The sequence below is a fragment of the Marmota monax genome, unplaced genomic scaffold, assembly GCF_021218885.2.
Source record: "Marmota monax isolate L192 unplaced genomic scaffold, Marmota_monax_Labrador192_F-V1.1 WCK01_AAM20220418_F8-fsc00122, whole genome shotgun sequence".
Classification (NCBI taxonomy): Eukaryota; Metazoa; Chordata; class Mammalia; order Rodentia; family Sciuridae; genus Marmota; species Marmota monax.
The window spans coordinates 7073915-7199289 of NW_026695223.1; the positions used below are offsets into that span (position 1 = coordinate 7073915).

Genomic DNA, 125375 nt, shown 5'->3' on the forward strand with positions numbered 1-125375 from the left:
CAGATGCCTGGAAAAGGTTGCTAAAGGGTCCACATGGAAGGGGCAGGTATCTTACTGTCAAATAACATGGTTGGCTCCATGGTATTGCCTGACTCCCTCTAGCAGAAGGCCCCATTTCCTTGTTGCCCTCTGTTTCCAGGTTCCTCCCTACAAAATGGATCTTCCCTTACCCCACTATAGTGATTGACCTGTCCTGACAAGGGTCATCTCTCCCCTAGAACCCTCTGCTAGAGCTGCTGCTAAGAACCAAGGCTGGGGTCTCTCTGACATCCTTGGCCCCCTCTTAGACCAGCTCCTTGGATTCTTCTAGGGGTGTGGAGTTCAAGGGCACCCTGAAAATGGCAGGCTGTTTTGGTGCTTCCCACTCTTGGGGCAGTCACATCCTTCTCCTTGGCTGTGGAGCATGCCTCAGCCTGCCTTCCTGAAAGAGATGCCAGGTGCGCCGAGCATCCAGAACCTCCGCTCCTCACCCCAGGGCATGGCTCCTTACCCTGCCTTCCTGCCTACCTTATTTAGTTCTGCAGTTGTGTCCTCTCCCCAGCATTCTCCTCCTGCCCCTCCCCTGTGCCCAGTCTCTTCCGTCCCCCAAATAAGACACTTGAAGTCAGAGGGTACCACCACAGTCTGTTTAGTGTAGTTGAACACAGGCTCTGGCCTTCTCCAGCCTCGTGGCATCCCGTCCACCTCCCCAGGCCAAGGGACAGACGCTGAGCCTGGGTAGGGAGATTGGCAATGAGCACCCAAGCCCATGCCCGTGTGTATATAATCTATAATATTTATATATTTATATAGAATTCTCTCTGTAATATATGTCATAGAATCTCTCTCGGGCCTGGGTGAGAAGGTCACATTAAGAAAACATGCTAAGACTGGCCATGAAAATGGAGATGTCTCAGACCTGGAAGACAGTGTGGGATGTACGGGTGGGTGCAAGGGTAGGATAATGAATCCACCCTCAAGATCCCCTCCTTAGCAAGAGGATAAGAAGGAAGGTGGGGTGTGGGGGGGAGGGGACAATGGAAGGGGAGGAATAGAAGGTTCGGATTTTCATTTAATAAATTCAGTTGAAAATGAAAGTGCACCCCCCCCTAAAAAAATCATTTAGCAAGAGCAATTTCATTCACAAGAATATAAAAACAGCTCTGCTCCAGAGCTGCTGTAAAACGTGCCGCACAGCCTTTAACCCCAAAGGAAAAGCGACCCTTCCCCACCCCCCAGCCTTTTCCTGCACATGCCCCACCCCTCCCCTTAAAATAGGCTAGAAGCAAACCCCCATGCACCCTGCCCCCAGCACCAGAGAGGCAGTCCCTCCCTCCAGAAGAGTCCAAAGTGGTCCCAGGCCAGCTCCTCAGGTCTTCTCCCTCTTGAAGCGGGTGGAGCGCCTAGCTAAAGGCAGACCCCACCTGACTCTGCTGTGATGTGGCAGCACCCAGGGGACCGAGCCCCAGTCATGTGTGAACCCTACTAGTTCCTTCAGCTCTTTAATCATCTTCCGTCGGGGACCATTTGGCTTCGTTGGGAAAAGGAGGGAGGAAAGAAAGCTGCTTCAGTTTACCTTTCTGAACTTCCCAGGGCCCTGAGCAAAAAGGAACTGTACTGAATGAACCTGCTTCCTGGATTAGGCATCCACCATGAGCTGGGGGTAGAATGTAGGGTACTGGGGGATGAGACAAAGAGGAGAAGGTGATGCACTGACAGAGTGGGTCGGATAAGGCAAGGAATCAGGGGCCTTGTGGATGGAGGGTAGCCTGAGCACACAAACCCCAGTGACCTGCAGCAGGAGATGGGCCTGGACAGCTGCCTGGGTAGGCAAGCTAACCCCTTCCCGACCTCCTAGCAGTGAGGCCCTGGTACGCCGAGTCATGACACATTAGCAAGCACAAGAGGTATTTTCTCCCGTTCAGGCAGCATTAGATGAAGTAAGTGACCAGTCACCTACCGTGGCTCACCATGCCCACTCTCATTTCTGCCGAGAACCAATCTCAGGATAGCCATTCTCCCCCTCCCCTGGAAGACAGCACTGGCTGCACTTGAGGGGCACATGTGTATGAGGGTTGGAAACTGGTGGAGGGCAAGGGTCATAGATGGACAGAAGCACCCCAATTCTTGACCTCTTCACTCCAAAGCCACAGAAGTCGGGCCTATGGGAGAATGGGTAGCTTGTGCTCCTGTCCCAGCAGAGGATCGAGTAGTAGGACCCCTAACAGAGTGTGTGACTCAGGCCTTGAGCTGGGGCCTTAGGAGCACAAGGAAAGGGAAGCAGGCTCTGAGCCTAAGGCTTCTGCTCCTGCCAAAATTCTACCTCCGCCATAAGCCAGGAGTGGGCCACCACTTCAATGGTAGGGGCAAGTTCTGCCCAGCTTCACTCCCCAGTTCACACTGGCTCCTGTCCTCAGGCACCCTCACAGAAGTACTGGGCTGACTTGCTGCTCCATGTCCCCACCTTCCAAACCAAACCAGAGTGGACACTGGGTGCCCACGGTAAGCTTGTACCCCAGTGCAAACCCATCCTGAAGGAAGGATGCACTGATTCTCCCCTCTTCCTCCTCAGGCAGCACAGGGAGGGAGGGAGGACACCTGGGAGGCCTTCCCAGGAGTTCTGGGAGGAGCTGACAAAGGGACAGAAGGAACCAGTGCCCACCTTGGCCCACAACCACCAGCCTCATCGGGCGAGGCAGCAGCAGCACCCGACTCCTCCCTCTGCCCTGCTCGACCCTGAGTCCCACAAAGTTATAAAAATGTAGAAAAGGCAAAGAGAAAAGTGTAAACAGCTCCAGAGAATTAGGGTGGGTGGGAGGAGCCCTGGCCCTCATGCTCCCCACCAGCCAGGACACCTACATCCTGTGTCAGCAGATCTCGTGTCCCTCACCCTCCTCAGGGCCAGAATCCTGGAGCAAGGGGTGGAAGAAGGCAGGAAGGGAGCCAGAGCTGGAGCAGCCAGCCCCAGCTGGTCTTTTCCCAGATCTTAGGATCCTCCTTCAAACCATGGGACATTCGAGATCGAGATCCTAGAACAAGCTGCCGTGTTTGTCCTTGATCTCATTAGTAACCCTCTTAACTCTGGGCAGGCCTTGAGATAAAGAATCATGCTTGTACTCCCTGTAAATCCAGCTGCCACGTCCACCTCCTCCTTGGCTCCTGATCTCAGAAGCCAAATAACCCATCGAGGGCAGACTGTCCACCCTGGACACCTACGTGCCCTTCAGTGCCCGCCGAGCCATGAGGTCTGCTCCTCACAGTGGGAATAAGCTGGGGCCACTGCCAGAGGAAACACAGAGTCGGGAACAGCAAGAGTGAAATGGAGAAAGGAGGCATTCAGACAGCACAGCCAAGGCTCCTGGAAGACGGAATCAGGGAGCAAAGAACTGAGATCCAGTCTCCAGCAGGCCCCTTGCCCTCCTGTCTCTGGGCTGCACACAGGCAGACCCAGAGACCCACAGCCACGGCTCTTCTCTCACTACCATGCCAGGTTCACAGCCATATAGTTGCCTGGGTCTCAGTTCCGGGCCTGTGGTTTCTAGAGCGTAAGCCTAGATACAACCCCTGTGGGTCCTCCACTTTCCAGGCGAGGGCTGGAAGCTCCAGGGTTCCCCCGAGGTCTTCTGCCCGGGTTTCAGCTGTGCTGCTGGGGCAAGGAAGGGTCTGGGTTGCAGCCATGCCCCTCAGGTGAGAGTGGCGTGGGAAGAAGCTAGTTGTTGGCCTCACCCTCCTCCTCATCAAAGGACTGCACGCCTGAAGATGTGACATCAGACACCTTCCTGCTGAGAGCAGTGGACACCTCAGGGTCTTCTCGTGGGGAAAGCGACTCCAGGTCTCGGCATCCCGCATCCTCTTCCTCCTCAGGAGCCAGTGGCCTCTTCTCCTCCTCAGCAGGGCCCCTAGCCAGGTCCACCCCACCCACCCCTGGCACCCAGTCAGTGTCTCCCCCCAGCAACGGTGGAGGCTCCTGAGCAGAGTATCCTGAAGCAGGGTGGACAGGCCCCATGTCATGTAGGCTGGGCTGTGAGTCATCAAATGCAGGGCCAAGGTAGGATCCTGTGGCTGGAGAGGCAATGAGGGACTGGTCACTTGCTTCCCAGGCATCAGACGATCCCAGACAGTACATGCCCTGGGACACATAGGAGTGAGGCCAGCCATCCATGGGGGCTTGAGCGAGGGCATCTGTAAAGAGAATCAGGAAGGTTGAAGGGGCCACAGAACATCAGAGGCAGTAATGACAACACAGAAGACTGAGGGTAAAACAGCGGGTGCACAGAGTGGGAGGACAGTGGGAGAGTCGAGACCAACAGGAAAGTCCTGGACAGGTAGGTAGAGGCAGCCCAGAAACCGGGGAGCCTCTTAGGCCCCAGGGGTTAGGTTCTGGAACCATCTCTCACCCTGACTCTCCATCAACTCCTGGTAGTTGTCACTGTAGTTGCAGCCCAGTGGCTCCTGGGTGGAGTTGACACTCATGTCCTCACCATCCATGGAAGACCAGGCCATGAGTGTGGCCTCGGAAATAGCAAATTGTTCCATGACTCCTGGGAGAAGAAGTGCAGTCACCACGAGATTCCTCAGGGAACCCGCAGACACATGCAAAGGGGGCAGAGACACCCTACTGCAGCGAAGCTCAACAGAATCAGAATGCAAGCCACCAGTTTCATTTTAAGAAAATAAAAAAGAAACAAGTAAAACTCACTTTAACAATATATCTTATACCCTATGTAGCTCAGTATGTATAAAAGATTATCATTTTACCATATCATCAATATAAAAATTATTACTGGGGGGCTGGGGATGTGGCTCAAGCGGTAGCGCGCTCGCCTGGCATGCGTGGGGTGCTGGGTTGGATCCTCAGCACCACATAAAAATAAAAGATGTCATATTCACTGAAAATTTAAAAATAAATATTAAAAAATTCTCTTTCTCTCTCTTAAAAAAAATAAAAAAATAAAAACTATTAATGAGATATTTTACATTCTTTTTTTTTATATGAAGTCTTTGAAATCCAGTCAGTATTTTACGCTTAGAGCACATCTCCATTTGGACTAGCCACATTTCAAGTGGCCAGTAGTTACTGTATTGAACAGCATAGTTTTTGTATATACCTTGAAACAAGGCAATATTGTGGGACTTCCCAGAAGGTCAGATTTAGGATGCCTAGGGGAAAGAGTTAGGGGTCTCTAGTGAGATTAAAGTTAGGGATTCCAAAAGTTCATCTTCGCAGGTTTTTAGGAATTGAACCTAGTATTAGGCGGTTGAGAGCAGAAGCTAACTGGCAAGTTTCAAGAACAACAGAGAATCCCCAAAGGCACATCAAGGGAATGTGGGTCTACAGTGTTATAAACTGTAAGCTCAAGGGACTGGAAGGAGAAAGAAGGGTATAATAGTGGACATGGTTGTACTTGGGGGACCCTATTCTAGTCAAAGTAATGAGTCAGTTGAAGCTTGTATTGCTACTGCCCTGTCCCAACCTCTGCATGTCCTGCTGTTTTCTCCATCACCCATACCACCAACACACCAAATATTGCCTTGCTGCTAGACCTATCCCTCTTTGTAGGCATTTTTTTTAGACCTGTCATAAGAGCTCTGCCACCCTTATGGGTAAACTACATGTCTGTAATGGAACCTATACTGCGTTCCTAGAACTCAACTCCTTCTGTAGACCGCTGTCTCCTAGTCTAGTTTCCTTGAGCATGAAGAGGTTGTCACAAGTAAGGAGCCCAGTAAGTGAATTCCTGACACAAAATGCTGACAGGCCAAGGCTAGAAGAGATCCCCAAAGCCTGGCTTTCTTTCACTTCTAGAAACATGAGTAGAAGCAGAGGCTTTGAAACCCAAGGCTCCTGCATTTCTCTCTACTAAGGGAGTCATGGGGTAGTCCCCCAATGTAGGAGAGAAAGCATCAGGAAAAGGAGGCTCACAAATCCTTAGAATTTCTTTCATTTGTAAGATCATAATACAGGCATGTTTGAAGGCCCTTCTCAGCATCCGGTCAAAACACTTGAAATTATTGGGAAATGTAAGCCTAGGGTCAGCATATGGATGGGGTCAGCATAGGGAAACAGTTTGGAGAGTCAGTCTGTGGTCATCTCAAAACATATCTCTTGAGGGTTCGAGGTTCAAGTACCTGCTAAAAAGCGCGCCTCCTTCTCGCCATCGCTGAGGTCTGAGTAGGCATCCGTATCCCTGCGCACGGCCTCATGGCTATGTTGCGGCTGAATGGTTGGGGCCTTTCCCCAGCCCTGCCACTCAATCATATGGGCCACCCGGCCTTGCCCCATGGCTGTGGGCTTTGTCACATGGTCCTTCATGCTTCTTGAGATCCCTAAGGAGCCAGACATTCTCCATATCCTCCAGAATATCACAAATTAGACCCTGCCCCCCATCATCCCTGCCCAGGCCATAGGATTGCCATCCCATTAGAGCAAGTATCCCACGGGACTCAACATAAGAGGGACAAGCCTCGAGGAGGACACAGGAGCTTGGAAAAAAGAACAAATAACTCAGGGGTATATGGGGATATGGGCCCTTATCAAGCTTGAAAGGATGAGGAGACAGAGACCAGGAGCTTGTAAGTATTCCCTTGTCTGGATGCATCTCCAGGTTGCAGGTCTCACCTGAGAAAGATGACTTGGCCAGGGCCCCAATGCCATAGGCGTTAGAGTTTCGCTTAAGTTTCGGAAGGATGGAAGTTGTGTCCTCCATGGAGAGCTGGAATAGGGAATATGGGAGGAGAAGCAAAGAACAAGAAGGTATAGGGATGTTCTATGAGTGGAGAGGGGTCCGCGGTTTCTACAAATAATATGCACTGGGGCAGGTCATATATCCTAGAGTCCCCAGGAGGTATATACTCCAATCACTCTTGAAAATGGAGGACACGGTGGAGCATGGGAGGGCCCACAGTGCCTGCTGGAGCTAGGCAGCACGTGTCCTCTGGAGGGTCTAAGGGAGACTATAAAGAAGAGGGGTTAGTGTGGACTGGGGAAGGCTGGGCACAAGTACACTCACATTGATGCCATCCCAGGAGAAATCAGTTCGCGTTTGCTGTAGGAGAGAGGAAAGGAATGGTATTGTAGGCACTTCCAAGGGTGTGTGTAAACCCACACTCCTCAGAAGGATGTCTAGAAGTATGCAGAGTGCAGCCAGCTTTCCTGAGGCTAACTTGGGGAAGTAGGATCTCAGTGGGAACGGCTGGCATGTATTTTCAGAAAAGCGGGAAAAAATGTTCTGTAAAAGTGTCAGTCTGAAGGAGTTTTGGGGATGTTGCCATGAAATTTGGAAAGGGAATTCAAAGATCAGGCAGCTAGACACTTAGGGGCTTCGTTTATGGCTGTTCTTGGGATCTCTGAGTTCTCCAGCAAAGGGGGCAGCTAAGCATGGAGGCCTTACCTCCGTAGAAGGCCGGTGGAGGCTGCTCCCATGCAGTGAGCTGGTGCTGTCCATGTTGATCTGGTCCACATCCTTCAGACCCTTCCAGTCCACTGCAATCACCTCATTCCCTGAAAGGACCAGAAGGTTAGTTGCTCACTCTTGTCCCCTGGGCCTGTCCTTTGTCTTTTCTCACAGAATGCTGAGGCCACAGACTGGGACTATACATACCCCATCTCTTCTCAACAACTGTCATGCTTTCTTCTGATTTCCCATTTCCTAGTGTCCCAATATTTTTGGTGAGAGAAATAATAATGCTGAGCCAAAACATTCAGTTTTAGCTCCACCAAGAATAGCACACTCAGAAAAAGTGTCTCATGGCCTTGTTTGTTGTTGTTGTTTACACAGAGTGGGAGGAATCAGAGGTTGGATTTTAGTAGGATAACAACCCTCCATTCTGTCCAGAGCCAAATGACAGTTTCTATATGGGATCTGGGTTTTTCACCAACTGCAGAGTACAAAAGGGAGCAGAACTTTAAGGAGATGCTTCTTGCCTAGGCTTTATTATTTGGGTGGGGATGGGGAGAAATGTGACTTCCCTCAAGAAAAGACCTTCCATAAGAACTGCTGAACTTGTGGGGATAAAGGCAGAGTGGCAAGGGCTCGTGTGTTCCCAGAGAAGCAGTGAGAGTAGAGAGTGAAGGGTGAGATGGAGACACTGCACTGTTGGGAGACAGGTGATAGATTCAAGGGGAGGGACAGGAAAGTAGGAGACAAGGGGACTTTGCAAAATCAGCATTGAAAGTATAGGAATTTGAGGCAAGTTCAAGAAAACAGAAGACAAGGGAAGAGTAGACAGGGTTTGAGGGCTGGCAATGAAAGGGAACCAAGGCGCGTGAACCAAGGAGCCAAGGGGTAGATACGTAGCCCTAGTGCAGAGTGGCACCATCTGAAGTCTCAGGGACGAACTTCTTGGGGAGTTGCTGAGGGATTCAAGCATCAAATGGCTGTCTGAACCATTTGCTCTTATGGATCTTCTACACAAAAAAGTTTTGTGACTCAGTTTGGGGTTACAGGTCCGTTCTTGGAAAGGATGCATTGAATGGGGTCTTGGACATGAGGAGGCATTGGGGCATCTCTGATACAAAAGGAAGGGGGTTGGAATTAATGGGATTGGGGGAGGTAGGACCCCTGTCAAGCTGGCCAGCTCCCTCTTGGGTACCTTGGGGGATGCTGAGATGGGTCAGGTCAGGGGCTGTGACTGGGATACAAAATATGGACATCTGCACGTAGCAGGAATGGGGCAGGCAGAGAACAATCTCTGAGAAGAGAGATGGCGGAGGGCAGAGTGGGAGAGAGGGGAGGGAGGAAAGGTGGCCTTTGAGGAAGAGGGAGAGCTGAGTCAGAGCCTTGGGGGGCAGGGAGGAGGAGGGAAGGGGAACTGGGGAGAAGGGGTGAAAGCAGAGGAGGAGGGGGGTCTCCATGGAAATAAATCGGGTCTCAGAGAAATCAGGCTTCCGGAGAGTGAGTTTGTTTGTAATAATAATACGAATTATTCTCTCAGCCTGAGGTCACTCACTGGGGCGTGTAGGCGGGAGAAATTGGGAGTTGGAAAGGGAAAAATTGGGGGTTTGGGAGAGGGTTGGATTAATTTGTTAAACCGCAAGAGCAGAACGGGTGCACGGGGTGGGGGACAGAAAGGCGGTAGTCAGGCAGAGGTTGAAGGAAGAGGTCGGATTAGGAGGCGCCTTCCACCTCCCCCAGGCAAAGGTAAATAAAGAGCCGGCCCCGCCCCGACAGCCCCCGCTGACAGGTGCCGGCGGGTCCCGGGCTTCCTCCGTGGCGCCGGCCCCACCCTTCTGGGAAGCGGGCTCCGGCCCCTCTCGACGCTCCAAGCCCCAGCCTCCGCCGGGTGTCCAGGTGTCCACCGCTCTCCCCTCCACCCCAGCCCAGCCCGGTTCCCTGCGGGCGCGGAACCGGTTCCCTCCCCAGGCACCAGGCTCTTCCCGCCCCCGCCCCAGAGGGAAAATGCACGTGAACAAAGCAAATCGGGGGAGGCAGGAGCGACGGGAAAAGGCAACCGAGAGGAAAAGGGTTGGGGGCAAAACGCCCGAGCCAGATGGAGGTTGGCGGGATGGGGTGGGGGCGTGCAAAAGGCACTCGGGAGCCGAGAGCCGGGCAGGGGGCTCTTAGGAGGGGGCTGCTCTAGAAGCCGCGGGGCGAGGAGGCGCTGGGCACCGCGGAGTAGAGGCGACGGCCTGGAGGTGGAGGGTGAGGGGACCGAGAGTAGGGCAGAGCGACGGAGGAGCGGAGGGAGGCTGCCGAGAGACGAAGGGAGAGGGACCGCGCCTGCGGGAAGGCGACGGGGAGAAGGGACCGAGCCGAGAGGGACGGAAGCCCTGGAGGCGCCAGAGGCGAGCCGGGAGGACGAGGAATGGAGGGACCGCGAGCGGATGGAGGGAAAGTGGAGGCGCGAGGCAGGGCCGGGCGGGCGCGGGCAGCGGTGCCCGGAGGGGCGAGGGCAGGGATGGGGGAGGGGGCGGAGGAGCGACCCGGGGCCGAGCCCTGCCTCCGCCGCCCGCGCCCGGCCGCGGTACCCACCCACAGTCCGCGAGCCGATGCAGCCCATGGCTCCGGGGGCCTCCGGGGCCGGGCCCTCACCGACTCGGGGCGCGCGCCGGGGGGAGCACCGGGAGCCGCGCCGCCGCCCCAGCCGCTCTGCAGCGCCGCGGCTGTCTCCGCTCGGCTCCGCTCCCCCCTCCCCTCTCCATCCCTCCCCACGGCAGCCTCCGTCGCCGCCGCCGCCGCCGCCGCCGCCTGGCTCCCCCGCCCGGGCTCGGCTCGCGGCGGCCGGGGAGGGGGCGGCCCGGGGATTGGCTGCGCCCGGCGCCTCCCCGCCCCTGGCCCCGACCCTGCCGCCGCGCGCCCCGCGCCCCTCGCCGCGCCGCTGCCGCCTCCCTCCGCCTGCCCTTCCCAGACCCCTCCCCGGGGTGCCGGTGGGATCCCAGGGTACCCGGCTGGCGTGTTGGGAGCCGGGGCAGGAACCCAGGGCCCACCCTTGGACGCCGGCGGGTGCACTTTGAGGGCTGGGGGTGGGAATGCTTTAGGTTTAGAAAGTAGGATGGGGTGGGAGTCAAGCCCGACTGAAGGGCCTTGGATACCAGATTCCGCAAACACTTGTTTTCTTCCTGGGGCCGCATCTGGGACGCACACGGGAGCGTGACTGGATACAGCTTTGGTTGCTCTGCGTTTCATGTGCGCTATTTTGTCCACCCAAACAGATCGTGAAGTCTTTGCCAGTGGGTCGTGTGTGAAGCTTCCCTGTGCTCTGTGCCCGCTGGACGTTCTGCGATGGGTGTGGGGACGGTGCGGGCAATCTAACTCCAAGCCTGACCTGGGATGGGGAGTCATGGGATAATTCAATCACAGCTTGAGTGCAGTAAAAACCTCAGGACGCGAGGCTGGCTGGAAGACATAGTTTTAAGTCCCATTTAACTTTCTAAGCCTTGCTTTTCCTAAGGAGAGCGTGGGTATCACGAAGCAGGAAAGGGAGAGGAAGGCGGACCTCTGGAGGGAAGAAGTGAGGAAGATACCAAGGTGGTCTATCATGAGTTGCAAGGGCTAAGGGCACTATGTCATAACAGGGAAGAAGTGGAGTCCTGGAAAGACACTTGAGAAGAGGCAAGGAGCCCCTTTAGTCTCAATAGTCCCAGCAAGCCCAAATTGTGAGAGCAGGTCAGGTTAGCCCCAAGGAAGATAAACAAACACTAGTCCAGGATGTGTTTGCTCTCCATAGCTTTGATGTTCCTCCCTAAGTTGGAGAGAGGATGGTGGGCCAGAGCCCCTGATGTGTGCTTCTAGCAGAAAGAAAGGAGAAGTCTATGGATGCAACTTTGCAACATTTCAGTTATGAATGGGAAGCTGCATCCTATGGAATTCCAGAAGATGTGGGCAAAGATAATTCGTCTGTTTTTTTGATGCTACAGCAAAAGACTGAAGACTAGATAATTTATAAAGAATAGAAGTTTAGGGCTAGGGTTGTGGCCCAACGGTAGAGTGCTCATCTAACACATTCAAGGCGCTGGATCCAAGCCTCAGCACCACGTAAAAGTAAATAAATAAAAATAAAGGAATTATGTCCAACTACAACTTAGAAGAAAATTTTTTTAAAAAATTAGAAGTTTATTTGGCTCACAGTTCTGGAGGCTGGAAGTCCAAGAGCATGGTGTGGCGTTTGCTCAGAGTCTGGTGAGGGCTTTCTTGCTGTATCATGACACCACTGGCAGGTATCACATGGGGAAAAGCAAGAACACCAGCTCTGGTCTCTTTCTTTTCTTATAAAGCCACTAATGCCAAAATGGGAGTTCCATTCTCATGATTGCATCAAATACTAATCACCTCCAAATGACCCCACCTCTGTATGTCATTAACGTGTGAATTTGAGGATTAAGTTTCCAACACTTGGATTTGGGGGGGGAACACATTTAAGCCATAGACAGTACTAGTAATCTAATTGCAAAGATCTGAGAGGCGAGATTATGGAGAGAAATTGATCTTTTGTTTATGTGCATGAAGAAATAAACCAAATCGAACGATATAACACCTTAGGGGAGAACAGGTAAGAACCAGTTATAGGTCTGCTTGGATTTTAACAAATCAGTACAGTTTGTGGCAGCAGCTGATGTCTTATTTCAACAACGGAGAAAAAAAGTACTTTCTTTTCCCCCTCATCTACTATTGTCGGTGATACAACAGAAACATCAAATAGTTTCAGTCCTTCTGGAATGTATTGTTTTGCTGCAAAGGAAAGAAAACAGAAAAATGATAAAACAAACAAGAAAAAATACTAGTCTCAATGCCCTAAAACCCCTATTACTTGATCAGAGAAAACATTGACAGGTGAATGGCCAGATACAGAGATCTTAGACCAACTGCCTTCTGCCATAAACTGCTGTCCTCTTACAGTAATCCTTGAGTAATATATTTATATTGTACTATGTAATCCTGTACCATGGTTACCATTGCCTTCCTTTGGTCCCTCTCCCAAAGCTATACAAGGCTGTATCTATCCAAATGACTTAAATCGGGTTAGCATGAGGAATCCCAGGCCCTGGAGACCCCTCCCACATTTTTTCCTGAGGATGTTTCCATCACCAGAGAAAAGCAAATTAACTCTAGGCTCAGTCCAGGCCAACTCCACTCCCTGTCAGGGTCCTCTTCCCTCCCATCATTTAGGGCATTCTCCCAGTCTCCTTGTCACCTTCTGAGCCAAGGCCAGAGATTCCAGTTCTAGCAGGAAAGGAAACAATCATTCTAGAGGACAATTTGACAATACCAATCAAAAAATTGTTAACATATGCATTGTTCTTGTGGTTGTTACTAAATTGTGATACAATATTCCATTTATAGAAATATTCTAAAGGAATAAAAATAGAATGTTGACAAATATTTAACCTTCATCACTCATCAGAGCAAAGCTGTTTACATCATACCTGGGAATTATTTAAATAAATCATGACATATGTCTATAATAGCATAATATACCACTATTACTAATATCGTATAGTAGCATTTGTTGACATGGGAAAATATTCATGCTATATTGTAACATTATAAAAGGTAGGCCTATAAAAGTTATTATAAAAGGGAGAGTATACCAGTTTTTGTTTAAAATATACACACATTCTTCCTATCATTTCTCAGTCTTTCTATCCCAAGTAATTTATGGAATTCCTGATGAAAGTTCATGTTTCACAAGGCTCTACGTCCATTCATACTATACAGTTTGACCTCCAATGAAATCATAATATTAACTGGGTTATTTCCAAAATCTAAAAATATAGGACTTTGGCAGAATGCCCCTGTGTGCATTGTACTTCCTAACTGGTCGCCTTTGGGACACAGTCCCAAGGTGAAATCATGTCTCCCAACCTCTGTTTTGCTGGCCAGGAGAGGTTGGCCTCCTGTCGGTAGTTCTTGGACAGAAGGAACTGATCAGGTTCAGTAGCAATAGTGTTTATATTCTTGTTCTAGGATGCATGGAGAGAGTAAAGAATCCATAACCTTGGATGGGAAAAATGACATCTTCATATGCGCTAACTTGTAACTGTAATTCCACTGACTTCTGTAGACATGTAGGTAGCAAGGACTGTAGAATCAGAGGTGTTGTGTTGTGTCTTTGTCACCAGTACAAATCACAGATGGTTATAAGATAAAACAATTATATTGTTTTACAATGTCTGTTGTGTTCATCACCATTGCCTTTACATTTTTTATTTCATGCTTCGTCTTTGTGTATATGTGCATATAGGAAAATGTTGTACCTCTGAGCTGTATCCCCAGATCCTTAGTTAATGCTTTTATAAAGAAGCAAATACATTACTATAACACAATTTTATAATAACTCTATTTTGATATAATTTCCTCCCTCTCACTTTTGTTTCTTTCCCTTTTCTCTTTCTCTCTCTGTTTTCCCCTCCCCTCCCCTTCTTTCTCTTTTTCTTCCTCCCACTCTGTTTCTCTCACCTACCTTCCTTCCTCCCTTTCTCTTTCTTCCTCCCTTTCTCTTTCTCTCTTCTTCCCCAGAACTGTCGATTGAACTCAGAGGAGAGGCTGGCCTCAAACTTGCCATTTGGCTTTAGCCTCACAAGCCATTGGGATTACAGATGTGTGCACCTTTCTCTGCTGTAATCATATTTATTTCATTTTACACATTTAATATTATTTTGAGAGGGGAGAACATGGGCTTTCCAGATTGCAAGTCCAGGACACAAAACCATTTAAGAACTCCTAGCCTCCAAAGACGCATCTGGTGGAGGGATCACCTCTTTCATCACCCCTCTGTGTGTGGACTTAATCGTGTTAGCAGTCGCAAACCAAATGGCCTTGTAAGATATGTATCTTCTCGTTTGTATCTGGGGTGTTCAAAAACTATGGTAGGTTCTTTCCTCTTATCTGAAAGACTGAGGGTGTGAAAGCTGGGGTGGGAGGGCTGCCTTTATATACACAAGCACAATAGCTTAGTGATGCATTTCATATATATATATATGTTGTAGGTGGACACAATACATTCTATTCATTCATATGTGGTGCTGAGGATTGAACCCAGGGCCTCACACATGCTAGATGAGTACTCTAAGGCAGAGCCACAACCCCAGCCCTTAATGATGCATTACTATTGTTTTAATGGGAGACTTTAGATCACTGTTAAAGGCCTAGGAAGTGATCCAGCTGAGAAGGGGAGGTTCCAAGTCCAAGAGGACAGCACTGATTGCTTAGGCAGTGGCAGGTGTGTGTTGGGGGAGCTCAGGGAGAGGCATTAGGCTCAGCAGGAGGAATCCAGCTCTTTCATCCTAGCAGAGGGAAAGATGGGAGAGGGCAGCAGTCTGCATGTTTGGTGTTGGAAAGATGAGGGATTCCTGTCTGCTGGCATCTGTTCTCTCAGACAAAGAGACAAGATCATCTACCAAGGATCAGGTAATGGGGGAGAGAGGTGGGGAAGAGAGGAAAAGTAAATAAATAACAATAGATAATATGCAAATATCACTTTGCAGTTGATCAAGGGTTTTCAGTCTGTTTTTAGGACAGCCCTGTAGGGAAGACAGTGTGGTAGCATTGCAGTTGAGAGTCAGGGGTAGAGATCAGTTAATTTTATTGTCCCTAGGATCATCCAGCTGGACAGAGAAGGAACTGGAGTTTTAAATTCAATTCAGACAGGAAAACCCAACCTGGATTCTATAGAAAAGAGCTTTAGTTATGCATTTGTTCATTTGTTTTTGTTCTTTGTTTTGTTTTTTGATACCAAGGATTGAACCAAGGGGCACTTAACCACTGAGACACATCCCCAGCCATTTTTCTTTTTTATTTTGTGATAGGGTCTCACTAAGTTGCTTATGGCCTCACTATTTGCTGAGGCTGGCTTTGAACTTACGACCCTGCACCCTGGTGCCTGCCTTGTTCATTTGTTTTTTAAATAAAGTTACTAGGCTCAGAAAATCCAACCGAAACATATGTTTTCACTCTTGACATTTTTAAAAATTTATTTTAATTAGTTTTAAAATTTAGTTAGTTTTAAAAATTTATTTAATTAGTTATACATGACAGTAGAATGTATTTATGCACTTTGATGTATCATACATAGATGGGATATAATTTCCCATTTTTCTGAGTGTACATGTTGTAGAATGATATTGGTCATGCAGTCACATATATACATACAGTAATAATGTCTGTTTCGTTCTACTATCTTTCCTGTCCCCACAACCCCTCCCCTCCCTTCCCTTGACTTCTCTCTTCCTAATCTATTCTTCTTTAGTGCCCCCTGCCTTATTGTGAATTAGTATCCGTGTATTAGAGAAAACGTTCAGCCTTTGGTTTTTTGGGATTGGCTTATTTCACTTAGCATGATATTCTCTAGCTCCATCCATTAACTGGCAAATGCCACAATTTCATTCTTCTTTAAGGAATATGTTCCATTGAATACATACCACATTTTCTTTATCCATTCATCTATTAAAGGACACGTAGGTTGGTTCCATAGTTTAGCTACTGTGAATTGAGCTGGCTATAAACATTGACTTGACTAAAAACCGAGGAGTGGGATAGCTGGGTCAAATGGTGGTTCCATTCCAAGCTTTCTGAGGACTCTCCATGCTTTCCATAGGGTTGTACAAATTTGCAGTCCCATCAGCAATGTAGGAGTGTACCTTTTCCCCCCACATCCTCACCAACATTTATTGTTGCCTGTATTCCTTTTTTTTTTTTTTTTTTTTAGAGAGAGAGAGAATTTTTTTTAATATTTATTTTTTCAGTTCTTGGCGGACACAACATCTTTGTTTGTATGTGGTGCTGAGGATCGAACCCAGGCCGCACGCATGCCAGGCGAGTGCGCTACCGCTTGAGCCACATCCCCAGCCCAATTTGCCTGTATTCTTGATGATTGCCATTCTGATAGGAGTGAGATGAAATCTTAGAGTAATGGCTAGAGATGTTGAATACTTTTTCATATATTTGTTGATCGACTATATTTCTTCTTCTGCGAAGTGTCTACTAAGTTCCTTAGCCCATTTGTTGATTGGGTTATTCGTTTGTGTGTGTGTGTGTGTGTTAAATTTTTTGAGTTCTTTATATATCCTAGAGATTAATGCTTTATCGGAGGTGCATGTGATAAAGATTTTCTCCTAATCTGTAGGCTCTCTCCTCACATTTTTGATTGTTTCTTTGCTGAGAGGAAGCTTTTTAAAATTTGATTCCATCCCATTAATTGATTCTTGATTTTACTTCTTGCGCTTTAGGAGTCTTGTTAAGGAAGTTAAATCCTAGGCTGACATGGTGGAGATTTGGGCCTAATTTTTCTTCTATTAGGCATAGGGTCTCTGTTCTAGTGCCTAAATCTTTGATCCACTTTGAGTTGATTTTTGTGCCGGGCAAGAGATAGAGGTTTAATTTCATTTTGCTACATATGGATTTCAGTTTTGCCAGCACCATTTGTTGAATAGGCTATCTTTTTTCCAGGTAATGTTTTTGGCAACTTTGTCTAGTATAACATAACCGTATTTATGTGGGTTTGTCTCTGTGTCCTCTATTCTGTACCATCGGTCTACAAATATATTTTGGTACCAATACTATGTTGTTTTTGTTACTATAGCTCTGTAGTATAGTTTAAGTTCTGGTATTGTGATGCCTCCTGCTTCGCTTTTCTTGCTAAGGATTGCTTTAGCTATTCTAGGTCTCTTTTTTTCCAAATAAATTTTATGACTGCTTTTTCTATTTCTATGAAGGATGTTATTGGGATTTTAATAGGAATTGCATTAAATCTGTGTAACGCTTTTGGTAGTATGGCCATTTTGACAATATAATTCTGCCTATCTGGGCTCACAGGAGATCTGTCCATCTTCTGAGGTTTTCTTTAATTTCTTTCTTTAGTGTTCTGTAGTTTTTGTTGTTGAGGTCTTTCATCTCTTTTGTTAGATTGATTCCTAGGTATTGTATTTATTTATTTATTTTAAGGCTATTGTGAATGGGGTAGTTTTTCTAATTTCTCTTTCAGTGGATTCATCACTGATTTATGGGAATGTGTTTGATTTGTGGGTGTTGATTTTTATATCCTGCTACTTTGCTGAATTAATTTATTAGTTCTAGAAGTTTTCTGGTGGAATATCTTTTGATCTTCTCCTTTCATGGGATAGTATTTCATTTGAAGAGTATTGCTGTTAATTCTTCTTTGAAAGTCTTATAGACCTTGGCTGAGAATTCATCTGGTCCTGGGCTTTTCTTGGTTAGTAGGCTTTTTGTTTTGGTTTGGTTTGGCTTTAATTTTTGCTTTTGGGTACCAGGGATTGAACTCAGGGGTACTCAACCACTGAGCCACATTCCTATTTTGTATTTTATTTTGTATTTCTATTTTGTATTTTATTAGAGACAGGGTCTCACTGAGTTGCTTAGTGCCTCGCTAAATTGCTGAGGATGGCTTTGAACTCATGATCCTTCTGCCTCCGCCTCCCAAGCTGCTGCGATTACAGGCATGAGCCACCGCGCCTGGTGGTTGGCAGGCTTTTGATGGTGTTTTCTATTTTATTACTTGAAATTGTTCTGTTTAAATCATGTATGACTTCCTTCCTCATTCAGTTTGGGTAGGTCATATGTCTCTAGAAATTTTCCAATGTCTTCAATATTTTCTATTTTATTGGAGTATAAATTTTCAAAGTAGTTTATAATTATCTTCTGCATTTCAGACATGTCTGTTGTGATATTTTCTTCTTTATTTTGTGTTTTAATGATTCAAGTTTTCTCTCTTTTTCTCTTCATTAGCATGGCCAGGAGTTTATCTATTTTATTTATTTTTTCAAAGAACCAACTATTCTTTTTGTCAATTTTTTCAGTTGTTTCTTTTGTTTTGATTTCATTGAGTTCAGATCTGATTTTAATTCTGCTGCTTTTGGTGTTGATTTGTACTTTATTCTAGGGCTTTGAGATGTAGTAGTATTAGGTCATTTATTTGTTGACTTTTTAATTTTAATGAATGTGCTCAATTCAATAAACTTTCCTCTTAGTACTGCCTTCATAGTGTCCCAGAGATTTTGATATGTTGTATCAGTGTTTTCATTTACCCCTAAGAATTTTTTTTTATCCTTGATTTCTTCTACTATCCATTCATCATTCAATAATGTATTATTTAGTCTCCATTTTTTACAGTAATTTATATTTTTTATTTTATCATTGATTTCTAATTTCATTTCATTGTGATCTGATAGAATGAAGGATATCATCCTTTTTTTTATTTACTAAGAGTTGCTTTGTGGCATAAAACATGGTCTATTTTAGAAAAGGAGCTATGAGAAAAAAAGTATATTCACTCATTGATGGATGCAATATTCTATACGTCTGTTAAGTCTAAATTATTGATTGTATTATTTAGTTCTATAGTTTCTTTATTTAGTTTTTGTTTGGAAGATCTATCCAGTAGTGAGAGAGGTGTGTTAAAGTCACCCAGTGGTTATTGTATTGTGGCCTACTTGACTATTGAAATTGAGAAGGTTTGTTTGATGTACATAGATGCTCCATTGTTTGGAGCATAAATATTTATAGTTGTTATGTCCTGCTGTTATATATTCCCCTTAAGAAGTATGAAATGTTCTTCTTTGTCTCTTCTGATTAACTTTGGTTTGATAAAAGGTTGGAAACCCGTGCTTGTTTACGCAATCCATGTGTGCGATAAGTTTTTTCCCATCCTTTCGCCTTCAGCCTGTGGATGTCTTTGCCCATGAGGTGAATCTCTGGATGACAGCATATTGTTGGGTCTTGCTTTTTAGTCCAATCTTCCAATCTATGTCTTTTGATTGATGAGTTGAGGTTGTTAACATTCACTGTTATTACTGAGATATGATTTGTATTCCCTGTCATTTTAATTTATTTCTGGGTTTTAATTTGACTTAGTTTCTCCTTTGGTTGAATATTCCTTTAGTGTAAATCCTCCCTTTACTGGTTTTCACTTTTTTCTTTTTCCACTTCATCCTCATGGAATATTTTGTTGAGAATGCTCTATAATGTAGGTTTTCTAGTTGTGAATTCTTTTAATTTTTTGTTTATCATGGAAGGTTTTAATTTCATCTTCAAATATGAAACTTAATTTTGCTGCACATAAAATACTTGGTTGGCATCCATTTTCTTTCAGAGCTTGGAATATATTATTCCAGTATCCTATTAGCTTTGAGGGTCTGGATTGAGAAATCAGTTGAGATCCAAATTGGTTTCCCCCTATACGTAATTTGATTTTTTTCTCTCATAACCTTTAAGATTTGTTCTCTGTGTTAGTCATTCTCATTATAATGAGTCTTGGTGTGAGTCTGCTGTAATTTTGTACATTTGGGATCCTGCAAGCCTCTTGTATTTTATTTTGCATTCCATTCTTTAGGTTTGGGAAATTTTCTGCTATTGTGTCATTGAAAAGATTGTGCATTCCTTTAGTTTGTATCTCTGCTCCTTCATCTATTCTGATAACTCTTAAATTTGGTCTTTTCATGTTATCTCATAATTCTTGGATGTTGTGTTCATGATTTTTAAATATCTTCTCTGCACGTTCAACTCTACTTTCAAGATTATATATTTTGTCTTCATTGTCCGAGGTTCTGTCTTCCAAAGTGGTCTAGTCTGTTGGTGATGCTTTCTATTGAATTTATAATCTGGTTTACTGATTCCTTCATTTCAAGTATTTCTGCTTCTTTCCCCCACAATCTCTAACTCTTTATTGAAGTGATGTTTCACTTCCTATAGTTTATCTTTGATTTCCCTCCTTATACTATCCTTTACTTCACAAATTAATTGAACTATATACAGTCTGAACTCCTTTTTGGACATTTCTTCTACTGTGTTATCAGCGGCTTCTGTCATTAAATCATCTTGGTTTGTTTGAGACGCTTTATTCCCCCCATACTTTTTTTCATGTTGTTAGTGAGTTTTCCCATCTAGAAGTTTGGATCTAAGGCAGGATAAATTATGCCCTGTAGACCTATTGTGTCCCTGAAGGTTTCCAGCACTTCGCTTTTATTAGTGAGACCCATATCAACAGCACCCAGTGTTCACAATAAACTAATAGTTCCCACTAAGGCGTCTACTGCTTTCTCACATTAAACCAAAATGATAAGTTCAATAACTATCTATAATATAAACAGAAAATTTGTTAAAATGGTGTACAATTTCAAGTGGTAGATGAGAGAACAGAGGTAGTGTAGCACACAATGTTCATGAGGGAGGAAGAGATAAGCTAGAAGCAAAAATTTGAAGGAAGAGTGAAGGGAGCCAACAGAGATTGGCTGTTGGTTGGAGAAAAGTTGGAAAGAAAATCCAAGAAAACAGACAAGTAAGAGGAAGAGTACAAAGATAAAACATTAAAGACATAAGAATACAACAAAAATGCAAAACACCAATTATATATCATTGTCCTCCACACACTGATGCATAAAAAAAATCCTATTGCAAATATGGTACAGATATTAGTGAATTGAAAAATAAAATAAAATAGATCTTGCTGGAAAGTCGAGCTGTCTTTGTCAGTGTTCAACAGTTTCTCAGCCCTGTCTCAGATGTCTCTTGGGATCACCAAACCCCGATCAGCCCTTGTAAACCCAATCATTATCCTACGGATGTGGGCTTCAGATACCTCAGGCTCAGCCACACTGCAGTCCCAAGATCTCAATGCTGCTCCTACTTGCGGAGAGACCACCAGGGATACACTTATGCAAAGGAGCAACCCCGAGATGCAGCAGCAAGACAAGGGCCACCAGCACTCTCAGCAGGAAGACCCCAGGCTCCTCCAAACCTGCAGGCACCCCCACACTGGACCTGATGGGAGTCCCACCAGGGGAGATAGAGGCTCTTGTGGAGGTAAACCTGCTGGCACCCGAGACCCAGGCCCTGGCCCTTGTCCCAAAATGGGTGCAGTCCTGTGTAACCAAAACCTGGAATCTCCCCTGCAGCAGACCTCTTGGTGGTGGTAGCAGCAGGAATGGTGGTGATTGGTGGCAGCAGATAGCCGGTCAGCAGCAGTGGTAGTGAAACAGTGTCATCAGCAGCTGCAGTGGTGGCTACAGTGGGGGTTGCAACTGTGACTGTGGGGTCAGTATCACCAGGCGATCTCAGGGACACAGCAGCAGGGCTGGTATCAGTGGCTTCAGGGACATTGATGTCTTGGGTGGCAGCATGGGCAGCAACACCCAGAAAGAAGAACTCCAATGGGAAGAGGAGAGAGAAGGAGAATCGCATGGAAGATGGAAGGAGACCCTCATTGTTATGCAAAATTGCATAAAAGATGGTGTGAGAAAAAAAAAAGAGAGACAGAAAAGTGTCATAGAGTGGGTAGAGAGAGGTGATGGGAGGGGAAGGGAGGAGAGGGGGGAATAGGAAGGGTAGCAGAATACAGTAGACACTAATATGGCTGTATGTATAAATGTGGCTGTAAAACCAATGTGATCCTGCAATCTGTACACGTGGAAAAAAAAGAATTCATACCCCACTTGAATCAAATATATGATATGTCAAGATCATTGTAATGTTTTGAGCAACTAATAAAAAGAAAGAAAGAAAGAAAGAAAGAACTCCAGGCCACCTGGGGTGGCAGCAGTGGTATGGGAGGCAGCAGCAATGGCAGTAGCTGATTGGAGAGGAGACCTCCGGGCTTCAGTGGTAGCGACCTCGGAGGTAGCATCAGAAGTAGACCTCTGGGCACTGCAGCGGCCTCTGGGGCAGCGGGGTCTGCCCACTCTTGACTTTTTTAAAGGTGTGCCCATAAGCTGAAGAGAGGGCCATAGCTACTTACATTCCTAGATTTTAAAGTGGAACAGAGATGATCTTTCCTTAGAGTGACTTGTAAGGAGAGCTTTGTCATGAAGTCTCAGTAATCAACATGTAGGAAGGGGCTGGAGTCTGAATCTTGGGGCTTGGAGGAGGTTATGCAGGCAGCTCAGCCTTGGGTCAGGTTTTAGAGGTTCAGAGGGGACCCCATGTGCTTAAGGCACCAAACATGGGAGTATTGATGCTAGAAAACTGGCAAAAACAATCTTGGGGTCTGGGTGGAAATCACAAGGGTCTGAGGACTAGATATGATGCAGATCTGTATTCTTTTTAAAAATATTTATGTATTTATTTTTAGTTGTATTTTGATACAATATCGTTAATTAATTAATTTATTTATTTTTATGTGGTGCTGAGGATCGAACCCAGGCCCTCACCCATGCTAGGGGGCAGCTCCACTGCTGAGCCACAATCCCAGCCCCAGATCTGTGTTCTTTTAAAGGAAGTAATTTCCTCAGTGCTCTGTGATCAGAGCACCAGGAGTAGGGTTTGGGGGAGTTTGATTGCTGACAAGGGACCCCATTCACATATGGGTACTGAAAAGAGCCAAGTTCCAGATGAGTGGGAATACTGGTAGTGTGGGTGTTGTATTTCCACAGAATAGGGAGTGGCTGCCAAATCTGCCCTGCTGGGCTAGGTTGTTCCAGTCCCCACCCTCAGCTGGGTTTCCCAAGCAATCAGTGAATAATGTCCCAGGCCTCCATGCTAAGGCAGGGCCCTTCCCTGAGCAGAACAAGTTGGCTGGTAAAGGAAGGACATCTCAGCATCTCAGAGCAGTTAGTTATAGAGGAAGCCATGGTCCATAGCAAAATCCTCTAGTTTCTGTCAGTTGTGGAGAAAAAAGGCCTCACTTGATCAATCTCTGACCTGATGGACACTGAGGAAGACAGAAGCCTTAAGGGCAGCATGGATTGCTTATTTGATAAAGTTTGAAGCCTTTGCAAAATACCGGGTTCTAGGTGCATTCACTCTGGTGTTTAGATGAGGAACAGTACAGGCCATGGTGCTCTGACCTTGGTGCACCTCCAGGTACACATCTCCATGTGAAGCCTCCTGCATGGGCAGCTCAGCATCACTGAATCCATCTTGTACAGGATCCTGTGGTTCCTGTTCAGCAGAGGAGAGTGCCCAGGCAAATGTTCCCTGCAGACTCTCGTAGAAGTTGTGCTTCAGATCACACGTAAGTGGACTTGCCTAATATTTTTTTGGGGAGACAGGTCTGTGGGAAAGCCTGAAAGACAACTATTTCAGATTCCCTAGTTCCATCCACTATGGTTTGGTTATGATTTGTGCTCCAAAGATTCATGTGCTGGAAGTTTGGTCTCTAATATAACAGTTTGGAGAGGTGGTGGAGTGTTTAAGAGGTAGATCCCAGTGGGAGGTGATTAAAGGTCATTGAGGATACCTTTTCTGAAGGGATTAGTGCCCTTAAGCAAAAGTGGGTTAGATATCTCAGGGCTGGGTTGAGTGCTGTCAGAGTAGGTTGTGGTAAAGCTTGGCACCATCCTTCTGTGCTTGTACTGCTCCAAGCTAACTCCATGATGACATCCACCATGTCTGATGCAACATGAGGTTTGAGAAGTGACCACTCAAAACTTGGATATTTTACCTCCAAAGCCATGAGCCAATATAAACCTCTTTCTTTATAAATTATCTCAGGTATTTTGTTTTAGAACACAAAGAAAGCTAAGACACCATCCAAACTTACTCATGAGAAAGACCAGTCTGAGAGTTCCAGGCTCTGGGGTTCCTGCATCTCTCTCAGAGGGCCCAGAAGAATGTGTGAACATTCCTGTGTTTCCTGATCAGGCCCCCAGACAATTCAGGGCTTCAGGGTACCATAATCATTACCAGGTCACAAGTGGAAGATGACCAGTTAAATTGCTAGGACCCAAGAAGCAGGACCTAGAGTCTGAGTGACCAGGAGTGAGAGCCAGGTAAATAATACATATTCCCAGAGAAAATAACAAGGCGGGATCTTCAGAAAGTAGCTGCTCTGCAACCACAGATCTCAGAGCATTTACAAAGAAAGGAAGGGATCGGCTGTGAAATACAGATGGTAGATGCTTGTCCAGCCCCAGTGGCTGTGACTTGTCAGTTTATAGCCCTCCCTCCAGGAGAGCCAGTGAGAACCTGGAACTGGAAGACCCCTTTCTGACAGTTGCCACAGTGGCCTGGCAGGTATTTTTGCATTCAGGGAGGGGGAGCAGTGGATGATGTCTCACTATGCTCTGGAGCCCTCCCATCTCCCCTGGGAGCCCTTAGCCCTCTCCCTTCTGGGTGGCAGGCCTGTTGATTGGAACACCTTCCTGTCAGTCGTCTCTGTCACCAACGACAGCTGACAGCCTACCTCAGATTCCTGAAGGAAATCTCTTCTGAGTTTTCCAACCCTGTGTCCACTCTGGATTTGGGGATTTCCTGCAACCTCAGCCTGGACCCCTCTCGTGAATGCTTGATTGGGTGAAGATCTGCTTCTGGCAAAGTCTACCTGTCTGAACCTCTTTTGCCATCCTGATCTTCCTGAATGGTTCATAATGCACAAGGGGTAGACGTGGCTGCAGTCTGCCACCTCCTATGAGCTGGTCCATTGAGTCCAGAGAGACACATAGAGGCATTTTCCTGAAAATTAAAGAGCAGCTGGTACACAGAGCATTAACTGCAGACTGCTGCATGCTGGAATTGAAAGTCAAGAGTCTCGCTATCCTTTCACGGACAAGGAAAACCCATCTCTCAGATCTTCAAAGCCACATAGCTCTAAGTGGCTTTGTAAGTGGCCTAACTCTGACCAAAATTCAGGGCCTTTTTTCTTGGTCTATCATCCTTTCCCCTCTTCTATGATACCTCCATAATAACTTTATCTTAGATTATTGTTCATTGATTTTGATTATAGCATTAAACACTGTTGAAATAAATTCTCCTCAGTGTCTCCCCGCCCCCCCATCGGTATATAAACTATTTATTAACAGAAAATGCCTACAGACTCATTTCTTCTTAGATACACCCACGGTGCGGCCGCGGCGCCCAGTGGTCTTAGTGTGCTGGCCTCGGACACGAAGGCCCCAGAAGTGGCATGGTCCCCTGTGGGCCCTAATCTTCTTCAGTCGCTCCAGGTCCTCCCGGAGTTTATTGTCTAGACCATTGGCCAGAACCTGGCTGTATTTCCCATCCTTTACATCCTTCTGTCTGTTCAAGAACCAGTCTGGGATCTTTACTGTCGTGGATTCTGCATAATGGTGATCACACGTTCAACCTCATCTTCAGTGAGTTCTCCAGCCCTCTTGGTGAGGTCAATGTCTGCTTTCCTCAACACCACATGAGCAGACCTTCACCCCGCCCCACACCCTTAATGGCAGTGATGGCAAAGGCTATGTTTGTGTTGAGTACCTGCAAAATGTGCTGGAACTTTTCAAGAATCACTAGAGACATGGCGGCAACAGAGCAGCAGCGTGTAGGCCTCCTGTGGAAGAAGCTCCTCAGTGTCTTTTTGTTCAGGTAGACTCCTTAGCTTCTTACAGATGAAATGAATTTAAAAGAACAATTTTTTTAAAAATTGTTCTAATTAGTTATACATGACAGTAGAATGCATTTTGACACATCATACATAAATGGAGTATAACTTCTCATTCATCTGATTGTACATGATGTAGAGTTATACAGGTCATGTAATCATATATGCACATAGGGTAATAATGTATGATTCATTCTATTATCATTCCTGCCCCATGCCCCCTCCCCTCCCTTTCACTCCTCTCTGTCTAGTCCAAAATACCTCTATTCTTCCCCACCCCTTATTGTGAATTAGTATCTCATATCAGAGTAGACCTTTGGTCTTTGGTTCTTTGGGATGGGCTTATTTTACTCAGCATAATAAAGAATATTATTTTAAGAGAGCAGATCTCATGTTAAATGTTTTTTTTTTCTGATAACAAAATAAAATTTAAAAAAGACTGGTGTTCTTTCTAACTTATGAGTTTCAGTGTGAACTGTTCTTTTGTTCTTTGTGTTTAAGAATAGGTGTGTAACTCCAGTGTTTGTGTTCGCGTCATTGTTTGGTTAAGATTTTGTCACTATGATAAACTGATAGGCATAAGTCATTACTGTCCTGGGTGGGGGTCCACTTGAGGGCTGTTCACACAATGAGTCAATAAAGATTGTCGTAGACAAGAACTGCCTACCAGTGAACCCACCCAGACAAGAAAGTCCAGAGGAGACTGGAAGCTTGGAACTTCAGGTAATATGTGTGTGTGTTTGTGTATTTCACTCTTTAACTTAAAAAAAAAAAATTGCACAACCAGCAAGCACTTGTCATAGAAAAAAATAAAAAGAAAATCGATCATCATATTCTGATGTGTTTCCTTTCGTATATATCTATATATAAATAGTTTTTTTTTTTTTTTGTATCACAGATTAAACCCAGAGTTGCTTAACCACTGAGTGACATCCTCAGCAGCCTCTTTAAAAAATATTTTATTTAGAGACAGGGTCTCACTAAGTTGCTTAGGGCCTCACTAAGTTGCTGAGATTGGCTTTGAACTCACAACCCTTCGGCCTAAGCCTCCTGAATCACTGGGATTACAGGCATGTGCCACCACACCCAGCTTCCTTTCAAATATTGTTTTGCACATATACATTTAATAGGTGGCTAGTCTTGAGTTTGTGAGTATCAGAGTGTGAGAGAGGTATGGGGGCTTTGAGAGTGGACACATGGGAATGATTCTAAAGATTGTCCAAGGAATTTAAACTGGTATGGTGGCATGATGAGGGAGGTAGAAAGAAGAGCTGACATGAACCAAAGGTCTCAGTGGTCGAAGGATTGTTTGAGTTAAGGTAAAAGAAGGGAAGGAGTTAGAAAATAAAAAAGAGCTGGTTGGAGAAAAGGTGGCTTAAAAGTATGACATTGAGAAGATGGAAAAAATTCTATTTGAAGTTATATCGTGCAATATGGTAGCCACTGGCCATGCGTGACCACAGAACACTGCAATGGGACTATTTTGAATTGAGATGCTGCTAGTGCAAAATATATACCATTCTCATGAATTAGTACCAAAAATGTAAAATATTTCAGTAATAATTTCTAAGATATTGGTGACATGTTGACATGATAATATTTTGGATACATATTGGCTTAAGGTACATTATTAAAATTAATGTCATTTATTTTTTATTTTAAAATTATGTATATGGCTCAAATTATATTTCTCTCTTTTTCATGGGGGTGCTGGTGAAGTAGAATTAAGTCATGTGGCGAGAGAATTTCAAGGAACATAGAGGCAAGTGGAAGGAAGAATCATCTATGCAGATACTGAAGTGACTAAGAATTCATAGCAGAGTCATGGTTGAGTGAGTGACAGTGAAGTAGAACATAATGATGTTCAAGAAATGAAGATGTATGGCCCAGGGTGATAGATGACAATGCAAATGTACATAGAAGCATGTAGTGAGCTAACTGGAGATTTGAAGTTGGGAGATTTTAGGGACAAGGGAAGGAAAATGGTCTGGACATAACAATAAGGATTCACAGAGGTATCTGTTCTGTAGTCAGGACCAATGGAAAGAAGGTTGTGGAGCAAAGACGTTCACTGCCATTAGGAAGGGCTACAGAGGAGGGGTGTTTTCAGAGGAGGCCGGGTTAGGGCAAGAGGACAGAAACTGTTCCAAGAAGAGGAGCATGAGCTGAGAATGGCCTATGAGCTCTAGAGGGCACCCTGGATTGGCACCCCTGGATTGGCAGGGGAGTGAAATGCAGGGTGAGCCGAGAACCTGGCGCTTCTTTAGAGGACTGGCATATTGGGGTTATGGGACTTAATAAAATGAGCTCTGGTGGTCTTGAGGCAGAATGGATAGAGGTGAGGCTCTGAGTACAGGGAGGTTAGGAGGAGTGGTGTTCTTTTTTCATTTCTGCTGGGGGACATGGAGGCCTGGAAAAGGGCATTTGTACCTGAGTTTGAGGAAGGGTGCGTGTCTCCCTCTTCTACAAGGCCACCAAATGCTGGTCTCCATCAAAGTCCTCTCGATTTTCATGCAGTACTTGTGTTATGGTTTGGATCTTGAATATTCCCAGAAGACCTGTGTGTTAAAGCCTGGCCACCAGCTTGTGGTGTTACTGGAAGGTGTTGGAACCTCTAGGAGGCGGGGCCTAATGAAAGGAAGTTAGGTCATTGGGAGATGTGACCTGGCCCTGGAGGTCAAAGAAGGGATTCCAAGCTGAGATCTGAATGATCAACAGGAGTTCACTAGGCAGCAAGGGAGGGGAAGCATGCCTACAGAGGAGCAGCTCCTAGGAGGTCAAGGGATATGCCCTTGAAGGGGATAGTAGAATCAGCCTCCTCCTCTCATTCTCCTTTTGCTTTCTGGCTGCTGTGAGGTGACCAATTTCCTCTGCCATCTACTTCTACCAGAATGAACTATACAGCCAGAAGCCCAAGGGCAACAGGGCCAAGCAACCATGGACTGAAATCTCTGAAACCATGAGCCAAAATAAACCTTTCCTCCTTTAAATTGATTTATTTCAGGTATTTTGTCACAGTGACAGAAAGCTAACAGAACTTCAATAGGTGATTTCTTCAGCCAATCATAACTTCAAATTATTACTCAGAAGCAGATGACTTTAAACTTTCCCTGTAATTCTCCTCTGCTCCCTTCTCTTCTCTGGGTGTGGGTAACCTACTCCATCGTACTCTGGCTCATTCTGGGCATGATTAGAACAAAGCACATGTTCTTACTCCCACAGTTGTGCCTCTGAATGGAAAGCACCACTCTGCATGGGGCCAGAACTTGGGCTGGGTCAACGGCTCTCCCTGCCTCCCTCCCCACATTCAACCCATTGCTAGGTCCTGCCCATAACTTTGTGTCCTAAAAAGCTCTCTAATCTGTGCATTTTCATCCATCTCCACAAACCACCCCTCTGCGTCAGAGCGCTATAGTAGCCTCTTCCCTGTGTATTTCAGTACTGCCCCTCCTGCTACGGTGCACACCACCTCTAGGGGCATATTTTCAATTTTTTTCATGCCTTTCTTTTCATCTAAAGCTCAGCAGCAGTTCCCTGTTGTCCTCGGGATAGAACTGAAGCTCTTCCTTGTGCCCTGCAGCTTCTCTGCACACCATCCAGCCTTCTTTCCCCGCAGTGCTTGCACCTGACTCTGTGTTCTCACGTGGCCGTCTCCAGATATCACAGGGCCTCCCAGGAGCTGCTCCTCTGTAGGCATGCTTCCCCTCCCTTGCTGCCTAGTGAACTCCTGCTGATCATTCAGGTCTCAGCTTGGAATCCCTTCTTTGACCTCCAGGGCCAGGTCACATCTCCCAATTATATACTCTTTCAGGTCCTGTGACCATTGCAGTTTTGGGCCATAATTATTGGATGAGTATCTCCCACCTGCAGGTCCCCTACGGGCATGGACTCACCATGAGGGCTGGAGTCATGCCTGCTTTTACTCAGTATTATATTCCCAGCACCTAACAAAAAGCCCAGCACACAGTATGTGTTCAATAAATATTTTGGGATGAATAGATGAATGGCTTGAGATGTCATAAAAACCCTCATATTTTCTCAAATACAGGATCTACTTTGATCTAGCATGCAATTCCAAAAATTCTGGAACTCAATTTCACTCAGTAATTACATAAGCATTTGGATCTTTACCAGGAATGGGGCTGGGCCTACTCTGCTGCTACAAAGCAGACTAGAACACCTTTGCTAGAACTACACAGATTGCTGCTTGGCAGAACATCCTCCAGTTACTTCTCACGCTTGGGGGCAAAAGCCAGAACTGGTTTGCTGAAGCGCGTTGTTTCTGTCAGTTTTTTTTTTTTTTAATTTTTCAATATTTATTTTCTAGTTTTCGGCGGACACAACATCTTTGTTTGTATGTGGTGCTGAGGATCGAACCTGGGTCGCACGCACTCCAGGCGAGTGCGCTACCGCTTGAGCCACATCCCCAGCCCTCCGTCAGATTTTTCAATGATGAGACCAAAAGACCCAACAAGAACAATTTTAAGGAGGGAAACTTTATTTGGGGGCTCATGGTTTCAGAGGTCTCAGTTCATAGACAGACATCATGGTGGAAGGGTGTGGCAGAGAAGAGCAATGGGAACTTGACACCAGGAAGCGGAGAACTCTGCTCAACAAGGACAAAATATAAACCCTAAAAGCATGACCCAGGGACCCACCTCTTCCAGCCACACCCTACCCATCTGAGTTACCACCAAGTTAATCCCTATCAGGGATTAATGCACAGGTTAGGTTAAACCCCATTCTAATCCAATCATTCATTATTAAATTTTCTTTCATTGTCTCACACATGAGCTTTTGGGGGACACTTCATATCTACACCATAACACATGTTGACAAGTCTCAGCATCTTTTGTTCCAGTAGACCCTTCCTTTTTTTCTAAGACAGTGTCCATCTGCAACTTTGGTCACACCTCTGGGTGGTGAGGTAAACAGCAACTCAGTGGGTGGAAGGAAGGGCAGGCTAAGGAAGCTTTTGCAAGCTCTGAGGCTTAGCTGACCAGAGCCCACTTCCTCTGTGATATCAGCCTTTTGGGTAGCTTCTTAAAGGCAGGGGAGGTGGGGGACCAACTAGAGATGGACTCTCCATTTCAAGTGAGGCAGGTTTGCTATCTGAGTTCAACCCCCACTCCTTGAAACGTTTACTCCCCCTAATGACTTCGCTGGCTATTTTCAGTGACAAACATTCCCACTCCAGGGCCAGGCTCTGATTTTGGCTTCCTCTGGGAGCAGGGAGAAGGAAGCAGCAGATGCCCTGCTCACGACTGCCTTGGTGCCAGCAACCTGCCTGTGCTGCTGTGGGTGCCCGGGACTCTTTTCCTGTCCGCCCTTCTCAGCTCCCACGGTTGCTGACTCTTCGCCATCTGACCATCTGCCTCCGCTGCCCCCCCCCCCCAACATTTCTGGCCTGCTGACGCTTGCTGTGCCCGTGGGTGCCCATCTGCCCAGCCCTTGGAGTGGAGCACTCCTGCCCCCTGCTCTGCAGATGCCCTGTGCAGATTCCATTGCCCTGGTCCTGAAACCCTTACTGCTATGGCAGACACCTGATAGGAGAGCGAGGTTTACGTGGTGAGGAGTCCATCAGTGTCACCACACCAAGTAAACACTACTGGGTGGAGATTCGAAAAGATTTTTTTTTTTTTTTTGAGGACAAAAACAAGGATTACTTGTCTTTATATCCAGAATGCCTAGAATATATGCTATTGGTAACTATTGGTTGGACTGGAGTTGGGGAAGGGGAGAGAAAGTGCAACGGATGCTCTGGAAGAAAGGAGGCTTGGTGCGGGGCTGAGGGGGTGGGGGTGGGGGGGTGTGGTTGTCAGTCCTGCCCTTCTATTGGGGGAGAAGTCCCTGTGCAGAGCAGGAAGCTGCTTGGCTTTGGCCCTGACTGCCAAGATCCCTGGATCTTGCTGGCCCCTTCACCCTTGAAAGCACAGAATACAAAAAGCAAAAGAAAAAGGGAGACAGGGAGACCTCATGGACCAGCGATGCTTTATTCAGCCCCAGAGGGACACATCTTTGGGGGCAAAAGGGCGGCAGGCCGCCTCAAGGGTCTGGCTTTTATGTGGCTTTTGCAGAGCCAGGTCATTGGAGGAGCTAGTTACTTTTGGTAGGCCCTCTTGGAGGGCAGGGCAGGTAATGGGAGGGATTTGGGGTGGGGTGGGAGGACAGGCAGTAACCCTATCCTTCAACCCTCACCTGATCTTCATCCTCACCTCACCCTCCATTGGGTCTACAGTCCCACCAGAGAGGAAATTTTTGTATTGACAAGCAAGAGCCCAGGAGACCAGGAGGGCAGGAAATCTGGCAGCAAGTGAGAAACTGCAGGCTGTGTACTCAGGACGAGTCAAGCGCTCTGCAGCAAGCACAAAGACAGGTCCATCTTTCACTCCTCTTTTGTTTCTTTTGGATTATAAAAATAACACATGTTCACAGGAGGAAATAAACAGTATCAAAGCCTGCTACCATTCCTGATTCTATTCTCTAAAGCTAACTCTATTAACAATTCTTTAGAAATCTTATGGAATGTACTATTTTCCAAAGCTCATACATGTACAACTCAGATACAGAATGTGTGTGTCTACATGCAGATAGACAGAGAGATGGAATTTGATGATGCTGTGTGTCAAAGGAAATGGTTGTCCATGAATGCAAAGTTAAGGGGGTTCAGGTCCTGGCAGCAGTGAAAAGGCTGCGGAGGGCTAGGTTGGAGCTCCAGAAGAGAAGCCAGGGGAACAATAGGGTGTAGGCGAGGCTGGAGGTGGCTGGGAGTGGCAGGAATGTTTAAATAACAAAAGATTTGCGTAGCAAAAAATTATGCACTTTAGGAGGTGAAGATCCAACATCTAGTTAGCTTCAGTTTCCTTCAATAAAAAATGGGATAGTAATGTCTATTCTTACAGGTTTATTGTGAGGATTAAATGGGAGGTAGTATAAAGAATTCAGCATTGTACCTATAACAAGGCACTAAGCATTTTCTCAGTGTGTGCTATTTTGTGTGGGTTGTGTGTTGCTAGAGATTGAACTCAGGGCCTTGTGCACGTTAGGCAATTGCTTTTACCATCAAGCTACACCTCCAGTCCTAACAGTTCACAATTGCTGCTGTTGTTATTGTCACAGTGGTACATTGCTGCTGTTAAAGAGTGCTTCATATGGTGCCTAGTACCAAATTGCTCCTCTGGTCACCTAAGCTTCCTGACAGAATCCCTCTTTTCATTTTGGAATTCATCTTTTGCCACTAACCTGCTTCTTCCCTTTTGTTCCATGATTTTTATTGATTTATTAATTATTATTATTTACTAAGGAGTGAACCCTAGGGGCGCTTTACTTTTGAGCTACATCCCAGTCCTTTTTTATTTTTTATTTTGAGACAGGATCTTTCTAAGTTGCTGAAGCTGGTCTTAAACTTGCAATCCTCTTGCCTCACATCCTGAGCACTGGGATTATAGGCCTGCACCACCATGCCCAGCTTTCATGAATGTTTTAAACTTCTACATACGGTGCACCTTTGAAGGAAACTTTCTGGCACCTGGAAAGCATAAATCCTTGGAGATGTGTCGGGATGTTTTAGGCAGTAAAGGTGAGTGTCGATTTTTTTACTTCTCACTGGCCCTGCCAAAGCTGTTGGGCATGCTTTAGGTGGGGACATCCACTGATTTGCTATACTTTAAGTGTAGTACCTGAGGATACCAGTCAGAATTACTTGCTTAAGAAAATACGCGCGGGGCCTAGTAGTGCACACCTATAATCCCCATGGCTTGGGAGGCTGAGGCAAGAGGATCATGAATTCAGAGCCAGCCTCAGCAAGGTGCTAACCAACTCAGTGAGACCCTGTCTATAAATAAAATACAAAGTAAGGCTGGGGATGTGGCTTAGTGGTGGAGTGCCCCTGAGTTCAATCCCCAGTACCTCCCCCGCCCCTGAAAAAAGAAAAAAAAAATACCCAAGAGTCATTAGGGCAGTTCCTGTTCATGGTCTGCATTTTAAGGTTGATTGTTAAGCTCCACTGAGATATTCTGGGCCAGTGATTCTGTCCTTCTGGGAAATTCTGTGTTTATACTTGTATTGAGAATGTCTGGTTTAAAACTCTTAGCTCTAATATTCTGCATCCCAGATGCTCTTAGTTGTCAGTAAAACTAAGCCTGCCTACGCACCCTTCTATTCTTGATTTATAAATAGGTTTATCTGCCTCACAATTACACATATTCTATTGTGCACATGCACATCCCTTAAGGAGCCTTCTAGAGAGTAACTTGCTTTGACTCTTACAACATTATCTGAAAACTATTCCCCCCCACCCATGTGAGCATATTTAGAAGGAGATGAAACTATTGGCCTGTGGAGCCCAAAAGACAATCTCCAACATGCACAGGAAATCCAGAACCATGCTTCTAACAGATCTTCATAGGGGCAGGCTCAGGATTGGCTAGTGCAATTCGGAGAGGTGTGCACTACTCTTTTTCTTTCATGCATGACCACACATGTTGTGGCTATGAGAAATATTAGTGAGAAAGACAATAAAAGAAAAGAAAGAACAGTGGGGTCTGAAAAGGTAGTGATGATGTAGTCTTAGATATAATTAAGGACTTAAGTTGAAGGAAGGAGAGGGCACTCACTACATACATCAAGACCCATGAGAGGTCGGCCTGGCAATCAGGAAGGGAAAAGGTGGGGGAAATTGCCTTAAGGCTAATCAGGTTGGAAGGTACTCCGGGTTCTGGGCAGGACTGAGACTTAATTAATTATACTATTATGTAGCACTTTCAGGTATGGTACTTCACTTATTTCTCTGTATAATCCAACAAGGAGGGTGGACTGAATACCATCACCCTCATAGAGAAAGTGAAGCCTAGTGAAAGAAACTTGTCAGTGGGGCATCAAGCTGGAACTTCGCATTCTGGCTACAGTCTGCTCTGAGCGTCCGCCAGCAGTTGCTTCAGACTTACACGGTAGGAGGCAATGAACCCTGACCTGCATGTGACCTGAGCCCATCTCTTCAGCTCACAAACCCCGTTTTCTCATCATAAAGTCACGGGATTATTTTGCATGACCTTAAATCTTAGCCTAGATGTTCCCTGACAGTGGGGGGTAGGGGATTTGGAGGGCAGGGACTGGAAACTGAATAGAGGGTGAACAAGAGACTGTCTCAGGTATCAGTCAGGAATGACGAAATTCGAGAAACGGGAGCGCCCGAGGGTGCATATTGAGCTAGAGGAGGAAGGGCATGACGTGGTGAGTAGGGAAGAATTCAGGAAACGCTTGGGTAGGTTTCCACGTGCAGTTAAAATGAAGAAAGAACACAGGTCTGGTCTCTTACGCGTAGCCTGGGGCTGAATCGCAGGCTGAGGAATCCGGTCGGACCAGTGGGGGGCTCCACCGAGTGAAGTCTCCAAATCCCCGAGAGCTCCACAGTCGCTCCTTGAGCAGACGGGCTGCGGAAGGCGAAGAACTGCGGAGACGTGTCGCCTGCGTCTAAGTCTGTCTTCCCACGTCCGAAATCCGCCGGCAACCCTCACCTGGGTCCTGCCCTCCCACCTTGATTCCGCTGCTCGCACTCTCCCTCCCGCAACGGTAGGCGGGGGCGCCGGCGATGCAGATTCCTAGAAGCCTTAAGAGGTTGCCCAGCGGTGGAATTTAGCATCCCCCAAGATCGCTTGAGGTTGGTGTTTACACACCCTGTGGCCACAAAAGGGCGGGGGTGGGTGATGGTGCAAGGAGAGGGAACTCCCCCTACACCACTCCACCCACCCTGGAGCCCACTTTCCTCCCAGTCCTGCCAGCCTCCCAGGGCATCTGGGGCGCGGGGCTGACGGCTCAGTGGAGAAGCAGCAGCGGGTGGAGGGGAGCAGGTAACGGCAGGTCGGGAGTGGGGGGACGAGGCTGCTGCGGGACCTCTGGGACACATGCCCGCCGGCTCTGCCCGGACTGGGGACGTGAGTCAGATCTCCCGCACCCGCGGGTCGGGCTGTGTGTGTGTGTGTGGGGGGGGGCAGGTCAGGAAATGACATCAGAGGCCTGTGTTTGGGGAGGGTGGTCTTTCGGGGCCGGAGCAGCGGGGGCGGCGGCGGGCGGACCTTCGCGGAGCCTCCGGCCCCGGGCAGGATCAGGGCCCCTTCCTGGGGGAGTTTCCTGCCTTGTCCGCCCTCCCCGCCTCTCCCCGCCCCCTCTCCGGGCCGCTCCTTGTATGGTCTCGGCGTCGCGCTCTCCCCGCCCTCCCTCCCTCCCTCTTCCCTGCGTGCCTCCCCGGCTGGCTGGAGGCTGCAGGACCGGGACGCAGAGTCCGCGGACCCGGTGCCGAGGCGGTCACCCGAGTCGCGGCGCGTAAGCTCCCAGCCCGCGGTGAGGCGCGGGAGAGGCGCGGAGGTCTCCGGGGAGGTGGCGCGGGACCCTGGGTGCGGGGGGTCGCGGAAGAGAACTGAGACTGCCTGAGGTCCTCGGCCCGGCGCCGCTTGGTAACCTGGCCACCACCCCCCCGCAGCCCGGCCCGGCCATGGCGGCCCCCCGCCCGCCTCCTGCGATCTCTGTCTCGGTCTCGGCCCCGGCTTTTTACGCCCCGCAGAAGAAGTTCGGCCCCGTGGTGGCCCCAAAGCCCAAAGTGAATCCTTTCCGGCCCGGGGACAGCGAGCCTCCCGCTGCGGCCGGGGCCCAGCGCGCACAAATGGGCCGAGTGGGTGAGATCCCCCCGCCGCCCCCAGAAGGTATGCAGCTGGGTTTGGGGCTGGACCTCCGCGGGCACTGGGTGTGGGGCGGGTTTTGGGAATTTGGGGTATTTGGGAAGGTGGTTGCAGAGGGGGCTGGGCCCAGCCACCCCGTTCCGAGCAGATGTTCTTACCTCATCATGGAGCTCATGGCTGGGCGCCAGGGCTCCTGGGACCGTTCCAAGTCCCCCGCCTGGGGGTGGGAGGCGGGAATGTGGGCCACGAATTTTACCCTGTAGGTCCATTCTCCGAAGTGTAACGGGAGCTGCACCACTTCTCTACCGAGTTCTCAGTCTTTCCTGACCCAGGAGCACCAGGGCTGCGCCCCTTCTTTCCTTACCAATATGCTCCAGGACCCCCAGGAGAGTTCTTGGGTTAGGATTAGAGCTGTAGACGGCGGGAAATAGAGGAAAAGAGGGCCCCCACCGATGGCCCTCTCCTTCCTTCCCAGACTTTCCTTTACCCCCTCCTCCTGTCCTTGGGGATGGCGACGATGCAGAGGGTGCTCTGGGAGGTGCCTTCCCACCTCCGCCTCCCCCCATCGAAGAACCCTTCCCCCCTGCGCCTCTGGAGGAGGACATCTTCCCTTCACCACCTCCCCCTCTGGAGATGGAGGGAGCGCCTGAGGCCCCCACCCCACTCCCGCCGCAGGTATGGAGACCTGGGAGGGCAACTACACTGGGGCACCCCTAAGGAAAGGGAAGAAGGGTGTTTCCTCTTACCTCCTCTGCACCTATTGGGGTGGGGTGGGCATGGAGAACTGGAGTGGGTGCTCTGACCCTTGACCCTCTAGCCCAGGGAGAAGGTGAGCAGTATTGACCTGGAGATTGACTCTTTGTCCTCGTTGCTGGATGATATGACCAAGAATGATCCCTTCAAAGCCCGGGTAAGGGATGGGACTTTGCTGGTTTGGGAGGAGAGGCATGGAGGGAGGTAGCCACTTCTGACTGCACTTCTCTCCTCTCTGCCTCCCCTTGCAGGTGTCATCTGGATATGTACCCCCTCCAGTTGCCACTCCATTCATTCCCAAGTCCAGTGCTAAGCCTGCAACTGGGGGCACAGCACCCCTGCCTCCTTGGAAGGCCCCTTCTAGCACCCAGCCTCTGCCCCAGGCTCAGCCTCAGAGCCAGCCGCAGTTCCATGTCCAGCCTCAGGCCCAACCCCAGGCCCAGACCAAGCCTCAGGTCCAACTCCATGTCCAGCCCCAGGCCCATCCTGTGGCTTTGACAAACACCCAGCTGCGAGGTGCCCCAGCCCCAGCTCCAGCTCCAGCCCCTAAGTTTTCTCCAGTGGCTCCCAAGTTTACTCCTGTGGCTTCTAAGTTCAGCCCTGGAGCTCCAGGTGGACCCGTGTCACAGCCCAATCAAAAATCGGGGCCTTCGGAGACTGGTCCTTCCACTGGCACAGGCTCCCCTCAACCCCCCAACTTCACCTATGCTCAGCAGAGGGAGAAGCCCCGAGTGCAGGAGAAGCAGCACCCAGTGCCCCCACCGGCCCCAAACCAAAACCGGAACCAGGTGAGGGACTAGGAGGCTGAGAACGGGGGGGATAGGGACAGGGCTCAGTCAGGAGCCAGAGAATAAGGGTGAGGGTCCTGGGGAGGGAGGGCCTGGAAGGGTAGGATAGTAGTTTTAACTGGGGGTGGGGGCTGGACTGATAGAATGATGGGAAGGGAAAGCTCTTCTACAGTAGGGGCCTGCATGGGTGGGGCCTGACCCCATGGGCAGAGCAACCAGGGCTCTCTCTGAATTAGGAGGATTGGTCAACCTTGCCTTGTGCCTCTGCCCCAGAATGTGAAAGGGAAGGATGAGCTCAGCAGGCCAGCCTTGGTTTTTCCCATTCTTGGATCTTGAGTTAATCTACGGGCTACTTTGAACACTGTCACCGCCCGAGGGCCCATCTGGAGATAAGAGTGAAGCACCAGTAAACACCAGCATCCACTGAGTGCCAGGCACTGTGCTCTGTGCTCTGTAGGCTGGGACACCTGGGACATGGGAGGGAAGAGATCTCTCAAAGAGGTTTAGCCTTTGGAAGTTGAGGGACCTGGGATAGAATTCCTGGCTTGGCTTCGCACAAGCTGTTAGACTCTGTCAAGTTAGGTGAACTTTGAGCCTCATTTTCTCCATCTTTACATTCATATACTGCATGTGAAGAGTAGTGAGCTAATGCTTAGGAAGTGCTGGGATCTCTGTGTAGCATGTACATGCCCAAAGTAGGGACAAAACAGTTCTTGCTCTCTAGTTCAGGAGAAGAGATCTTCGGAATTGAAGGGACCCTAATGGTGGTCTATTCCAACCATAGTGTCTAACCGATACTGTGAACGTGTATATTCACCCATAGAATAGGAGGAAAGGCCAAGTGCCAGTGAGTTCCTGTAAGTGAAAATTCTGTGACTTTCACAACTTACAGCCAGAAGCCATTGAGGGGTCTGGTAAGTTAGGGAAGGCTTTGTGGGCATGCTGTGCCCTGAAAGATGGGCAGGTCTGAAGAATCCAGAGAGGAGAGGGAACGGCATGTACGTGGGAATGGCATGGACAAAACTCAAGGGTGCAAATACACAAGGGGTATTTGGAGAACAGAAAGCAGAAAGTTCCTGTGGGAAAATTAAGAGCTATACTTAGGTAGGTGGGGGCGAGAGAGAGTAGGAAATGAAATCGTACACCAGGGAGCTGGTGCATATTGGAGAGTCATTAATGATATTCAGTAGTGTGTGGCTGGGTCAGGAGGGCTGGTGATTGCAGTGCTTTTGGAAGCTCTCTGGAAAGTTTTTCCAGCAGAGATGTGTGTTAGAGAAGGGAGATCGGTGACGTGTGTGAGTTCACTCCTGGGCCACAGTAACATTAGTTGCAATGAAAAATAAGACCCAGGGATGAGAGCTATCACAAAGGAAGAGCCTACAGGAGGAGGCAACTGACAAGTAGCTGGAAGAAGAGAGGAGGGAGAGAAGTAGAAATGCCAGGGGGATTCTGGGCCTGGGTGTGTTGGAGAGTGATGTTATTGCTGACAAAATAGAGAAGTTCTGAAGGGGAAATGATTTGGATGGGAATAGGAGGGGTCTGACTGTCAGAGTGTTGAGCAACAGGTTCTAGGAACCCTTGCTTTAGGCTGGAACTGTTATCCAGCTAGAAATGTGGGACCAGAATTTAGGAATAGGCCCCTGACCAGAGGTGTGTACGTGGTAGTGTGCATCGACACTGAAGCAGTAGAGACTGTGGCTTCCAAAGATGGTGTAGGGGGAGCTGGGGTCATGCCATGTTGGCCAAGTGGGAGTGTGGGGGGGGGAGAAGGGCGAATCAGGAGAATGAATGAGGCCACTGGAGCAGTAAGGCCAGAGATATGACTGTTAGGACATTGTAGATGGCCTTGGAGCAGCTCATTTGTACCCTGTAAATGGGGGCAGAATGAAAGGAGTTAAGTGAGTGGGTGGTAGGAACATGGAGTTGGTAGTGTAGCCTCAAAGTTTGTTAGGGACTCTGGGGAGGACTGAGTGTGGGTATTTTTCAGGTTAGAGGAGGAGGATCAAGGGTGTGTCTGTAAAACAGGAGGCCAGAGCCAGTGAGGGAAGGGTCAGTGATGCTGAGAACTGGGGCCGTCTCACCCCGAGGCATTCCCAGAGATCAAGGACAGGGCCACAGGCGTAGTGCTTCCTATGCTTCAGAAGGACACTGAGGGAGCTTGTGCTGGCTGGCTGCCATCAGTTGTGTTGGGGTGAGGTCATCTGTGAGAGGGAGAGGATAAAGCATTTGGGGGCTCTAGGACATGGAAAAGTTTTGGAACAGCTGCTGTGGGGAAGGCAACTGGGAATCTGCTGGAGCTAAATACAGACAGCCGGCCTAGGGCTGGAGGGCGTGGAGGGCGCTGCAGTGTTTTGTGAGCTCACTCTGCAGTGTTTGGTGATCTCTCCACCTCCTTGCTGCAGCTTGGAGGTTGAAACAGGAAGCAGGCAGTGGTGCCACCCAGGGTTGGAGATTGGGCCAGATAGCTGAGGGTAGTAGAGGGCTGTAAGAGCGACAATAGGACCCCATTATAGCAACTCAAGGGATCAGCTTGGGGGCTTGACATTTCAGAAAGGCATTGGGGGGAGGTGGGATCAGGAGACTCAAGCCTTGTGCTGGGCTCCCTTTGCAAACTCAGACTGAGTAAAGGAGAGGCCCCAGGGACCTGGGAGGATCTTTGGGACAGAGACCCATAACCCTTAGGTCCAGTGCATCTCCAGTTGTACAGTGAATGATGGAAAGTAGTTCATAGCCATGGGAATTGAGATCAAGGTCTGTTGGCAGGCAGAGAGGAAGGCAGTGACTGCTCGAGTGTCCTAAAGGACATGGGTGCCTGAGGGCAGGGGTATGGATAGCTTGTTCATCCTTTCAAAGACCGGAATGGGCCTTTACAGTGATACTGGAGAACAGAGCTCCCCGAGTCATTTTCTCTGACCCCACAACCAGGCAGGAAAACCTAGTTGAAGCAAAAGGGGATGCTTTCATTGAGGGACTTATTGTTTGAGGGTAGGAGACTGCAGGAGTCTTAGGGGAACATGCCTAAGAGCTGGGGAAGTCCACACTCTAATTCTGTGCTTCCCTGGGCAGAGCAGAGTTGAGCCAAGCCCTGGTGCTACTGTGGTGCAGCAGTAGGTGCAGAGCCAGGGCTGAGGGGAGAGTGGCCGTGGAAGGAAGCGGCAGGAGGCATGGCGGTTCCTGTGTTGAAGGAATGACAGCGTCAGCAGGTCCTACCAACATTCCTGCGGGAGTGTCATATGAACATGCTGTTGCCGGTCTGACAGCCCTCCTGCAGTGTCCTGTCCTAAACTTCCCTCACCTCCACCCACAGTCTTCAGAACTCAGAATCCCTCTAAGCAGGAGGGGTGGGCTAGCCTAGGCACTGGTCTTTGGGCCTCCTCTGAGGCCTATTGGGCAGGGATTTGGGTCAAGTAGACCAGAAACCCCTCACTCAGGAGGGACTCCAGGGTCTCTGTAGGGCTGAGGGCTGGGGAGCTCTGCAGACAGCTCTGGGGTTTAACCTGTGCTTCCCGCCTGTGTTGCATCCTCACGCTAACAGGGGCTGCTCAGCAGCAGGCGGGACGGGTAGGTGTGTGTGCACGAGTGTGCACGCATTGCGTGCCCCTGCCCCGTGGGGCTGTGTCTGAGCATGCTCTGTGGAGTTGGTGCGTGGCTGGCGTATTCAGTGCTTCAGTGTGCGTGGCCTCTGTTGCTCAGTTGTTCTGGCCTGTCTGTGATTGCAGGGGTTGGGGCGGGGGTTGGGTTTTGGGTGTGGTTGGGTTTTGGGTGAAGTGGGTGGAGATGCGTGCTTAGGTCATCCCCTGCCCCTCTGTGATGTATGTGGTGCTGCTGGCCTGGGCAGGGGGGGGGAGAAGGAAGAGCTTTAAACTGAGCATCTAGGAAACAGGCAAGAGCTAGGTCCTGGTTGGAAGAAGGGGGTCAGCGGGCAGGTCTGGGCGGGTCCTTGGAGGGAGTGACCCTTGAGAATGTAAAGAAGGTGTTGGGGTTTCAGGTGCGCTCTCCTGGGGCTCCAGGACCCCTGACCCTGAAGGAGGTGGAGGAGCTGGAGCAGCTGACTCAGCAGCTGATGCAGGACATGGAGCAACCTCAGAGGCAGAGTGTGACAGTGAATGGTGAGTCCATCGCCTGCTGTGGTGACACTTCCCCTTCCATTGCTGTGTTGGCTGGGGCCTGAGCTGGCTGATCCCTTGCAAGCTTAAGTTCTTCCTGTTCATGGTGTTCTTCTTTGGCCTTCCCAGAGTCCTGTGGCAAGTGTCAACAGCCACTGGACCGTTCGCAGCCCGCAGTCCGGGCACTGGGGCAGCTGTTTCACATCACCTGCTTTACATGCCACAAGTGTGAGCAGCAGCTCCAGGGACAGCAGTTCTACAGCCTGGAGGGGGTGCCATACTGCGAGGGCTGTTACACAGTGAGTCTGGGTTGGGGTTCTTGGGCTGGGAAAGGGGTGGATGAGCCTTGGAACCTGGGCCTTGGGTGCTTGTTCCCTGGCATCCTGCTCCTCTGACTCCTCAGGACACCCTGGAGAAGTGCAACACCTGTGGGCAGCCCATCACTGAACGAATGTTGAGGGCCACGGGCAAAGCCTACCATCCGCAGTGCTTCACCTGCGTGGTCTGCGCCTGTCCCCTGGAAGGCACCTCCTTCATTGTGGACCAGGCCAACCGGCCTCACTGCGTCCCTGACTACCACAAGTGAGGACCCACTTACATGCATTCTGGGCCCCACTCTGGGTTCCATCCATGCTTTGGTAGCCAGGTTAATACCTGGTCCCAGGCTAGCTCCAAATCTCTGGTTTTGCTTTCTGGCCCCACAGCCTGCCTGTTGATAGCAGGGAACAGCACATCTGGATTTAGCTGTGCAGTGGCCCTAGGCCTGTATAGCTAGTCCTGCTACTGGCTGCTCCTGCCCTAGCTCTCTCTCCAGAGCTTCTTTGGGTGTGTATTCAGTGTTCAGCAGCATGTACTGGCATGACTTCATTTCACACACAGGCTGAGTTCTGAAAGTTCCTTTGGTGATCAACTGTTGGGAGCACTGGTTTCTCCTTAGAAACACAGTGGCCACTTTCTTAGGCTGGCTGGCAAAATACCGTCACATAGTAAAGGGCCGGCTGGGAAAACGGCTGTCTGCCCCCACCTCAGGGATGCATTTTCAGGATTCCATGTGGGGTGACTGGGACTCCATGCCCCTCTGCACTGCCTGGGGTTCAGGGTAGACACACCCACATGTTGGGTTGGGGGTAAGCCAGGGTGGGAGCTGGAGGCTCACCTCCCACACGTTTCCTGCTGAGCTACAGTGTGGAAGGCGGAGATGAGGCTCTGGTGGGAAAGAACACCGAGTCAGGTGTGTGGGAGATGGGTGCTGCGAGGGTGAGTGGGGAGGCAGAAAGTTCCCCTTGATGAGGACTGGCTGTGGCGCTCAATCTTGGTCATTTTTCCTGAGCTCCCTCCCCTGGAGATGCAGGACAGAGAGGTCTGCCATGTGGCCCTCCAACCGGAGTCGTAATACCTTGTGCTTTCTCAGGGGGCATGAAAACGTAAGTGATCTGCACCCCACTGACCCTTGTTTTCTTCCCGCCTTAGGCAGTATGCCCCAAAGTGCTCCGTCTGCGCAGAGCCCATCATGCCTGAGCCTGGCCGTGATGAGACCGTGAGAGTGGTCGCTCTGGACAAGAACTTCCACATGAAGTGTTACAAGTGTGAGGTCAGCTGTTCCTCCTGTCCCCTCAGGAAGGTCACTTTGAGTCTTGGATAAACACAGAAGGGCTGCCCAGTGGGAGGGAAGTGTTCTATTGTGGCATAGATGGGGAGTTGAGTGAGGTTCTAAGAGACAGGAGGTTGGAATGGAATGCAGACAGGACAGGAGAGGCCCCAAGCCTGCACTGGGGTGGTGGGGAGAGGGGACCCTGGAAGCCGAGAGAGACCTAGAGGGTAAAGAGTGGGAACCTGTTGTGGTCAGGAAGACACACATGATCAGGACACCAGCTCTGGGCCATATGAAGCATTTGGCTTTCCTAATTAAAAAAAATGAAGCTGAAGACAGGACAGTGAGGTGGAGCAAGGACCTTCTTGGTCAGTGCCCCTCTTACACTTTCTTCTTCCCAGGACTGTGGGAAGCCCCTGTCTGTTGAAGCGGATGACGACGGCTGCTTCCCTCTGGACGGCCATGTGCTTTGTCGGAAGTGCCATGCTGCTAAAGCCCAGACATAATGCGGACAGGCCTCCTTCCAGACTGCAGGTCCATACCCCGTCAATGGCCACCCACATTGAGACCAATCCCTACCTCCACTCGCCCTGAACCTCCCTCCATTCCAAACCCTTCCCTAGTATCCCAAGTGCCCTGACCCAGGGCCCTATTGGCCTAGGGTGCTGAGGCCCAGCCCTGGGCTGCAGTCCTTGCCTATGCTGCAGGGAAGGCCCGCTGTCCTCCAGGGTCCCCACCCTAGGGGGCACCAGGCTTAGTGCTGCTGCTTTCACTGCTGCACCAACACCCTTGGCTGGTCTCAGCAGCCTCTGTGCTCTGCTTGCCTAGGCCCGACGAGCCTGGACACCTGCCTCGCACCGTGCTGCCAGGTTGAGGCTACAGCCACAAATTAAAGAACCTGTTTTCCAAAATTTTCAGTAATGGACTCTTTCATAGTGCCTACAACTGTCCAGGTTTGATGGGAGATGAAGATGAAAAGATTAGGAATAGGGATGAAAACCCAGTTCCTGTTTATTTACAAAAATATATATATGTGTGTGTATGTCTGTATACATATTAAACCCGCCCCCAGCCCAGCTGTCATTTCACCTCTACACCCCCCGCCCCCACCTCCCTTTTGAAACAAGGAGGCTCCTGAGTCCAGAGACAGAGTCCTGGAAGAGAGGGCAGGAGCAGCACCAATAGCCTACGTATTGTAGGTTGAGGAAGGGCCCAGGCGGTGACCCTGGCGGCCTGTCCTGAGAACAGTGGTAGGAGAGGGCTGAGGTGTCCTCTTGGTGGCCACTCAGTCTTTAAATCCCTGAATACTGCAAAGAATGCGCTTCTGGTGCCCCGGCAGTGTGATTCCCATCTGCGTCAGGTCCCTGTGGAAGAGAAGCGAGGCATTGAGCCTGGTGGCCCAGCCCCCAGCTGCCGCCCTGTGCCCAGGCCACCCCTTGCCCCAGTGTCCGTACTCAGCCGTCAGCTCCAGCACACACTCCATGGTGTCCAGCCCAGCTGAGCGGAAGTGCAGAATGTAGCGCTTCATACGGATGGACTCCAGCCACTCGGCCACGCTTCGATAAGGGATCCCATCCGAGCCGCTCAGGCTGGGCAAGCGGAGTGTCACCCTGTGGAATATCAGACTGAGTCAGTTCCTGAGGGTTCAGGGGCTGGTTGGAATGGGCCTCGGCATCGCAGCCCGTGGGTGCAGAGATCATCTGGGCTGGGTGGATTAGTCGCCCATTGTCTGAACCCACATCCTGGGCTGTTTCCTGCTGTGGACAGCTGACTGATGGAGGAAAGTAGCTGCCCTGGGAGTCCCTGACAGAAGGGGACCCCAACCAGTCTGTTTGGGCACTTGCCTGGATGCTGGTTCAGGCATGAACCGAGAGGAAGTGGGGGGCAGGAGAGCAGGGGCCCTGTAGCGGGTGTGGTCCCACCTTTTTCCAGGGTGGCTGCTCGAGTCCTAGGAACAACCCACACTTTGCCACCTATTGTTGCGCTCTGACACCCGCAATACAATGAGTGTTCCTGTACTAAAGCCAGCCAGAGCCAAAAACCATTAGCAAAGTAAATCTGCTGGGGAGAAACGTCCAACATTCCAGAAAGATTAGCACATGCAGTCTCTAGCGTATGAGGGAACTGTGCTCCAAAAGATAGTTTCAAAAGTTGGAACTTGGAACACTTTTTCGCCCAGAAACAAGGTTATATATGGTGGTGTGATGCAGAGGGCAGTATGCCAGGCTGGTCCACTGATAAAGCACTGGGAGTACAGCCTGGCCTGGCCCAGCTCCTCCCCTGCCTGAACCCCTCCCACCACTTCTTTCTCCACATTCTAGCCATGTTCTTGGTAAAGTACATTTTTGACCCTCTCTCTCTCTCTCGTGGATGGTTTTGAAAAACTAGTCTCAACAGTTCTCTGCACTGAGGAAGTCCAACCTTCCCAAAGGGTCGGTTCCTGGCACTGACCCCAGCTGCCTCCCCAGCTTCATGGTGGCTGTCCCTGAGCTGGATGCTGCTGTCATCCTGCAATAGCTGCAGTCTTCTGGTCTTCAGCTCCCTGGACCCTCAGATTGGCCCAGTGGTCACAAGGCCTCCCCAGACTCCAAGGCTGTGCCTGCCAGTCCCATCTCAACCTAGTTGTCCAAGCTCCCTCGGGGCACCAGACCATAAGCCCTGCTTTGTCTCCATTGTCCAGCAAGTGCTCCAAAATGGTGCTCCAAAATGGATCCATTTGGTGCTCCAAAATGGGTCAAATGTGTGAACCTTTCCTCCACATGCAGGATATTTCTGTGAGGAAGGGGATGTATCCAATTCTCAGACTGGGCCACAGAAGCTCCCCAGAGATGTGGCTTTGGCCATAATACAATATAGTCAGATCAGAGAGAGATAGTTGCAGGAAGGGTTCTAGGTGAAGGCAGGGAATTGGCGTCAGGCTGTGATTTTCTGTGGGCTTGGTAATTGTGAGCAGACCTCTTTAAGTTGTACCTTTCTAAATTTTCCATGTGCATTCCACTTCAGTGTGCTTGTTTCCTATCTTCAATCAAAATACCATGGAGGTTGGGATCTTATCTCATCAGGGTGGGCTCTCCTCAATGAATCCTGCCTCCCATGCTGGACTCTGTCCAGAGCTCCGCAGGGGCCAACACTTGGTGGATGTAGTGGAGTGCCCATTTCGGTCCTTCCAGATCTGCCCTTTGAGTTCACCTGTCCTTTCCCAGCATGGTTACCTGGGGTCAAAGTTGGCAATGGTCCTCAGGGAGTGAGGGTTGGCAAGCAGTTGTTCCAGATGTGCCCGCAGCTGGAGGAAGTGGGGCCGACGGGCACGATCATATGCCCAGCAGTTCTTCATGAGTTCATACAGAGGGGCAGGGCAGTCCACAGGAGGGGGCAGCCGGTACCCATCCTCAATGCTCTTCATTACCTGTAGCAGGAAACAGGGAGGACAGCCCTAGGGCAGGAAGCTGACCTGCAGGCCTAGGACCAAACTGTGTTCACACAAGATCACTGCAATATAGCCTCAAAGCAATCCTGACCAGGTTGGGAATAGTAGAGAACATGTTGTGATGTAAAGGGACCAGAGAGAAACTGGGGTTAGGAAAATATTTGCAAGAAAGGACCATGGGAGGGATTTGAGAGGGGACAAGCGATGTGAAGCAGGGGTGACATGGGGAAGAATGTTCCAGACTTACCTCCTGATTGCTCATCTCCCCATAGGGCTTGTCACCAAAGCTCAGCACCTCCCACATCACAATCCCAAAACTCCACACGTCACTTGCCGTGGTGAAGATCCGATGGGCAATGGCTTCAGGGGCTGTCCAGCGGATGGGGATCTTTCCACCCTAGGAAGGCATGGGACAGAAAAGTGATGTGCTTTAGGGCATGAACAGGGGTGAAAAACAACAACAAGCGATAACACCACCACCACCACACACACACACACAAAAGACATGTGGGATGGGGATAGAAGGTTATTGTGTCTCAGGAGCACAAACACTTGTAACTCTACAGGTGTAACTGTATGGTTGATGGGTGATGGTGAATATGGACATGTACACGATGCATACTTGTCTCTAACCTGTGTTTCATAGGTACCATCAAAGTCGTCTAGGAGGCGGGTCAGGCCGAAGTCAGACACCTTGCAGCACAGGTTCTGACTCACCAAGATGTTCCTGGCAGCCAGGTCCCGATGGACATAATTGTGGTCACTGAGGTAGTTCATGCCAGCTGCTATGCCCTGCAGCATGGCCACCAGCTGCCCAGGGGCCAGCTGGTCCTCCCGTTCCTGCAGCAGGATGAGTGGGTGAGTCAGGGGATGAGCAGGACCTCCTTTCCCAAGGTTCAGGGCTCCATGGTATATCCCCCTCCCCAGCTGGTCCTCCACCTTCCTCACCTTCAGGAAGGCATCCAGGGCTCCATTCTCCATAAACTCTGTGATGATCATGATGGGCTTTCCTGAGACAGAGCGCATGCCATCACCCCAGAGCCAGGCTTCCTGCCCTTGGTAGCACACCCTCCACTGCTGGTGGTGTTACTCCCTCCTTCCCTCGCCCCCCTGCTCATACTCTTTGTGATGACGCCCTCCAGATGCAGAATATGTGGGTGGTTGAACTGGCCCATGATAGTTGCCTCTCGAAGGAAGTTCCACCACTGGCCATCTGGGGACGTGTCTTTCAAGGTCTTAATGGCCACAGTCTTGCAGTCCTGGCTGGGGAGCCTCAGAGTTCCTCGATATACTTCCCCAAACTCTCCTGGTGGAAACAAAACAAGGTTGTGGTCTCGGGCACTGTCAGGCTGCCCCAGGGTCAGGCAGTGACCCTTTCCTGTCCTCTGGCCCTCTCCTTCTCTGGGGGCACAGAAATGTGGAGTGCACCTCCTGGGTCGGGGATTGGTCTGTCTCTCCTAGGGAAGGGACAATCTGGAGCCAGCGCGGATCTCTGCTACCTGGTCCCACTGTCTTCTGGTGTTAGTGCACTACTTGGCTTGTGGTAGGCGCTCACTAAATGCCGGGGAAATGGGCCCTGTGCCGTGGGGCCGCTGTGTTTGTCAAGAGCAGGCCCAAGTGGCGGGGGAGGCTGATCCTTGCTGCCTTTTCCCATGAGCTCCCTGGTCACGGCTCAGCTGGCTTGGCTGCACAACTGGCAAGGACACTGCCAAGCTTTGTTCTCTGCTCAGATCTATTTCCTCTGGTGACCTACAGGATCAGGGCAGCCCAAGGACACTGGGCCCCTGATGGGGTGGAACGCTGGGAGGCTCTGAATCTCTCCCACTTTTGGGAACCGTCTGAGAACAGCCTGAGCCCTAGAAGGCAACACCTCTATGGGCAGAGATGATTTGTTTATCAGAAAACTCACAAGCCCAGAGCAAAGTGTGCGGCAAGGAAGGTTGGCTCCAAGGCTCCTGACATGAATGCCGCAGCTCAGAGTGGACACAGGGCAGAGCGAGTGTGAACTCATCTGGGAACTCTGGGACCAGAGGAGAGGCCAGCTTGGGGTCCCCAGGGAAGGCCCGAAGGAAGCGGCCTGCTGGCAGCTCTGTGCTACCACACGGAGAGGACCAGCTGTGGAACACCAAGGAGATCACCTTCCCCGATGACGGTGTCCACGATCAGCCAGGCTGGATCAAGCTCCTGAGTGAAGTCCAGGGCTCCCTGCGCAGGGTCCTCATAGGCCTGGAGGTCCACGTAGGGCTTCAGCCACAGCTTGTCCTCTGTGGGAGGACAGGGGGCTCAGCAATAGCAGCGTCCCCTTCAGGGCTTGGGAGTATGGAGGGGGTGAGGAGGAAGGGGCTGACAACTGAGCCCACTCCTCCCACACTTCTCTGCTGCCCGAGGTGAGCCCTGGCTCAAGTGGAGGACAGTCTCTATTCGTAGCAATGAAGTCTGCCTGGCCTAGCCTTTCTTCTTCCGGTCTACCTCCAAGCTCCCCTCCTCACTCCTCAGGGTCCACAGCAGGGGTCAGGACCCAAGCCTGGACAGCGAATTTGCTGCCAACTTGTTACCCAATCTTCCTATGGCTCATGACCTGGCCTCAGACCCCAGGCCCCTCCAGTCAGTCACACCTCATTCATTCCCAGATGAAGCCTTCCTCTCACTCCAGCCACTTGGATGGACCACAGATTTCCCTTTGGCAAGGCCACCTAATGAGGTGACAAGCAGGAAGCCCACATGCCTCAGAGGACCCCAATCCCCCGCCTGACTGGCGTTGGTCTCCGCTTACAGACCTGGCCACCATCGTGGGGAAGGCTCAGGGCCCAGCGCGGCAGTGCAGCAGCACCAGTGCCAGCAGCTAACTGCACCCGAGCCGCGCTGGACCATCTGGGCAGAGTTAATTAACCAACGTTAATTAGGTGGCAAAACACGAGAGCCCTAGGGACAATAAACCCCACTTGCGCGCCCCAAGCTGAGCTGGCAGATGTGGGTCCCTCGTTTGTGTCCCAGTGGCCACACACACACACACACACACACACACACACCAGCATGCATGGGTACTGCTGGCTCACCTCGATCCACATCAGTGCGGCGGTCCCGATGCCTCTGCTGCCGTTGTCGCTGGACTCTCCTGTGGGAGCGGAGCAGCTCCTTCAGGGTCCCAGGACCACGTGTGTGGCCCAATGGGCTCTGGCTGAATTTACCCCAGAAACAACAGGGGTTGGGTGTGCAGGATGGGAGTGGGGCCACCTTGAGCTTTGGAGCTAGAGGATGGGAGGGTCATCAGGGCTATAGTCAGGACTTCTGACCAGACACAGGGACCCAGGATGGGTGAGCAGGGAAGAGGCAGGAGCCAGCACCTTGAATGGAAGACGTGAAGAATCCCAATCAGCAGAGCTACAACAAGCAGCAACCCAAAGATGATGGCCACAATCTCTCCTCCAGTCAGGCTCCTGGAAACTGTAGACACAGATGGTGAAGAAGTCCGGCGTTCAGAGTTCACAGGGGTGATGGGAATTAAAAGGCAGTTAATATGTGCTATGTGTCTGTTCCCCACACCAGGGAGACGGGGTGTGTAGAGAAGAGGAATAGGAGCAGAGGTGCTTCTATGGGATGACAGGGGGATGTGTTTGGGGCAGAACAAGAGAGAACCCACCTGGCGGGCTTGTCCGAAACTCATGGTCAGGGGAGAAAGGGCCAGGGCCCAATGGGGTCAGCATTCGAACTCTGACGATGTACGTGGTATCCGGCTGCAGTTTTGTCAGCAAGACCCTGGGTTCTAGAACCATCTGGTGCCATTCTTCATCCTGCGGGTGAGACTTGTGTTAAATGGGCTGTGCTGAGCCAGCCCCTGGAAGTGTCGGAACATGTGGGGAGAGGCTAACCAGCAAGGTAAGCCCAGAGTTCTCTGAAGGTTTGTCCTGAGAAAGTCACAGTTTGCTGTGGGTGCTTTCCCCATCCCACATCCTGGGCTAGGAACGTTGGGGTGTGCCCAGGCAGGGACACCAGAGGCATCTCCCAGCAGCGTCCTGACCTGGTTCAGCACGTGCAGCTCATAGCTCAGGTTGCCCCCAGGACTGCGGGGCCGGGACCCTGCCCAGGTCAGCTCCAGCTGCTTTGGTTCTTTCTTCACCAGCCTCAGAGACAGGCCCGAGAGTGACTCTGACAGTCCGGAGGGACACACATGGATTTGGAAGGAAAGAGGGAATAACTTAAGTAGCATTTCAACTGCTTCCTCCCCATCCCTCATGCCTGTGGTCCTAGGTCCTCTGTTTGCTCCAGGTGCCTCACCTGCATGCCCCATGTTGATGCTGAGGGAGGCACCAGTGGGCGGGTGGGAGCTGCCCAGCCCTGACACTCCGTTTTGGGATTTGATGTTAAAGGTGTAGTTGGCATTGGGTTCAAGGCCATCGACTTGCACAGTAGGCGTGGTGAGCCCCTTGGCACTAGGGGAGAAGCGCACGCCCGTCCCACAGGGCTGACAGGGACCCCTCTCCTGTGCTGGACCCTGACACTGCAAACATTCCACACTGTATGTGACGTCTCGGCGTCCTCCCATATCTGTGGGGGGTTCCCAATGCAGGGAGAGCTGAGTCCCCGATGCAGAGAAGCTCAGGTTTTGTGGAGCCGATGGGGGACCTGTGGGAGAAGAGCCATCTGTAGGTGCCAGCTTTGCTCTCACCCAGGCTGCTGACTCCCACCCCCACCACAATTCCCAAAGTCCTCCAAAGCCTTCGTAGAGAGAGACTTGACTTCTACTGAAGAGAAAGTGACAGAAGCACATTTCCGTGTTTTCCCAGGGAAAGCAGGGGACAGGGGAGGGGCTAAAGCAAGCGCCTGTCATCCTGGCAGTCTCCAATATCTGATAAGCTCTAGAAAATTCTGATTCAAACAAGGGCTCAGCAGAGGTCAAGGGTCTCTTCCCAGACGACTGTGCCCTGCCCCATGGACTCACGTGTGCATGCCATCTGGGAGTCCTCCCCAGGGGCTCGGTAATGGCCGTTTTCACAGGTACAGATGGTGGCCCCCTCAGACGGGGCTGTGCTGTGCAGGGGGCACTTGAGACAATGGGGTGTGTCCATGTCCGTCCGGTAGGAGCCCTTAGGGCAGGCTGGAGAGAGGATGAAGTGGAGTCAGTTTCCCAGTGTAGAACTAAAGGCACCCCTCTCTCCACTCCAATCCCTTATACCGGAAACACCTCTGCAAATGTGTCCCCAGGGCTCTTAGGCTAAAAGTCACCGGATGGAGCACTGGCTTCCTTCCCTGCCTTGGCACCCAGGAGGCCCTCCCAGTGGCCCTTGAGGATTCTCACCATGTCCTTCCTTACCAGTGCATTCCACACCACTGCTGCCTTCCTCGTAGCCAGGCTCGCAGTGACACCTGCCCACTGGCACCAACCACTCGCCATCGGGGCTGCAGTGCATGCGGGGCACGCCCGAAGGCCCAGAGCTGGCCTGTGAGTGGGGAAGGCAGGTCCCCGCCACTTCTACCAACCCACCAGGACCAGGGAGAGTGTCAGGGAATTGGGCCAAGCCATGCACAGCCTCAGGACAGCGCTGGTAGAACACCCGCACAGACACCAAGGCCACACAGGCACCAGGGTTGTGGAAAGCAAGGTAGAGGCCGCGGCGAGTCAGGCGGCCCAAAGAGCAGCGCTCGACGTTCAGCTTCACAGCGCCAGATGCAAGGTCTCGAATGGTGAAGCTCTGGTCTGCAGCCACGGTGGTTACCTGGGAGGAAGGGTGAGAGAAGAGGCAGTGACAGCAGAGCCATGCTTCATCCCACGGAACAGGAGAGCTTCCCTAACCTGGAAATCCAAAATCCGAAATGTTCCCAAACACAAAACTTTTTGAGGACCTACATGATGCCACAAATGGAAAATTCCATACCTAACCTCGTGACAGGTCACAGTCAAGGTACAGGCACACTAAAAACATTGCATAAAATTACCTTCAAGTTGTGTATAGAAGGTGTGAATGACACATATGAATTTCATGTTTAGAACAGGGTCCCATTCCCAGATGACTCATTATGTATTCACAAATACTCCAAAGTGCAAAAAACCCTGAAGTCTGAAACATTTTTGATCCCAAGCATTTCAGACAGGGGATACTCAACCTGTACTTTACAATTTACTCAATCGTGAAGGAAGGACTTATTCTGTGTGAGGAACCTGATTAAGTATTTTGAATGTGTTATATTATTATTCAGCCCATGCAATCACCCTATGGGGTAGGCTGTCTTATCATCTCTACTTAACAGATGAGGAAACTAAGACTAAAAGAAATTAGAGACCTTGTATGAGATCACCTAGCTATGACATTATGGGGCTAGGACTGGAACCCAGCAAGTAGGACTGTACTGTCCGTAAAATTTCCACCACTGGGAGGTGGCACCCAATCCTGGTACCTATGTGGTGATCAGTTATAGAGCGTGTCAGGACTAATTTATTGCTAATAATAAATTTTACAACATGCTCTTTGGAAAGAAATGAGAGCACATCCCATAATATATGCTCCTTGGGCAGGGGTTGTGGCTCAGTGGTAGAGCACTTGCCTAGCATGCGTGAGGCACTGGGTTTGATTCTCAGCACCACATACACATACAAATAAATAAAGTAAAGGTCCATTAACAACTAATTAAAAAAAATAATATGCTCCTTACTCTTTTACATTCACTATACTTCCTGAGTGGGAAAGAAAGGAACAGTATTGAGAGATCACAGGTAGGGAAATGTCCTGTTACAAAATTCTAGCTATATTTTTTGGGGTGTTAGGAAGACAAGCATCAAGGATAGACAGAAATTTCTAAAACCTCAGGACTACATTTCCCTCTTCTACCGTGGCATCCTGTTTTCTTACTGGATGCAATTGAAAGACTCTAAAATAGATAAGGCTGGCCCCATTATAATCACTATTTTATGATGAGGAAATTAAAGCTCAGAGAGGTTAACAGGCACAGCAAAGAGGTCCTCAAATCTAGCCTTTCTGGTTTGTAGTCCCACATTCTTTTCATTATTCTATGCCTGCACTCTCTTGTTGTCTCTGTCACCTTCTGTTTCTTCTTAGCTGAGCAGGGTCATGGTAAGGAGCCAGGCAGGGATCAGTGCCAAGACCAAGATGGCATGGAGGAGAAGCAGTACCTTTTGGAACAAGGGCCGTCGGAGCTGGATGCCCACGTCCTGGTCACTCTCCATGTACAGAAGGTTGAAGGTCTCCTTGCAGCCCAGAGGCCCAGCTCCTCCAGGGAAACTCTTGCAGTCACGCACAGTGAACTGCAGCTCTACGTGGACCTGCGAAGCCTCCTCCCCTCGGTAGATCCAGTTGGAACGAAGCCAGTGTTCAGTGTCTCCACCCTCCTGCAGTGGGCAGTCCTGGTACATGTACAGGGGTGTCCCGTTCAGCATCTGTTGCACCTCACTCCACTGTGAGAAGAGAATCAGAGTCAGGGACCAGAGTGGACAAGGAGGAAGCTGGTGTCAGAGTCCCTAGGGTCATACTTCTTAACCTGCCTAACCTGACTGCTGGGCCACAGCAGAGTAGGCTTAATGTTGAAAGTTATGAATTACTTGGACAGTAATTCCTGGCCAGTTCTGGCCCCCTCAGTTAGCCTACTCAAACTACCGGAGTGTGAGCACCAACTTTTACCTATTTGATCAGCAGAGCTATCAGGTACCCTAAAGGCAAAGTTATTCACAAACCCTTTCTATTCATTTGTTCAAAGAGGAGACTTGTTTTGCAAAGAAGTAAAACCCCTATGCTCTTGGAGGACAAAAACAAGTATAGAATGGTCTAATAGGGGAATCTCACCTTATCCAATATTCCTTCCAGTTACAGCCATTATCAAAGTCAATTGGGAAAGTGGGCTGTGCTCTCAGGTACCATCTAGTCTGCCCCCTTAACTTCCTTTACTTTAAAAGACATTTTACACCTAGCAATAATAATGCCCAGTACGAAAGAAGCCCTTTCCATGTGGATGTAAGGCCCACCAAGGCCCAATGGCTGAGTGTCTTGCTCACTTGCCGAGTTTGGACATGAAGCCAGGTACTTCAAGCTCCAGAGTTTATTTTTCCTGTACTAGAGGCTGAACTCAGGACCTTGTGTATCCTGGGGAAGTTCATTACCACTGAGCTACACCCTTAGTTTTTTCCTTAGTTTTCTTTTGAGACAAAGTCTCACTACATTGCCCATGCTGGCCATCCTCCTGCCTCAGCCTCCTCAGTCACTGGGATTACAGCCCTGCACCACTGCAGCTGGCTGGGATTATTCTCCTAATTATCATGCCTCTATGTGCTTATTATATAACGCCAAGGAATAAAAACATACACAAAATAAAGAAAGTCCTCCCATCCTTCCACCCTCATCCCCAGAGGTGGCCTAGCCTAATAATTCTGAGTAAAACTTTTCACCTTGCTTTTGATGGTACTTCTTGCTAATTTAATTTACATTTCATTGAAGAGGAGGCTGTGTGTTTCTCTTCTGTTTATTGGCTATTTATATTATGTGCAATTATGTGTGTTTTTTTTTTTTTTTTTTGAGGGGGGTAATGGGGATCGAACTCAGGGGCACTTGACCACTGAGCCTCATCCTCAGCCCTATTTTGTAGTTTATTTAGAGACAGGGTCTCACTGAGTTGCTTAGGGTCTATCTAAGTTGCTGAGGCTGGCTTTGAGATCCTCCTGCCTCAGCCTCCCAAGCTGCTGAGATTACAAGTGTGTGCCCGGTTTGTAATTATGTTTTCAGAATCTTGCCTGTTTTTTTTTTTTTTTTTTTTTTTTTTTGTGTGTGTGTATGTGATAAGGTACTAGAGATTGAACCCAGGGACACTGAGCTACATTCCCAGACCTTTTCATACCTTATTTTGAGACAGGGTCTTGCTAAATTGCTGAGGCTGGCCTTGAATCTGTGATCCTACTGCCTCAGCTTCCCAAGTCTCTGGAATTGCAGGAATGCACCTTTGCCTGATGTTCTATTATTAACATTTGATTATTCATTTGGATGAGTTTTTTTTTAAACATAATATCAGTATTAATCATTTGCTTGATTATGTGTGTTTCAAATGTTTTCTGCCATACCACTTCTTTGTTAATGATATCTTTGAGGTGGCTGTATATTTTTAATTTTTACATAATAACATCATGATTTTTTTTTGTGTTGTGTATTTTGCTTGAGAGTCTCATCCCCAAATTATAAAAATCTTCTATCTTTTTCTCTTAAATTTTATGTGTGTTTGATTTTTAGGTTTAGATTTTAATCTCCCTAGAATTTATGTGCGCATTTATGTGTGTGTGTGTGTGTGTGTACATAGTGTTAAGTGAAGAGGTGTCTACTTTTCTTTTCTTCTTTGAAATTACAGGCATCCAATGGTCAATTTAATAATTAGTCGTCAATACTTTCGATACTTATGGAATCAACACATACGTCCCCAAAATTTAGTTCTCTTGCATATTCTGAGAAACTATAGATACAGAATTAACTAGTAAAAGGAAAATTTACATGTCTGAAGGAAATCTACATTAGTAAGGTATCTATACCAGGAAGAGGACTGCTTTGAGGTAACTTCTAATACAGGAGAAGGCTCTGTACCTGCACAGCAGGACAGCCTTTGTTCACCCTCTCAGCTTGTGATCTGAGTGCAGGTTGCTGCCTCTCACCCCCAGTTCCTTTCTTCAGCTCAGGATTGTGTGCATGCATCAGTCATCTGACCCTTTCTCCAGTCTCATATTTTGTGGACTTCCTGTGTGTATGAAGGTTAGTTAAAATACGGTTTCTCCCATTACTATCTATTCCAACGGCTCACTTATAGAAATGTTAGAGGGTAGAAAGTTTTCCTGTCCCTTACAATACTTTCCACATTGATTTCCAATTCCAATGTCATCCACATTAAAAGATATGTGTGTTTGTTTTTGGACTTTCCATTCTTTTCCATTGGCCTGAGCATTTTTGTCAAGCCATCTGTTTTAATTATTGTTGCTGTTCTGAAATCTGCTGGTAAGACAAGTTTCCCATTTTATTCTTCTTCAAAAAATATGCTGTTATTCTTAAGTATTTTCTGTGCCAGATGAACTTAAGAAAGAAGCAGTCCATTGATATTTTGGATTCTACCTTGTAATTTGATAAAGAAGCAACAGAGGCCCTAAGAAAGTTCCCTTTCCCTGGTTTTACTCCACTGCAGTACGTGGGCTTTTGTGCCTACTCTCAGCTCTGGGAAAAGACAAGAGAAAGCATCATGAATTAAGAATTGTTAAAGGGGTGGGGCAGAATTATAAGCTGCTGTGAGGCACATCTTTCTGCATTATGTTAGAGAGTGCATAGTTAGCAAGAGTTGTCTGAGAGGAAGGGGGCTGGAATGCAAAGGCACCTCGTGGGTGACTGAGGAAGCCCAGATGGGAGCCCTAGTGAAGGGCACTGGGCAGGGCAGGTGGATGGGTTGGTGGGTGGTTCATGTGCAGCTCATTAGCCAGATTGCCAGGGCTGCAGCTGGAGCCTGGAGAAGCAGATGTTCCCAGCTGCAATCTGCCTCTCCCTATTCCAGCAGTGACAGATGGGGGAGAACCAGCCAGCCAGGAACAGCACTAAGGATCCTTTCACTTACCACTCAGGCACTGCTGGCTGGGTCATGGGTGCATTCTGGGGATCCTGATGTTGAGTGTGTGTGCATGTGTTTTGGGAAGATGAGGGGGTCAGAGGAGAATGGAAGCATGTGACTGCTGGTTGTCTTCTTGCCCTCCTAATGCAATACTGTTTTCTCTGTGAGGCTGAGAAAGGGGCCTTGTTCCCATTCCAGTCCAATTAGAGGAGAGTTATTTGGGTGGAGGTGGCAGGGGCACACCAAGGCCCACAGGAGCCAGCAGATAGACCTGCAGCCATCATTGTGAGGTGATTAGCTGGTTTATGAGACAAGGCGCCTATTAGGGCTGGCTTAATCCAGGATTTCCCACGCTGCCCCTCCTGGAGGTTACATTATGGTTTAGTTTATTAATTCTAATTATGGGCCACTCTGGGAAAGCAGCAAATGGAACCAGGACCCTCATACCAGGAAGGAAAAAAAGCAAGTAACCCTGACCTCCAAAAGAGACTGAACTGAAATCTCAGGTCCTACAGTAAGGAAGACACTACTGAGGAAACCAGGGTGTAGGACCCATGAGTGTCCAACTGCTCAGGCAGCTTCCTGTGCTGCTGTGGCCAGCTCTGTTGGGAAGCAGCAAGAGTGTTCTCTGGACTTCACGTCCTAATATGCTCTCTGGGACCCACCCACAACTGACCTCTGCTCACTCTGTTACAGGGACACACAAGGAAGAATGGACTTAGTGCAGGCTCTTGCATCCTCCACTGACTGTAATACCTCGGGTAGAGGAGCCTGCCTGCGGGGTATGAAGAGTCGAAGACTCAGGGACCTTGAGGGGAGCAGCTTGAAGATCCGAGGGAGTCAAAGATCCCTTGAAGAATCTGAGGAAAGCTTTGGCTCTCCTCTCCAGAAACGTAACTTAGAATACACTTTTGGATGGTCCCTGACTCCCTGAAGCTTTGTCAATGCAACTCTGCTGGAATGAGCAGAGCTGGGTAGAGGATGCTTTCTGGTGTTTCTGTCCCTCCCGGGGCAAGGCTGTGGTCTCAGCCCTTGGCCATGCCCAGCATTGGACATTCATTGTCTCCCTGGAAATGGGGGCTCATCTCCTACTCTGGTCCTCTCAAGAATTCGCCCCTGGAGCAGAAAGGGAGAGGAGCAACCAAGGAGGCATTCCCCATGAGGTGAAGACTGACCCTCCCCCCCCATGTCCCATTCAGGAGGCTCTGACTCAGCCTCCCCTCCCCCTCCTGGAGGAGACACTTCCAGTTTTTCCTGCTCTTTTTGGTTCCTCCACCCACCTCTCCACCCCATTTCCCATTGGCCTTCAGCCTTGAAGCACCCCAGATCCTTCCTCCCGGACACTTACCCCATCCTCTGGGGGATCCAGCAGCCAGCCCAACTCTCCCTGTGCCATGCTTGTGTCCATTAGAGTGACTGAAGGTGGAGGAAAAAAGAGCCTGTCATCTGGGGGGGCAGAGGTATATGCAACCCACATTCCTCCTCTGGAGCTCCAGCCCCAAGCTCCAACATCCTCTTCCAAACAGTTGCCACATCCTGAGGCTTAGGAGAGCAAAAGGGCCCAGGACTGAGGAATGAAGAACTCCAAGGGTTCCATTGTTTTCCTTCAGAATGTGAAGGGAGCAAGGCAGAGCCAGGCAAGGGTTGGAGTGTGAAGCTTTAACCAAAGCCAAGACAGGAAGCAAGAGGAAGAGCAGCTCCAGAGAATTGCAAGGGCTCAGTCATCCGGGGCTGGTGTGGCTGGACACCCATCTATCTACTGCAGAGCTGCAGAGTGGATGGCAGGCGGTGCTAAGCCCTTGGGAATACTTAGTGGGCCCTGGAAAGGGACTATTGGGTAGGGAACCTGATTCTAAACTTCTGTCAAAGGCCTGCACTGGCCTGTAACTGGGGGTAGTGGGTGGGAGTACCAGCACAGCTCCAATTTTGGGAAGTGTGGGGAGCAGCTTCATTAAGGGTGTGCATGCCTTAAGTGCAAAATTTGGCCTCTATCTCTCTATCTGAGCCTAACCCTTCCCCAGGATGGCAGGTCCCTCTGTTGCATGGCCTGGACTGGCAAAAAGCAACTTCCCATCTCGGACTTCGGTGGGCATCGATCTCTGGGTTGGGCACCTGAGGTTGGGATCCCTGGTTTGGGAATGAAGGGTCCCATGAAGGATGGGGTCAGGATGCAGCTTCCTGGCAATAGTCAGGAATTCCCTCTCCACCCCCAGGCAAAGACTGCTGGCCAGCAGGAGTCGGGGTGATTGACCCGGGACAGGCGGGACAGCTGGAGCTTGGGGTTAAAGACCAAAGACTGGCGTCGCCAGTCGATTGCCCAGCGGACCCGGCAAAACAAGGGAGCGGGAGGGGGCGCAGGAAGGAGGGCCTCTCAGGAATGCCGGCTCCTGCAGGAGAGGCCGGCCGACCGCGGAGGGGTGGGGGCGGCGAGGGCGGGGGTCGGTACCTTCCTCGGCGCGCGCCCCGGGGGGCAGCGGGGCGCAGAGCAGCAGCAGTAGCCCGAGCCCCAGGGGCCAGCGCCGCTCCATGGCGCGGGGCCGGGACCTGGGACCTCGGCCCCCACCGCTGGGCCAGGTCGCGAGGGACTCGGTGAGCCGGGAGGGCCGGGCGGGGGCGGGGGGCGGGGATAGCGCCGGGGGCGGAGCCCTTGGCTCACCTGGTTCACCTTCTTAAAGGGATAGTAGGACAGGAAGGAAACTTGTTAGACAGGTAATAAACTTCAAAACCTGGAGGCGTCTTGACCGGAATGAGGCTGCGGGCGTCGTCTAGTGGTTGGAACCGGGAATTAAACCTTTCCCAGTTCTATCCCTGACCCAGTCTTGATCCGGCCTTGAATGTAAATCTACTTCTGCTGTAATTACACCCGTTTTCCCTTCTCTACTTTTCTGCAGACCCTAGACCTGTAATAGACCCCGGGAAAGGGAGGGGTGAGAGACACGCCTTCATCCTCCGGTGCGGGAGGCTTAGATAAAAACAATGCAGCCGGTCCAACCCGTAGCACAGTGGAGGGGCAGACGGAAGAAGCGTGCCCAGACAGTGGGCGCACTAGGGCTGTCTCGGGAAGAAGTTGGTGTCACTTGTGGCAGAGTCTGGGTAAAGCAAGAGAAAGGGCCTGAAGGCAAGTAACCCCAAGGCGCGCTCAGGAGGGGTGAATGGACCTGTTTGACGGCTGGGGCACAGAAATTGTCTTGGGAGCCAGAGCAGAAAGGCAGGCGCGGGCCAGATCAAGGACGGTCTTTGTAAACATGAGAAGGAGTTTGAACCTTGCCATGAGCGAGCTGGTGAAGGTTCCGGGTACAGGGGGCAGAAGGCACCTACTGCCTACCTATCTAGTGGTGTCAGCCTGGGCCCTCCCACTCTCTTGGAGACTACCTCTGTCTTACCTACATATGCTTTAGGTTCTGTAAGCGCCGAAGAAGAGTAAGACAATCCTGCCCTAAATAAGCATTGGTTTGAAGGAGCTCGGGACTGGAGATAACCCAAGCACCCAGAGATCAAAATGGTAGAGAGATCTCCCTTGGCGGTGCAGACGGGGGAACAATGCACCCATTGAGGGCTGTACCACCGGAAACCCTTATTCCTTCACCCCTCCTGGCTCTATCCCACTGAGGGGAATTTTTGTAGCTTTTTTTTGTTGTTGTTGTTGTTTTTTTGATCATTTAAACTAATGCATGTTTTGGTCACTGTGAAGGAAGGGAGGTGATAAATTATAGATGCTTATTTTATGTTTAAGAATTAATGTTTCCAATTTTCTTCCTTTTTAAAAATACAGATTATGTATAGGATGCATATGGCCCATAATTTGGGCTAGCCAATTCTTATTGGCACAAATAAATAAGTGCAATTCATGTATATTGGTTAGAAAATTCACGTTGAACAGAAAGAAACTAAATGGGAAGTAGAACTCTCCCTCTTCCCACCCTCTGGTGTCTGTCCCTCTTGTCAGCCACCATCTGCTATTTCTTGTGGTTCCTCCTGGGACTTTTCCCTGTGTGCACATCATCATGACCACCATATATCATCCCTCCCTCTTCCCTTCACTCCCACGCTCATACCTGCTTTTAAACTATCTTTGGATGGCCACATGATGTGCATTGCTGGCCACGGGGGGCCTCTTCCCTGACTTAAGGACTTTGAGAAGGAGGAGGAGGAGGCTCCTTCTGGCTCTCTGGGGTCAGAGCTGTGTGATTTCAGGCAGGAGGAATGGGCCAAGGGTGCAAAGCCAACAGCAGGGGGGAAATGGAGCAAGCTTTGGACAATCGCTTCTAGGAAATAAGCCAGACGGTGATGAGGTAATGCATGTGCTTGTTGCTGTAGTTTGTTAAAGTTAGAAGACCCTTGGGACTCAGGGGGTGGGGGGCCGGCACCATGCTCTGAGAGGCGGAGTCTGCATCCCTGGAAAGGAGGCTTGCTTGTGTTTTAAGATAGATCCTCTCTGCTGTTCTGAAAGTCTCACTATGGGAAATGAATGTCCTTCTATCTTCATTCAGGAGGATCCTAATTGAATACTTCTTCCTTACACATGGGAGAGGAGGCAGACCTTTGATTTTAGACTATCTTGACTAATAGCACAACTGCTTCAAGTTACTTGTACTCTCTGGCTTCAGTTTCCCTAGATCCGTGTGATCTCTAAGACCAGGGGTGGTCCTGAATAAGGGAAAGATAGCAGCATTCTGACTCAGAAGACTTAGGCTGGTTCTCTTAGCCATCCTGTGCCTCAGTTTCCTTACTTATAAAATGGGATGAATCATGCTCACCTCATAGAGTAACTGTCATGATCAGGAGATGAGAAAGTGTCCCATTACTTGTTGAATACTGAGCAACGCTGCTTTACTAGGAGAATAATGGAGACCAGGACCCAGTGCAGCTGTGCTGGTTTCCCAGCTTACTCCAGGAGCAGAACGACCTAGATGAGTAAGACATCATATTTTTCCCTTTAAAATCAACTTTATTAAGGGATAACATGCATAAAATAAATTGCACCACCCCATGTGTATAGGTCAGTGGACTCTGAAAAAAGCATGTGTCCTTTGTCTGCCCCTCTCTGTCAGATGGAGAATGCTTCCACCCTCTGGAAACATTTCCTCACTCCCCTTTGAATCAGTTCCACTTCTGGCCTCAGGCATCTGTAGTATCAATAAGTGTGGCCTTTTCCAGAATTTTGTGTAGTCTCTGGAATTCAGCTTTTTCTTTTAAGCTTGTCATCCCAAGATCTATCTCACTGCAAACTAATGTTGTTTACTCCTCTTTGTATTGAGCAGTATCCCCTGTATGAATATTCTAAGACATCATTTAACAATTCAAAGTCGAAACCGAAAATCCATCCTCTCCTCTGATATCCTAGAAGCCATGAGCTCACTCCTAGCCGACAGGAGATCTTTCCTTCTTCCTTAGAAAGAACCCAACATGCCTGGCATTGTTGTCCATTCTTCATCCAGGAAGGAAACCTACAGAATCTCTACACCTGGGACTTCCCGGGCCCTGACTTGTCCCTGCAGCCTGGACCTTTCTGGCTAACTTGTTTATATTGTTCCCTACTTCCCTCCCACCCTGTCTCCTTTCTGACCTGGGGTAACGTAAAATCACACCAGCCTAGATCCAGGTCTTGAATGTCCATAAGGCTTGGCTGAAAGGCAACGCATGTCACCAGGAGGCTAACCCAGCGAATGGCTGGTAACCATTAGGAGGCCATTAGTACAAATTAATTTATCAGATGAATGTCAGGTCTCCTGGCAAGGGCCGGTATGGATGGGACCAAAACTACTTTGTGGGCTGCATGGGACCAGCCTACACTTGTAGGCAACAAGATTCAGGAGACTGTGTGGGCAGAGGGAGGGGAAGAAACAGCTCCCTCCTGTGCAGCTTTCTGGTGAATTCTGCACAACTTTGATCATAAGCCTACTTCCTCCTTCCCTTTCCCTCTCACCCGTGCTCTATCTCTTCTCTGATCCTGGTTTGCTCTCAGGCATGGGGTGGGGATAATAATAGTCACCGTTTATTACAGCACCTACGCAGGCTGCCAGGCACTTTACATGCATTATTTCACTTATTTCTCACACCAACCCTTTGAGGAAGGTATTATTAGTCCACTTTATAGATGGAAAAATCGGAGGCACAGGGAGCCTAAATTAATTGTTCAAAATCACCCAGTTGCAGACCAAGGATTTGAACCCAGTTCTGTGTGACTGCTTGGCCTGCATCCCTAACCCCTACCCAACCCTAACCCATACTCAGGATATCAAGAAGCACGGGTATTGGGGAACCCCTATTTTATTTTACTACTCCCGTTCAACCCCTTACAAGTAACAAGTATCCTGACTTAAAACACCATGGATTTGGTATGGAGTCACCCAAAATGCATTTCGTGTTTTAAGTTCTTTCATTGTGGGTGTGAGATTTAGTCACGCAGTGTGTTGATCCAGGCTCCAAATGTATGATTCATTTTCATTCACTGTATGAAGAACACCTTATTTTTTAAAGACCTCTTGATCTATGGTTAAATGTTCTACACTTGAATTGTTGTATCTGGTGACACCCAGGATTTATCAGGCATGCTTCATTCTTCTAGAAGCTACTTTCATTTTCAGAGGAGATGTTTCGCTAATTCAAATGGTCACGAATTGATGAAGCATCTACACAGGGGGACTGTGAGCAGACACCAATTGTGTACCTGGCCCCCCACCTCTCAACGTTCCTCTCTTTTTCCATGTCACTTTGCCAAAAGTCAGGCACCTGATATTGTTTAGATAGCTGGATCTTTGTATATAAAATAGGGCTGTCTTGAGATAGAGACCTTGAGGTTTTCTCTGAGATGTCTGAAGCAAAGTTGTCTATTAGAAGGTCTCAATATTTGATATTAGATATCAATATGTGATATTAATAGCTATGTGATATTAGACAAACCACCTACTTTTTTCAAGCTTCAATTTTCTCATTTATGAGATGGAGAGATGATGATGCTGTGGTTTGAACATGTCCTTCAAAACTTCATATGTGGGAAATTTAATCCTCAAATTTGTATGTTAATGGTATTTGGAGGTGGGGACTTTGGAAGCCAATCAGGATTAGATGTGATCCTTAGAGTGAGGCCCTATGAAGGCATTAGTGGCTGTATCAGAAGAGAGATTCAAGGTAGAACCCTTGCTCTGTCTTCCCATGCGATGCAAACTACCATGTTGTGATGCAGCAAGAAACCCTCACCAGAGGCCAAGCAGATGCCAGCTCCATGCTCTAGGACTTTTTAGCTTCCAGACCATGGGCCAAAAAACCCTGTATTCTTTATAAATCATCCAGTGTCAGGTATTTTGTTATAGTAACAGAAAACTAATAAAACTAAAAACTGATAACGAGGTTGATCAAAGATACCCACCTTACAGCGTATGAAACAAGTAAAAATATGATGAAGTATTTGAGCAAAAGCTCCCAGGACCACTGAGCAACATAAAGATACAATCTTTTCATTTGTGTCCAGCACAGGTTCATTTACAAAGTAATTTTGAGGGAATTAATGGTAAAGTCGGTGGAAGGAATGAGGAAGGACATTGACTAGCATCTGTTCCTGGATTAAATGGGATGTTGGATGAAGCTCAAATCTCAAGAAGAGGCAAGACAAGACTAAAGAAGGAGCTAAGAGAAATCACTCCCGATCCATTTATATTATGAGGCCTTAGGTAAATACCACTCCAACACTTTCAGGATATATCACATTCCTCTCTGCTTTTATTTTTTTTTTTGTAAATCATGTACCTATCTCTACAATATTAAAATTCTCCAGAGCATTCTGTTTGTTCTAGGGGCAAGAAGGTGGTGGAGATGCTGTGAGCCTGCCCTGCATTCTCGTCTGGGCCCCATAAAAGAGGACGAATGGAGGGACACCTAGGGGATGGGCTCGATTCTGAAGCTGATGGGTGAGAGAAAGGGCGCTGAATGGGAATTCACTTGGGGTACGCATCACATCCAAGCGTGCATTTGGATAAAGCCTTTACCTCAACAGGCTCTTGTGCCATCCTTACCAGGTAACATGCAAAGCAAAATAAAGTCAATTCACAGTCAGCCTATTATTTCCATCGATTTCTGGAACAGTGAAATGAGACTGGGTAGGGGGTGTCAGTCCTGCGAAGGGCCTGTGGCTCCTAATTCCTTATGATAACACTCACGAATGTCTCATGAGAAATCATTGTGCTTCCTCCTTGACTTATTTGCTTGGCTGCCCGAGGAGACCAAGAATTAAGACGCTGCATTAATGCTTGGGCAGATAGGAGGGCGGGAGAGAAAGGAAGAGAACAGATGTGTCTCAGTGAACAGGGGCATGTCAGAAATTTAACAAGAACAAGTTGAGACAAGTGTTAAACACCAGAGTCCCTGGAAGCATGGTGATAGCTTGGTCCTTGTCAAAAAGTTTATCAGGTAGCTTTCAGCGAGCAAAGAGAAAATGGCAATCAACTGTTTTCAAGTTGATTTCAGTTTAGCTAGTGTGAAAGAGGAGCTATTTGAATACACCATCAGCCTTATCTTCTAAATGAGGCTGGCATGGTTAATTTGAAAAAACATGCGATTTTATTATTAGTCTAGGCTAGAAGCTCTGGGAAATTCACTTCTACAGGGGGCTGGGGAGAAGCCTGGCATAACTTGTACTTAACTTTTTAAACTTCTGAGTCCTGTGACTTAGAAGTCATATTGTATTGTATGTCTTATCAAAGAAGTATGTGGGGAGCTGGGGTTGTGGCTCCATGGTAGAGCACTTGCCTAGCATGTGTGACACACTGGGTTTGATTCTCAGCACCGCATATAAAATAAATGAACAAAATAAAGGCCCGCCAACATCTGAAAAAAAAAATTTGCAGTAAGTAGGAGACCTCTTAATCGACATAAATTGGATTTCCTTTAAATTTTGAAGTTTTCATCAAGGGATCATAACAGGCAACTTATGACTTCTTCTAGCTGGCAATTTATGAGTTCTAGCTAGAAATGTGCTTCTTTAAGTTTATACACATTGACATACACATATTTGAACATACAGATAACAACCATGTGGTAAGAAGTTAATGTACCTTTCCCAAACTGTTCCTGAGTTTGGAAGGGACCCAGGCCACAGGTCATAAAATATGAGAGCCACCTAGTGAGCAAAGTTGGTTACTGCACCTGTATCTTCAAATTCCAGTTATGCTCTCCAGGGATAACTTCTGTTTATAAAATCTTAGCCCATCATGGGAATATTTATCAACAGAATGTTAAAGCGATGGTAATTTTCATACATTCCTGTTATTATAAAAATGTGTAGACTCTTAGGTAGAAATTAGCTTTCTTAACTTGATTCAGTCATCCCGGGAATGATAGTCTGCCTGGGAGAGGAAGGAAGGAAGAGGCTTGCAATGATGTCATCTTACTTTTGGGCTTTCTGCTTTGGATGCAAAAAAATACTAAACAAGTTGTCTAGCAGGTGCAGGACAATCATTATTTATAATGTATCAGTTAGGATCTGAGCTAGAGAGTCAACAGGGGGAGACCGTAATAAAGAGGAATCCGGCAGGGAACAGTACATACAGGGACTTTCAGGACAATCTAAGGATGGCCTGTGAGGGATGGAAACAATTACAGGGGGCCCAATCAAAGGTACACTTTATGGCTTCCCTTTGATGAGATCACCCTGATTAGTGTTTAGAGAGTAGCTGAGGTACGGCTGGGGCAGGGGCTAGGGCCAGGGCAAAAACAGGGACAAGTCAGGAGGCTGTTGTCTCTGCCAAAATGAGGAGAGGGCTTGAAGCAGGGTGTCAGTGGATGTGCCAGTGGTGGTGAGAGTCAGTTGTGTGGCAGAGGTGATTTCAGGCCCAGGCAGGCAACAGCTTGATAGGTGCACAGTGGGAAAATGGCTGTCTGCCCAAGAGCCATGTGCAGTGTGGCTGGATGGGCTGGGCTGAGGTGAGAGGGAGGAGGGAAGATAAGCTCAGGAAGGAGGACTGGTGTTAGCCGTGGGGACCAGCTTGCAGAGTGTGGACTTTCTTCTCTAGTAACCCGGAGTCAGGCAAATTTTGAGCTTGGGATCCGTGTGCTGAGCAGAGTATTTTGAGTGGCAATGGGCAAATAAAAGAAGAAGTAGCAGAGGGCAGAGGCTGGATTCAGAGAGACAATGTTCCATGGAGGACATAGTAAGTGTTCAAACTTGAGCCATGCACGGAGGGAGGGACAAGGATGAGTGACATTCATTTGTGGACTCACACATGGATCGGCTAGCTAGACATGGAGGTGATGTGGACGCACATGTGTATTGGCTAACTAAACATGGAGGTGAGGAAATGTAGTCAACCCCTTTATCTTAGTGACCAGAGTCAAAATTTTGATTTTAAAAACCATATCTCAGTGTGAAAATAAAAGTGTTGGAATGAACTTCTGCTCTCCTGGAAAGATGTTTTAGAGACAATGATGGTGAATTAGAATTTTGTTTGTCCAAAGTAGGGTGTGTGTCCTGGGGAGACTTTGAGAAAGGGGATTTGTAGCAGAGAATGAGAGGCAGGGACCCAGAAAGGCCTGGAAGAGAGCAGTTGGGAGGAGACAGTGGAGCAGGCAGAGACTTGTCAAATGTCTTCAGGACACTCAACAGGGACATGATGATGATTTGCAGAGAGGTGTGGGATGGGATGTGGCCTCTTTCCCTGTCTCCCCACAGTGACTTCTGCATAACTGAGTTATTATGTGGCACCTTTGGGTTTAGTTTTGACTTTCTTGGAAGGATAGGATGCCAAGGACAGTTACCCATCACCAGCTCAGTCTTTTGGTTTTCCTCTGCTTCTTGTCACCTGGGGACAGAAAAAAAAAAAAAAAAAAAGGTGGGAATTTCAGTTAAATTCTGACCTTTTTTTTTCCCTGTCTTTTCTTCTGTTTCATGTGTGTAGTTCCTGCTGCCTCCTCTTCTAATCCTTCTGTTTAGCTCTGTGCTTCTGCTCTGTGATGTGAGTTTTGCTTTGTATCCTCCAAGAGTTCGGCTGGATTGAAAGTAAAGGTCACCATCTCTCTGCTCCTTTGCTCCTTCCAGTTCTCTTCCTACCACTGGTCTCGCCCACAGTCCTCCCTGTGGGTCTGGCCTTTTGTCAAAAGGTTGAATTTGTCCAGAAGGGAATCTGGAGGTTTACCCAATTCTTCAGTCTCCTTCTGTTTCCTTGTGAGGATTTCTTTCATCTTCCTTTATCACTTTTCCAGCTTCATATACAAACCTCACTAACTCTTTGCAACTCTCAGAACTTAAAAAAAAAAAAAAACAAAAACAGAAAAATGGCACACACCTTGTCAGCATTGGAATCATCATCACCTTTATCACAAAGTCTTTAGGAAGCACTGAATTGTAACTGGCCTGTTGGGAGAGCAGAGAACACACATGACTATCTTCCAGAAGTTCCTTTTGCCCTTTAGAGTTGAGAGTCCAACACCAAGAACCGTGGACTCTCCAGTACCATAGAAGTGACCAAATGTCCTAGTTTTACTGGTCAGTCCTAATTTCCTCTTGCTTTGATCTCCATCCTTTACTAGCGGTGAGACCTCAGGCAAGTCTTCTGATCTTTGCTGGCTTTGAGTGGAGACGGATCTTACCTGAAGTCAGGGACAGGACTTCATGATCTCCTAAAGGCCCTTTAGCATGGAGAGCAGGAATTTCATGAATGTTGTCTACTTGACTCCCAGAAACAAAAGTCACAATTGACCCAATATAATTTCAGAAGAATTCTCACTTTCTCACAGAGGATTGCTGAGATAAGGCGATCCTAAAGAAAGGAGGCGGAGGTAGGTGGGTGGCACACGCCTGTAATCTTAGTGGCTCAGGAGGCTGAGGTAGGAAGATTGAAAGTTAAAAACCAGCCTTAGCAACTTAGCAAGACCCTAAGGAGCTTAGCCAGACCTTGCCTCAAAATTAATGTGAAGAGGGCTGGGGATGTGGCTCAAGCGGTAGCGCGCTCACCTGGCATACGTGCGGCCCGAGTTCGATCCTCAGCACCACATACAAAGATGTTGTGTCCGCTGAAAACTAACAAATAAATATTAAAAAATTCTCTCTCTCTCTAAAAAAAAAATGTGAAGAATCTGGGGATGTGGCTCAGTGGCTAAGCACCCTTCCCTGGGTTCAATTCTTGGTATAAAAAAAATTTTTTTAAAAGAGGTGGATATATGATGTAGGTCAGGCCTTTAAAATGCATGGTGCTCTAATAAAATACAGGTTTCTTCTGCATACCTTTCCCAGTGTGCCTGGGACAGAGCTTTGGTGGTTATTTTGCAGTTCGTACAGGAACCAGAACTATGCTGAGAACTTCACATACATTGCAGTTTAATCTTATTAGAATCCGTATGGTCTGTCCATTTCATGGATAAGGAAACTGAAATCTCTAGAGGTCAGGTAACCATTTCGAGATTCTTCATCTAGTAATGGCAAAGGTGACCTTCAAATGCAGATGTCTGAAGCCAGAACTCAAACTCTCCATCACCACATCCAACTCTCCCCTATCCAAGAGGACGTGAGGAATCTTACTCATGTGAATAATTTGGTAGTGATGGCCAGGTTCTTGAGATCCTGGGGTGTAGATTTCTCAAAAAAAATAAAGGAGTAAAGAAGTAGTACAGGATGTTGCCCCTCTGATCCCTGGAAGGCAGAGAACTCTCATGCAGGTGTGAAGAGAGTGAAGAAGTCTGACCTGTCATGGGCCAGTGGTCCTGCCATGAATCTCTGTCAGGCTCTCTGGTTCCTAAGATGCCTGCCCACTGGGTGGATCCTGTGGGAAAATAGGTTCCTATGATCACCGAAGGGACTTGCTATCCCGAGTTGATGGATAGAGCAGACTCCTTGGAGGTAGGACCGCTCCTCTGCGTCTGGGAGCTGCAGTTCACTGGTGGTGAGGTGAGGTCACAGGCAGGCACGGCAATGGCCAAGATGGACAGCAACAGCGGCCGGCACAACAACTGTGGGAGCAGAGCCCTGAACAGCTGCACGAGGGTGTGGGAGCCCATGGTGGCCTGGGTCTGCAGAGACCCACAGACCAAGCTGGCAGGGAGCCCAGAGCCTAGAGCCATCGTGATGTGTCATTTGTCCCCCAGGCTGTGGGGATCTGGGAAATCACTGTATGACTGTGTACAAATGGATCTTTCATGTATAAAACATCTCTTTCCAGATTGGTCTTTTGCTGTGGGTGCTTCACAACAAGGTGAGTTTTGATTTTCTGTGAGACTTCATGCTGACAATAGCTTCTGAGAGGTACTATTTAGCCACACATGACCCCTGAGATTGCTCTGACTCCGTCACCTACATCTTGTGTGTCTATGTTTTTATGTAACTGATATCAGATGTATATGCTGTAGAAATTTTTCTAAAATTTCTTTACTCAGCTATCTCTCTTAGAAATTTTTCTATATTTTGGTACCCATAGATTTAACTAAGTTTTTAATAGTGTCAGAGCATTTTCTAGCACCATTTACCATATCTTTGAAATTAAAGTTGTTCTGGACAGTGCTTCTGTTATGGTTTGAATATGTTAAGGTCCATATGTTAAGGGCTCGGTCCCCAAGGTCTTGGGGTGTTGGAAACTTTGGGAGGTGGGGCCTGGTGGGAGATCCTTAGGTCACTGGGGAAGTGCTCTCAAGAGGTATTGTGGGACCACACCTGTACCCCCCTCTCTGCTCTGGCTTGACATGTGACCACTTGCTTCTATCAACACGCCTGCCATGCTGTGCCACCATCTCCTGCTTTCACTAGAGGTCAAACAAAAAGGGCTGCCTGATCTTAGACTTCAGAACTTGGAAACTGTAAGCTAAATAAAACTTTTCTTTTTACAAAATTAATTGCCTCAGATATTTTGTGGTGGTAACGTGAAGCTGACTAATACATTCCCCTTCCTATAAAAACATTGGGGAATGATCCCCATACACTGCTGAAATTAAATTCCCAGATAATGTAATTTGCTTAAACTATGATTGAAAACCAAGGTAATATTCCAACTGTATTATAAAGATGTGAAGAAAACCAATTTATGAAAAAACAATATTCATTTTGATATACAAATGGGCACACACAGCAAATGACATAATGAAGCAAACAGATGCTTGATCCTATAAGTAGACTAATGGAATGCCACAGCTCCAAAAGCTGACAGATTTGGGTGAGTTTTGTTGCTGATTTAAACACTGTGGGTGGGGTTGTCATCAATTTCATGATTTTTTTTCTGAGACGATCAACAACTCGTGATTATAACTAAACAAAGTTTCAAAGTCTCTGAATTTATTTTGTTGTTCCTTCTTAGAAAAGTCATAACATATTAAAATTGTGCAAAGATTGTTTTGCGTTTCTATTTAGTGTAGTTAAATTCTTGGCTCAGTTATTTTTCACCCACACAAATGTCTGGTGGAAAACTCAAAGTCCTTGCTGGATGGGGGGAATTCTTCATTGTGTGGAATATACGTTGGCCCCAACAAATAGATTCTAGTAGTAACCCCAAAGATGGTGACAAATGGAAGCAGCCGCATAAAGTTCCTTAGTACCTTTTAAGATAGTGGCCCTGTCCTTGGTAGGAGCCAAAGATTTAATGATAGCATTTATTATTTTTTTTTTCCTTTAGATTCTTGCTACTAGAAACAAAGTAACAAGGAATATCCTTAGATTTCTTTCAGGGCACATGTCAGAATAATTCCTTAGGAAAGATCAGTCCCATCTCTCTTCAACTAAGGGTCTCTTGCTAAGGCTGGCATGTGGAATGTGACTTCTCTGGAAAGAGACTTTTCTGTCTCACTTTCTCTTTCTCCTGTCTAGATGACTCCCAGACCTGAGTTGGAGCAAGTTCTGGTTTCCTTGGAGGTCCTACTACCCTGGCCTCCCTTTTTTTCCTCCAGGAAACCAGCTCTTCCTTGGCTGCTCTTTCCTGCCCTTCTCAGAGGAGGGAGTGAACTCAAGACTTCAAAGATCTCACCCTGCTCTTCCAAGGAGGGTCCCCTCTGCAACTCTGACTCATCTCCTATAACTGAACACGTGATTTTCCATTGTGAGGTTTGATCTTTGGTGGGGCACCCCTTTTGTGGACATGCCACTCTTTGGACATGCCACTCTTTGGACAAAGGACAGATGTCAGTTTCAGATAGGAGCAAAATGAGAAGAGCTACTGTTATTGGGTTGATTTGGGGTTAGTGAGGTATCTTAATTGTGCTTATTAGAAAATTGTGAATGGCTTGAAGGCATTTCTTAAGAGAGGCAGTGTTATGGTTTGGCTGTGTGCCCCAAAGTTCATGTATTGAAAACTTAATTCCAATGCAATAGTGTTGAAAGGTGGGACTTTTAGGAGGTGATTAGGTCATGAGGACTCTGCCCTCGTGAATGCATTAATGTCATTCTCATGAAAGTGGGTTTGTTATAAAAATGAGTTCAGCCCCCTCTTGCTGTCTTGCCTTTTTTTGCCCTTCCGCCTTCTGCCATGGGGTGATGCAGTGAGAAAAATCTTCACTACACGCCAGTGTCATGATCTTGCTCTTTCTAACGTCCAGAGTTGTGGGAAGTACATTTCTGTTCTATGTAAACTACTCAGTATCAGGTACTCTTTTACAGCCGCACAAAGGGACCAAGGCAGTGGTTAAGTTGGGCTTTGTTCCAGAAAGACTGAGGAAAAAAGAAAGAGATGAAAGTTCCCAGAAGCAAGTGAAAAAGAGAGGAGTGGAATCCTGGGATCTCATGCTATCCGGGGCATCTAGAATATTTACTCAAGGTTTTGAATGCAGCTTCTGTGAATGAAGAGCCTTTTAGGAAGTCAGGTGCCTCCGAATGTTCAGAAAGAGAGCAGGATTCCAAAACACTGGGAAGACACCGTTAGAAGTTTTGAGATTTGTTTCTTAGTAAGAAAAAGACTGTTTTTTATTTTTTTAAATTGGGAAAGACTTTGGATAGGAATGTGGTGGGAGTTGCCCTTCGGAAAAGGAAAACAACAGACAACTTGCAAAGTTCCATTTTGTCTCTTTTGATTTGCATTCATTATCTTTTCTGGGTTGTGTCTGTTTTACTTAATAGATATATAGAGCTTAACAATGTACAAGAATATCTATATATTTGCCTCATCGAATATTCATGACTTGCCAAGTGTTCATTATTACGATTGTACACATCGAGTGTGAAAAGCAGGGAGACACTTATCCTTGATTACATTGAAAAAAGTGACAGCAGTAAAACTGGAGGCCAAGCCTTCCGAACTAGAAGCCTTTATGACCACCAGCATTAAAAGAACTTAAACTTGTAGAATATCCTCCTGGTGAACATTTTATTTTTATCACTTTCTTGGGAATGACATGCTGTTTTTCTGAGCCTGTTTCTAATTTCGCCTGCTTGGGCGTATTATTTACCCATTGCCACCTGGTGGTAAATGAGAAATATTATGGGGAAGAAGAGAAACAGGGAGGTGAGAAGACAGTTGCTAGCTTACTCCAAACAGCAACCTTGGTTCAGAAATTTGAGATTCTATGGCAGGGGGAGAAAGCTGTTTTTTTCTGGCTCCACCAGGGAATGCAAAATGCGTGAGGTCCAAGTGACATCAGTGATGCTCTCTCTATTCAGGGTAAAGGTAGAGTGGCCACAGCACTGCATTCTTCTAAGAAGAAAATAGAGGCATAGACAGTGTGTCTAATAATGAAGAGCAACACTAGAGTGTGTATGGCATTCTTAAATAAGATTATATGGAAAAACAGTGATGCAAATGTTTTTTGCACAAATGCCAGGCACATATTAGGCTTTCAAAAAAGGTTAGTTCAGGTTGGGATTGTATTTCTTTCCTAGATCTACTTAATACATTGTGGTTTTTAAAACATTTCTTTTTTCTATACCTACTTTTGTTTTCCTGATCTGATGGGAGAAAAATGGACTCATCCCCTGACTTGCCTGTTGGGGCACCTGCTACCTATTTGCTATTGGTTCACTTTCCTTACCCAGAGAAGTTTCCAAAACTGTTCTGAAATCCCCTCTAGGTTTATCCACCTGGAAGTGCTACCCCTACTTAGCCACACTGAAATTCCTCTCTTTTTTTTCATTTCATGTAGACCATTAAAATGATGGGGGATTTTCTGTGGGGATCCACAGGAGAAGCAGAAAGGCTGGGAACACTTTTATACCTCCTCTTCTGCATTGAATTTAATAGGAAATATGGGAGTTTCCAACTCATTTTGGGAAGATGCTGGATGCCTGTCTGTTTCTTCATTTTACTCCCAGTTCCCAGCACTGCAGGAGAGTGGTATGTAGGGCGCCATATTTGGGCCTCACCCTGAGAAATTTCCTCACCAGCTGCCACCAATGCTGCCCTCTGTCTTGCTGCTGCAGGAGTGGTGTGATGATGCATGCTGGTGGGGGCTGTTAGAGGATGGGAGGAGGAACAGGGTGGAGGACAGTGGAGAGAAAAAAAATCAGAAGAAAAAACACCACTGAAAAATGGCAAGGAGATCAAGGTATTTCCATTTAAAAAATGGGAATCTTGGATTACAATTTTTTTTTTTTTAGCAAGATGATTAAGCCATTTTGGAAACATGACTCATATTGATTTCTACCCTTTCTTTCTCCAAATGATAATGAAAAACACATATTTGGAAGGTTTTTACAAAATTATGAGTAATATCAGATCGTATGATTTCTGTACACAGAGCAAAGCAGTCCAAGTTAATGGCAAGAGGAAAAGAAATCTTTGCTTCTAGAAGACCCTGCCATTGACAAACACCAAGGAAGTGTTATTTGGTTTTTGGGGGGGTCTATACCTCCTGTTCCTTATGTTGTCTTTTCTAATTTTTTTCCCCTTAAGATTTTATCAAGGTTATATGTGCATGTAGTTCAAAGAACCAGATAGATAATTCTACCAGATTTATTTTTGAAAACAAAGCAAAACAAAACAAAACAAAACAAAAACAGTGGTTCTTGTTCCCATCTCTTCCATTTCCCAAGGCAACTACTTACACTTCTTGTGTCTGATTGTGTGTGTATGTGTGAGTGTGAGTATGTGTGTGTGTGTGTGTTTATGTCTTTGTCTCTGAATCATATGCTTGCATTGCTACTTTTGATTTTTCAGTCTTGGGTATCCTTTCCACTAGGGAGATGAAACCTGGATTTTTCCTCACCCACCACCTCGCCCCAGCCATCATACCCTTTCTGTCGCCCACTTTTTCAATGTAGTTTTATTGTAATGTTGGTGCAATCCGTATTCAGTATTTAGAACATTATGACAATGTACATGCTACCCAAGGTGGAACCAGATATTAAACTGCAATTTCTTTTTCTTTCTGTACAGATTTTTGTTTTCTTTCAACTTAGCAATTGCTGTTTGGTTTGCTTTCCGCTCTCAAACACTTCATCATTGGCCTAAGTCTTTCTCAAGAATTTTGGATGCATCAGATATCCTAAAATTTTATTTGCCTGGGAACATTTCTCCTGGAGCCTCTTGTCCCGCTCCAGCCTGGACTTGTCCCCATGCCGGCACACCTCCCTCCATGCTGGGATCTACTTTACAGTCATCCTGGTGGAGCCCTCTACCTCTCCCTCTTGGATCTCATCTTGCCTGAGCCACAGTCTTTATCCTGCTGTGCTCTCCAGCTTTGGAGGAGCATATTCTTCAATAGCTCCCAGGAAAAGAGGACATAGAAGATAAACTTTTAAGAAAAAATAATTTTTTTGAGGTTGTGCTTGTCTGCAAGGTCTATACAGCTGCTCTTCGACTTATTATGAGTCACATTCCAATGTAAGTTGAAAACATTGTCAGTCAAAAAGCGTTGAATACATCCAACCTACCAAATGTCATGGCCTAGCAGTGGCACACTGCAGGGTGTCGGTGACTGTGGCTTGACTGGAAGCGGTGGCCACACGGCTGCTGCTGCACCTGCCCAGTGTCACAAGAGAATATCAAACCACATGCCACTAGCCCGGGAGAAGATCAAAATCCAAAATTCAAAGTGGAGTTCCCAAGGAAGTCTCAACGCTTTCTCACAACGTTAAAACAAACAAACAAATGTGAGTTGAACCCCTCTAAGTCAGGGACCATCTGCAATTTATCCTTGCACCCGAGTATCCAGAGAGAGAATTCTAGGTTACAGGTAGTTTTCTTCATTAGGGAAACACAGTTTTCACCTGATTGTCCTCTTTCAGCACAGTGGCTTTCCTCAGCTGTGTTGGGGACACTTGTGGCTTGGAGATCCTGTTTTTTTCCTCTCCAGAGAATACACCTTTGCATTTTTCCTAGGGTGGGGGACAGGTGGTTGTTCTCTTGCAAAGGGGGTGGGAAAGGTGACAGGAAAGGCGCCGATATGGAACCCAAGGCTCCCGTGTGACAGGGTAGTGCTCCACCCCCAACCCCCAGCTCCGATCTGAATGTTAAATCGACATTTAACCATTTTTCTCCATAGGCACCTGGTACTGCAAATCCTGAGTCACTCTTGCCTTTTCCTTGTGTTCACATAGGATTCAGTTCCTTCAGTTTTGTTAGTGTCTTTGTTCGTCTTCTCCCCATTCTCCAGCTTTCCAAATGACTTTTCTTTTCCCTTCTCTCTTTTTTTTTTAATTAAAATTCATGCCCTAAAAATAATTTTTAAAGAAATCCCATTACAGTTGATTCAGGAGGGTATTGAGGAAGGAAGAAAAGCGTACAACACTGCTTCCCTCTGTCCTCTGCCCCTCTGGCTGACTCTTGGCAGAGCACAGCAGCTTCAGAGTTGTTGTTTACAGTGGAGTGGAGTTCTGTCGTTGACATCTTCGTGGATGCTCAGTGTATAAAATAGATGTCAACCAAGCAGCTGTGTTTGATGAGCGTTTGTGATTTTTCTCTCTCAGGTTCTCTCTGACATGTGGGCATCCCTGAGAAATCCCTGGAAAACGTGGTTCTGTGTCAGTGATTTAGGAATTGTGGAACATGGTTCATCCCTCCAGGAGATGTTAGACATAGGGAAGTTGTGATATTAAGGAAGGAGCATTGATTGATTCATTTCTTAGAGATTAATTTTATTGCTTCTGATTGCTCCAAAGGTATAAGAAAGTGAGAAAGAGCCATTCTGAAGATCTGAATAAAAGTTGACTTAGAATCTCCTGAGCCTGGCCTTATAATTACAATAATAACTTTAATTTGAAAGTATGTAAATTTACCTGACTATTAAATAATATTAAGTGACCTCCTTACACACTTCCATGATTAAAGATGTTGGATATTAGAAATACTCAAAATTACTTTTAGAAAGTGAAATTTCTAGGGGCTGGGGCTGGGGCTCAGTGGTAGAGCGCTTGAGTGGTGCATGTGAGGCACTAGGTTCGATCCTCAGCACCACATAAAATATAAATAAATAAAACAAAGGTATTGTATCCATCTACAACTAAAAATATTTTAAAAAAGGAAAGTGAAATTTCTACTTTATGTAGGATTGCTATTAAAACCAATGTTTTATCCTAATTTGTTTACCTAAATATATGAGTTAGAGGAAGTCTGTAGGGCCAGGAAAAATATTTAAAATTCCTTCTGTAGGGAAACAATTATTTGATTTATGCATGTTTGACCTTAATATTTACATGCAGTCTAGCCATTAAAGACGCTCCTTTTCCTTCCTCCTCCACTTTCACTGGTACAGGCCATCAGTTACCTGGTGAAATCATGGAGGGACATGGATATATTTATGCTCTGCAGGTCACTCAAAGGTCCAGTGGGGAATGGGCACCAAGATTTACAAACCTTGTCCAAAGGAATGTATTTTCACATCTCTAAGATGACCCAATGCATTTTTGAATGTCATTAAAACACACACACACACACACACACACATACAAAAAAACAAAAAAACAAACCAATGGGATGAAAACAAACAAAACCCCTAATAAATAGTGTAGAGAATTTAAATGGAGAATGTGTAAGTAGCACGTTGCAGAATCTGCCACCTGGAGTCCAGCCTCCTGCTCTGATGTGTTTGGTGTCAGCATCATCTCGCAGAGAACTCAGGTATCACCACCCCGTCCCAACTACCAAAAATATTTGTTAATCATGCTACAGAAAAGAATCTATCAGCTTCTGTTGCAGGTGTGAGATACCTTTAGAAAAGAGAAAGGAGACTTAACTTCAATGAGAAAAAAACTAGTATTTTGATTATTGTTTCATTTGTTTTTGGTACTGGGGATTGAACCCTGGGACACTTCACCACTGAGCCACATCCCCAGCCCTTTTTATCTCTTGAGACAGATCTTGCTGGGTTGCTTAGGGCCTTGCTAAGTTGCTGAGGCTGGCCTTGAACTTGCAACTCTCCTGCCTCAACCTCTGGAGGTGCTGGGATTATGGGTGTGCACCTCTGCACCTGGCTGTTGTTTCATATTTGAAAGACTCTTGAAAACAGCTAAAACCATCATCCTGCTGTTGCTCTGACTTGAGGCAGACTGGGATCTCTAGGAGACACATCTATTGAAGCACTGGGAGATGGAGGAACAGGTACCTGGGGAAGGTACTCCTTCGACCTCCTCCTAAGGACACTGAAACATGAGAGAAAACTCACTGTAGAGCAGGAAAGTGCTGGCAGAGAAGACCGGTTCTGTCAGGTTGTGTGTTTTGGTGACAGTCCAAGTACCATGAAGTGCCTGTGAGCACAGCACACACACTGGGGGGGTTCCACGTGGCCACCACAGGGCATGTGCACCACGGCCTCGACTTGTTCGCTGATGACATCACAAAGCTGGCCTCTTGCCTAAGGATTTCCAGAAGAGCCAAAATGTTGTGAAACACGCAGGAGCCACTCATTTGTCACTGTCTTCAAGAAGAAGCCAGAGGGAATCAGGCAAGGAACTGAGACCAGACCCTGAAGATGGGCTGTAGGCAGGTGATCAGACGGGATCGATCCTCCGCTCTTTGATAACATCTTGAAAACTTACTAAAAAAGAAACAGCTCTTCAACCAAATGCCACCTTTGAGAGTTAGCTGCTTCTCTTTTCCCGTGAGCTCCAACAATAAATGCTTGCTCTTGCTTTTATTTCTCTCAGTCTCTCACCAGAACCTAAGCTTTTTGCTACCTACCCTTCTTCCTTCCGGTTGACTGATCTGGACCAGTCCCACTTTGTGGCATACTGAAGTAGGCTATGAAAGGAAAGAAAGCCTATGCATTAAAAAAAAAAATAAGAAGAAAAACAAAAGGGGATGGAGGGACCTGGGTGAAGGAGGGTAGATAAGGTGGAGTTTATGTGGCTGGTCATGAAGGCAAAACGTATCATGTGTGAACTCACTCTATGAAGGCCAGGCCTTCTGACAGGTCAGCTGGTATTGTCTTAAGATTAGGATGGGGGTTCACCCTACACCAGGCAGTCCCTCCTGTGGGCTAACTTTGTTCTGGGTTCTTCTTACTTCCTTGGCTCCCACCGTGAGGTATTTTCGGGGTCACTTTTCCTTCTCTGTCTCTCCTTCCTTCTCATTAGGAGTCTTTCTCATCTCCTCAGAGCCTTTTTAGGCACTGATAAATCTCCATTCGTCAAACACACTGGAGCTGAGGTGTTAACAACTAAGAGATTTGAGGTTAATGTGTCAGGAATGTTCACATTTTAGCTGGAGACTCCACAAATTCCAATATGGAGTGTGAGAGGTCAGTAGTTAGGGAGACTTTCCTTGGTAATTCTAAGCACTGTGCAAATTCCACTCATTCTGGAGGGAAGTTTTGTTTTGTTTTTTAATGTAGTGCCTAGAGGTTGATAAATAAGATATCTACACAAGGCATGAAGGGACAGGGAAGTTTTGTGTTTTGAGAAGGGAAATTAGGGTCATGTCAACCTTTGAAGAAAAGTTAGGAAAGAAATTGTACAGTTAAGAAATAATGGGCAAGCTGGTGGGGTGGCACACACTTGTAATCCCAGACACTTAGGAGGCAGAGGCAGGAGGATTGCAAGTTTGAAGAGACTGACGTTTGAATAAAATCTGAAATCACCCAAATTGTTTTACATCAGTATGGGCCACAGAACAACAGGGTGTCTCAAAAGAAAATAAAAAGGGCTGGGGATGTAGTTCAGTGGTAAAGCCCTTGCCTAAGCATGCAGAAGGACCTGGGTGCGATCCCTAGCGAAGAAACAAGGTGCAAAATATGGGTATTTTAACCTCCCATGGATCCTCAATCCTATTAACATTTCCCTGCACCTGGCTCTGAAAAAGAATAGGCAAACGCAGGTTATGCAAATTAAGACAGGTGTCATTGAGCTGAGAGTCATTTGCATGCCAAGGGAGATTGCCATTATTGTCATTTCAAATCCTGGGGGATGGGGCTTTGCTGGTGGCTGGGCTTTTGCATGAATCCAGGGAGAGGGATTTCTAAGTGTCGGGTCTCAACAAGATGGTTTAGCCAGAGATTCTGTTTTTCCCTGCAGATGTGCCTCAGCAGGAAGAGTAGGACCCAATCTGAGCTGACCTTCACTGGAGAAGATGCCTTCCTCAACTACCTTGATCTTCATGGTCATCTTCTGCCTGGAGTCATTGGCTGCTATGTTGCAGAATGGCTTCATGATCACTGTGTTGGGCAGGGAGTGGGTGCGGTGCCAGGCACTGTCCGCAGGCGACATGATTGTGACCAGTCTCGCCGTCTCCCGGTTCTGCCTGCATGGGATGGGCATCCTGAACAACTTCCTGGCCTCCTTTAAGTTTTGTTACCACATTGGCTACCTCAACATCTTCTGGAACTTCTTCAACAGTCTCTCTGTCTGGCTTACCTCCTGGCTTGCCGTCTTCTACTGTGTGAAGATCTCGTCCTTTTCCCACCCTGTTTTCTTCTGGCTGAAGTGGAGGATCTCTTGGTTAGTGCCCAGGCTGCTGGTGGGCTCCCTGATCATCTGTGGCCTGTCAGCCAGCTTCTTTGCCATTGAACAAGCAGTGAATCTTGAGACGATCAACTCCCAGAATCCCCACGGAAACTGTACTGCTGCTCCAGCAGTACTGACCTTCTCTCGGTACTACTTTTCATGTAATGTGGGGTTTATGTGGCTCATTCCATTCCTTCTGTTCCTGGTGTCCATCTTCTTGCTCATGTTCTCTCTATGCCGGCACATGGGGCACATGAGGAACGGCAGGCCTGGGCCTGGCGATCCCAGCATCCAGGCTCACAGCATGGCTCTGAAGTCCCTTGCCTTCTTCTTTATCTTCTACAACGCGTATTTCCTGTCCCTGATCATTTCTGCTATGAAAATCACAACCATCCAGAGTCACTGGCATTGGGTCAGGGAAGTGCTAACCTACGCAAGCATCTACCTGCACTCCCTCATCTTGGTGCTAAGCAGCCCCAAGCTGAGAAAGGCCCTGAAGATGTGCCTCCTGTGTGCTGCCAGTTCATAGGTTCTGAAGGCCCTGAACAAGGGGTGATCTGGGTCTTAAGTTACCCACATCTGGAACCAGTACTGTGATGAACAGTCCCATGTGGCAAGACTTCAGAAGGTTCGGGTACTTTCTCTTTTCAGTTCTTCCTCTCCCCACAACCCACTCGTTGCATGTCCCACTAAATCTTTTTCCATCTCTCTGTGTTCCCCCTGTCTCCTTCACTGTGGCTAAACCCTAATCTGAGTCCCAATCCCTTTGGCCGTAGCTCATGGCCTCATTTCCTCACAGGCCTGTCAGACTCTCTGTGCAAGCAACCTAAGAACATTCTCCAAGCTACACTCCCTTTGTGAAGACTTGTACCCATCATCAATGGTCTCCATAGGCGAACAAAAGTTGTTTTTAGTGGCCTGGATTCCCAACACCACCCCCCTTGTGACACCAGCTGCCTCCTCATCTCCTCATCTCAGTCTCTCTGCAGTACAGCTTCTTTCCATCTCCCCACATCTCCTTCCCTTCCACCATTTATCCCTTGGCCCACCAGAGAATTGAAACGTCCCTCATGTTTCTTTCTTCCTCCCTTCTTTCCTTTCTCTGCCAGTCTTTGCCATTCCCATCTTTTGTGTCCTAAAGACTGATTCTACCCAGGAAGCTTTCTCAGTTTGATCCCCTGGAAGGCTGAGGACACACAAGAGCTTTGTGCTACTTCAGAGGACACATAAGCTCGTTGTGCTAACATACCACATGATTTCATGTGTTGGCTACATGCTGCATTAAAAGGAACTGTCTGACGTGGAAATGATTTTAGGGTTTGGACAACAGAAGATAGATGGAAAAAGAAGGAAATTCTCAACAAGTCTTAATTTTGATAATTCTGTTCTTCCCGGCTGTTACCAAGGAGGTGCCTCCTGGATGCTATTGCCTAGGATGTTAATCTCCAGACAGAGCTTATACACTGAGAGTACGAAGAAAATCATCAACTTCAATATCCATTTGCTGTTTATCTTCTTCAAATTCCTATTATTCTGTGTATCTTATGAGGTAAACAAAGAAGTACATAGATATAATTAATAATAAATTTGCATACGTTTGAACTAGTCAAACGAGGAGTAATTAATAAATAACATGACAGAAAGGGAGTTACAATGAATTTCAAATAAATAACTTCATTTTATGGTAAATTGTGCAACAATCCTGGAAAGCTGAGACCCCCCCCCCAAAATTACGTTTCAATGTTAGCTGGAGTCCAAGCTATAGCAGGAGAGAGAGGGGGATGCCCAGAGAAGGGAGAGCAGACTGATTAATTTTCTCTAGGAAAATGGTAATTAAAGCTTTAAAAGAGGAGATTTTGGCAAATAACACAGAGAGTAGGGACGAGAGGCAGAGCAGAGGGGCCTTGTGGGAAACTGGTGCTATGGCCACACTAATATTCTAGAACCTTTGGGTCTAACTGAATTGGGGCACCAACTGAACACACAGTAGCCTCATCATCAAGCACAAAGGGCTTTTCCTTTTAAACTCATTTTGCAGCAACATGAGGGAGCAGATGCCACAGAGGGCTGGATGGGGGCAGCAGAGGCAGGGGCATCAGGGTGACTGCTCCGTCCCCTCTCTTCAGCTGTGAGCTTTTGGAAGACTGTCTGTCCTTGGGCATCTCTGCAGCCCTTTCCTGAAGGTCTCCGGTGGAAAGGGCCTGGTGATCTGACTCAAATTCTGCCGCATTTTCACACCCCTTGAGTTGTGCCAGAGCTTCTATTTAGAGTTCTTCACTGGGTGGTATTCTCAGCCTCCTTTCCTAAACTCCAACTCATGAGCATTAAAAGTGTCTGGTGGCTTCACCTTGATTAAAGAAAAAGTCCGGTATCTCATCCTGACTGTCCTGGCTTTCTCTGGTCTCTCTCCAGCCTATCTTTTCAGATCAATGTGCCACCTTCCCTTCTGTGAGTCCCCTGTGGTACCCAACCTTACCTAATCATTCTTGACATAAGCGTATTTCCACCGCCTTTCCTGATGCTTTGTCCTCTGCCAACATGCAAGAAAGCAGCTTTCTTGTCTTACAACAATGGAGCTTCTTCTGCTGCTGCTGCTGCTGAACTATTTGGAGAATCCTTGGGATGAGAATAGGAGGATGCACAATGTTTAGAAACTTTTTTTTTTCTTGGTGCTGGGATTGAACCCAGGGCTTCACCCTTGTTAGGTAAGCACTCTAGCACTGAGCTGTACCCTAAGCCTGGGAGGGTGAATGATATTTAGAACCACAGCATGTGTTTGGATCAATCTTTTTAAAAAAATTATTCTGACAGAAATCTTTCTGAATTGAGAATTTCCCAGCTAGACAACCTGCTCTAGATTCTTATGCTACCATGCTCGTGATTACATTTGTAAAGACTCTGAAAAATTTTAAATTCTCAGATTTGGATTCTACTTAAAAAAATGATGTAAATTTTAGAAGCAAAATGCCACAGACAAAAACTCACCACAATAAAAAAATTAAAATAAAATCACAATAAAAATCATAAAACACTTTAAATGAAAATGACTGTTCACTGCTTGGGGTTAATTTAATTGCCCAGGAAATGTTTGTGGTTTAGGATTAGTGCAAAAAGAGGTTTCAGGGCAAATGTGTAAATCAGCGTTGCAGCCCCAGTGCCCAGTGCTTTTCATGGAGTTATATGACATGGGAGATGGTTAAAAAATTGTTGCTAAGTGAATTGAGGGATAACTGCACATCTTTCTCATGGTAGGAGCCATTGAAAGGGTAGGAGGTGGATGGAAAAGATATGAGTTTTCCATATTGAGAAGTTACTGGTTATTTAAACCACAGAGTTATAAGCCCATACTTTGCCTCATTTCTCCAAGTTTCATTGGAAAACAGCCAAATATCAGCCAGAGGAACCACGAGAAGGAAGAAGCAGCTGGGAACTGTGTTCCATGGAAATTTGCATTTCCACAAGAGTGTGGTACCTTCTTCCCTTTATTCAGGAACACAGTGTCACTACAGTTGGTCCCTGTGTTGGACAAACAATTCCTCCTGGAGGGAGACTGGAAATGGAAAGACATGCAGAATAACTATTCTTCATTCTAGTCCCTCTTTGTTCTGGCTAAGAGATGGGGATACCATTAACACACCCTCATTCTTTTTTTTTTTAACTTAATTCTAAGTCTTCTATGTTGCTACAACAGATCTAGAACAATGTCTGCTCACTTAGTTTTCTGTGAAGTATTAAAACTATTTGCACTAATCTGGGTGTTGACTGTTGTTTTTTTTTTTTTTTAACTCTTTGATGTTCAATCCTATGAAGAATACAGTCTTGAATTATTTCATCCCTTCTGGTTAATGTAGATGGTCCAACGTCTGGTACCCAGAACCTCCACTGCATTCCTGATACTCTCCTTGATCCCTCTGGGACCACTCGTCAGACTACAGGATGTATGGAAGATAGTCATTCTAATAAGTCACAGTCATCATCATAATTATGTCTCATGCATGTACAGAGATTTCTAGTTTTCAAAGAACTTTCATATATTTATGCTCACATTTTTTTGTGATCCATATTTTTAATAGGAGAAGAAAGAGGAGGTTAAAGGAATTAAATGATGACCCTGTGAATCCATAGCCTGTGATTATAACAAGACTCAAAACCTGGTCTTCTGCCTCCAGCTAAGGATGAAGAAGATAGGATTGTAAATTACAATGCTAATTATGGCAAAGGTCCCTAGACTTGGAATCATTTTTACCCCTGGTTTTCTTTTGTGACTTTCAATGGGAGTCTTCATCCCATTTAAAGTTTGGGGCCTCATTTCTTTCACTTGTGAAATTATCTTTATTTCTTGCAGTCTAAAATCTGAGATTCTAACTGGGCGCAGTGGCGCATGACTGTAATCCCAGTGGCTTGGGAGGCTGAGGCAGGAAGATTGTGAGTTCAAAATCAGCCTCATTTAGTGAAGCTTCAATCAACTTAGTAAGACCCTGTCTCTAAATATAAAAACAGCTGGGATGTGGCTCAGTGGTTGAGGGCCCTTGGGTTTAATACTTGGTACTAAATAAATAAATAAATAGATAAATACTGAGATTCTAAGACAATCCTATGCATTATAACAGCCAGTTTTCACATTTTGCAGATGCACACAATGAGGCACAGAAGGGTGACTGGCATATCCAAGAGCTCACAGTTGGGGGTGCGGCTTGGGCTGAAGCCTGTCTAGTCTCCTGGGTTAGAGCTGTCCCTGTCACATCCCACTGGTTTTATAGCTGTCTCAGTAAGGGCTCCTCCCTGAGATGCCATTTTAAAATATAGTTTAAAGAATTGAAAAACATTTTTTTGCTTTGTTTTATGTAATTGTCTTCAATGTTCTATTTTATGATGGAGGATTCTCAGGCAATAAAGATTCTCGTTAACTTCTGAGTAGAGGTTTTCCTCAGTTTTCTCTCTGTTTCTCTATCCAAGGGGTATTCTTGGAGCACCTAGTTCATGCGTTGCTGTAAGAAGTAAACACTACTGAGGGCATTTGTAGCCTTGCTTGGAACGGAGCGTCTACACCTCCATGGATGTGTCCATGGTGTCCTCTGACCCTCAGTAGGAAGTGAGCCTGTGCATTCCATTACTGAGCAGCCAGCAAGTGTGTGGTCATGTCTCAGGTGTTAGCTTAGGTAAATATAGCCTGGGTAAGGGACACCAATGCAAAGGCCTGACATATTATCTGTGCCGATGTTGACAGTGGGCAGGGAAAGGCAGGAGAGCAGGCAAATTCATAGGCAGGCAGTCAGACTCTGGAAATTTAGCCTTGACCACATTTGCATCTAGTCTGGAGAGAAGAACCCCTCTCTTCTCCCCCATCAGAGAGCCTGCATCCTCTACTCTGGGCTAACCTCTGCACTGGAGGAGCTGGAGATACAAACATACCCTGGACATCCTTCCAACCAACAGAAATAACCCTTGAAATCTTGGGACCCATCTTGTCCACAGGAGAAATGACTGGAGATCAAATGGTTCCAAAGGGTATGGTGACCCATAGGGAAGTCATCATCATCGTTATTATTTTCTTCCTTCTGCGCCTGGTGGTGGTGATGGGCAACGGGTTCATCACTGCACTACTGGGAATCAGTTGGTTGCTATGGAGAACACTGTTGCCTTATGATAGGTTATTGGTCAGCCTAGGGGCCTCCAGCTCAGTCTCTTCTATTGTGTGAAGATTGCAACCTTTACCCATCCTGCCTTCCTCTGGCTAAAGTGCAAGGTGCCTGAGTGGGTACCACGGATGCTGTTCAGCTCTCTGGGACTCTCGGGCTTGAGCAGCTTTCTATTTTTCATAGGCGACTGAGAAATAAATGATAACAATTTAAGGAGCAAGTGGCAGTCTCGGAGCATCTCTGGGAAGAGCATAAGAAGCTCACATGAGAAATTCTACTTCATCTCCATAAAAACGGCTACTTGGACAATCCCTACTGCTATCTTTCTGGTTATCTTTTACACCTAGTCTTCTTTTGTGACCTTCCAGGGGAGTCTTCACCCCATTTAAAATTTGGGGCCTCATTTCTTTCACCTGTGAAATTATCTTTAGTTTCCATGGTTTGCTTCTGACGTCCCTGGGGAGACACACGAGGAAGACCCTGTTGACCCTGTCAGGATTTCAAGATGTCTGAGCGCAGGCTCACATCAAAGCTCTCCTTTCCTTTGCTGTTCTCTTCATCTATTGCTTCCTGTCCCTGGTGCTCAGTTTAGCTGGTAGTTTTCCATTTCAGGAACTGAGGTACTGGGTCTGGCAGGTGGTGATTTCTCTGTGGGGGGCAGTCCACCCATCATTCTGCTCTTCGCGACCCCAGGCTGGGAGCTGCCCTACAGACGGGCTGTTCCTTGAGGTGTGTGGGGGGGTTGCATCTTGAGTCGCAAGCACTACAGTTAATGAAGAAAGACCTCCAAGTCATGGGCAGCAGGGCAGAAGGCATGGGCGCAACAGGACACAGCTTCTTTCTTTGCCACATGTAATCTTTTCTCCCTCTTTGCTATACTTAGTGTTGAGAAGAAGAACCTCAAGGACCCAGGATTTGAGGTGAGGTCAAAGATCCTGATTTATGAGCTGGTCTCAATGATGAACACCATGTTCTCTGTGGGACTTGATATGTTCAGGGGACAAAGAAACTTGTACTTTTCCTGTGACCAGTCCCTTGGTATTTAAAATTCTTCTTCGGGAACTGAATTCAAGGATCCGGACACCTGATGGGATATTTTGTGTGTCTAATCAAACTGGAGAAGATCTTTGGAGCTTCCGGTTCCCACTGGCTGCATCTGGTGAATGGGCTTTCCCTGCTCAACACTTCTCCTGTTCTGCTACCACAGGGGGAGGATCTCTTTCCCAGCATGGACGAGTTCCTGGTGTCTGAGCTCTCCACAGAGCATGGTGTTGCTTGTGCATGTGTGTGGAGTGTGTTGCCTTGAAGGTGGATGTTCTCAGACGACCTTCTAGGATCCTTCTGAGAGCTAGAAGTCTTAAGATTTATATATTGTCGATGTCCTCCACAATGGCTTGCTTTGTTAGTCAGCTCTGTAAGTGTTACGGCCCATGGGCCCAATGTAACTTCTTTCATGTTCATATTGGAACAACTGAAATTTCTTCTACAGACAAATTCCTCTAGCTCTGTCTGAGACTTAAGATTTAAGAATAAAAAGATTCTTCAACTCCATCCATTTACATGCAAGTGCCATGATTTTATTCTCTATTATTGCTGAGTAATATTCCACTGTGTATATATACCACATTTTCTTTATCCACTCATCTACTGAAGGGCATCCAGGTTGGTTCCACAGTTTAGCTATTGTGAATTGTGTTGCTATAAACATTGATGTGGCTGTGTCCCTGTAGTATGCTATTTTTAAGTTCTTTGGGTATACACTGAGGAGTGGGATAGCTGGACGGAGTTGGAGAATATAATGCTAATTGAAGTTAGCCAGTCCAAAAAAACCAATTGCCAAATGTTTTCTCTGATATAAGGAGGCTGATTCATACTGGGATTGAGAGAGGGAGCAAGGAAGGATTCGACAAATTCTAGATAGGACAAAGGGTAGGAGGGGAAGGGAGGAGGCAAGGGGGGGATAGGAAAGATGGTGGAATGAGATGGACATCATTACCCTAAGTACACGTCTGAAGACACGAGTGGTGTGAATATACTTTGAATGCAACCAGAGATGTGAAAAAATTGTGCTCTATATGTGTAACATGACCTCTTGATTCCATGAGCTGTAATGCATTCTGCTGTCATATATAACAAATTAGGGGAAAAAAAAAGAATGAAAATAGTCTTGATTTGGTGGAAAAAGCATAGATTGCTTTTCTGCTTCTTACACCTCTTCTCAAACCTCCCTTAAACTCAATTATCCCTTGACATCCAACCCAACGTCTCTCAACTCCCCTCTAGTCCTTCAGCATCTCTAAGCATTATCTTCCTTCAACGTCTCTGCAATGGAAGGAAGGTCTCTGCTTTTGGTTTTTCAGGGCTAATATATGTGCTCCTGGCCCCTCTCCCTCTCTATGCCCCCAGCTCAGTCAAAGACTTCCTCTTCTGCATGAAGCTTCAAACTTTCCCTCTTCATTGCCCTTCTCTTCTGTAACAAACATTTCTCTAAAATATCCTTCATGAAAAGAATCCCTTCATCTGACCTTCTTCCTCTAGGGATCATCCCACCAACCTGTCCCTTGCTGAGAGTCCTCCATGACCCCTTGATTCCATGACTATCCTCTTCTGCTCCCCTGTTCTGCTGAAATGTGGATGCATGTAATTTCCTAATAATTAAAAGTGATATTACCCCATCCTCATCTTCCTGTATCTTTGTGATATTTACCTGTCTTGATTGAAAAGAATTTCTCAAAAACTGATTTCTTTTTACAAAAGTTCTACCTGATCATTGTAAAAGTTTTTTTTTTTTTTTTTTTTTTAAAGTATGTAAGCATCACCAGTCACGGCCCACCCCCATGTCTCCCTGAGCAGCTAGCTTTCTCCTTTTGGTTTCCTGGTGCTGTACTCGCCTCCCTCATCACCTGCTCACTCTCCCACCCCTTGGCTCTTCCCATAGCCAGCCTGTTCTTCCTGTGACATTTTCCCCAATCGCTTCCCTTTGTGATTGCTTCTACTTACAAAGCTTTAGTTATGTCCTTCAGGTGGATAGTTACTAAAGCCTTGACTTTCCACTAAGTGCTAATATTTTATATTTTCTTCTACTTACTAGACAAGAGCACGTGATAGTCTCATGAACACTTCAAACTTAGCAGGCTCAGATATACTTCCTCCTCCTCCTTGTCCTCCTCTTCCTCTCCCAGTCTCTTCATAGGCCCCTCCACTCTTCATCTGAATCTGTTACTTAAGTGGAGAAAGTCAGGCTTAGTATCTTTTTTTTTTTAATCGCAAACATTTTTCTTTTTTTTTGCATTTCTTTTTTTTATTGTTGGTTGTTCAAAACATTACAAAACTCTTGACATATCATATTTCACACTTTGATTCAAGTGGGTTATGAACTCCCATTTTTACCCCAATTACAGATTGCAGAATCACATCGGTTACACATCCACTGATTTACATATTGCCATACTAGTGTCTGTTGTATTCTGCTGCCTTTCCTATCCTCTACTATCCCCCCTCCCCTCCCCTCCCCTCCCATCTTCTCTCTCTACCCCATCTACTGTAATTCATTTCTCTCTTTTTTCCCCTTTCCCCTCACTTCCTCTTATATGTAATTTTGTATAACAATGAGGACCTCCTTCCATTTCCATGCAATTTCCCTTCTCTCTCCCTTTCCCTCCCACCTCAAGTCCCTGTTTAATGGTAATCTTCTTCTCATGCTCTTCCTCCCTGCTCTGTTCTTAGTTGCTCTCCTTATATCAAAGAAGACATTTGGCATTTGTTTTTTAGGGATTGGCTAGCGTCACTTAGCATAATCTGCTCTAATGCATCCATTTCCCTGCAAATGCTATGATTTTGTCATTTTTTAGTGCTGAGTAATACTCCATTGTGTATAAATGCCACATTTTTTTTTATCCATTCATCTATTGAAGGGCATCTAGGTTGTTTCCAGAGTCTAGCTATTGTGAATTGTGCTGCTATGAACATCGATGTAGCTGTATCCCTATAGTACGCTCTTTTAAGGTCTTTGGGGAATAGTCCGAGAAGGGGAATAGCTGGGTCAAATGGTGGTTCCATTCCCAGCTTTCCAAGGAATCTCCATACTGCTTTCCAAATTGGCCACACCAATTTGCAGTCCCACCGGCAATGTACAAGTGTACCCCTTTCCCCACATCTCGTCAGCACTTGTTGTTGTTTGACTTCATAATGGCTGCCATTCTTACTGCAGTGAGATGGTATCTTAGGGTGGTTTTGATTTGCATTTCTCTGACTGCTAGAGATGGTGAGCATTTTTTCATGTACTTGTTGATTGATTGTATGTCCTCCTCTGAGAAGTGTCTGTTCAGGTCCTTGGCCCATTTGTTGATTGGGTTATTTGTTTTCTTATTGTTTAATTTTTTGAGTTCTTTGTATACTCTGGATATTAGGGCTCTATCTGAAGTGTGAGGAGTAAAAATTTGTTCCCAGGATGTAGGCTCCCTATTTACCTCTCTTATTGTTTCTCTTGCTGAGAAAAAACTTTTTAGTTTGAGTAAGTCCCATTTGTTGATTCTCGTTTTTAACTCTTGTGCTATGGGTGTCCTATTAAGGAATTTGGAGCCCTACCCCACAATATGTAGATTAGAGCCAACTTTTTCTTATATCAGACGCAGAGTCTCTGTTTTGATATCAAGCTCCTTGATCCATTTTGAGTTAACTTTTGTGCATGTCGAGAGAAAGGGATTCAGATTCATATTTTTTGCCTATGGATTTCCAGTTTTCCCAGCACCATTTGTTGAAGATGCTATCCTTTCTCCATTGCATGCTTTTAGTACCTTTGTCAAATATAAGATAGTTGTAATTTTGTGGATTGGTCTCTGTGTCCTCTATTCTGTACCATTGGTCCACCCGCCTGTTTTGGTACCAGTACCATGCTGTTTTTGTTACTATTGCTCTGTAGTATAGTTTGAAGTCTGGTATCGCTATACCGCCTGATTCACACTTCCTGCTTAGAATTGCTTTTGCTATTCTGGGTCTTTTATTTTTCCATATGAATTTCATGATTGCTTTATCTATTTCTACAAGAAATGCCTTTGGGATTTTGATTGGCATTTCATTCAGGCTTAGAATCTTGAGTTGATATTCACTCCCAACTCTGTTGAGCCGGGGTGACTTTTCAGTAACCTGCCTTCAGTTTTTGCCTCCGTGCTGTCTCCATTAGCTATTCCCTTCTGCTGTGGCTCCCTTTTTAGATTAAACAACACTCCTTTCTCATCTGGACTTTAGGTTTCTTCTTCATTGCTTGTTCTATGACACTTTTTCTCCAAATAAAAATTACAGCTATGAGTTAGATATGTGGTTTGCCCCTCAGAGGCTCACGTGCTAGAAGCTTGGTCCCCAGGGCAATGGCATCCAGAGGTGGTGGATCTGTAAGAGGCGGGGCCTAGTGGAAGGTGATCAGGTCATAGACACACCACTCTTGAAAAGGACTAATGTAATTTTCTCAGAATTAGTTTAGTTCTCATGGGAGCATGTGGCTATAAAGTCAGGCTGCCCATGTGCTTGGTCCTCTTTGCATGTGGCCCGTTTCCTTTCTAGCTTCTCCACCATGTTGAGATGCAACCAGAGGCCCTCACCCAACATTGGTGCCATGCTGTGGGGACATTCCAGTCATTAGATTTGTAAGTCAAATAAACCCCTTTTCTTTATAATACCAAGTGTCAAGTATTTTGTTATAGGAATACAAATGACTAAGATAATTACCATTATTAGATTAATCTCCTGAAGGTGTGATCATTTCAGCTATACCCTAATCACTTCTCAATAACCATTAAATGAGACTCAGGGCTATAAACTTGGCTTTCAAGGACATCTAAAACCTGGCAACAATTCTATCCTTCACTGTTTCCATTTTAGTAGAATCTACATTTTGGTGAATTTGGATTATCATTATCACAAACATACCTGGAGCTTCCTCCTTGGCACTGTGAAAAGTGGTCTCTTATCCCCAGATGTACCTGTCAAAATTCTATTTAGCTTTTCTTTCTATTGAACTTCAAAAATTCACATCGTACCTCTGCAGTGAAGCATTTTTGGATGTTCCTTGAGCTTTGATCCCTCCCATCTTTGAGGCCATATAAGATGGTATTTCTCAGTGGTGACCTGAATTCTGCATGATGGTGCTGCTATCTGCACTCTTGTCTTCTCCTCCCTAGGAGATGTTAAACTTCTTAAACACAAGGGTTGACTCATATTCTTCTATGCTTCCTTTGCTGCATTTCTGGGTACTTGCTGCATTAAGCAGAATAGCTCTGTTGCACCTGGAATCCAGCTGTAAGCACGTATACTTTTGTCTGTACATTTATCTCTGACTTCCTGCTACTTTTGCTTGCCTGTTTAAACCACAATCCCTTCACTGAGTGCTTGGCTTATTTTCTGGGAGTCAAACTTACATTCAGTTTGTATTTGACTTATGCACAATGGAGAAATAATAAATGTGGGAGTGAGCGTGAGTGCCCAATTTTGTGGTGTTTTTGGCTTCCTTCTTTCTCATACATTTGCACGTTGCTAAGCAACTGTGTATGACAGGCTATTAGGTCCTTCATATCAAACTCTACGTGAGGTGCCAGTTCTCCTCTTTGTTGCTGGCTCAGTCTCTCTTTCCAAGGCCCCATATAAGCTACACTTTGTTCCTTCTGCTTCTCACATCATTAGCCCAGGATCTGAATGACCTCCCACATGGGCAAGTTCTGTTGGAGCTTGAACATACAGTAAAAAATAAAAGAGAAACAAGGTTTATTATATTTTTAAAATACCTGGTTGTTATTGTTATTATTATTATTATTATTAATTCTTGCTCATAGTCCAGCTTTATTAAAAAGTATGATGATGATATTAATACTATCATTTACTGAATGCCTATTTTGTGTGAGGGATGAGGCTAGAACACTGATTAACTTATGTCTTTTATATGCTTAATTCTTAAAATATCATGGCAAAGTGGAAACTGGGAGACAGGTTTACTGAGGTCAGGGCTAGTAAGTGATAGAACTGAAATAATTTAGTGTTATAGTATTTAAAAGTGTGGTATTGATGTAGATAGGAGGACAGTAGGATTCAATAAAAGGAGTGAAATAAATAAGCATGTCCATAGAGAATCCAGATGGTAGGTACTTAAATAGGTCCTACACATGGAAGAAAATGCAGAAAGCCAACTATGGGAGAAGTGCAAATTAAAACAAGTTTTTGTGACAAATACAGCTCCATAAATCAGTAGTTTCTCATAATCACATAAGAGCAAGAATAAAGTTGAAAGAGATTCTGAAAGCTTTCTTTTCTTCTTTTTTTTTTTAGTACCTGGGATTGAACCCAGGGGTGCTTCCTAATGAGCCACATCCTCAGCCCTTTTTATTTTAATTTTGAGACAGGGTCTCACTAAGTTACTTAGATCCTTGCTGAATTGCTGAGGCTACCTTTGAACTTGGGATCGTCTCGCCTCAGCCTCATGAGCCGCTGGGGTTATAGGCATGTGCCACCATGCCTGGCTAAGAGCTTTATTTTCAATGACACTGAGAAAGAAAATCCACACATTTCAAATGATGTGAAATCACTGGCAATCACAAATGGAATCAGGAAGATTCAAGAAAGAAATCGAAAAGAAGTATAAAGAGAAATGAGAGCCCGAGCAAGAATCACTTTCTATAGGAAAGAGACTCATCTAGAAATGCACCTCCCTGCCCTCAGTGTGCATGCAGCAGTATCTGTTGCAGTGTGACAAATTACTGCAACATTTGATGGCTGGAAACACTGGCTAACTCAGTTTCTGTGGATCAGGACTTCAGGTGTGTCTCCACAGGTCTCTGGCTCTGAGTTCTTACAAGGTTGCAATCATCTCAAGGCTCAACTGGGAAGGAGCAAATTCCCAGCTCATTCACACAGTTGTGGGCAGGACTCGGTTCCTCAAGCTTGCTAGACAGAGGCATTGGCTCCTTAGGAACCATGGGCTGAGCCCTCCTTCAGTTCCTTGCCATGTGACTGTCTCCTCAGAGCACTGGACTTCAACAGGGTGAACAAATGTGAGAGCAACAGACAGTGTTAACAAGATAGAAGTCACAGACGTTTAATTTATTGGCAGTGCTGGGGATTGAGCCCAGGACCTCATGCCTGACAGGTAAGTGCTCTGCTCCTGAGCTTCAACTCTACCCCAGTTACACCCTTTTCCACCCTAGTCAGTAGTGTTTCTTCATCATTGATCATTGGTAGCAAGTAATACAGATGTGCTCTAGCAAAGTGGGGGACTAAAAGGATTATGTAAAATTATGATTATAAAGGTAAGCACTAGAATGAAAATATTTATTTTCCTTACAATTGATAAAACTACGAACAAAAACAGATATAAGCATAATAAAAACTCTAAAAAAAAAAAGACCCACGGACCTTTAAGTATAAAACATAATATAAGACAACATGTCAGAAGTAAGACCAAATATAAATAGAATGTTATTTAAATAAAAATGGGCTTTATGCTTTAAAGAGACCAGTCTTCAGATTTACTCAAAAAGAAAAACAAAAATATAAGAGACATAAATAAAACACAGTGTTATAGAAAGTTTGATAATAAAAGAATGAAAACAATATGTTGGGTAAGTGTAAACAAAGAAATTCCCACCTAATATTATTAAATAAGATAATGAGATAAATTTTTGATATTGAGGTAAAAAAGGAAAATTAAGATAGAATTGATAATGAATGCTTATATGCCAAATATACTAGCAACTATTATTACATATTATATATATTATAAAGCAGAAATCACAGAAAAAAGGAAAACATATAGTGGAAACAGTAAAAGAAAAAGCACATACAGGAAAAAATGCTAAAAACAAAGGTCTTTAACTATCTTTACCAAGCAGACAAAAATAAATACAACCAAAGAAGTCGGTTTTTACTGATAGAGTCAGGAAATTGGGCTTATTTTCAATACCAATGGAGTATAGTCATGAAAACTGATAAAATTACATAAAACAGACCTGACAGCTCAATCTCACTTATACATTTAAAATCCTAAATAAAATATTAAAATCAAAATCCAGCAGTGCATAAAACATTATCTCTACACCAAAGTGAATCCCACCATCATGGACATCCATAAAAATGGGGTCCTAAGTAGAATAAGATATATTCTATGCTTGTGCGAATTATATCAAAATGAATTCTACTGTCATGTATAACTAGAAAGAACCAATTAAGAAAATGATCTCCTTGCCAAGTAGAGGTGTCATCTAGGAATTTAAAGATAATTTGATATTAGCAAATTCATTAGTATCATTTATCATATTAATAAATCTTAAGGAAAATTCAGGTAATCATCTCCAAAAAATACTAAAAAGCAACTGAAAAAAATTAATGGTAATTTTTGATGAAATAGTAATATAAATATTAAATAGCATGGACAAACAGAACTGTATTAGCCCAACATCTGCAGCATACTTGATGAATCTAGAAGCATTCTTACAAAATTCAAGAATGTCAAAAGAACATTATCACTACTGTTTGTATTTTAATGATTAAGAACACCCAATGTAATTAAGAGAAAGAATATTAGGCAGGTGAAAATATATGCTATGTACATGGAAAAATCCAAATAATCATCCTTATAAAAGCTACTATAGAACAATAAGAATTAGTAAGATGATAATTAATACACTGAAGTCAATATTGTCTAACATATACAAGTAACCACCATTTGAAATACAGAATGGAAGAAGAAGAGATTCCTTTTTTTTTTTTTTTTTTTTTTTTTTAACCAGGGATTGAACCAAGGGGCATTTAACATCTGAGCCACATCCTTAGTCCTTTATTTTTATTTTGAGACAGGGTCTTCTTAAGTTGCTTAGGGCCTTGCTAAGTTGCAGAGGCTGGCTTTGAATTTTCAATAGTCTTGCCTCAGCCTCCTGAGCCTCTGGAATCTAACATATCTTAAAATACAGCAAGAGCCTCAAAATTAAAAAAAATATATTTGTGAATATATACCCCATAGAGTAGATTGTCCAGACATGGGATCCATATGCATATGGTAATTTAGTATGAATTCAGTATAGATAAAGTAAATCGGAGGAAAATCTAATAATTGATGCTGATAGTAGAACAGTCATGTGAAAAAAAATGTTTCCATATTTCAAATCATAAACAAGTATTAAATTCAAACATACCAAATATTTTAATATTAGAAATAAAACATGAAGGTTAGAGAAAAAATGGAGGATGGGAATTCTTTTAGAACCTTGGGTGTGTTAACGGTTTGGATGTGAGGTGTCCCCTAAAAGCTCATGTGTGAGACAATGCAAGAAGATTTGGAGGGGAAAAGATTGGGCTATGAGATTCTTTTTTGGGGGGAGGGGCTGTACTCAGCCATTGAGCCACATCCCCAGCCCGATTTTGTATTTTACTTAGACACAGGGTCTCACTGAGTTGCTTAACCCTTGTTTTTGCTGAAACTGCCTTTGAACTTGTGATCCTCCTGCCTCCGCCTCCCAGAACCACAGTGATACAGGCATGTGCCACCAGCCCCGATGGTTGTGGGAGCCTTGATCCAATCAGTGAATTAACTGAGTGGTAACTGAAGGCAGGTAGGCTGTGGCTAGAGGAGGTGGGCATTGGGGGCTTTGGGTATATATTTTGTATCTGGTGAGTGGAGTCTCTTTACTCCTTACCACCGTGTGAGCTGCTTCCCTCCACCACAGTCTTCTGTCATAATGTTCTGCCTGACTTCAAACCCTGAGGAAGAGAACCTGCTGTCTATGGACTGAGATCTCAGAAACTGGAAGCCCTTAAATAAATGTTCCTCCTCCCTAATTGTTCTGGACAGGTCTTTTAGTGACAGCAACTAAGTAGCTGACTAAGACTGTGTGAAAAAATTTTAAACCCACAAAAGAGATCAATTAAAAATTTAAAAATCCACATGGCAAAATTTTGGAAAAAATTAAAAATGAAATAACAAGTTGAAAGAATTTTTATAACCCTATTATAATAAAAGTTTATACTTCAACACATATAAAGCACTTTAAAAACAACAGGAAAAATCAACAAAAATTAAAAGAGAATATGCAAATAATATAAGTATGTAATTGATAGAAAAAGAAATATAAATGGCTTCTTAAACACAGGAAAGATAATTTAACCTAATTTATTATACGGGACATGCAAATTAAAACTCTGCTGAGACACCATTTCTAAACTATCCATTTGGCAAAACTCCTGAACTCTGAGTACATGCTCTTTCACCAAGTCATGGGGAAACCTGCTCTTACACATTGCTGATTGAGGTATAAATCACAGGCACAGTATGTATGGAGGGTAATTGGACAGTATCAGGTTTACTAACACATGCACCCTTTGATTCGGCAACACTCCCTGGGATCTTGGTGTACAGCACACCTCCTTGAGGGTCACAATGTGTGCCTCACCCTCTTGGACCTGCTGAGACTTGAGTCAGGTTACAGGTCCAAAAGCAACGCGAGGCGGTATAGGCAGATCGTTATCAGGATCCGCAGTGTCTTTGGCTTGAAGTGAGTTCATCCCAGGGTCTGCAGAGGTGATCAATCTCCTCAAATAAGGGAGGAAGAGCTGCCGTAGAAGTGAAGACTGGGCAGAACTTGAGGGTTCATGTTTCCACCTCCACTGAAATCTACCCAGGTGTCTCCAGCTCTGTTTTCTGGGACCCACTCCTTCTGACTAATGCCCTAACTCTTTCAACAGACCCTGAAAGGTTGGGAGTTCAAGTGACACTGTAATTCAGCCACCCACACCGTAGACTTGTGTTTTATTTCCCAGAAATCTCAGACTTACAACCATAGGTGAAGAGACAGTTTCTATGACAGTCATAGAAGCTTTCTGGTCCTTTACCTGGATGTTGTGCTGGACTTTCCAAGACAGACACTCACTATTTATTGTCTCTCAGCTACTTTCTCTAGCAGAGAGTCACCAACCATGTCACCTGTAAAGCTGTCCACCTATGGCCTTTTCAATGTGTGGTTGAAGCACTAATTTTGAGATGACACTTTGTGGGGATAGGTTGCTGTCCTTAAAATATGGAATACACTTGAAACTAATGATATCATTTTGTGTGTTCTATTCAACACTCAGAATACATGGGTCCAGGGAGCTGGGAGGGGAAGTGAAAGTGTCCGCTCACCCTATCTCCCAGGGACCTGCTTGGGAAATTTGTGCTTCTTATCCACACAGCATTAGGTTCTGTGGGCTTAGAGATCTTGACTCCCAGAGTTGGAAACACTCATAGAAAGAGATACAAGAAGAGTTTGATGACATTATGGACCCACCTGGTCATTTATTATGTTCTTCGTTCTGAAGTCCAGGAGGCAAAGTTGCCATATTGGTAGGAGTAATCTAAAATGATCTTCATCTGAAAATAGGGGCTGGGAGAAATATGTGAAGTACTCACGTGGCTATTGGGTCATCTGTTGGCATTTTCATGGCCAGATCTACTGTAAATGTGAAAGTACAGCTCACACTGGTTTATAGCAGTTTGGCAATCAGGGAGTAGATTTCTCAGGGACAAGGATCTGGGACCCTTCATCAGGAATGTCACCTAAATCAGCACAAGTGCTGGTTAAAGGTAAAGGAAATCTGGAGTGGGTAGCAAAAGATGATGATGTGTATTTATTATGGCCTCATGACCAACTGCTGCAGTGGAGGCTGAATACAGCTTGCTTCTTTGGACCTCTCCTTCTAGGCTTCTCCAGAAATTTCAACCAACTGGAATCCTGGAGAAGCGATGAGTGAGTGACAAGCGACAGAGTGAGAAGCGACAGAGTGAGCCTAATGTCAGGCAAAACCGAGTGGTCCAAAGGAGGATCACTCTTGGTATGACTTTCTTCTCCCAACCTATTTTACAAGGCTGATGTACTCACTGCTACCTACTGTTCTCTGTTCCCAAGGATGACTTTGATTGATGGAAGCCACTTCACCCGGAGAAACCTAAGAGATTGTTTCATCCTCTTCTTTGTGGGGGCTCTTGGCCATTGACTCTCTGATTCAGACTAATAAAACACAGCTTCTTTGCATTTGAATGAGACAACTTCTGCAGTCAAAGTGAGTCTACATTGATCATAAAACTACTTTTTTCCCCCTTGGTTCACTGACACATCACTTAGTCCTCAAATTATCTACAGTTGTTATTACAGAGGGACAATTGCTGCCCTGTTTCTTCTAGATTTTAGCAAGAATTTATTCAACATCTAGATATGGAAGTCTAGGTGTGTCTTACCTAAGTGCACTGGGCATATGGAAGCAGGGCCTAAACACTCAAGAAACTCCCTCGGCAACTCACATGAACTAGTCGAGGAATACTAACCAGGGAGGAGCTAAAGAGACCATTAATCAAGTACTATTGGTTGATATTTGACCAAGACATCATTGTCTTGCATAATGATATTTTGCTGCAAATTTTGTTTGTTCAAATACCAGATATTGGAGTTTCCATTCGCTTTGATAACAACCTATGGTTTGACATTTCTAAACATCACTATGGACTCTTCCCCAAGTTCCTGGATACCTGTGGTCTATATAGCTGGTGAAGAGAGGTGACCTGAAGATATAAAAACGTCACCAGAAAAAGTTCTGGAGTGAGAGGAGAGTTGTGGGGAGAATGAAGCCTCTGCAGTCGCATCAGAACCCTGAGGCAGAGGCCGAGCCGGGAGCTTATAATAAATCTAAGTTTCAGTGGTCTGGATCACTGGTCTTGGCGACAGATAAAAGCTTTGGAAATGGCCTTTGCAGTTAGTAGCTAAATGCATTTTGAGCTTTTAGCTCACTGACATGCCATCTTTTAACTCTAAAGAAGACTGTCCTAGACCAGGATGATGGGAACCCAAGGCTGGGTGGCAGGGGACTGAGGCAGGATTCCTGTTCTTTATTTCTCCTCTCATAGATTAAAACTTTTTATAGAAGTTATTGAAAAAAATTATTTCAGATGCAATATTTGCATAGTATTATTCATTGTGTATTTGCTTAAGATGATAATTTTTCTTTTCCTTTTTTTTTTTTTTTTTTTAGTACCGGGGATTGAACTCAGGTGCACTCAACCACTGAGCCTCATCCCCAGTCCTATTTTGCATTTTATTTAGAGACAGGGTCTCACTGAATTGGTTAATGCCTTGCCATTGCTGAGGCTGGCTTTGAACTCATGATCCTCCTGTCTCCCAAGCCACTGGGATTACAGGCATGTGCTACTGTGCCTGGCTAAAGGTGATGATTTTTTAAAAAAATATAAAACTACTCTTAAGCCACCAGATGATCAGAACTAAGGTACAATAATTTTTGAGAGCAACATGGGAATAAAATAAGGGATGGGGAATTTAACTTTTGAAGTCATTGGCTTTCTGTTCTGCTGACAAACTCCTTAGGGAGCTATGATTTGGGTCAATACCAAAGGCAGATCCATTCAGACCATAAGGACCGGATATAGGCAGACTACAGTATGTGCCAATTAGTGACACTTTTGTCAACAATGGGTTACAAATATGTGGTTATCCCTTAAGATTATAATGGATCTGAAATATTTTTATTGCTTAGTGGTATCATAGCACAAAGAATTACTTAGGTGTTTGTGGCAAGGCTGGTGTAAACAAACCTACTGTAAACAAACATATTTGTAAACAAACATACTCATATAAAAGCATATAGAGCATATAATGTTAGGTACAGTACATAATACTTGATAATAATAATAAATTACTGTTACTGGCTTATGCATTTGCTATACTATATTTTAGTTGTTATTTTAGAGTGTACTCCTACTTATTAAGAAAGTTTATTATAAAACTCAGTGCCATGTTATGTCAACAGCAACCTCATGTATCTCATGTATACTATATCTCTTGATTGCATCAAGAATTCATGTGACACAATCAACCCACACCATGCTGATCTGTTTGAGTGTACTCTTGGAGGTTCACACAACAATGAAACTGCCTAGTGACTCGGTTCTCATCCCTGTTGTTAAATGATCCATGTTTTATTTGTCCTTATTGTTAGGAAGTTTCAAATGGGCAAGAAAATCTTGTCCAAAGATTGAGAACAATAAGGCATTTAAGGTTCTAGCTCCAGGAATCTATAAGGAAGCTGGGGAAGAGCTACCATTCTCGAGTTAAAGCCAGACTTGCATTTGCGGAGTCTGTAACATTACATTTCACTGCACATGTGTACAAAACATTTTATTGCATGTATTATTGTGGTTGAGCTTTTACTGATCTCTCATTATTGTCATTGTTTTTGAAAAAACCACCACCAACCTTCATTAGTCAGACCAGATTTTCAAGGTCCCAACAAGAAAGACCAAAATATTTATGTATGTATGATGTATGTAAATTGAATGAAAAGGATCATAAAGATGAAAATGTAAACCTGCTTCTTAACATTCTTGAGCTAGATGCAAGATTTACTGCTTCTGTTATCTTAGCATTTATATAAAGAATTACCAACTCAGTCTGCTCAAATAACTAAATATTAAAAGCATGTGTACCAAAATATGTGGTCACTCATTGTGATTATTTTAAAAAGGCAAATCAACTAACCTCAGTCATTGAACAAATATTTCCTTTGTGCCTCTATGTGGGGAACGTGGGGGCTGAAGAAAGTACAGTCCTTGTCCGTTGAGAGAACAGCACATTTCTCTACAAGACCCAGGGCATTGTCTGAAACTGAAGCATGTGTTTAAGTGATTCAGACCTTAAACTGTGTTCTGCAAACATTCTTTGAGCAAATCTTTTTGAGACTCAGAAGATGAATAGCAACAAGTGCTTCGTGAGGAAAAATCAATGAGTCACAGCTCATGAAAGTATTTACGGGCACTGATGGGTGAAAAAAATCATAAACTTTATAACTTCTTAACCAGCTTTCTTTTAACTGGAGGAGAGAAGGGGTGGGGGGTGAGTAAAGGGGCCAGGGGAAGAAGGGGCACTGCAGAGTATCTTGGCTGTAAGGAACGTCAAGTCCTTCAGGTACAGGGAGCAGCTCAGCAGTTGCTTTGGGGAATGACATTTCAGGAAGTCCTCACCAGCTGAGTGTGCCTTGCAGCCGTGGCAGGTGTGTGCACACATGCGCATGCCCATGGGCCCTGCTGTCCCCAAGGGGAACCAATATGAAGCACTGGTCATCCCACAGCAAGGAGGACCTTAAAACCACAGAGGCTGAGGCAAGCGGCCCCTGTCCTAACACCCACAACATACTCTCCTGGGTAAAACCAAATGAAACCTTGAGGTGCATCCTTTCCTTCTCATCTTTGCATTCTCTATTCACACTCCTTTCCTTAAACTTCTGATTGGGTTTGACTGTCATGAACACAATCTGAAGAGTGAACTGGTTCCTAAGGGGGACTCTGCTCCTGGCCTGTTCTCTGCAGCCTGGGACGGCCCTTTGGTTGCTGTCTGTGACTCTCATGATCGTTCCATGTTGGTCTTGTGCTTGTTTTAGGGACTAGTATCGTTTCCCTCCTAGTATCTCCTGACCAGCCTGGTCCTTTAGCAACCTGTAGTAATCCAGTCCTGAGAAGTAAAATTGCCAAAGCCTTAAAGAAGCTTTCTTTGTTTTGCTTTCTGTTGACATGTGTCAAGGGTTTCCATGAACTAGGGAATTCTGTGAGGTCAGAATCTGAGAATTTGGAATAGGCTACTGAAGTCCCTCCAGTGGCTGATTCCCAAGATACAAGTGGGGTTTGAATGCCTTAATGTGCTACACTTAGCATTCTACTAGGGACTCCCTCCTCCTCTCCAGAAACCAGCAAAAACTTGGGAAGGGAAGGATGACAGGTTCTTATTTTGGCCTCCATCTTGGAAATTGAAGGGTTTCTGAGGCATGAGACTTGTGAGGAGAACTCAATCAAATGGCACAAGGGCTTCAAGAATATGTTCCAATGTCTTGGAATCAAGACCTAAGTTTAAGTGTTAATTCTTTCTGTCTCCTTTTAATGTTGACTTTCAGAAGGTCGCCGTCTCCAGCAGTGCCCGCTATCCTGTCTGTAGGATGGGAGTGGAAGTTGCAATCCTCCGGTTGTCCTGGTGGAGGTGAGATGGTTGTGCTGGTTATTGAGTGGCAGTGTGCATTTACAGAGGCAGGGAGGCAAGTGAGCTAGAAGGTTTAATTGGATCAATTAGTCAGCATAGAGGATTTGCAGGAACACAGCGGTAACTAAGTCTTTAAAAGATCACTATGCTTCTCTGTAGAGTGGTGGGAACTTGAATACTGCTACCAGTTCTGCCCTGCTATGCCCATCCTTCAACCCCCCATTACAGATCAATCAGTTCTTGCTACTCTCCAATAACAGGTGCTTACAGGATGAAGCTATGGAGGTAGTTATTTAGTCTGCCTTAAATACATCTTAGTTAATTCCTGCTACTATAAGAAACTACCCAATGCGGAGCAATTTATAAACAGCAGAGATGAATTTCATCACAGTACTGAGGTGGGGAAGTCTAAGTCCAAGGCTCTGGAAAGTTTCCTGACTGATGGGGCCTGTTCCATAACTGGTGACTTCTCTCAGTGGCAGCCTCACATGGTGGAAGAGATGAAAGAGTAAAAATGGTAAAAAAACAAAAGGCACAAGGGAGCTCCCTTCAACTCTTTTATGGGGACATTAACCCAACTGTCATGACATCATCGCATCCTCTCAGTACGATCATCCTGAGGATCAAATTGCAACATAGGAATCCGAGGGGACAAACTTAGACCCTAGCATCAGCACAAGTGATATATCAGTTTTAAAACTTGAATGTTCTTTATTTCTTTATTTATTTTTGGTATCAGGAATTGAACCCAGGGATGCTTAACCACTGAGTCACATCCCCAGCTCTTTTTAATATTTTCTTTAAAGACAGGGTCTTGCTAACTTGCTTAGAGCCTCACTAAGTTCCTGAGGCTAGCTTTGAACTTGCCATCCTTCTGCTTTAGCCTCCTGAGCTGCTGGGATTTCAGGTGTGCGTCACTGCACCCAGGTTCTGTTCTTTTCCTTCCTTCCTTCCTTCCTTCCTTCCTTCCTTCCTTCCTTCCTTCTTTCCTTCTTTCCTTCCTTCTTTCCTTTCTTTCTTTCTTTCTCCATATGTGATCATTGCAAAAAAACTTGGAAAAAAAGAGTATTATAAACAGTTTTTTTATTGTCCAGAAACAATCACAGCACTCATCACTCGTCCCAGTCATCGTTCCTCATCTGGAATTGTGCTTACAGAGGAGCATTCCACAAAGTGTGCAATTCCAGTACAGCAAACACCAACACAATCTCACAAAATTAGGAAAATAAGTTTATATTTTTTTCTAAAATATGGTATGATCTTCAATGACAGGCACAGGAAGACATTTCCATACATGTGGGAAGAGACTTTGAAATATAAAAATACATGCAAAAGTATGAAAAATACCAAACAATGAGTAGAGAGCAAGACAATTCTTCCCATTTGATAGAAGAAATCATCAATTTGTTTTCACAGATAGCAAAGTTTTAGGCCCACAAATAAAGGAAAGTAATGGTGTGAGATATGAAAAAAGTCATAATGCTTAGAATAAAAATATTTTATTAAATTAGTAACTAAGCATACTTTTATTATCATTGACAGCAATTTTAAATAGAACCAGGATGAAACAAACCTGGAGATGTTGTTTCAGAACTGCTTTACCACAGGGTGCTCTCCATTCTTAAACCCAGCAGGACAGTCTGGATATGCACAGAGTCTGAATATTTTTTTTCCAAGAAAAGTTTTGATATATTTGCTCATTTTTTTTTGCAATTCATATTGTGAAGTCTGTTGTTGTAAACATTCCAATTCTTCTCATCAAAGAGGCCATCACAGGCTGGTCCTACCCAAGGTTCTTGAAAAGCACTGTTCTCCATTATAACAGTATGTACCAAGAAGCATGCTTTCATGTATGTTGACTTTATGTTTGCATATGGACAATTGTTGTGTTAGACTTTAGGAATCCGTGTTATGTTTACTTATTTTACATAATTTTGCATAGCTTTGCATCATTCCATGATCTCTCTCTCTTTGTCTCTCTCTCTCTCTGTCTCTCTCTCTCTTTCAATCTCTCTCTCTCTGTCTCTCTCTCTCTCTCTCTCTCTCTCTCACACACACACACACACAAACAAAGCATAGGATTCAGAATGAAAATATCTAGCTAGAAAATCTTTCTCTAGCAAGCTTAAGGAAGGCACTTAAACTCTTTGAACATAAATTTTCTTATCTGTAATCATGGTAATTCCCATCTCACTGTTTGTTGACAGAATACGATGTGATAATCAAGGTAAAGTGCTTAGCACAGTGCTTGACAGTGATAGTCATTTCATGTGTTGTTAGATTCTAAACAAGGATGAGATTTTCAAATTAAGATACCCTGGTGCCAATATCATATCTGAGTATCTAGATAACAAAATTATTTACAAAATTGTCTTAATTTTTAATTTAAATATTGGGGAACAATACAGAGATAACAATATACTATATTTTTTCTAAGCATTTTAAAAATTAATGGTCTGCACTATAGGCTTTAGAGATTGTTAAAGAGACTATATTAGTTTTCTGTTGCTGAATAATAAACTATGACAAACTCAATAACTTAAATGATATTTATTCATTGCCTCATATTTCTGTAGGTCAGCAGTCCAGGCTTTCCTTTGGCTTCTTCCTGCAGATTCATTCTTCCATTGGCTGCAGAAGATGATAGCTGGCAGCTAGAGATCATGCTTCCAGAGAAAGGAAAACTGTCTCCCTTGGTAGGGTTCATTTGACAAACTGTAAGGAAAACTTAGGTTGGCCCATGTGGGTATGATGCCCATTCCTGACCCAGGTACTCTGGCCTGGAATTAAAATAATCTGTTGGTGAGCCTAGGTCACTGCCCACCATTGAATCATGACTGGAGAAGGGGACATGGTGAATGCGTTCTTGAATCCACCCTGGGGGCTGTAGGTGGGTAGGGAGATGGAGAAGTCCAAAGGCAAAGTAGGATGCTGTAAGCTTGAACTGAGAATTAATTAGGTACCTGATGAAAGAATGTTATTAGGGTTAGGATAATCAATATGATGGTATAAATGTTCTCCATTCCTACAAATAATGAACCCATATGGTTTAAATAGTCTGAGAAATTATAAGTGTAACTAGTAAGTCTAGATTCGACAAATTTATGATTATCAGACAAATCATTGTTAACTTCTAATTTCCAAATTACAATGGTCGATGCCTCTACCACAGACTCCTGTTCCTCACTGCGCTGGTCTATATCCACTATAAAATGTTTACCAAATTATTTCTTCTAGAGTGGGGAAGGCGAGTTTCTGATATTCTATGTTTTAGTCAGCTTTTTCACTGTTGCAACAAAAAGACCTACAGGAACAATCAGAGGAGGAAAAGTTTATTTGGGGGCTCATGGCTTTAGAGGTGTCAGTCCATTGACAGCTGGCTCCATTCCTCAGGGCCTAAGGTGAGGCAGAATATCATGGCAGAAGAGTGTGGCTGAGGAAAACAGCTGGGGACATGGCACCAGGAAGTAGAGTCAGGGAGAGCACGCCCTATGACAGACAAAATATATACCCCCAAGGCATGCCCCTATCAACCCACCTTCTCCAGCCACACCCCACCTGCCTACAGTTCCCACTCAGTTAATCCACTGATGGGAATTAACACCCTGAATAAGTCAAAACTCATCACCCAATCATTTCACCTCTAAACTTTCCTGGGTTGTGTTATGCATGAGCTTTTGGGGGACACCTCACATCCAAACCGTAAGAGTCTACATGTTTTCATGTAACAGGTACCGCATGGCATACTCTTCCTCAGGTCCACCTCTCCTGTTGATAGCATATCCAGGAGGTTGTCTGAAGGAACCTTCATGGGATGGCCCCTGTGAGACCACCAGCACCTACCTATATGGAAGGGGCTGTGTCCCAGTGCACTCCAGTCACCAGTTCCCATGATGAAAGAGCAATGCTGACTCTCTGCAGAGGTGATAAAATTCTCGTCTTCAGCTGAAGTTCCAAAAGCACCCTGTCCTTGACTGGGCCCAGAGAGACACAAAAGCAAAAATAAATTTGTTCCAATGTAGAATTTTCTTTCTTTGATTGATAAATTTTCAAAAATGACTTTCTGTAAACTTCAGGATATAGTTGAAATATGGTATAAGGGCATATCCCCTACTTTGTACCCTGGCTCCAATTTACCCCTCAGGCATCAACTTTTGACATATGCCCTCTCCTTCCCCTGCTTACACAACCTCTCCTCGTGTCTTGCCATTGTGAAAAAGCTTGAGATATCTCACTTCCTGTGCTTTTTCTTGTCATGATCTTTCTGCCTTTGTCTACTCCCCTCCCTTTCTATCCTCAATTGCTTTGCTAGATCCTATGTGAAATGCAAGATTCAAGTTAAGCATTTCATCTTCTTGCAAGACCTCCCAATGTCCACCCTCTCTCACCTTTTCCCCTCTACACCTCATCAGATTTTGTGCCTGTTTAATGCTCTGCAGAGGCAAGATATTGTAATGGTGAAGAATACAGGCTGTGTAGGCAGGTTGACTGCACTGGAATCTTAGCTCTGCCACCTTGTGTAGATACAACTATAAGAAGTTCTGTCAATGCTCAGAATTTCCCAAATTTGAACAGTAGGACCCTTAGAGGCAGAACCTCGGTGTCTTTTTGATATGTCTATCATTTTTAAACAGCTTTTTAAAAGTCACAACTCATGTACAATCATCCATCATCATTTTATTTCTTTTAATTGTCAAATAGCATTGTAGTTCATGCTGTACCACAATTTGTTCATCTGATCATCCATTGGGGAACACACATTCAGGTTGTTTCTACTTTTCAGTGCTAGTGTGAACATGCTTGTATGCACATTCTGGTACTAGTTTCTGTGTGGACATGTTTTCACTTTCCTTGGGTGTAAACGGAGGCATAGAATTTCTGAATCTTGTGATCTCTCCATACTTAACATTTTAAGGAGCTGCATCCCAAGCACTTAGGCAAAGCTGCAGCACCATTTTATAGTCCCCCAGCTGTGCAGGCCATCTCTGTTTTCTTCTCATCCTTGCCAACACTCGTTGATTCTCTTTTTGGGTTTAGCCACCCCAGTGGATGTGAAGTGGTGTCTTGTGATTTTGATTTGCATTTCTCTAGTGACCAACAACCATGGAACATCTGCTGTTGTGCTTATTGGCCATTTTCTAATTGTCTTTGGAGAACTTTCTGCTCAATTCATTTGACCATTTTTTAACTAGGTTACTTTTTGTTGTTGTTGTTGAATTGTTCCTTACATTCTTAGATGCGGATTCCTCATCCGATATGTGATTTGTGAATATTTTCTCCCATTACATGTTTGCTTTTCACTTTGTGGATGGTATTCTTTGAAACATAGACATTGTTAACTTTGGTGAAATCCAACTTACCTATGTTTTCTTTAGATACTTGTACTTTCGGTGTCAATCTAAGAAGGCTTTGCATAACCAAAGGTCATGAAGATTTACTCCTATAATTTCTTTTAAGAACTTTATAGTTTTTAGTGGTCACATTTAGAGCTATGATCCACTTTAAGCTAAAGTTTTGGTGTGACATGAAGAAGGGGTTCAACTTCATTTTTTCATGTGTGGACATCTAACTGTCCAGCATCATTTTTGAAATCAAAGTATTAATATACTTAAAGCACTTAGAATGGTGTATGGGGATGTCTAGCAGCTCTAAATACAAATCAGTGATCATTGTTTTATTATTTATCACACTGAATGTCTGCTTGTATTTCTCTCTCAAGAGATGATCTTAGGGCTGGGGCTGTAGCTCAATGGTAGAGCGCTTGCTTAGCATGTGTGAGGCACTGGGCTCGAATCTCAGCATCACATAAAAATAAATAAAAAAAGGTGTGTCCATCTGTAACTAATTTTTTTTTTTTTTTTAAAAAGAGCTGATCTTAATCTTTGTGCTTGTGTGCCTGATCTAGTGCCTGACAGGCAGTATGTGATGATGGATTGTGTCGAGTGGATGGAGAAGTGGGTCTCTTCTGGGATAATCAGCGGGGAAATCAATGGAGAGGGGTCAGTCTCGACCCTGATGATTCTGTGCTAGACTGTCTTCTTCAGGCCTCTCCACAGAGAACTTTGCATATAACCTTGGGTGCAAATCACCTTGGAGATCTAGAATCTCCTTGCATATTTTTCATTCCAGCATTGGCTTGCCCACCCTGATGTTTCCTCTTCCCTTTGTCCCCGAGTCGGAGCTCAGGGAAGCATGTCTTGCTGGTGTTAAATTTCAGCCAATATTTGTTTTTCAACCCTTAGAACTTGAAGGTGCAAGGCTTGCTCCCAGCCCTGGACAGTGTTTATGTTCCTCCCCTTGATGATCTCATCTACTTAATGGCTTTAAATATCATGTAAAGCGTTGCTGACTCCCAAACCTGTTACTCCTGCCTTAGCTCTTCACTGACACCAGACTTACTTATCAATTGTCTCCCTCATGTCTCGACTTAGATATCTAACAGGCATCTCAAATGCAGCGTGACCCAAACAGATATTTTCCCACAAGTACGTTCTTCTCCCAGTCTTCCTCAGCTCAGTAAATGACTCCATAAAGTTTCTCTGGTTTTTGAAGCCAAAACCTTAGAATTCATGCTTGATTTTCTTCTGCCTCTTACTCTAATTTACCAGATAATTATATTGAATTTACCTTCAAAATATGCCAGCATCTTGTCACTTCTTCATCTGACAACAGGCTACCATTTGCTTGAACGTGGCCTAATGATTGCTCTCTCCATCTCTGTCTGCCCCAATTCTATTATCTACACAACATCCCAGAGGATCCATTTAAAAAGAAAAATTAAATCATCTTACTCCTTTGTTTAAAACCCTCAAATGTCTTTTAATCACACCAGAATAATATCCCAACTTCTTCCCAGCACCAACACAACTTTCTAGATCTTACTTTTTAAAATAGCACAGTGGTAAACATTGTGACTTCTACCAGGTGTAATTTAATATTTCATGACATGAGATTTCTGCCAGTTCACTATATTCAGATTTTCAAAGGAAATGGACGTAAGACTGTTCTAAACTTTTGAAATCCTTTAGCAAAATGAGAGTAGAGGCACTTAAGGAGGGAGGGTTTTTCAAGGACAAATATTTGGAAAAAGCTGTGCTGAGTCCCATCCTACATCCCACTGAGGGGAAGACGAGGAATTCTTCCTCCTCCCCTTAAAACTAGAGTTAGTCAGGAGCTCTTTGGGGACACTACCAAGGCTTAGTGTCATTGGACCAGCTGGCAGGCATGGAGGACTGGATCTTCTGCCTAGGGGATTTAGAGAATGATGGACAGGCTGGCTAAGTTGGGGGGACAGGGTCAGGAGTGTGCAGCTATATTGAAACCTTTGGGGTAGGGTTAGGAGGCCAGCCGCGGACCATGAGGGAGTGCTGTGGTCTGCATGTCCCCCAGATTCGTGTATTAACACTTAATGTTCAATGTGACAGTATTAAGAGTTGGGGCCTTGAGAAGGGTGATTAGTTCATGAGTGCTCTGCCCTCATGGATGGAGTTAAGCCCTTGTAAAGGGGGCAGAGAGAGCTAGGTTTGTTCCTCTTTGCCTCTCTGCCTTCCCCATGTGAAGACACAGCAGGAGGTGGCGTGTCTGAGACAGAGCAGCCCTCACCAGACATTGAATCTGCTAGCATTGATCTTGGACTCTTAGCCCCTAGAACTGTCCTTGTAAAGTATTTTGTTATAGCACCACAAATGGACTCAGGGGAGTATGCATGTGAGGGTATTTTGAGACCTGACCAATAAGGATGCCTGGTGACTTGTGGAAGCTCCAGAAGATAAAATTTCATTGCAAATGCCTAAGGTCTGAGAAAGGAGCCACCAAGGATCGCACAAATCCATATGCTTTTTCCCCTGTGAAAGGAACGGCAGTAGGAAAACGGCAGAGGGTCCAGTAGGAAAACCTCCAGAGCTCTGGAAATCCCCCGTGAGGGTGAAGGTGAGCATCCGTCATTTTCCAGGCTTGAAAACCATGAAGTCATATTCTTCTGGTACTTGTCCAAAGCCCTTGCTACCCCTTCTCCATTCTCCCCCTGCCTTAGGCCATCTCACAGGGGTGGGAGCTGCAGGGATCTAGTTATCTAGTATTCATCTATTGGACTGACCTGAGGCTGTTCTGTGGTTTGAAGTGACCTTGGGATGATCTATTTGATCCTCTGGACTTCCTACTTCTTCTCAGGGGAAGAGTCTTCCTTTGAATGAACTTTGAAGGGATGGTGGAAGAGAATGGAAAAAATTATGTCAATAATATCATGAGTGTGGACATTTTGTAAGGGTCCGGCGAAGCGTCGGAGGAAGAGACCACCAAGAGACTGACTCATGCAATTGCAGAAGGGGATTTATTTATTGGGGATCCATTCCAGCGCGCTGGGGCTCCATGCTCACTCAAGAAGGGAGAGCAGCCCAGAGCCCAGAGCAGGGGCTGAGCACTGCTTAAGTACACTTCTTGGGGAGGGCGGGGACTTTACATACATCACAGTCTCCTTTAACAAATCATCATACACCACGGGAAAATCAAACAACAATTCCTAAACATGATTAGTTCATTCATTGGTGGGAACAGGTCGGGCGGGGGTGATTGGTTACTCCTAAGCGGGGTACACTTTCAAACTGATTGGTTTAGGCCCTGCGATGCCTACGTGCAAGATCGCACAGGGCCCTAGGCTATTAATCAACTAAATGGCCAGTAGGGCATTGTCTTAACTGCCTCAGGAATTTCTGGGTGTAGCAGAGGAACTTAACAATACCTAGTCCTTCACTTTTTAACTCAGGCCTTGCAGCTTAGGAACTTTACAATGCCCGGTCTTTTACATTTTAACTCAGGCTTTGCAGTTTAGAAGCAGCTTAGAAACTTTACCCTTTCAATTTGTGCAAAAAAGTCTCTCCTGTCTTGGCCCCTCGGCCACATGTCACCTGTGGAGAAGTTTCTCCCAGGCTTCTCTGCACCCTCTCCTGTAGGTCGGCCGGGAGCAGCTAGCTGTTCCCTCTCCAGCAAACTTACTTCTCCAATTTTTTTTTTTTTTTTTTTAGAGAACTAATGACTATCTGAAAGTGTCTTGTTCAAGTGTCTGGTGACGATCATTTACTTTCTACTGGACTGCATGTTTCATTAAAGCAGGGATCTTGATGCCTGGTTCACTAGATCATTCTCAGCAGACATAGGGCTTAATAAATATTTGCTTAGTGAGTAAATAAATTAATGCAAACAGCATAGGAAATATATGTATATATGTACATATACTTAGGTGAGATTTCTCTTTTTTTGTAGATTGTTAATTTAAATACAATAGATCTTCCATATCCATGGGTTGTACACCCAATGACTCAATAAATATCAGATAGAAAAAATTTGAGAAATATCATATCTGTAATAAACATGTATAGACTTTTCTTCTTGTTATTAGTCCTCCAAAATATAGCAAAATGACTATTTACATAGCATTTACATTGAATTAGGTATTACAAGTCATCTAGAGATGATCTGAAGCATACGGGAAGGTGTGCATGTAGTATATGCAAGCACTACATTATTGTATATAAAGGACCTGTGCATCTGAGGATTTTGGTACTCTAGGACTTTATGAAAAAAATCCCCCATGGATATCAAGGATGACAATATGTTTATGCTGTGGGGGTAACAACTTTCACATTATTTGTATGACTAATTTTCTCAGTTGACTCTTTAATGATAAAGTCATCATCTAACAGGATATACTAACATTAGAACAAATAATTTTAGAAAAATTTGGAGAAAGAACATTTGAAGGACTAACTACCAGAGAGAATGCAGATACAAGAAACTTCTCTACACTATTTATGGGAAAGTAAATTGGTACAATCATTATGAGAAATAATATGATATTTCCTCAGAGTATTAAAAATATGACTCAGCAATTGCACTTTGAGTGTGTAGTTCACTTTCTATTGCTATAACAAAACACCCGAGATTGGATAAGTTATATAAAAAAAAAGAGGTTTGTTCTGGCTCATGCTTTTGAAGTCCTACATAGCACGGGCATTTGCTTGACTTCTCTTGAGGGCATCATGGCAGTAGAAGGAAGGCAGTAGGTGTGTGTGGAAGAGAAACTTATGTCCATGAGAGGGAGGGAGATGCCAGGCTCACTGTATACTTTTAAAGTAAACAATCCAGTCCCACAAGAGTAACAACTCCCATGAGAAAGGTTAATCCCTCTTAATGAACTAACTACTTACCTCTTAAAGTCTTCCAACGCCATTTAACACTTAGTCCCGCATTGGGACTAAGCTGCAATTTGAGTTTGGGTGGGTGCAAAGCCTATTCAAACCACGGTAGAAAATGAAATCAGTAGCCAAAAAGATCTCTGCACTCTCACGTTCACTGCAGCATCATTCACTGTAGCTACATGAAAACCGTGCGAGAGCCACCCACCAAGAGATGAATGAGGAGAAATTATGGCATGGCATGCACACACGGTCGGGGGGGGGGGCCATTCTCCAGCCTTGAAAACTGAGATCCTGCCACTGCAGTGACATGGACAAGCCTGGAGGACATGGTGCCCGGTGCAGTACTCCAGATCCAGAACCAAACACCGCTCGACCTCACTTACATGTGCCCTCTCAGACAGCCCAGCTCACAGAGGGGCAGAGTGGAAATGGTGGTGGCCGGGTCAGAATAAGGGAGGAGTGGAGGGGTCTGTCAAGGGGAACAAGGCTTCCGTTATGCTGAATGAATGAGTTCTGGGAGCCCGGCACCGTCATGGGTGAGAGTAGATGTGGGATGGGGAAGCTCAGCTCAGACGGTGGTCCCTGGTGTCACGTTTTTCCTAGGTATCACCCTATGCTTGTCTGTATACTTTAATATAGACATGTGTCCCCCAAAAGCTCATGTGTGAGACCATGCAAGATGGTTGAAATGGTGGGGTTACTGAAGCCAGATTTAAAGATAGTAGTTAGTGTAGTTAGGTAAATTGGGTCTAATATGGAGTAAGATCAAGAAAATGGAGACCATTATCGAGAATGGAGTCCAGGAAACCAGAACAACACCTGGAGAAATTGAAATGTTAATGTCCCCAAGACGGGAACCCATCCTAAGGAACTGTTAATGAACTAACAGGGAGGTGCTAATCAAACCACCCCAGGCCCTTCCTGCCCAGATGACTCCTCCAGCCCACCTCTCTCCCACCTTTTGGCCTTCCCACCTGCATTCTATCCCTGCAGGATAAAGGGAAACAAAGGACAGGAATGTGGGGGACTAAGAGAAGACCTTAGCTATAAAAAAGGGAAGGCCTCCCGCTTCCACCGATTCCGCCTTTCGGGTCCTCTTCTTCCTCTGGGGAGAAGTCTTTTCTGCTGCCTTTTAATAAAGCTTCCACTTCCCACTCTCCACTTGCCTCGGCGAGCTTCTCTGGTGATACACTTCAGCATTCGGGGAAGCAAGGATCGTCACCAGTAAACAGCGGTAACATTATGAGAGCCTTAACTCAGTCGGTAAATTACTCCCCTGATAGGGATTAACTGAGTGGTCACTGTAGGCGAGTAGGTTGCTAACTATTGGACACAACTCAGACACAAGAAACAAGTGAGTGGTGGGGCCAGACCCTTGGTGAACTCAACCAAGTGGAGGAAATAGTTGAGGGTGTACATTGGCTCGAAGCACTGCTGGAAGAAACGGGCAACACCCAAGCTAAGGAGGATCCTGTTGGAGGGCAGCAGAACACCTTCATGTTCAAGGGTGTGGCTGGAGCAGGTGGGCTCCTGGGGGCATGGCTTTGTCATATATATTTTGTCTTGGTTGAGCAGCACTCTCTCTCCCTCTCTCTCTCTCCTTCCTGGTCCACCCTCATGTTGTGCCTCACCTCGAGCCCCAAGGGATGGAGACAGCTGTCCATGGACTGAGACCTCTGACATCATGAGCCCCCAAATAAACTTTCCCTTCTCTAATTGTGCTTGTCTGGTCTTTTGGTCGCAGCAAGTGGAAATGCTTTCTAAAAACATATATTAAATATATATTAATAATATATATTAAAGTGTATAAATGGTTATCTCTTTACATTTGATATCTGGAGATCTCTGTATATGATCTGTCTATCTATCTATCATGAGAATGATCTAATGGGAAGAAGACCGTTCACACAGCCCAAGGATGGATGGAATAAGGTTGGAACCCAGCTCCTCTGCGTCGTTGCTCTGGTAACCAAGGCAACCTGCAGGCAAAACCAGAGGAGGCAAATCAGGGGAATCCGGTAGGCCCAGTGGTAACTGAGCCCAGGGGACATTTGCATCCTCCCTGAGCCATACCTTTTCTCTCTAGGAGAGCACAACCTTCCTGTCTTGCCTGAGCATCCTGCCCTCTGAGAAGCTCTGGCTCAGATGCAGAGCAGGACCACTCTTCTTGCACCTCCAGGAAGAAGTGAGAGCAGGGCTGTGGGTAGGGAGGAACCCAGGAGCCAGCTGTCTGCGGTGACTGAGGAGAGCCCGAAATGCAGCCACCACTGACAGTCTTCTTCATGCTGCTGTTTGTCCTGCTGTGTTTCCTGGGGAGCCTGGCCAACGGCTTCATCGTGCTGATGATGAGCAGGGAGTGGCTGAGACAGGGTAGGCTGTCGCCCTCCAACACGATCCTCCTTTGCTTGGGTGTTTCCCGTTTCTCCCAGCAGTGCTTTGGACCCGTGTACATCTTCAACTATTTCCTCCACCCGGTTGAGTTCACCAAAAGTCTGACCCGACAGATCGTTTGTCTGCATTGGGACTTTATGAACTCAGCCAGCTTTTGGTTCAGCACCTGGCTCAGTGTCCTGTTCTGTATAAAGATTGCTAACTTCTCCCACCCCACCTTCCTCTGGTTGAAGTGGAGGCTCCCGAGTTTGGTGCCCTGGCTCCTTCTGGGCTCTGTCCTGATCTCCTTTGTCGTAACCCTATTCTTCTTTTGGGGGAATCACAATCTGTATCAAGACTTCTTAATTAGACAAGTTTCTGGGAACATGAGCCATAGGGAGTGGAACAGGAGGCTGGAAACTGACTATTTCATGCCACTGAAACTTGTGACAATGTCCCTTCCTTGCTCTCTCTTCCTGGTCTCCATTTTGCTGTTGATGAATTCTCTGAGGAGACACATCCGGAGAATGCAGCACAGCGCCCACAACGTGCAGGACCCCAGTGCCCAGGCTCACACCAGAGCTCTGAAGATGCTCATCTCCTTCCTCATTCTCTATGCCATGTCATTCGTGTCTCTGGTCATTGATGCCACGGTCTTCATTCCCTCCGACAGCCTGTGGTACTGGCCGTGGCAGATCACACTCTACCTGTGCATGTCCATCCACCCCTTCATCCTTATCCTCAGCAACCTCAAGCTTCGAGGTGTATTCAGGAAGCTGCTTCTCTTGGCTAGGGGCTTCCGGGTGACCTAGGTGGCACAATCTCTGTGTCTAGACCCCCAGAAGAGACTCAGGTAAGGGTGACAGAACCAGGGCTCAGTATGAAGACGTCTTCACAGCAGGGGACAGCTGGATCGCACTGTGGAGTTCCTCCTCTGGGAAGGAAAGGAGGAGGAAGACCTGAGGATTCCCTGGGACTGCTTCCCTTCTTGGGACTCTATTCCAAGGGGCCCCCATGAGCCCTGGAGAGCCAGTATTTCCCAGAAGTTTGGAATATGAAAGCTTGTCCTGCTTTTATGTTTGTATCCCCCTTTTATCTGGAAGCCTTCAATTAAGTCTTGATGAATTGGTCCACGTCATGTCTGCTAGCTACTGGAGAGTTAAGACAAAATGTGTGACAAAACTAGATGTGCCTGAAGAAGCAGCAATGTCCCTGAGGAAAATGTAACCAGCACCAAGGGAGCCCCAGGGGACAATTCGCTGGGGCCAGCAGGGCCAATGCTGGGAGTTCTAATCGTCCTTGACTCTGTGGACATTCTTCTTCTCCTGTGGAACTCGGACTACTTGGTTTTAATTTCTCTGTGCCACCCTGTCTCTTTTCTCATTAACATCTGCATTGTTCTGCCTTTAATTTTCTCCTCTCTGAAGTTTTGAGTTCATGTTTACTATTCCTTTAGAAAAAGACACATTTCGACTTTCTCCCTTTTCAAACTGTCTTTGGGAACTTCTTTTTTCTTCCCTCAAGCAAATGTCACAGAGTCACATCTGAATTGAATAAACATGTACTTTGTATTCAGAAAAATAAAGACTCAAGGATTTCATTTGGTTTGTCTAAACACTATTTTAATATTTTTTTTTCAAAAAATAATCACCCTGTTTAATTTTATGTTTAAATATTGTTTTAAAATAACTTGCTTCAGTTACTTTGCAAATGTTTTGAGAAATAGTTTGTAAAGAAGTTTAATTACATTTGGGTGTCTATAAGTTTTTTGCTAAAGGGTGTCAATGTGCGAATTCCAGAGACTAGTTTGCATCTGGATTCCTAATAGGGATGTATTTTAATCTCCTTTGAGGGTGCAAATAATTTCCCTATTGATTAGGGTATATGCTAAGTGGACACATGCTTATGAACTCTGCTCTTTGGCCAAATGACTCTATATTTCTGATTGAAAGATTTTCAATAGGTAATACATTGCATGGCTAAAAATTCAAAATGTATTGAAGAGTGTATGTAGAATATCTTCTTCCTGTCTCTTTTCTTCTGGGGCCTTCTTCTCAGTTTTATGTGTGTCCTTCTAGAGGTACTTTATTCTAATCTCTAATAATGAGCCAATCAAGGAACCCATATACTGCTGTACTCTATACCACTTAGCACTAAGTAACCAACTAACTTATTAACTAACACTACGTCGTTTCTGTGTCTTTCTACACCAATGGTTGCGTATCATCTTGAAGGACTCTGGCTTTCTCTCATGCACGGTGTGGGGGGGGGGAACTAGGGAAAGTCAGTGTTATCAGTAGAAAAGCTACTTTATTGCAAGTATGCTTGGACCGTTGCTTCTGGGGATGCTGGTCATGCAAGCAAGCTAACGGTGATGGTGTCACTGCTTCTGCAGCCCCTTTTTCACTGGTGAATGGAGCACTACTGGGGTCACTGAGGAGATATGTGTCACTCGCCAAGTTGGCTGCCACTCGAAAACCCGCCATGAGGGAGAGGAGGCAGTGCTTGCTATCTGTCATCCTGCTGCCACTGGACCATCCCTGTGAGACTTTCTCAATAAAGCTTTAGGCCTGGTGCACAGTCTCTGGGCATTTTCTTTGGTCTCTTGATAACCTATCCCACTGCCCTGTGTGACTGGGCTGTGGACATGCCAGAGTAAAGCCTGTGTGGGGTGAGGTGCGGGGGAGATTTTCTTTTGAATAGAAGAGATTGGGCTTATTCTCCTTGGGAGAAGCAGGGAGGTTCTGCTGTCAGGGAAGCTTTGTCTGTGACTTCCCAGGCTTGTTCAGAAGGCCACAGAACAAGCTTCTGCCATACCCGGATGCCCCTCCCTTGTCTCTGAGTGATGCTAAACACCTCTCAGCTCCAGTTCCTGATGTCCTCCTCCTCTTCCTTTATTCTCCAGGAGACTGAACCATTGCTCATGGCATGACCCTGAGCCCCAAGTTTTGCTCTCATTTTGCACTGATTTATTTTCCATGAAAAAATAGTTTAAAAGCTTTCCCAAGGCAAATGTCTCTGGTGATATTTAGGCTCTGTTTTGTGAATCAATATCAGAAAAGTAGACTCTAAATCCGTCCTTTGACAGACAGGACCTGTCTAGCCAGGGGTTTGCCATTTGACATGTGGCATGAGATCAGATGTGAGTTGTTTTCACAGATGACAGAAAAAACACCAAGGGTGCTCTGTTTATTTTTGCTGAGTTTTTAGAGTATTACTCAGATGGTATGGCATCTTCTCACTAAAAAACAAAACAGAACGGTGAGACAGTGGAAGACAATTTCTCACTACACCTTCATTCAATTCTCAACGTTGAGATCTGTTTGTTCATTGTCACTTCTAACATTTCTCTGTACTCTAAGTAACTTCCAGTCTATATCCTCCAGCTTGCTCCTTCTTTTACTCTTTGAACCCTACCTTAAACTCTACCTTAAATTCTGCCTGGCCTGTGGAATCTGCCATCACCGAGGGAAGCAGCAGTATAAATGGTTGATTCACTTACTCCTTCCTCTTAAGCATGAAAGAGAGTTTGTTGGACTAAAAAAGAAAAAAAAAAGATTATGCTATGTATATTTTTACCTCTATTATTTTACCTGCCTGGTGGAAAGGAAGAGCTTTCTTCTAGACTGCATCGTAGATGTGCCCTTCTCATAACAACAACTCTGCGATCCTGTTACAGTCTGTAATGCAAACACCTTGGCTTTGTTTTCCAAGTCTACCATGTGCACCCCCCCCTTTCCAGTTCCTGCTCTTCCTAATGACAACTCAGAATGCCATCTTTGCTGTCACCAAACCGGTTTGCTCTCTCCTCTCTGGTGAACCTTCCTCTCTCTACCTCCTCCCTGGCTTATGTCATTCCCCTGCTCCCTAAGAAGGAACCACCCTCTCTCTTTCTGCTCAGTCATGCATAGAAATTCTAGTTTTTCTAAGACCCAATGTATTCTACCTTTCCCTTTAATTCCTTTGCAAACCCCGTGAACTTCTTTCCCCTCTGTAGGGGAATTCCACAAATTCCATGGGGCTTCTAATCTCTATCTCCTAATTGGCGGTTAACCAAATATTTTACTTTTTGCATTATTGGGTTATGTTGTAATTGTTTTCTTTTTCTTTTCGGTATTTATCTCTTATCTTTCCAAATCATCTCCAGGTTGTAAAGAGGATGTTGCACTCCATGGAGCCTGACATGGATTTGTTTACTAGTTGGTATTTCTTTCCAAGACCTGTGTGGTGTCCCAGGTCTTGTGACGCTCAGCACACAGGATTGGACTTGGAAGAGATGTTCATTAAATAAGGAATTTATCAGATTGATTGTAGATGAAGTTGACATTCAGGACAATGGTGAGGGTAATAACAGGGATTTTCTGGATGTTCACTCAATCAACAAATGTGTTATTTTAGATTTCTGATTGGTGAATCTGGTTGGGAAAAGGCCAGAGCTACAAAAAAAGAGTCCAGAGCTTACATCATCCTTTATTCAGGCTTTCAAAAGAAAAGAGAACATCTTTCCAACACACACACACATTCTTGTGTGTACAGTTGACAAACACTTTCTGCCTTCGTACAAGTTTGATTATCTTTTGGGGAAGAACCTCCCTTTTCATTTCTGAGTTTTTGTGTGTTTCTCTGTTCCTACAACCAAATTCTCACACAGTATTTAGCTCAGGGCACCAGCAGCACCATTATGCTGGAGCTGAACATGACGGCCTAGTGTGTGACACGCATACTGACCACAAGTCTCAGCAGGTTGTGTCCACAGGTGGGCAGGCCCATGGTGACTTCCATCTCCATGGCAGAATTATCTAGACCCACAAGGGGGAGGAGACAGCTGCCAGCAGCACCCAGAGGCTTGGGTTCACCACTATCTTGCAATGCAGGAGTTACAGATGGCCACGTAGTGCTCATAGGCCCTTGTAGCCAATTACATGAACTTGATTTCCCAAGGTCCAGGGAGAAGAAAAGTAGAGTCCCACATTGGGTGCAGAAGTTGGACTTCTCCTCCATGAGGAGGTGCACAAGCGTGGGGGCCCTGCAGGAGTGAAAGCAGATGCCCATGCAGAGAGGTTGCAGAGGAAGAAGGGCCTGGGCAGGTGCAGTTAGTTGTGTGTGCCCAGCCCAATCAGGGGGACAGGAAGCCTGTTGCCCAGTAGGGTCAGCAGGTAGGTGGCTGAAAACAGGACAGAGTCCAACCTGGGCCTGCCTGTCACTGGAGAGAGCCATCAGCACAAACTTGCCTGCCCAGCCCACCTTGTCCAGCCTCATGGAGCAGGTGGGACAGGTTGCAGGGATTTGGAAAGGCCTAATCAGAGTCAGAATTCACAAATGTATGTGTGTGTGTGTGTGTGTGTGTGTGTGTGTGTGTATATATATATATATATATTATAGAGTGCTTGAGTAAAAGGTGTTTAAGTTGCCTTTGAGGCTTGCGCTCTGATCATGTAGGACATTGAACTTCTGTTCTGGAAACCCCCTTGAACTTACTGCTCAGGCTGGAAGCACTGGCCCTTCCTGCTTCTCCCATAATCCAGGCTGGATCAATGACAGAAAATTGCTCAGCTGGTTCCCAGTGATTAACCAGGCTTTGTCCTATGTTGATAAGATCAGGGCCTCATTGTGGGTTGTTATATCAACTATAATTATGTCCCAACTTTTGGAGATTATGCTGTTTCCTTGGTGAAATGCTGGCATTTGTTTGACTATGAAAGTGACTAATAAATATAAATGCACACATCACTCTTGCAATGACAACCCCTGGAAGCTGACAGTGCCCACAGATGAAGTCAGTGAGGGAGTGCCTCTGCAGTCCTTTGGCTTTGTTTGGGGTAAACTGTGCTGTCACTGCAAAGACATGTTTGCCCTCAGCACATCTCCCTGTTTACTTTGCCTGCTTTTGGCACAGGAGAGAGATGTCATGCTTTTTTCCCCCCCCTCAATACAAATTTATTAAGAAATTTTGTGATTTCTTTCTTTATGAAGAGCAAATCTCTCTAACACACCCTTCAATAGTCACATCGTGTCTTTTCACAATGTGGTGGAAGAAAGTCGTGCAAATGGCTACTATGAGTGTAAGGAGAGCCCACAGGGAAGCAGAGAACAGCTCATACAGACAACCACGAGGGGATGCTTGTGGGGGAAGGAAAAGCTCCAGACTTTAGTGGTTGCCTGTGAAAATGCCACGGGACCCATGGTGGCTACTAGAGCAGGACTTTCAACTGTGGCTGCACATAATGGCCACCCTGGAAGCTTGAAAACATTCTAGAAGCCAAAACCACATTCCAGAGCAATTAAGCCTGAATCTCAGCTGGGTGAGACCCAAACATTATGTTTCTCAGGCAGTTAAATATGAAGCTAGGTTCGAAAATCTCTGCTTTAGAGGAAACCTTAACCTTATTTTTGAAAGACTTAAGACATCGTTGTGGAGAGAGAAATATGTTTTGAGATCAGTCTAGGGAAGGAAAGATCTTTGGGGTTAACCTCTTATTTCACATTCAAGAAAGCTGAAACCAAGAGTTCAGAGGATGTGTCTCAAGTCACGTGGCCACTTATGAGAGACTTACCCTGGGTATCTTACCTTCCCATGTGCTCAGTTTCTCCTTAGCTTTAGTTTTTTTAGGTCTGGTTCAGAGAGTGTTTTTGGAATATCTTAGACCTAGGCAGAAGTAGTGAGTTTCAAACTAGATAACTTGGGAAAAGCCCTTGTAAACATTAAAACTTGTGAACATTATCTAGATGGAAGATTTGTGCCATAATATGAGAGACTGTGGAACCAACCTAGATGCCCTTCAATAGATGAATGGGTAAAGAAACTGTGGCATATACACACAATGGAATATTACTCAGCAATAAAAGAGAATAAAACTGTGGGATTTGCAGGTAAATGGATGGAGTTGGAGAATTCATGCTAAATGAAGTAAGTCAGTCCCCCAAAACCAAAGGCCAAATGTTTTCTCTGATTAGTGGATGCTGATCCATAATGGGCGGGGCATGGGATGAGTGGAGGAACTTTGGAATGGGCAAAGGGGAGAGAAGGAGGGGAGGAGGCATAGGGATAGGAAAGATGATGGAATGAGATAAACATCATTACCCTAGGTACATGCATGATTGCACAAATGGTGTGAGCCTATTTTGTGTACAATGAATCGAAGAGCATTCTGCCATCATGTATAACTGAATAGGACAATAAAAAAATAATATGAGAGACGGGTCATAATCCAAAGAAACAGGAATGAGAACAATAACCCAAGTCCCTCTAACGGGGGTTGGTAGATGGGGTCAGAAGTGGGTGGAGGTGACAGGAGGGTGGAGTAGTGGGATCTGACTCTACGCCTCTCCCAGCTAGTAGGCACCCTTCCCTCTTCCTCCTTTCAGTTCCTCTGTGGCTGGAAGGTCACTCTAGAGATTGCTAAGATTAGAAACTGACCCTGGAACAATACCAGCTGCTGAGTTGCTAAGCCTGCACCTGAGGGCCTGTGGCTTTCAACAGACGCTCTCCTTTGTCAGTGCAAAAAGAACCTAGCTTTGGTCCACCTATGAGCCTCCTGAGCACTGAGAGTAGTCCCCAAATTTCTTATGTTGAAAGGAATGGAATTCAAAATAGCAACCCCAGAGAAGAATAAACGCTGGGAGGAACTTTTCAATCATCAGGAAACTGAGACTTAAAAAGAAGTGATTGGCTCAAGGTCTGGTATCTGAGGACCACGGACTCAGTTCTGTAGTCAGCCTAAAATAACCACAGAGGGTAGGGGACGCTGTCCAAGGAAAATAATTCCTTGATGAGTGACTGCGATGTGGGATATGCATGCCGAGGTGGACCTCAGGGGCGCTCAGGGAGGCTGCAGTCAGGAGAGCTTTAAAGGGCAAAAAAAAAGTACATGCAGGGTTTTTTTTGTTTTTTTTTTTTAAATGAAAATTCTCTGGTTCCAGGGGCCCGTCACAGGTCTTAATGTGCGTGGACTGTTGCTAGGAGAGGGCCTTCACAGAGGTGACTGGCTGCAGGCTGTGGTTTGCTAGGGCTGTGGGCAAGGTTGCAGTTATGACTGGCTGTTCCTGAACAGGATGCCCTCATAGAAGAGGCCTCAACTGCAAGGTTGTGGTTTTGGCAGGGTCATGTGTGTGACAGTTCATGTATCAAGCTACTAGGCACGAGAATCCCTCCCTCCGTGACCTCCGAAATCCATTTTGTTCAGGTGTGACGTAAGTGACTCCATTTTGATTGATAACTTTCACAGCAGAGGCCGGGAACTGACTGAATGAACATCTTAAGGAGGATAGCTCCCTAAAAATTGGTTGTCTCATCAAGGTGGTTGGAAAAGGCACAGAGCTTTCATGAGGGAAAGACCAAATGATCCTACAAAAACCCTTTCCTTTATTGGTGCCCACCTTAGGTGTCCCCAGAGTTTCTCTTCCAGGGTCCCTTGGGCTGAGATCTCATTCTGAAAGAAGGGCCTGCCCATTCTAGTGGACACATTATTTTAAAACTTATTTTTATTTTGGGGAAATGTTTAAATAATATACAAGAATTGAAGGAAAAATCAAATGTCTTCATTCTTCCTCATTCTTCTCAGAGATAATCAACATTAATAATATGTTGGTAACACACAGTACATCTCATATATAAAATTATATTTTATGGGATTGTATAAACATTTTTTTCTTTTGTGGTTCATGATTGTATTTCCTATGTAATCTATACTATCCGGGAATCACAAAGATTTCCTTGTTTTTTTCTTTTTCTCTAGAAGCTTTATAGC

At 45.8% G+C, this 125375-nt stretch overlaps 6 protein-coding genes, 1 long non-coding RNA gene and 1 pseudogene across 13 annotated transcripts; 5 read left to right on the forward strand and 3 right to left on the reverse strand.

The window, feature by feature from the left end:
* Positions 1-1253: 1253 nt before the first annotated feature.
* On the reverse strand, positions 1254-10070 carry Fam131b (family with sequence similarity 131 member B). The gene is made up of 7 exons (XM_046434134.2): positions 9951-10070; positions 7371-7480; positions 6990-7025; positions 6599-6692; positions 6109-6306; positions 4377-4520; positions 1254-4161 (listed from the first exon to the last, which is right to left on the reverse strand). The coding sequence occupies exons 1-7, from the start codon at positions 9976-9978 to the stop codon at positions 3689-3691; spliced, it is 1083 nt and encodes a 360-aa protein (XP_046290090.1). The 5' UTR covers positions 9979-10070; the 3' UTR covers positions 1254-3688.
* Positions 10071-25138: 15068 nt separating this feature from the next.
* LOC124086177 (small ribosomal subunit protein uS13-like) lies at positions 25139-25622 on the reverse strand (annotated as a pseudogene).
* A 9499-nt stretch (positions 25623-35121) lies between these two features.
* Positions 35122-44526, forward strand: Zyx (zyxin). Of its 5 annotated transcripts, none has more exons than XM_046434107.2 (10): positions 35122-35362; positions 36182-36401; positions 36853-37052; positions 37195-37287; positions 37382-37918; positions 41892-42027; positions 42154-42323; positions 42428-42606; positions 43495-43615; positions 44017-44526. In XM_046434107.2, the coding sequence occupies exons 2-10, from the start codon at positions 36194-36196 to the stop codon at positions 44119-44121; spliced, it is 1749 nt and encodes a 582-aa protein (XP_046290063.1). In that variant the 5' UTR covers positions 35122-35362; positions 36182-36193; the 3' UTR covers positions 44122-44526. The 5 variants fall into 5 exon arrangements, with proteins under 5 accessions (XP_046290063.1, XP_046290065.1, XP_046290064.1 ...); XM_046434109.1 differs by lacking the exon at positions 35122-35362 and adding an exon at positions 35535-35552; XM_046434108.2 differs by lacking the exon at positions 35122-35362 and adding an exon at positions 35908-36024.
* Epha1 (EPH receptor A1) lies at positions 43960-60214 on the reverse strand. 3 transcript variants are annotated; one of them, XM_046434103.2, is made up of 18 exons: positions 60061-60214; positions 58963-59030; positions 54169-54450; positions 52354-52756; positions 51982-52137; positions 51318-51665; positions 51061-51188; positions 50683-50833; positions 50387-50486; positions 50099-50157; positions 49181-49306; positions 48163-48348; positions 47991-48052; positions 47676-47882; positions 47290-47439; positions 46828-47021; positions 45070-45225; positions 43960-44979 (listed from the first exon to the last, which is right to left on the reverse strand). In XM_046434103.2, exons 1-18 carry the CDS (start codon positions 60140-60142, stop codon positions 44901-44903), a joined length of 2937 nt encoding a protein of 978 aa, XP_046290059.1. In that variant the 5' UTR covers positions 60143-60214; the 3' UTR covers positions 43960-44900. The 3 variants fall into 3 exon arrangements, with proteins under 3 accessions (XP_046290059.1, XP_058431707.1, XP_058431708.1); XM_058575724.1 differs by having other exon boundaries at positions 52339-52756; XM_058575725.1 differs by lacking the exon at positions 60061-60214 and adding an exon at positions 59727-59839 and having other exon boundaries at positions 52339-52756.
* Positions 60215-64363: 4149 nt separating this feature from the next.
* LOC124086097 (uncharacterized) lies at positions 64364-71422 on the forward strand. Its single transcript, XR_006849708.2, has 3 exons — positions 64364-65284; positions 65408-65629; positions 70760-71422. It is a non-coding gene; the product is annotated as an uncharacterized LOC124086097 (long non-coding RNA).
* A 9522-nt stretch (positions 71423-80944) lies between these two features.
* Positions 80945-85007, forward strand: LOC124086186 (taste receptor type 2 member 143-like). Its single transcript, XM_046434208.2, has one exon. The coding sequence runs from the start codon at positions 81011-81013 to the stop codon at positions 81911-81913; it is 903 nt and encodes a 300-aa protein (XP_046290164.1). The 5' UTR covers positions 80945-81010; the 3' UTR covers positions 81914-85007.
* Positions 85008-86864: 1857 nt separating this feature from the next.
* On the forward strand, positions 86865-90250 carry Tas2r60 (taste 2 receptor member 60). Its single transcript, XM_046434086.1, is given in 4 exon segments — positions 86865-87057; positions 87060-87369; positions 87455-87691; positions 90181-90250. Coding segments are annotated over 4 exon segments (810 nt in total).
* A 26113-nt stretch (positions 90251-116363) lies between these two features.
* LOC124086176 (taste receptor type 2 member 41-like) lies at positions 116364-118158 on the forward strand. Its single transcript, XM_046434197.2, has one exon. It carries the CDS (start codon positions 116514-116516, stop codon positions 117438-117440), a length of 927 nt encoding a protein of 308 aa, XP_046290153.1. The 5' UTR covers positions 116364-116513; the 3' UTR covers positions 117441-118158.
* Positions 118159-125375: the final 7217 nt, after the last annotated feature.

Bases quoted from the DNA above. Each gene is read 5' to 3' on its own strand.
- Zyx (XM_046434107.2), top strand. From the start codon at position 36,194: ATGGCGGCCCCCCGCCCGCCTCCTGCGATCTCTGTCTCGGTCTCGGCC. The intron at 36,402-36,852 runs GTATGCAGCTGG...CTTCCTTCCCAG, and splicing joins CCCCCCGCCGCCCCCAGAAG to ACTTTCCTTTACCCCCTCCT. The intron at 42,324-42,427 runs GTGAGTCTGGGT...CTGACTCCTCAG, and splicing joins ACTGCGAGGGCTGTTACACA to GACACCCTGGAGAAGTGCAA.
- Epha1 (XM_058575724.1), bottom strand. From the start codon at position 60,142: ATGGAGCGGCGCTGGCCCCTGGGGCTCGGGCTACTGCTGCTGCTCTGC. The intron at 50,834-51,060 runs GTCAGGACGCTG...TCTCACCCGCAG, and splicing joins AGCTGCACGTGCTGAACCAG to GATGAAGAATGGCACCAGAT. The intron at 48,349-49,180 runs GTGATCTCCTTG...TGTTTCCACCAG, and splicing joins GGACACCGTCATCGGGGAAG to GAGAGTTTGGGGAAGTATAT.
- Fam131b (XM_046434134.2), bottom strand. From the start codon at position 9,978: ATGGGCTGCATCGGCTCGCGGACTGTGG. The intron at 6,307-6,598 runs GTGAGACCTGCA...CTGGCTCCTTAG, and splicing joins GGCCAAGTCATCTTTCTCAG to GGATCTCAAGAAGCATGAAG. The intron at 4,162-4,376 runs GTGAGAGATGGT...TTCTCTTTACAG, and splicing joins GGAGTTGATGGAGAGTCAGG to ATGCCCTCGCTCAAGCCCCC.
- LOC124086176 (XM_046434197.2), top strand. From the start codon at position 116,514: ATGCAGCCACCACTGACAGTCTTCTTCATGCTGCTGTTTGTCCTGCTG.
- LOC124086186 (XM_046434208.2), top strand. From the start codon at position 81,011: ATGCCTTCCTCAACTACCTTGATCTTCATGGTCATCTTCTGCCTGGAG.